At 57.8% G+C, this 111,184-nt stretch overlaps 4 protein-coding genes, 1 long non-coding RNA gene and 1 pseudogene across 10 annotated transcripts; 3 read left to right on the top strand and 3 right to left on the bottom strand.

Moving 5' to 3' along the window:
* Positions 1-8,991: 8,991 nt before the first annotated feature.
* LOC141570747 (uncharacterized) lies at positions 8,992-12,907 on the bottom strand. The gene is made up of 2 exons (XR_012495216.1): positions 11,130-12,907; positions 8,992-10,097 (listed from the first exon to the last, which is right to left on the bottom strand). It is a non-coding gene; the product is annotated as an uncharacterized LOC141570747 (long non-coding RNA).
* A 3,867-nt stretch (positions 12,908-16,774) lies between these two features.
* On the top strand, positions 16,775-19,069 carry LOC141570446 (single-stranded DNA-binding protein, mitochondrial pseudogene; annotated as a pseudogene).
* A 3,465-nt stretch (positions 19,070-22,534) lies between these two features.
* Positions 22,535-37,196, top strand: SLC6A19 (solute carrier family 6 member 19). Its single transcript, XM_019744619.2, has 12 exons — positions 22,535-22,855; positions 27,097-27,237; positions 27,683-27,820; positions 28,794-28,975; positions 29,326-29,436; positions 29,695-29,807; positions 31,043-31,171; positions 31,257-31,413; positions 33,108-33,312; positions 33,423-33,582; positions 35,563-35,725; positions 35,929-37,196. Exons 1-12 carry the CDS (start codon positions 22,654-22,656, stop codon positions 36,130-36,132), a joined length of 1,905 nt encoding a protein of 634 aa, XP_019600178.2. The 5' UTR covers positions 22,535-22,653; the 3' UTR covers positions 36,133-37,196.
* Positions 37,197-39,414: 2,218 nt separating this feature from the next.
* Positions 39,415-53,650, top strand: SLC6A18 (solute carrier family 6 member 18). Of its 2 annotated transcripts, none has more exons than XM_019744615.2 (12): positions 39,415-39,634; positions 42,066-42,206; positions 42,682-42,819; positions 43,171-43,352; positions 44,981-45,091; positions 45,936-46,048; positions 46,754-46,882; positions 48,039-48,195; positions 48,706-48,910; positions 49,229-49,388; positions 51,170-51,332; positions 52,283-53,650. In XM_019744615.2, the coding sequence occupies exons 1-12, from the start codon at positions 39,475-39,477 to the stop codon at positions 52,472-52,474; spliced, it is 1,851 nt and encodes a 616-aa protein (XP_019600174.2). In that variant the 5' UTR covers positions 39,415-39,474; the 3' UTR covers positions 52,475-53,650. The 2 variants fall into 2 exon arrangements, with proteins under 2 accessions (XP_019600174.2, XP_074185230.1); XM_074329129.1 differs by lacking the exon at positions 52,283-53,650 and adding an exon at positions 52,143-52,198.
* A 1,070-nt stretch (positions 53,651-54,720) lies between these two features.
* On the bottom strand, positions 54,721-75,476 carry TERT (telomerase reverse transcriptase). 4 transcript variants are annotated; one of them, XM_019744614.2, is made up of 16 exons: positions 75,172-75,476; positions 73,723-75,043; positions 70,003-70,198; positions 68,666-68,846; positions 67,717-67,896; positions 66,936-67,094; positions 64,432-64,527; positions 63,715-63,800; positions 63,484-63,597; positions 63,144-63,215; positions 61,534-61,722; positions 60,347-60,473; positions 59,809-59,870; positions 57,749-57,873; positions 56,983-57,120; positions 54,721-56,474 (listed from the first exon to the last, which is right to left on the bottom strand). In XM_019744614.2, exons 1-16 carry the CDS (start codon positions 75,388-75,390, stop codon positions 56,371-56,373), a joined length of 3,369 nt encoding a protein of 1,122 aa, XP_019600173.2. In that variant the 5' UTR covers positions 75,391-75,476; the 3' UTR covers positions 54,721-56,370. The 4 variants fall into 4 exon arrangements, 3 of the variants coding, with proteins under 3 accessions (XP_019600173.2, XP_074185227.1, XP_074185228.1); XM_074329126.1 differs by having other exon boundaries at positions 59,832-59,870; XM_074329127.1 differs by having other exon boundaries at positions 59,832-59,870; positions 63,715-63,752.
* Positions 75,477-85,801: 10,325 nt separating this feature from the next.
* CLPTM1L (CLPTM1 like) lies at positions 85,802-99,744 on the bottom strand. Of its 2 annotated transcripts, none has more exons than XM_074329125.1 (17): positions 99,338-99,744; positions 98,803-98,903; positions 97,744-97,933; positions 96,326-96,474; positions 95,210-95,288; positions 93,077-93,194; positions 92,691-92,785; positions 91,912-91,996; positions 90,632-90,735; positions 89,718-89,783; positions 88,987-89,037; positions 88,183-88,265; positions 87,610-87,644; positions 87,178-87,233; positions 87,054-87,098; positions 86,664-86,779; positions 85,802-86,291 (listed from the first exon to the last, which is right to left on the bottom strand). In XM_074329125.1, exons 1-17 carry the CDS (start codon positions 99,497-99,499, stop codon positions 86,207-86,209), a joined length of 1,620 nt encoding a protein of 539 aa, XP_074185226.1. In that variant the 5' UTR covers positions 99,500-99,744; the 3' UTR covers positions 85,802-86,206. The 2 variants fall into 2 exon arrangements, with proteins under 2 accessions (XP_074185226.1, XP_074185225.1); XM_074329124.1 differs by having other exon boundaries at positions 96,326-96,471; positions 99,338-99,710.
* Between the last annotated feature and the right edge of the window lie 11,440 nt (positions 99,745-111,184).

Raw genomic sequence — 111,184 nt, 5'->3', positions numbered from 1 at the left:
CGCAGCATGTGGCAGGGGTGTGGGACCCCTGTGCCTGGGTATGTGGTCCATCAGCTGTACCCCGTGGCCAGTGCAGTGGGAGGTGGTGGGAGGTGGCCCTGATCCTCATTAGCAAAGTGTCTGGCACAGTGAGGGTCTGTTCAGCCTCACACAGGACTGACCTGGATCTGAGATCAATCTCAGGGAATCGCAGGGTCAGGACACTCAGAAACCCAGGGTAGACCCGTTGTGTCTCTCCTGCCTGGAGCCCCAGTCCCAACCCTGGCCATGTTGCTCCCAGGCATAGGGTCAGCCCTTAGCCATGGACCCCTCCCTGCCACGCGACCTGCCCCGCTTTGGACGTGTAAACATGGAAACTTGGGCCATCTGACCCGCGGCCTCGCTCAGCACAGCGACATGATCCCTTGGGCTCCTCTGGCCCCTGGCTCCCCTGGGAGTTCGGGTTCCTGGGCTGGGCATCTCAGCCTGCTGTAGTGAGGGGTGCCCCAGGGGACCCTGGCCCTGAATCTTCCCAAGGTGCCTCCCGTGGCTTGGGGAGCATGTTTATCAGAGCCTGTGACTCTCAAGCCTCTAGGGGCTGCCAACCCCAGTCAGCTCTGCCTCCTGTGCTGGGGGGCGTGGGCACTGCCCACATGTAGGCAGTCTGAATCTTGATGGCTCCTCCTAGCAGACAGCCTGCTCTTTGAGACAGTCTAAGACAGAATATATCCAGTACATGCAATCTACTTCCCGTCACCCATTCACCCGTCCAGCCATCATCCAACCACCCACCCATGCATCCATCCATCCATCCATCTGTCCATCCTTCCACCCATTTGTCCATCCATCCATCCGTCCGTCTGTCCGTCCGTCCATCCATCCATCCATCCATCCATTCTTCCATCTATTTCCATCTATCGTCCATCTTCCATCCACCACCCATCGCTATCCATCCATCATCCATCCACCATCCACTACCCATCCTTCCATCCACCACCCATCGCTATCCATCCATCATCCATCCACCATCCACTACCCATCCTTCCATCCATCCATCCATCTTGAAGCTCCCTGTGGTGGTTCTCCTGAGGTGCCTGCTCTCAGGCGTGAGGTAAGGAGCCGGTACAAGGGCAGTCCTGTGGGCAGCGCTGGGGAGGGAGAGTGGGGCTCATGGTGGGGCCTGCGTTGCCCGTCAGGCCAGAGACGGGGGCTCAGAGAGGTCAGGAAGAAGAGGCAGGTGTTCACGCAGAGAGGCCCAGGCTGCAGGCAGGGTGCAGAGTGAAGACAGGCCATGGTCACTTCTGCTCCCAGCTTCCGGCCATGGGTTACCTAGTGGGCTCCTAAGCCAAAGTGGCCTCTTTCTCTCATTGTTCTTAGGGTATTTTGAACTTATGCGCCTGTTGCTTACAGTCCAGAGTGTGATAGTGAAAATAACTGACATCGCCTCCTTGGTCAAGGGGCTTCCTTTGTCCTCTATGAAGGCTGCCCTCCAGCTAAAACCTTCAGGGTTCCGTTACCAGCTCAACCTGTGGCTTTCAGGGCTCCTCGTGGTTCCTGCCTCTCTCCACACCCATCTTAGTCTCCTCCTCCCCTTCTGAATAGCCTGCTGGATGGAGCCCACTGGCCTTGCTCCTGAGGTGGCCTCATTTGCCCCTAGAGCTGATCATCCCTCTAGGTTGGTGTTCCCCACCTCCCCGCATCCTGCCCTCTCGGGGCCATCTCCTGTTGCGTCCCAGGGCCCTGCATCGTCCAAGGGTTTGCCTGTCTGGGCGCATCCTGACCTCCAGGCCCGGCTCAGCCGTGCCCAGAGACATGTCCACTTGCACGGCACCCAGTTCAGAGCTGAGCAGATGCTCGCAGCTGAGGATGGACATACCTGGGCACACTGAGACAGGGCAGGTGCGGCCCAGGTGCAATTTAAGGCAAGAACAGAGCTTTCTGTCAGAAATGTCTGTCCTGCATAGCCTCCCGAGCAGACCCGAGCAGCATGGGACATGCTTGCCTTCCTGGGGGCACTCTCCAGCTCAGAGGTGGGAGGGCTGGGGACCCTTGAACTCTTTTTGATGTAGATTTTATTTCCGATAATGTGCTCATAACTGTTCAGTTCAGAGTTTAGACAACTGTGTGTCCCTGTACAACCACCATCCAGAACAAGACGCAGAGCTGCCCATCACCCGGAAGGTTCTCTCCTGGCCCTTGCTGTCACCCCCACCCTCACCCCAGGTAACCACTGCCGGATCTGCCTGCTCTGGAGCTCAGAGTAGACAGGACCATGCAGTGTGTGCTCCTCTGTCACTTGCTGGTGGCTCAGAACTCTTCCTGTGCCGACAAACCACAGTTGGCTTATCCATTTCTTTTGATGCCGGATTCTGGTCGTTTCCGGTGGGGCTGTCAGGAATAAAGTGCTGTGGACCTTTGTGCACAAGTGTCCCTGTGGGCACGTGTTCACTTCCCCTCGGAGTGGAAAGCCCACCCCATGGAGTAGATACATGTTTAAATGTGCCAAACATTTTTTTCCAAGGCGGTAGTGCCATTTTACAGGGTGGGCAGGACTGGGGCTGCCCAAGGTGGGAGCGCCCAAACGCCCCTGGGCCGAGGGCTGCATCCGCACCCAGCAGCCTGAGTGAGCCAGCCACACTCATCTCCTTTAACAGGAGGGCACCCATCTCCCCCGTGTGCCCCCACCCCGGGCAGGAGACTTAGTCAACATCCTGCTGGGGCCCTGCACCCACGCTGTTTCCTCAGTAGGTGTCTGGTGCCAGACGGACCCACCCTCACCCTGTCCACAGGAGGGTTTCTCACTCAACCTCTGTACCCTCGGTCTTCTTACCTGCAAAGTGGGGTCTCCCACTTCTCCCTGAGTGTCTGTTGTCTCTGTCTCTGTCTCTTTGCTGCCCATTGAAGGACGAACCTCATGCTCAAGTGCTGAGCACACACAAGCTGCGACCTGTGCTGGGAGGGTCATCCCCTTCTGTCCCTGCAAGAAAACCTGCAGCCCCTCCTCACCTCACCTGATGAGAGCTCACCCTATTTCGGGGAAAGCAGCGGGCGCCCCTGCAGGCCGCTGCCGGTCTCACAGCCGGGAGAGAGGCTGCAGAGGGTATGCTACCACCCCAAACCTTACCAGGACCACTCCACCGCTATGATCACCCCAACCTCCGTGCGCACAGACCAGAGGTGCCAGAGGCCTGTGGGAAAGGGCACGGCCGCCCCCTAGCGCCTACGGACTGAGCCCAGTCTGGATGGTCCGTGCCCGCGGTGGGAGGCGGACACGCGCCTCCAGGGATGGGGCCTGCCCAGTGAGGCCCCACGGGTCCCCGTCAGGTGAATGGATAGGGTCCCCAGTCCGCGACCCCGGGAGTGACCCGATCAGGACGCACAGCCCTCCCCTTGGCGTTGCCCACGCCCCCATACCTGTTTGCTCTTCCCCTCTGCTCTGGGGCCCCCAGGTACAGTGGATGCAAATCCCTTCTGGGCTCAGTGCTCTGCTCACCCCTAAAAATAGGGAATCCAAAATGCTCCAAGGAAATCTGGGCTCCTGGGACAACTGAACCCCACCCGCAGCGGCACCCCCTCCCCATCTTGCTGACATCCCTGAGCCAGGATCCATTTCGTGCTCAGCTGTACCCAGGAAGAAACTGAGGCACAGAGAGAAGGGAACGACCTGCCCAGGGACCCCCGGAGACAGAGGGGAGCCGGGGTGCGTGGGGGTGAATGGGGGTATCCCAGGATGAGCCGAGGTGAGCAAGGGTGTGCCAGGGTGCTGGGCCGCCCCACGTCCGCGCAGTCTTACTGAGACGCTGCCCGCCCGATGCAGATACCGCCGGCCGCCGCCCGAGCGCGCATCCCGGCCCGGGGGCGCCCCCTGCCGGCCAGCATTGCCAGCGTCTGCTCTCCAGGTGAAGTGCTTTGTTTGATTTGTCAAAATAGGGATTGTATTGCGCACCTGGTTTGCATTCTGCTTCCCCCGACTTGACCTAATATACCGAACATGTCCCTGCCAGTGAACGCTCTTTGTGTATCCGGCGTTTATGAGTCACGTTCATGTGGTGTTCGGTGTCCCGTCACTTACCTGATCCTTCCTCTCTGAGTAGACATGTGCGTTGGTGCCAGTTTTTGTTCTATAAATAATGCAGTGTGAAGCATATCTAATGTGCCTCGGGATGGATGGCTGACCTGGGCTCTTTTCAAGGCTCCTGATACTGGTCGTACAAAACTGGGCGAGGGGCAAGATTCTGGGCTGGGGGCTGCCTGCGAGAGGTTCTGCAGTCGCCACCCTCACCAGCTCTCCCTGCTCCCCAATTACGCACCCTCTCAGCAGGGGAGCTGGGACTGGATGGCCCTTGGGGGGCCTCCCACATCCTGGTTGCACCGCCCTGGTTTCCCCAGCCCCGGGACCCAGGTTTGTGGGGGAAGCTGGTGGGTGGAGAGGGGGTGTGGAGAGCAGTGCATACAGACAGCAGCCCTCCCGGTCACTGGAGGGGTGATCCCTTCCCCTCAATGAAATCGTCAGACCAAGATCATTAACTCATTCGTGCAGTAGGAAGGCGCCCTACTTCCTCACCCCTGCCCATACCCCTGAGAGGCCCGCTGCCCACTCCTGGGAGCACCAAGGGTCTGCAGGCCCAAGACTCAGGTGCTGGATCAAGCCTGCCCTGAAGGCGGCCCAGAACCAGCTCCTCCGCACCCACCTTTGCAAGTTGTGCGGGGCAGGCACTTCAGCGGGGCTCCCTTCCCCTCGGGTGATCTGGGTCTGGAAGGAGGCGGCCCACAGCCCACCCCACCCACTCCCGAGAGTGGTTAGGACGCGGGAGACCCCGCCACTCACAGGCCAGCGTCCTCCCGCAGGTTCTCCTGATTAAAGGGAATAATCACAGCATTGGGCGCTCACTCCGGGGCTGCCCGCTACATAGACCAAAGACCGGGTGGACCGCACGCCCACCATTGATTTACATGCGGCGGAGAAAGAAGAAATGTTACGAAACACCCCCTCCACCCTGTGGACCGTAGGAGGCGTCAGCAGCATCAGGTAAGCGTCTTACAGGAGCAGGTGCGCATCTCAGGGCCTGCGCAGTGCGGCAGGGGTGCGCTCTGACGCTGACCCCCCCATCACTGCTGCAGGTGACAGCGCCACCGTGCAGGAAGACCCCGCTGGGGAAAAGGAGGACGCCCTCTGCTCCCTGACTGGGGTCCCAAGTCCTGTCCGCCATCGGATCTCTGGGTGACATCCCCTCACCTGTCCCAGGCCCGCCTTGGACTAAAGACTCTATGCTGAGATGCACTGCGAGAGAGACAGGCGGGACAAGTAACTGAGCAGAGATCCCCAGGGAGGCCGTCAGGCGTCTGCAGACGCTTGTCCTCCCGCAGCAGCGCCACCTGGGCACCACCTGGCTTCTGCAATATTCTTCTTCCTCTGCTGGCCACCCTGCTCCTGACGCGTCAGAGCTCAGCTGCACAAGGTCCTGACCTGGCAGGTGACCCATTTGTTCCTCATTCCTGAGCAGTCTCGACCGGTTGGGGTCCTGCCTGCATTAGCTGCTGAAACTTTCTCGTAAGGTCCCCCTGGAAGTGCTAAGAGGCACCTCAGAGAACACCTGGGTGCACACAGACTCCTTGCTGTGGACTGAGTTGTGTCCCCCAAATGCATATACCTGGAGCCTGACCCCCAGTGTGTTTGTATTTGAAAATGGGGCCTATAAGGTGGTAATCAGGGTTAAATGAGGTCACAAGGGGGGGGCCCTGATCTGACCAGATTCTTCTCCTTGTAAGAAGACATGCCAGAAAGCTCTGTCTCTGCCCTGTGAGGACACAGGAAAAGGTGGCATCCACAGGCCAGGAAGAGTCCCCCCTCAGGCCAGCACCCTGACCTGGGACATCCAGTCTCCAGAACTATGAGAACAAATGTCTGTTAAAGTCGACGGTGTGCAGCATTTTGTGATGGCACCTGAGCAGCCTGACAGTCTCCTCCCCTCTGGTGTCCTTGGAGCAATGGCTCCAGCCAGCTGCTATGTGGTTCGGAGGCAGGGCAGCCAAGAGGCCCACTGCCGTGCCAGGGGGACCTGCCAGCGTCCCTGCAGGGTGTTCTCTCTCCCAGAGCTTCAGGGATGGGGACGTCTGCCACGGGGCACCAGAAGCAGTGCTCTCGGTGGCACCTGCAGACAGAGACACATCCCCACGCCTTCACTGGACTTGTCCGTTTTATTAGAGCCCCTCTTTTGTCCACACCTGGCCCCCTCTTTTGAAACTTCCTAGGGCTGGTGTCGCTCAGAGCAATCTCCCTTGTGAAGCTTCCTTTCCCAGTAGGAAATTCCTGGCCTTCCACCCCAACCCCCGCCCTCCCCACCCACCCACCACCTGTCTCAACTGGACCCCTGCTATGGCCCCACACCTGCTTACTGTGGGCTTGGAGGGACCATCCCTGCAAAGGGAACTGGTGTCTTGTCAGCACTCACACAAGAGTAGGGGCAGGGGTCAGGGGGATCCCTGGAGGGCCCCTCCCTGGCCCATCGAATCTGCCCTTAGGGTGGCAGGGGCCCTGGGTCATCTGCCTCAGGGTTTGCAGTTTCCTGAGCTGGGCGTGGAGGGGGAGACTGGGGCTCAGAATTATGGTGGCAGCGAGGGGAGATAGGCCTCATTCTGGGGCTAAGTATGGATGAAAAAAAGGGGTTCTATGGAAAGTCACCTCACAGGGTGATCTGAGTATAAACCCCTCGCTGGACCAGTCAAGGTAATGGTGGGTCTGGGCCATCACACCCAGGCCTGTAAATTCTTCAATAAAAGGCTCATCTTGGCTGTAGGCAGCCCTGCCCATGTTTCTGTGCATCTAGGAGACCACACCTTTGAAATAAGTGTGTCCACCCTCAGCAGAGCACAGAATCTCCTGAACTCCCGTAATCCATCCCACCTTGCTTCCCCACCTCTGTGTCCTCTTGCTCACGTCCCCTCCTCAAGCCCAGATGCATAGAAGAAACTGCAAACCGCCATTCTCTGGAGTGTCTGAGATCTCGCTCCCAGAGGCAGTTTGGCTCAAATACATGTTTATACAAATTCTCTACAGGCTTGGACGTTTCTTACATCAATATGGGGCAGGTTGGAGGGGAGGGGAGGGGGGGGCAGGGACAGGGTCCTGACCGGGAGAAAAGTGGGCGCATACTCACTCGCACACCACCTGCTCAGGCTGAGCTGAGACCTTGAGGGAGGGGCCCCTATGCTGTTACCCTCCAGCCCCTCCCCCACAGCACCTCAGGGTGGGGGTTCTGCAGGCTCCCCCACCATCCACAGACCTGCCTTTTCCAATCCACATCTCCTGCAGCCCCTCCTTCCTCTGACCTCTGACCCAGGTCCCTCCTCTGAAGACTCTGGTCAGGTCTCCACCCTGCTCCTCCCTGTGCTCTGCTGACTCAAGCCTCAGACCATGACCTGTGACCTTGCAAGTGAACCACCTTGCAAGGGACCTTGGCCCTATCCACGACCACACCTGGCCTGTCACTCCCCGAGCCAAGCCTCTGCCCAGTGTCCCCTCAGACCCCCAGCCCGTGTGCTGCCTGCCTGGAATCCAGGCTTGTGCTGCGGCCTGGCCTAGTCACCGCCCAGGACTCTGGGCCCCCTGCCCCAGGCTGGTCTGGGAGCCCCGGGAACCAGAACAGCCTCCCTGACAACCTGGGCCTCCCACCTCAGGCCCCACAGCCTGGGCTGGGCTCACCATGACCCTTGACCTTGCCTCACTGCCCTTCCCTGTCCTTGAAACTGGAGGCCAAATGCATTCCAGGAGCCAGACTGGAGCCGGGCCATGGAACAAGCATTTACTATCAGAGCACCGTTGGTCTGAGAGGGCAGCGAGTTGACACCTCCTAGCACTGCCTTCACAGTCTCAGGCTGGCTTGGGGTTTCTAAGGGAACACCTGGGTGTGCCTCCACCAGGGGTCCGCAGGGAGCCTTCCCTGAGGCCACGTGAGATGCCCTGGGCTCAGCAACCCAGGAGCAATGATGGGAGGAGCCTAGTAGACCATTGAGATTGTGATCAATAAGCCTAGAGTATCAATCGGAAGTTTCAGGGTAACTTTCTGTGCTCGCTTGGGCAGCACAGACACAAAAAAAGGTAGCTTTCTGAAACAGGGAAATGGGTGGGACCGGGACATTCTGAGCTCAAGCCCCAGGGGGTTGATCTATTGTTAAGCTATAGGTAGGTCAAGGAAAGGCCAGGCCCAGAGAGACCTCTATTATGGGGGTGCCAACCGGGCCCTGTTTCATCCCCACTCTCTGGAACCTTCTCCTGAGCACCACTCTCAGACCAGGGGAGCTGGGCTGCGGCCTTCACATCCCCTTCCTCCAAATTTCCTGAGTTCTCTCCGGGCCAGCCCAAGTCTCCCCCCACCCCCATCGTTCTCTCCGAGTTACCAGGAGCTTGGGGGTCTTGCTTAAATCCCTTCTCCTCCCCCATCTCAGCCTCTCAGTAGGTCCACACCCCTGACCTCCAGCCTGACCATCTACTGGGGAGTCTAGATCCTGTGTATGTGCCCTCCCCTCCTCTATCCCCCTCCGCTCCACACCCTACTCCCCCTCCAGCTAGGGCTGCTGGAGAGTCAGGTGGGAGAGCTGAGTTTACACGTGTGCTTGGCTGGTACCTGTTCCTCCTTCCCAACCCTGCGGTTCTTCTGAAGGAATTAACACTGTTTAAGCGAGTTCTTGGAATATACATACGTGGTTTCATTCGGGAAGTGACATTCTGCTCAGAACGTCCTTCTCTTTACTCCTTTCACCCAATTGTTTTTGTAAGGTCCACTCTTGGCTCCTAACTGCCAGCAGCCCTACGGTCTCCCATCACCCCACCCAGGTGCCTCCAGCTCTGCATGCCTGGGGAACCCGCAGTGGGACACCTCACACTCATGCAAGGCAAGGGGGCTTCTCCGCAGCCTGTGCTCCTTGGTCTTCCTGTTACCCGAGAGTGAGTCCTTCCAGGCGCCGTGTCAGGTTCTTGGTGTCTCGAGCAAAGAATTGAACGAGACATGGAAATAAAGTGGTGAGAGACTAGTTTAATGGAAGAGATAGACACTCCAAAGAAATAGGAGCCAGGGGCGGCCGGATGGCTCAGTTGGTTAGAACATGAGCTCTAAACAACAGGGTTGCCGGTTCGATTCCCACATGGGCCAGAGAGCTGCGCCCTCTGCAACTAAGATTGAAAATGGCGACTGGACTTGGAGCTGAGCTGCACCCTCCACAACTAGACTGAAGGACAACAATTTGGAGCTGATGGGCCCTGGAAAAACAGCATTGTTCCCCCAATAGTCCCCAATAAAGTTTTTTTAAAAAATAAAAGAAATAGGAGTGGTCTGAGCAGCAGAGAATGGCTCAAGGGCCGAAGGTGGCATTATTAGGAGAAAAAGTACACTCCAAAGAGTTTGGAGCCCCGAGCAAAGGCAAAGCTCAGGAGGTTCAAAGGGCTCGGACTGGCAGGGACTTGGAGTTTTTATCGTTTTTTTCTCTAGAATGGGCTGTTCCTTTCCGGGTATTGACACCTGTGATTGACAAGAGGCTATTACCTCATCATTTTAGATTGCACATGTTACTTCTCAGAATTCAGTCTGTTATGATGATATAATGAACTTCTGGGCGTCTGCATGATATTATAATGATGGTATAATGAGGCCCAGGTGAAATGAAGGTCGTTGTGGCCTTTACTGCACAGGTGTGTGACTGGTTTAATCTAGTTGGGTATTTTGTACCTATTTGTTCCTCATAGGGGTAGATAATTACAATGAAAAGGGGAAGTTTTGGGTGGAGAGGGGAGGTCTTTTTGGTGGTTGAATACTATGGGTTATGCAAGAATGCAGAGACCCGATGCCTGTCTCTAACTGCCTGCCTTGTTTTCCCCTTAAGAGACACGATCCCCATAAAATATCTATGGGAAGCTGAGGGACAGAAGATCTTTTCTTCTGTATCTGCTTCCTGCTGGGCAGGGGCGTAGAGCTGTCCCTACCTAGTGGGGGATTCGTGTAACTCTCGCCCTATCTGACCTCAGATGAGAGGAAGGGGTCCCGAGATCCGCCTGGAAGACCATGTTGGCTTCTTTGGTTGCAAATGGCAATCTTGCTGGGGTGTCCACTGTATCCCCAAGGCCCCTGAATGAGGAAAAATAGATTTTAATTAATAGATATAAAAGTGTTGTCTTAATGAGCAGAGCTCAAAGCTATCGATGCGGGGTGGCTACATGATGGAAAGTCTGCCCGCCCTATAGAGCCTGTGGCCACTTAACCGGCTATTCAGGTGTTAATTGTCCAGGAGTTACGCAGGTCGGTAGGAGAGAACATTAGCCTTCAATGATTACAACCAACGAGCATAAATCACAAGTCTCAGGGCAATTATCCAGAGCAGGGTCAGGAGATTTCTATGATTCAGGTTAAAAACAATCTATTATTTATGATCAAGAAACCAATGGACTTAAAACACTGAAGAAAGAAAACGTAGCGTTTCCGTCATGAGAAGCCCTTTCGTTTGGCCCGCATCAGCAGCCTGCGTTTATGACTTATTACAACCCCTCTTTTGTCCGCACACAGCTCCCACAGCCAGCGGGGCTTTGCTCCCAAGAGGGCGCTGCTGGGGCCACCTTGCTCAGGGTGCAGCACAAAATGCCAGGTTTGGGACCCCCTTCAACAGGCGGACCCCTTTGGACATGCTCTGTGTAATGTGTGCACCTCAGATCTCCTCTGAAACCCAGACTGGGTGATTGTGAAGTGGGGAGCCCAACCCCAACCATGGAGGGTCCAGGGGCCCCAATAAGGAGGGTGCGTGGAAGAGGGCAGCCCCAGGGCTAGGCTGGACTCATCCTGGGAGGCCTGAGGAAGGATTTTGAGCAACACAAAGGAGCTGGGACCCAGGAAGCACTTGGCTTTTGGGGGGCTGGGAAGACGCCCAGCATTGAGGCTGTGGCTGGCCAGGGGTGAGCCTCGGAGGGGCCAGGAGGTTTGGGGAGAAGGGGCCTGGACTGGGAGAAGCAGGGTGTCCCGTGGGGTGCTGCGTGGAGGCCTCTAAAGGAGCTGCAAGTGCAAAGGCTGGGTTCCCAGACCTGTCTGCCCGCCAAGGCTCCTTGCCAGCCCGCCCCCACCCGCAGGGACACAGGGGAGAGTGGGGTGAACGGCCTCTTGGAAAAGTACCTGGGAGTATGCTAAGAAGTGACTTCCTCAGGCTGAGGCTTAATCACGTTCAGTCGGCTTGAAAACAGTTGGAATCGTTTCTGGGAACGCCTGGAGCAGGGAGGAGCCAGAGACAGCGGTGCCAGGGTGGGGGGACGCGGCCAGGGCGCCCTCTGCCCTCTGTGATCACAGTCCTGGGGAGGGCGGGCCTAGGCAGGCCGGGTCAGGTAGACGGATGACAGCCACCCCCACACACTCACCTGTACCTGAGACCCCAGCCCCGTGCTTGCCCCGCCTCTGGGCTGCAGACAGCCGGTGGACTTGGAGCCCCACCTGCCAGCAGCTCTGTCACCAAGCAGCCCCGCCCTCCCGGGACAGGCCACCAGGGGCCCTGCAGCCCCCAGGGGGAAGGTGTCCTAGCCCTTAGGAGAGGCCAGCAGAAGTGCTTATCCCTGGTGGGGGGACAGGCAGGCAGGGCCCTGGGTCAGCAGCAGGGAGAAGGGGGACGTGTCTGGTCCCCTCCCACCTCACCCCTGCCCCCCCACACACTGCCTGGGTGGGCCTCAGGTCAGAAGGACTCAGTTTCCTGTCTGCACTGGAGGGGTTGGTCCAGCTGCCCTCCCCAGAGGCCCCACAGAGGGTCCCCCGCCAACGCCCCACCCCGACATCTCACACACTTAGATTGAACTTCCTCTCCAAGCTTGATTTGAACAGAGTTCCAGAAGCTGCTGTAGCAGTGGGTGGGACCCCTAGTCCTCCTTGACGTTGGGCTCAGCAGGGGACCCGTCACAGGCCACACTGCCTCATTGGGTGTGCCGAGTCTCTCAGTTCAGCTTCATTCCTTCAACCTAAGAAGCCACTTCCAGAAAACTCTGTCTCAGGAGTCCAGACATAGGGAAAAAGGTTTTTGAACAACAATATTTACAGTAACAAAACTGGGATGACATAGCTGCCCAACAATAGAAAAAGTGGGTAAGCACCCCAAGGGGTCCTACCTAAGGGTGACTGTGCAGCGTGGGTTTCATGGAGTGAGAAACAGTATGTTAAGTGGAAAATGGAAACAACACCAATGATAATATATGCAATATGCATGTATATATGCATATATATACATAGAAAAAAATGCTAAATTAACTGTTTACAATCATCTATGGATGGTGAAATTATGAATGCTTTTTACTCGTTTCTTTGTTCTACGTTTCGAAGTATGTTACAAAAATGTGTTACTTTTATAATGGCAAAAGTTATAAAAATATAAATTTGCGTATGTTACTAATTATCTGACAAAACGACCTAAGACCCTTCACCCAATGCCTTGTCCACTTTTTCCAAGCTTGTAAAATAAAGGGGAGTGCCCAGGCAGATGTCCCCTCTTCCCAGGCCTCCTGGGGACCATTCAGGGGATGTGGGACCCTAGGTACCACATGTGCTCCGCCCACTGCTACCAGCTGGGCTCCGGAACAGCTGTTATCACAGCACTGGCAGTCACGCTGCATCCTGTCCCAGCTTATCTCTGGGTTATTTCCTCAAAGACCCAGGCTATTAACAATCGGTTCATTTGACAACCCAGCAGTAAACAAACACGTAGGAATGGGACTCCAGGTGAGTCTGGCCACACTCAGGCGGGGTGGGGAGATTACAAACCAGCATCCCTGGGTGCCAGCTCCACTCTGGGCAGGGCTCCCATGCCGCTGAGCATGCATTTGGGGCATGGAGCCTTCTGGGAATGCAGTGGCTGTCACCTTGGACCCCTGCTAGGGCCACCAGGTGCAGGGGGCAGGACAGCTGGACCCCCACTCTCTTTTCCCTTCCCTCTCTTCCTCTTTTGTCCTCTTTTCCCAATCTCTCTTGCCCCGCCCCACCCCAGCCCCTGTGCAAACAGCTCTGCTCCCTCTTCCCCTTGGGAAGACAAAGGCAGAGAGAATACAGATGAAAGACCAGAGCTGACTGCCCTGTGGCTTACCTCTGGGCCCAGCAGGCAATGAATGCAGGCCTTGAGGGTGGGGGTGAAGCCCCAGCAGCATGGTCCCATGACTTCTGGGGCTACTACTCAGTAACTTGGCCTTGTAAACACGCTTCTTCATGAAAACAGCCCCCCTTTAAAACAAAGGTTAATGACTGCAGATCACGAGCTGCCCGGCCCGGCCCTCCCTCACCACCTGTGGCTCAGTAATGAAGGCTGACAGGCTGGGCTTGTGCTGTGGCAGGGCTGGCAGCAATCACTAATAACCAAGTCCCTCCAGTGCCTTGCCATCCTAGGGCTTGGGGCATGTCCTATCCTGTAGTCTGTCTGTCTAGGGGACGTCCCAGGAGCAGGCCCAAGCACAGGAGGGGGTCACAACTTCTCCACACACTTCCCCTTGATTTGAAAGGTGTGGCATCCTCACCGGAGGGTAACTGATAGTATCTAAAGCTGAGAATGGGCCCCTTGCAATAAAATGTGAGAGACAAACGCGGAACCAAATCCACTTCATAAGGGTTTCGGTGAGCTCTCTGCTTCATTCAAACTGCATTTTCAAAACTTATGAAATTAGCAAAGATCTTAAAATAATATCTCTTGTTGGAGGAAGTGCAGGGAGTGGATGATTCTTGCTTCCTGCTGGTGAGACTAAAACTCAGCCTTTCTAGAGAGCAGTGTGTGACCTACATTTACTCTGGAGACAGGAGCGGCCCCCACTCCTGCAACCAGTCACCGACGCACGCACGTGGTCCAGGAACACAGGTGTGAAAACTCCATGTGTGTGGAAAACCCAGTGATGCATAAACTATGCATTGTGGACAACTGGGGTTATTCCAGGTTGTTTCTTTCTTTTTTCTTTTTTTTTTATTGGTGAACAGTGTGCTTTTTCCAGGATGTCAAGCCATTGTTTTTCAATCTGGTTGTGGAGGACGCAGCTCACTGGCCCACGTGGGACTGAAACCGGCGACCCTGGTGTTATGAGCACTGGGCTCCAACAACTGAGCCAACCAGTCACCCTATTCCAGGATGTTTCATGTTTAAAAATCTTTTATCACCACATTAAGAGAAAAAAGGAGAACAAGTTTATAATAATCTCAAAAATGTAGAAAGCATTTCACAACTTTTATCCCCATTCGTAATAAAAGAGGAACGGGGGGGGGGTGATGGCTAAAGGGTACAGATTTCTTTTGGAGGTGGTGAGAACTTTCTAGAATTGGTTGTAGTGATGGTTGTATGAAGCTGTGAATAAACTAAAAAGAGAGTAAATTGTACACTTTAAATGAGTAAATTCATATTGTTATAATTAGATCTTAATAAATACAGAGGGTGCCAAAAAACGTATACACATTTTAAGAAAGGAAAAAATTGTATTAATTGTAATACTCAATATATACCGATAACAAACGATGAATACAAGTCACGTTTGACGTCTGCAATTACAAGAGGTGCTCAAAGTGGTTACCATCAGCGTCCAGCCACTTCTGATTTATGGCGAACTACTGCTTGAGCATAGATAATATCTCTTAAAATGTGTATACATTTTTTTGGCACCCCCGCTAAGTACCAGAAAAATGAAACAACCTCTTAGTGCACAGAGAATAGAAGGAACATTCCTTAATCTGATTAAGGGTTTGTACAAAAATCTCCATCATCCTCAATGGTTCTGATGGTGAAATACTGAAAGCTTCTCACAGGACTGGCAGTCACGCTGCATCCTGTCCCAGCTTATCTCTGGGTTATTTCCTCAAAGACCCAGGCTATTAACAATCGGTTCATTTGACAACCCAGCAGTAAACAAACACGTAGGAATGGGACTCCAGGTGAGTCTGGCCACACTCAGGCGGGGTGGGGAGATTACAAACCAGCATCCCTGGGTGCCAGCTCCACTCTGGGCAGGGCTCCCATGCCGCTGAGCATGCATTTGGGGCATGGAGCCTTCTGGGAATGCAGTGGCTGTCACCTTGGACCCCTGCTAGGGCCACCAGGTGCAGGGGGCAGGACAGCTGGACCCCCACTCTCTTTTTCCCTTCCCCTCTCTTCCTCTTTTGTCCTCTTTTCCCAATCTCTCTTGCCCCGCCCCACCCCAGCCCCTGTGCAAACAGCTCTGTTCCCTCTTCCCCTTGGGAAGACAAAGGCAGAGAGAATACAGATGAAAGACCAGAGCTGACTGCCCTGTGGCTTACCTCTGGGCCCAGCAGGCAATGAATGCAGGCCTTGAGGGTGGGGGTGGAGCCCCAGCAGCATGGTCCCATGACTTCTGGGGCTACTACTCAGTAACTTGGCCTTGTAAACACGCTTCTTCATGAAAACAGCCCCCCTTTAAAACAAAGGTTAATGACTGCAGATCACGAGCTGCCCGGCCCGGCCCTCCCTCACCACCTGTGGCTCAGTAATGAAGGCTGACAGGCTGGGCTTGTGCTGTGGCAGGGCTGGCAGCAATCACTAATAACCAAGTCCCTCCAGTGCCTTGCCATCCTAGGGCTTGGGGCATGTCCTATCCTGTAGTCTGTCTGTCTAGGGGACGTCCCAGGAGCAGGCCCAAGCACAGGAGGGGGTCACAACTTCTCCACACACTTCCCCTTGATTTGAAAGGTGTGGCATCCTCACCGGAGGGTAACTGATAGTATCTAAAGCTGAGAATGGGCCCCTTGCAATAAAATGTGAGAGACAAACGCGGAACCAAATCCACTTCATAAGGGTTTCGGTGAGCTCTCTGCTTCATTCAAACTGCATTTTCAAAACTTATGAAATTAGCAAAGATCTTAAAATAATATCTCTTGTTGGAGGAAGTGCAGGGAGTGGATGATTCTTGCTTCCTGCTGGTGAGACTAAAACTCAGCCTTTCTAGAGAGCAGTGTGTGACCTACATTTACTCTGGAGACAGGAGCGGCCCCCACTCCTGCAACCAGTCACCGACGCACGCACGTGGTCCAGGAACACAGGTGTGAAAACTCCATGTGTGTGGAAAACCCAGTGATGCATAAACTATGCATTGTGGACAACTGGGGTTATTCCAGGTTGTTTCTTTCTTTTTTCTTTTTTTTTTATTGGTGAACAGTGTGCTTTTTCCAGGATGTCAAGCCATTGTTTTTCAATCTGGTTGTGGAGGACGCAGCTCACTGGCCCACGTGGGACTGAAACCGGCGACCCTGGTGTTATGAGCACTGGGCTCCAACAACTGAGCCAACCAGTCACCCTATTCCAGGATGTTTCATGTTTAAAAATCTTTTATCACCACATTAAGAGAAAAAAGGAGAACAAGTTTATAATAATCTCAAAAATGTAGAAAGCATTTCACAACTTTTATCCCCATTCGTAATAAAAGAGGAACAGGGGGGGGGGGTGATGGCTAAAGGGTACAGATTTCTTTTGGAGGTGGTGAGAACTTTCTAGAATTGGTTGTAGTGATGGTTGTATGAAGCTGTGAATAATCTAAAAAGAGAGTAAATTGTACACTTTAAATGAGTAAATTCATATTGTTATAATTAGATCTTAATAAATACAGAGGGTGCCAAAAACGATACACATTTTAAGAAAGGAAAAAATTGTATTAATTGTAATACTCAATATATACCGATAACAAACGATGAATACAAGTCACGTTTGACGTCTGCAATTACAAGAGGTGCTCAAAGTGGTTACCATCAGCGTCCAGCCACTTCTGATTTATGGCGAACTACTGCTTGAGCATAGATAATATCTCTTAAAATGTGTATACATTTTTTTGGCACCCCCGCTAAGTACCAGAAAAATGAAACAACCTCTTAGTGCACAGAGAATAGAAGGAACATTCCTTAATCTGATTAAGGGTTTGTACAAAAATCTCCATCATCCTCAATGGTTCTGATGGTGAAATACTGAAAGCTTCTCACAGGACGGCAAATGAGGCCAGAATGCATCCTGTTACCGATTTTATCCAGTATTGTGTTGGACACAATGTAATAAGGTTAAAAAAATAAAAAGAGGGCCGGCCCGGTAGCTGAGGCGGTTGGAACTCCGTGCTCCTAACTCCGAAGGCTGCCAGTTCGATTCCCACCTGGGCCAGTGGGCTCTCAGCCACAAGGTTGCCAGTTCAATTCCTCGAGTCCTGCAAGGGATGGTGGGCAGCTCCCCCTGCAACTAACAACGGCAACTGGACCTGGAGCTGGGCTGCTCCCTCCACAACTAAGATCGAAAGGACAATAACTTGACTTGGAAAAAAATCCTGGAAGTACACACTGTTCCCCAATAAAGTCCTGTCCCCCTTCCCCAATAAAATCTTTTAAAAAAAGAAAAGAAGAAGAAAGAATAAAAGGTAAAAGGTTGGGGATGAATTACGCTGTAATTATCAGTTGGCATAATTTTGTATTGAAAATATATTTTAAATTAGTGGTTAAGGAGGCTGTCAGGCTAGAACGTCAGGAAAAGTCTAAAGATTAGGTCGCAGGAAAAGAAAAACTGAAGCCATGTTTCGAAGATCCGTAGCACAGGTGTTTCATTAGTTTGTAAGGCGTGAGTCTGAAGCAGCTGTCAGCTTGGTTCTTGAAAGATCCCTGAATCGCATGCAGTTACTGGGGCGAGTGGGTCAGGACCCTGACATGACACAGGTGGAAGGGAAAAACCCCGTCACAGTATTTTCTCTAGCAACAAATGGGATGTGGAAATCCGGAGACAAAGAAGCATACCAGATGGGGGATATCAGTCAAAAGACAAAGGGGCACAGACTTTCAGTGCCTGACAGGCCTCAGAGATGCAGCATGCTAGTGTGTGAAAAAGGGGTCTCGAATTTATGTGGAAGGAAAAGTAGATGATGGTGAATACACAGATAAAAATAATGTGAGGCGGCAAGCAACAACCATCATAGCTGATAACATTCTATTTCTGAGTGACCAGACAAAAGAGAAGGCATATAGCGGACGATGCGTCTTTGGGCAGTGTTTGGTACAGTCTCATTTCCAAATCACGTATAGTCTTTATGGTTTCTAAGGACAAGAATTAAAATATTCTTTTATATATATAAAAATCAATGGCTAAAGGTACTAGAAAAAGATTTCAATATAAGGTCTATCTGCAAAAATTAATTATATTGTTATAAGTGCCAGCAATACACAATTAGAAGATAGACATTAAAAAACAATACCATTCAAATAGCATCAAAAATGATTGAATATCTAAGAATAAATGTTACGAAATATCAAGACCTCCACACAAAAAAACTTATAAAACGTTATTGAGCAAAAGAAGGCGGGAGTTAATGGGGGCGTTCCTGTGTGTGTGATTTACAGCATTGATAAGATTCCATCTACATTGATCTAGAAATCTATAGATTTAATGCACTTTGATGGAAGTTCAGCACGTTTTCTGTGGACACTTACGAGCTTATTCTAAAACACGTGTTCTGAAGAACACAATTGGAAGACACGTACCATCAGATGGAAAGACCTGTTGTAAAGCAACAGGCATGAAGCTGGTGCCTGTGGCAGGTGGGGAACGAGAGGTGAAGAGATAGCCCGGCTGGAACAATAGATTCCTGAGAAAAGCGGCTGAGCAGCAGAGTGGGGCACGGGTGGGGTTTTGAGTACACAGAACTGGTCATTTGAATAAAAAAAAAGGAATCTTCACTTGATGGCTTTGTGACCCACAACATAAAAACCAATTCCAAGTAATTGCAAGTGAACTGTTACTTAAATGCCTAAGGCAGAACCATCAAATAAAACCTGCAGGAACATCTCCATCCCCTGGAGGCAGGCAAAGCCTTTTTTAAAGGGTCAGTGACTGGCCAACAGTATAATGAGAGCTTCTGTTCACCCATGACATCTTTGAGAGGTGGGGGAAGGCGGGTGGTTCAGTGGGGCAGGTGTTTGTGAAGTACTGGATTCTAGAATGTAGTAAAATAGCCTGAAAATTACTAAGAAGGGTCAGCATCCCAAGAGGAAAGGGCATTTGAAAGGGGGGATTGCCGACGGCCGGTCAGTTCTAAGGATGAAGCTGGAGGTCACAGGCTGTCAGGGAAATGCAAGTTACAACCACAAGGTGATTATTAGCCTGACACAATGGTCACGGAGGAAAGGGGCCAGGACACGAGCTGGCGAGGGAGTGGCACCCCGGGGGATGCTGGGTAACGGGCTCCACCCCTGCCGAGGCCCCGCAGGGTCCTTTCAAGTCGCTGTGCAGGCCCAGGAGGCAGCCGTCCCACAGGACACAGGCCTGAGCATACAACACAGTGGCTCGTGAGAACAGCGTACTCTGGACTCTGTCCGCAGCAGCAAGATGATAAGTGAGCTGTGACACGTTACACCTGGGGCCCTGCACGTGATGACGGGAGAGCGGGAGGCTGCTGGACCTCACAGCTACACAGAGGCCAGGGAGCCGGGCACACAGCAGGATGACACCCAGCTGTGCTGCGAGATCCGGACAGGGGCTTCCTCTGGGACAACAGACAGTGCCTGGAGGGAGCAGGGGCCTCTGGGGTTCTGGAACATTCTCTCCTGTCCTGGGGATGGGCCCGCCTTATGGAAATTGTCAACCTGTAGAACAGCAGCAGAAAGACGCATACTCAAATACCCAGCCGGTCACAGTGACAGTGGTATTTGCAAGGGGACAGGCTGAAGCTGGCAGAGCACCTCGCCAGCAAGATTGTCTCTACTGAATGTGGTGTGTCCAGCACGGTGCTTTCGTGTTCCACATTGACAACGGCACTTGAGAGAAAATTTTCATTAAAGATTAATAAGCAAACATTTAAATTTGATTAAAAAATTAAAGTTATATAAGAAAATTCTCAAGACATAATGTTAAGTGAAAATCATGCCCAGACAGTACAATTCCACACGCACACGCGTGCACATGCACACACACACATATAAAAGCCCAGAACAATGAGAAAATGGTTTGTGTTTGCCTCCAGGTACAGCCAGGTCTGGCTGGAGGGTGGCCAGGTCACAGTCGTGGCATGAAATAGTCCCTCCTCGGGGCCACGGCGTCCAATGCCCACCGGCCATCTGGGGAGGGCACGGCCAGCCTCCAGCTCCTGGCCGACATCCACCCAGCGCTGCCCAGGTGTCAGGCACGTCCAAGGAGCGCTGTCAGTGAACAGGCGGCGAAGACCCGTCTGTGGGTCCCACATGCAGGGCACAGAGAAGTGACCAAGTAAGGGCATCTCCTGCACGGGTGTCAGGAACAAAAGCAGAGCTGAGTGGAATGTGGAGTGCCGACGGGGGAGCAAGCTCAGGCTGCCATGTCAGCGGGTGACCCAGCAACCTGGGGCGGCAACCAACAGCGTGGGAAGGCGGCTCCGGGCAAGGGGAGCAGGCATGGACCTGGGGTGCAAGGAGCAGCCACCGACGGGGCTTAGCAGTCACGCCGTTCAGGTGGAACACAGCAGGCCCCTGGGGACTTTCCCCTTGGAGACATGTGGGCGCACGGAAGGTTCTGAGCAGGACAGACAGGGCTGCCAGGCTGAGAGTTCTCTGCCCGCCTCCTACCCAGCACCTCTCTGCACCCTGCACCCCAAATGCTGAGCCCAAGGAGACGGCCTGCAGCTCTGCGAACGCACGGCGCCACGGCAGAGGTGTCCCCCACCCTCCGCATGGCCCAGGTCCCCAGCCAGGCCTGTGGGGAAGGACCAGGCAAGTCTGGGACTTTGGCTGAGTGGGGTCCTGGTGGCAGCCCCCTTCACGCTCGTCAGGGAGACCCCGAGGCCCCGCGCTCAGGCTCAGCACAGGGCACCTGGCCTCTGTCTGCCAGGCACCGCCTCCGGAATTTCCCAGGAAAACCACCTGTTCTACAGCCTAGGGGAGGGGCTGAGGACTAAGCAAAGTGGCTGAGCTTAGGGGGCTGGTGGCCTAGGAATGTGGGTCCTAGTGCAGTTTCCCCTCCTGGCTTCCTCTGCAGAAGCTTCCAGAAGGAGTGGCCAGAGGCCCAGACATCAGCCCTGACCCCCAACACCTGGGATCCACGCTTTTGTCTCCTGTGGGGGGCTCATACTGGACACGCCCAGGACAGGACCCCAAACCACCTCGTTGGCCCATGGGGTCCAGGCAACACCTCCTCCCACCTCCACACAGTCGGACACCACCCAGCCTGAGCCAGCCCGGCCTCTCCTGCCCCCCAGTCCCTCTGTCTCTGTGTCTCTGCAGTGGCCTCCACCCAGCTGGCCCTGCCCTCCAGGCTGCCCCTGTCTCAGCAGCCAGATGTCCTGAAGCAAACCTGATCCCTTCCTTCCGGTCGACCCCTCCGCCTGCCATCCTGGGGTCAAAGGTCAGGCTCCTGACCTCACTCCTGCCTGAGCGACCTCCACCCACCTTCCTGGATTGTCCCCTGAACTCAGTGCAAACCCATCTAGTGGGGTCGGGTCAGGTAGCCAGGCCCGGCCGCCCAGACGTCACCGCTCAGCGGCACAGACCACTGATGAAGTATCTACACAGACAGAATGGCAGGGCCCATCCTCAGGGAAGGCCAGGGGGCTGGGCGAGCAGGTGGGGGGGAGGGCAGGGCACTCTGCAGAGAGCTGACCGGGAGGCTGGACAGAGGCTGGTAGGAAGGGCGTTCTGAGGGAAAGGCCCAGTAGTGGGATGGGTGTGGATGGTCACTGGCCAGAGGGAAGGTGTCTGTAGGGGAGGGGTGTGGCTGAGTTGAGGTCAGGGCAGGGCACACCCCACCCCACTCCCTGCCCAGAAATTGCACTGAAAGTCCCCACTTTACCTTGAGTCTCAGCCTAGACATAGCTTTGGTGGGGGCCTCCCCTTGCCCCCCCAACCACCCCTCAGCCCGGAGGTCGCCAGGTGGGGACCACATTGCTCTTTGGATGTGCCCTGTGTCTCCCAGCTTGACTGCCCGCTCTGGGGGGCAGGGACCCACTCAGTCTGTTCCATGCACAGCACTTGGTAGAAGACAGAAGTCCTGCAGCCTGGGAGAGACCTGGAGGCTGCTGCGTGCAGCTTGGGGACAGTCCACCCAGGGATAGCCCATGGGGACGAAGCAGCTCTGGCCACCCCAGTGCTGGCGGGACCCAGGCTCTCCGAGGAGCTATTCAGTGCCCAGAGCTCAGGCCGGGAGGGGTCCAGATGGCTCCGAGCTAAATGTGAACAGGGCCGTGTGCTGCTCCCTGGGCCCAGGGCTCCAACTCGAGTCCCTAGACTGGGGTGGGGGCAGGGGTACCCCAGCACCCGGCCTGTTGGCAGAGAGCTGGAGAGAGAGACCCCTCCTGGCCCCCTCCTCCAAGTGGGAGCATGTGGCTGGAGGGGGTGGCAGGGGGCTGTGAGGGTCCTGGGGACTAGCATCCTACAGAGCCAGGCAGGGCCCTCCACATGGCCATTTTGCCCCGGGTCGCACCTCCCCGGGAGCCTGGCTGTCTGAGTGCACTTGGGGGTGGGGGCGGCTTACCTGTGCCCATGACGTCTGCGTTTGCACAGGGGGAGGGCCGGCCAGCGCCTGCAGATAAGGCATTAACAGTCTGTGCCCTCCAGATCTGCTGACACTTCCTCTCGGCCCAGGTGCTTGGGGTGAGGTGCCAAAGGTTCCCTATAAAAGTGCTGGGGCTCTGTCTGTGTCCACTCACCCGTCAGCACCGGGCCTGTGGTGCTGAGAGGACCAACCCCCACCGCCACCATGGTGAGGCTCGTGCTGCCCAACCCGGGCCTGGAGGACCGAATCCCGTCCCTGAGCGAGCTGGACGTCATTGAGAAGGAGGAGGCCAGCTCGCGGCCCAAGTGGGACAACAAGGCTCAGTACATGCTCACCTGCGTGGGCTTCTGCGTGGGCCTGGGCAACGTGTGGCGCTTCCCCTACCTGTGCCAGAGCCACGGAGGAGGTAGGCTGGGGCGGGGTGGGCAGAGGCCAGGGCAAACGAATGATGGCCCCCAGGGCCAGGCACCCCACTCACCGAGGGGAGGAATTTGGAGGGTAAGGGGCTGTGGGCAGGACAGCACTCGCTCGCGCCCTCCAGCTCTCGCCTGCCCACTTGAGCCCCCCGAGGGCAGGGCTGGAGAATGGTCACTCTGCTCCTGGTTCACCCAGTGCCCAGTCCCACACGTCCAAGTGCCTGGGTGTCGGGGAGGCCACTGTGCTCCAGGATCCAGGAGCCCTGCCCTGTTCCCAGAGGACAGATGTGATCTGGTCATGGCAGGACAGAGAGGGAATGGCTGCTTCTCTGGGCAGGATCCCTCCTCTGAGAGAGGAAGGTGCCAGCATGAGGGGCAGTAAGAGCAGGGACAAGTCCCAACCACACAGGGGGCCCAGGGCCCTGAGGCACAGAGGAGGGAGCTGGGCCAGGAGTGGCTGATCCACAGAGAGACAGGTGGCAGGCTCTTAACCGATGGGCACACACCAGAGATGGGAAAGCCACATCCCCCACCAAACATGGCCTGTCCTGCTGCCTCCAGAGGCCTCTGGGAGCCTTGGCTGGAGCCCAGGAGTCTCCTTCCCCAGGGCTGAGGCTGTCCCCTCTCTCCCAGCCTCAGAGCCTCCACTGGGGGGCAGGTGCTGGGTCTCAGTCCCCATGATCTTACCCCTTCACCACCTTCCAGGTGCCAACGAGGGCACACCCTCAGCCTAGTTCCCTCAGCCCCACACCTCTTCATGGCTTCTGCCCCCCAGCGCCCCAGACTTGAAAGGGGGTCTGGGAGAGGCTGCAGAGCTGGCTGGATGCCCTGGGGACGGGCTTGTTTCTGGTTCTGTGGGCTGTGGAATAACCTCCTTTGAAAGAACAAGGCTCTAGGGATGTGAGTTAGTTTCAACCTTTGTGACAGAAAAGTAAGAAAGCAGACGTGGTCGTCCCTGGGTCACCTTTGTGACACCCCCATGGCTAAGGACTCGAGTTTCTGAATGGCTCGGAGGGTCTGTCTTAACACAGTTCTGTTCTAGCTGCAGCCACTTCTGTGCCAGTGGGGGTGGGCAGGGGATTCTAGGGGCCCGGTGAGGTCACCCAGCAGTAGAGTAACAGACAGTCCCTGAGGCCAGGCTGCCCCTTCCCTCTGGAAGGTCCAGGTCACCTTCCCCACCCCATCAGGGCCTCTCTGGGGCCAGGGTGCCAGCATTTACTTCCTTCCAAAGGGAAGCTCAGTTGAGCAAAAGGGAGGCTATCGCAGCCCAGCCCTTACCCCGCCCCTGCCCCCCCACACTGGGCCCTGGTGGGTTGGGAGGGATGCCCAGGACCTCACTGAAATCCACTTTAAAGTCTTCAGCTCTGATCAGAGCTGAGCACCTGGCCTCCAAGCCCAGGAGACAATGGTGAGGACAATGGAAAGGCTTGGCGGTGACTCTTCAGGAGTGACATTTCCCACCCCTGCACCCCCACCGATGGGGGAGGGAGTGACTGAGTAACTTGGAGAGAGTGATGGATCTGAGGACTGATGACCACTCCTGATTTGGTGAAAATTTAATTTGCCTTCAATTATTTGCAGGAGTTCTGGGTAATTTGAAAAGTAAGACAAATCATCACTTACTTTGTGTTTAGCTTTGTACTGTGACAAGAAGAAAATGCAGAAAAGTAGAGAGAACTACAGAGAAGCCTTGCCCCCAGGACAGAGGAGCTGTCAGCAGCATTTTGCTGTGTTTGGTGTGGGGGTGCTGGTGGGGCGTGTGCACACACAAACCCCTGCGTGTTGCATGCCATTGAGCGATGTGTTGTCACAAGAAGGCCCCACTTTCTGGGTCTCAGGTGGGGCATCTTTGTGACCAGGGGTGGCCCCAGGTGCCCTCTGCCTGCATCACCTCTGCCTGCCTCGGGTTTGTGTGTTTGCCTTTGGCAAACAGCAGAGCACAGTAACCTCGGGCAGAATCTGTCTCTGGGCCACACGAGAGGAGACATGCACATATTTATCATGGGCACAGGTGTCATGTGATGGCGTCCATTTGGACTGCGTGTGGCAGAGACAGCCCAGGCAAGGGGCGAGCGTTGTCCATGTCCAGCCTTCAGGGAACAAGAAAGGGACTAAGGGACACACGGCCCCTGCGTGATTGTGGGGAGACGTGGGCTCACAGGGCCCTTTTTCTGAAGAAGGGCCTTTCAGAAGCTGAGTTGGGATCAGAGCCCACGTCTTGCCGCAGCCCTCTCACCTGTGCACCTTCTGGGTTCAGTGTCCCTCCCGCCTGTGAAATGGAAGGTGATGCAGAGTTGTGAGCTGAAGGCTGTACCACCAGCCCTGCTGTCCAGCTCACAGACAGGGAAGGGGGCTGTGTGCAAAAGACTGAAACCCAGGAGGCTAGGCAGAGGCAGGACTCTCCCCGCTGAGGGAGGCGGCCATACAACAGCCAGGTCCTGGTGACTGGACGGTCCCCGGCCAAGAGTTCTGGACCAGCACCTGGCAAAGTGCGTTCATGGCGCATCTGCCCAGGACCTCTCCATATGTGCCCACCGCCCCGTCTGCTCAGTGACACCACCCCGACGCATGGCGTCCCCTTAACCCCATCTCACCCCCACTTCTGAGCCACAGCACACGCAGGAGAGATGGTGTGCGGGCTGGGGGAGCCGCAGGCGGCAGCGCTGCCCCCTCAGCACAGCGCTGCCCATGGCCTCCCCAGCCTGGTCCCTGGGGCCACATTCTTCTCCGGGTCCTGGCCCTGCAGCCACATAGTCAGCACACCTTCCTGGAGCCTTTGCTCTGTGCCACACACGGCCCATGCAGGAGAGACTGTGGACAGAAGGCTCAGACTTGCCCTCCTCCCCGCCTCCTCCCCACCTTGTTTCCTGAATCCTCAGAGAAAAAGAAAGAGAGCTACGTTTCCATGCAAGTGCATCGTTCTCCTGCGGGTTCTGTCCACCTGTGTCTGCATGTGTGTCCATCGGTGTGCAAACGCACACGAGCACACCCATGCAGACAGGAGCCCTGTCAGGCGCCACCTTGTCTACCTGGCAGGCACGTGGCAGTCGTCCCTCGCTGGGGCCTGCAGCCCTGCCTCCTCTGTGCCCCCCCCCACACCTCCCACAGTGACAAGTAGCTGGGGTTTGAAGAAGGAAGCTTCATATCCCAGGGGCTCTACTTGTAAAGAAAAGCAAGAAAGCAGACATGGCAGAAAAGTAAGGCATTGCTTGGGTCTCTTGAGGGAGAAAAAGGCTAAGACCCTGCTCATCCTTGCAAAGAACAAGACATGAATGCATGTCCCATGCCAGGTGCTGCCCTGGGCGTCAGGTGCCAAGCACACAGACCCCACTGGCCCCACAGGATGGCCCCACAACATGGGGACACGGGAGGGCTCACTGAGCCCAGGCCCATTTTGGGGGGTGCAGTGGGCATGTGCTGGTCCCACCATCCCACCCTCTCTCATCACTGGCTGTGGTGCCTGCTCAGAGCTCAGCCTGACACTCGGCAGCAGAGGCTTCCGGGAGCAGCGGCTGTCCAAGCGGGGTTTTCAAGGATGATGAAGAGTTTCCTGATGGAGGAGGGGCCGGGGGACCTGCGGGTAAAAGTGACATCACGGGGGCAGGGGAAGGATACAAGGACATTTGGGAACCACAGATTTGATTTCTTCTTGGTAGTTTTGCCCCAACGATTTTCACATCAAGCTCCTGAGAAAACGTTAGAGGCAAATCTTTCCTTGTTTTAACTCTACCCTCCCTGACACCGTGACCCCTATTGGGCCCTGCCCATGACCCTGCAGCCCCAGCTGGACCCTCGGTGCAGGGCAGCTCCCCATTCCCCCTCCCCAGGGGATCCAGCTGCTTGCTTTTCATGTCATTGTCACCTTGGGTTCCCCATCCCCTGTGAGTGAAGATTCCACTGCTGTCCCTGCCTCCCCGGCTGGATTTCAAGCCCACAGTGAAGTCGCCACAGCCTGTGCCCAGTGCGTGGACACCCTCCCTAATCCCCAGAAGCAGGCTTGGTCTTGGGAGGACAGCAGACAAACTGACCGCGGTCCTAAGCAGCAGAAAAAGTCCCCCATAAAACAGTGTCGATGGCTGTCACGGGTGGTGGCGGCGTGTCCGTGACGGTGTCCTAAGTTTGTATTTGTGACAGAATTCTTCAGGTATTTCCTACCAGCACTTGTGTCCCCAGAGGGGGCCTCCTGCTGTGTGCCTGCCCTGCATGACGCCCTGCTGCTTCTCCCTGCCAGGAGCGTTCATGATCCCTTTCCTCATCCTGCTGGTCTTGGAGGGCGTCCCCTTGCTCTACCTGGAGTTTGCCATCGGGCAGCGGCTGCGCAAAGGCAGCGTGGGCGTCTGGAGCTCCATCCACCCAACCCTGAAGGGCGTAGGTGTGTATCTGGGCCCACGCGGGGGGACCCTGCCCGCGTCTGCTGTGGGAGCAGCATGCTCCTCCCTTCTCGCCTGCCTCTGTTTCCGGGGGGCTAACTGCCCCCAGCCTTCTGCAAACTCTTCCTTGTAATATCAGGGAGGTGGCAGTGGCAGGGTCCAGGCTGGGGCTACTCTTGGCATCCAGGGACCAGCTGGGCAGCCGAGGCTGTCCCCCGATGGATGCCCAGAGCCTGGGAGGCTGTAGACATGGGGAGAACAGTGTCCCCCCATTGCTGCTCATTGCAGGGCTCAGCGAGCGCCTGAGGGATCACCCTCCTGCTCTCTAGGACGCTCCGTCCACTGGTCCACTGGCTCCCCCAGTCGGCCCCCAGCAGTGCCCCTCCCCCAGCGTACCCCCAGTGATGCCCGAGCCCGACAGCCCCCACTGCTGTGTCGTTGCCCCAGGCATTGCGTCCATGTTCGTGTCCTTCATGGTGGGTCTCTACTACAACACCATCATCGCCTGGGTCATGTGGTACTTCTTCAACTCCTTCCAGGACCCCCTGCCATGGAGCGAGTGTCCGCTCAACGCCAACCGGACAGGTGAGCCCGGGCGGGGCGGGGCGGGGCCGCCGGCTGTGTGAGCGCCACTGCACCTTTGAGCTGCACACCGATACTTCATAAATGGTCGCTCTCCGATGTCCCCAAATGCAGATGGTTGTGGCTCAGGTTGGAAAAACCAGAGCACATTTAAGGCAATAGGGAATTGAAAAAGAAAAAAATGATCATGCCAGAGAAAAGCCCTTAAGGCAGGTGCTTCTGCCTCCGTAGGAACGGTGCTGGCTGAGGTCGGGTGAAGGAAAGGCGGGAGCAGCCCTCTGGGAAGCAGGCTGTGGGCGGCCCTGACGTCACCCAGGGCGGTGGCCTGACCCCCATTGTCCTCCCCACCGAATCCCCCGGGGTCTCCTTCTCTGCAGTCACCAGTGTGTGACTGCCAGTGCAGGCTGTGTGTGTGTGTGTGTGTGTGTGTGCTCGCTCATGTGCACGTGCACATGTCAGGCTGTGTGTCTCTGTGTGTGCGTGTGTGCCTTATGGGTATGCACATATATGTGCCGTGTACACACACACGTGTCAGGGTGTATGCACGTGAGTGTGCATGTGTGCCTTATGGGTATGCACATATATGTGCCATGTGCACACACGTGTCAGGGTGTGCACACGTGAGTGTGGATTGTGCCTTATGGGTGTGCACATATATGTGCCGTGTACACACACACACACGTGTCAGGTGTGTGCACGTGAGTGTGCATGTGTGCCTTATGGGTATGCACACATATGTGACATGTACATGCACACGTGTCTGTGGGTGTGTGCCCGTGGGTGTGCAGGTTCACCTGTGTAGGTGTGTGCATACATGTCTGTGTGCCTGTGTGTGCCCATGTGCACGTGTGCACTATTGTCCCTGGTGTCAGTGAGTCGGGAGCACGGCCCCTATTTCCTGCAGCTGTGCTGTCTGTCCCCTCCTTGGTCCCCATGCTCTGTGACCCAGACTGACATGTGAGAGCACCCCCTGCAGGCTACGTGGAGGAGTGCACCCTCAGCACGCCAGTGGACTACTTCTGGTACCGGGAGACCCTCAACATCTCTGACGCCATCAGCAACTCGGGCTCCGTGCAGTGGTGGGTCCTGCTCTGCCTGACCTGCGCGTGGAGCGTCCTGTACGTGTGTGTCATCCGCGGCATAGAGACCACGGGCAAGGTGCGGGCCAGGCTGAGGGGCTTGCGGGGCATAGGTGCGTGTCCGGGCCCTGAGCTGGCTGCCCCTTCATCAGCTCGCAGGGTCACGTTCCCATGTGCCGTCTGTCTGGGAAGGGCCTCTGCTGGCACCAGCTTGGCTCCAGGGACTCGTGCGGGCTCTCAAACATGCGATTAGAAAGCTGCATGCTGGACTGGTCCACAGTCGCCTAATGGAGGCAACTGAATAACCATCATTACAAACACAACAGTGGGAAACTGGGGGCTGCCTCTCCCTGCCTGGGAAGCTGCGTGACCAGCCCTGGCTCCTCGTGAGCCCTGTCGCCCCTTCATCTCACACCGCCCTGTCCCCAGGCCGTGTACATCACATCAACGCTGCCTTATGTCGTCCTGACCATCTTCCTCATCCGAGGCCTGACACTGAAGGGAGCCACCAATGGTATCGTCTTCCTGTTCACGCCCAATGTGAGTCTCCCGCTGTCCACCCCCAGGTGTCAGGCTCCCTGCCCAAGCCCAGCCTGGCCAGTCCCAGGGCCCCTGGACGCATGCATGCGGGGCCTGCAGGGACTGCGTGTGGCCTGAGGGCAGCCGCGTCCGCGTCGTCAGCGGCCACCTTCAGCAGCTGTTGTCTTGCCTGACCACCCGCCCAGCAGCTCTCGTGTCTCCCTTGGACCAGTGCCGTGTCCCTGGGGCACGTGGCTGAGGGTCTGTGTTCTGCCGCAGGTCACGGAGCTGGCCAACCCGGTGACCTGGCTGGACGCGGGGGCCCAGGTCTTCTACTCCTTCTCACTGGCCTTTGGGGGGCTCATCTCCTTTTCCAGCTACAACTCCGTGCAGTGAGTGCAGGCGGGGGTCCTGGGCGGGGTCCTGGGCGGGGTCCTGGGCGGGGTCCTGGGCGGGGCACCGGGCTCCGCGCTGAGGCCGACGGGGGTCTGGGCCGTGTTACATGCCAGGTGCCTTGGTCCTGGCGATGGGGGCTCCGCTGTGCCCCTTGCCCCCTCCCCCTCCCCGGTTACCCCTCGCAATCCAGGACGCCAGGTGCCCAGCCCCCACGACCCACCCAGACCAACACAGGCCTCAGAGGAACGCAGTGGTGTCGGTCCATCTCTGCGAACATTATGGAGCACCTACTGTGTGCCCTGCCTGCCGCACGATGATCTGTCCTCCTGGGGCCTGTGGCTGTGGCCTGGCTGGGACACAAGCAAGTGGACTAAGCGGGAGACGAGGGGATGGGGCCCGGCGGGCCCCTCGGGCAGGGTGGGCAGGTCCAGGAGGTGCAATGTGAGCAAAGACTCGCACATGGAGGGTGAGTCAGATGCCCTTCTGGCTGCTGGCCGTGGGGGACTGATTTCTCCACGTCCTCGGGACACTTGTTAATATCTGACTTTTTCGATTCTGGCCATCCTGGTGGGTGGCATATGGAGTCTGCTGTGATTTGATTTGAGTTTCCCCGAGGGCTAAGGGACTGGGCTTCTGCTGGAAGCATCTGGAAGGGTGGTGTTAGTTTTAATAGTGGGGCGGGTGGGAGAGCTGCCAGGCCGGGTTGGGGACATCAGGGATTGTGTTCTGGACACGCTGAGCTGGGGAAGCCTTTGAACTCCAGGAGAAGGCAGGGAGCCCTCAGCTGGGAGGAGACAGGCCCCTCAGGGGGTCAGAGGACGTACAGTGGGGCAGGGGAGGGGCATGGCCAGGTAGGGTGGGGACCTGGCCAGCTGAGGCTGAGGACTCGCTCACTGGGCCCAGAGCAGCTGCCAGCCAAGCAAATGTGCACACAGGGCACTCCCAGCCCACCTTTGGGGGTTGAAGGCTGCTCTAGGGGTCCACAGAGTTTTGGGTGGTCTCTTCACAGCTGGCATTGTGAAGTGGTGAGAAGGGCAGGAGTGAGGACCACTGACTGTGGGCACAGGGCTTGGGGACAGCTCTCTGGTCACCTCTTGCTGGGTGCCAGTCGGGATGGACAGGTGGGCTGCCTGTACCCCAGCAGCCCAGACTCAGTCCTGTGCTGACCCGGCCGGGCTGGTGGACACAGCGTCCCTGGCCTGTGGTGACCTGAAGCCGTGTTTGTCCGCAGCAACAATTGTGAGATGGATGCGATAATCGTGTCCGTCATCAATGGCTTCACGTCCGTGTACGCAGCCACCGTGGTCTACTCCATCATCGGCTTCCGTGCCACCGAGCGCTTTGATGACTGCTTCAGCAAGTAAGTCCCGGCCCAGCCCACACCCTCCTCCAAGGAGCCTACCGGGCCTGCACCACCCAGGGCATCAGCCTCGCTGTCTTTCCAGGAATATCCTGACGCTCATCAATGGGTTCGACCTGCCCGAGGGCAACGTCACCCAGGAGAACTTCGCGGAAATGCAGCAGTGGTACAATGCCACCGACCCCATCACCTTTGCGACACTCAAGTTCCAGACCTGTGACATGACCTCCTTTCTGTCGGAGGTGAGTCCCTCCGGGGCGGCACAGGCACGGAGGGAAGACCCCATTGGGTGCCGAGCTCCCCAGGAGCCCAGTTCCCACAGGCCTGTCCCCTCCCCCGCAGGCCTGCCCGCCTCTCACCCTCCTGCCCCTGGGGGTCCTGGGCGCCTGGGCTGGGGTACCAGCATCTACCTGGCCACAACACCCCACGTCCAGATCCCAAGTGAAGGCCAGGCGGGGACGGGGGCTGTCGCCAGCCTGGCCGCCTCCATGGCCTCATGTCAAACGCACGAGGACGCCCCACGGTCCATTGTTAACATAATTCCTCCCGTGAAAAACTCAGAGTCATTGTGACTGTACTTTTGAAATGACTTGGGACCTGGTGGCACACTTTATGTCAGGCTGGCTGACGTGCGGCATTGTCACAGTGCCAAGGAACATGTAACCTACACACCATCGTCTGAGGCACGAATGCTTTTGAACACCAGCTCTAAGGGTTAGTGATGCTTACAAACCACGGCGCTCGACAGACCAGCGTTTACTAATTTTTGTTGTGCAATTTCCTTATTTGGAGCCATCCAGTACTTGGGGCATGTTAAGCGGTCTAGGGCCTGACGCCGTTTTTCCAGTGGCCATAATAACGCAGCCACACCAGGAGCGAGGTTCAGAGAAGCCATCGAAGGGTTCTCTGAGCACCACCTTCCCGCCGCCGTGCAGGTTGGAAGGGCAGGCAGCCGACACACAGGGTGTACAGTTCGAATCCCTTTCATATCGAGGTACAAGCACATTCCTTGCTCAGGGCAGTTTGCTGAGGGTCATAAGTGAGCAATTCTGTGCAGCATCCAGAAGTTTCCAGCAGCAGTCAGGCCCCGCCTCCCGGCCCCCCAGGCCACTACTCAGCTGCTCCTGTCCCCATGGTTGTGCCTTCTCTAGATGTTTCATGAAAAGAGGGCCATGCCCTTGGTGGCCTGTGCTGCCCTCCCTCGGCCTCGCCACTGCAGATTGCTAAGGTGTTGTGTGGTCAGCCCCTCACTCCTCTGTGAGGCGGCCATTCTTGTGTGGGCCCCGCTGTTTTTCACATGTCCTCTTCAAGTCCCCACGGGCCTGCACAGAGCTCAGTCCGTGAGTGGAAGGGGTGGACACTTTTGTAAATGCTGTGACATGGCCTTGGGGCCCCTGACTTCTATGGAACCCCAACCTCCCAGGTCAAAGCGGGAGACCACTTCCCCTCAGACTTCCTCTCCAGAGGGGAACACTGGCTGCCAGGAGGGGACCTGGTGCTGGAGGTCACTGACACTTGTGGGCTGGATAAAGTGGCCCGGGGTCAGCCCTGGGGCTGATGTCCTGTGAGCCCGTCTGTCACACGCCTGCCCTATGGCCCGCTGTGACACACGAATGGGCCGCATGCCCAGGGCAGCCACCAAGGGCACTCACTCTGACCCTACTGAAGTCACTTAGCGCTCCGAGCCTGGCCACGTGGGTGCAACTCAAGAATCGTCCTGGGGTCTGAGCAGCGTGTGCTGCTGGCCTGTGTGACTGTAAAACAGCTCAGCTTTTAAAAGTACAGTTCGGTCTCAAAGACAAGATCTGGTTATTTCGCAAAATGACTCAAATGAGCCAGACGCCTGAAGGTGTGGGCAAGACGTGGCGAGCCGACCGAGGCCGGGGGCCCTGGCAGCGTGTGCTGTGCGTGGCTGACACGTGTGCTTGCTGCGCAGGGTGTGGAGGGCACGGGGCTGGCGTTCATCGTCTTCACGGAGGCCATCACCAAGATGCCGGTGTCCCCGCTGTGGGCCGTGCTCTTCTTCATCATGCTGTTCTGCCTGGGCCTGTCCTCCATGTTTGGGAACATGGAGGGTGTGGTCGTGCCCCTGCAGGACCTCAAAGTCATCCCCAAAAAGTGGCCCAAGGAGGTGCTCACAGGTAGGTGGGCGCGGCCGGGTGGGCAGGCGGCGAGGACGGGCGTCAGGGGCCCTGGGGGAGGCGCCGCCCGGAGCCCGGTCCACACCAGCTGCCCCTCTGCCCGTCCGCAGGCCTCATCTGCTTGGGGTGCTACTTTCTTGCCTTCATCTTCACGTTGAACTCTGGCCAGTACTGGCTCTCGCTGCTGGACAACTATGCCGGCTCCATCCCCCTGCTTGTCATTGCCTTCTGTGAGATGTTTGCTGTGGTCTACGTGTACGGGGTGGACAGGTAGGGGGAGGCTGAGGCCCAGGCGGGAGGGAGACCGGGGTGGACAGGTAGGGGGAGGCTGAGGCCCAGGCGGGAGGGAGACCGGGGTGGACAGGTAGGGGGAGGCTGAGGCCCAGGCGGGAGGGAGACCGGGGTGGACAGGTAGGGGGGAGGCTGAGGCCCAGGCGGGAGGGAGACCGGGGTGGACAGGTAGGGGGGAGGCTGAGGCCCAGGCGGGAGGGAGACCGGGGTGGACAGGTAGGGGGGAGGCTGAGGCCCAGGCGGGAGGGAGACCGGGGTGGACAGGTAGGGGGAGGCTGAGGCCCAGGCGGGAGGGAGACCGGGGTGGACAGGTAGGGGGGAGGCTGAAGCCCAGGCGGGAGGGAGACCGGGGCACGCAGCCGCTCCAACTGCTCCGGGAAACTGCCACGCTGGGATTAGCCGTGCCATGTCCGGGCCGGGGCGGAGGACAGGTGCGCTGACGTAGGCGGTTGGGAGTATTTCCCTTGTTTGGACGGCAGGGGTGGGTGCGGGTCGGGCGCCTGGATGGACGCTGTGGAGAGAACATGGATCCCGGAAGGATGCCCATCCAGAGCACCCCAGATGCTCCCCCTCCGGCTTCTAGATGCTTCCAGATGCAGCACCCAGATTAAGCTCAGACATAAGAAGACTGCATAGTCTCAGGGCAGGAGAACAAAATCATCACCACAAGTGAAATTACAGCCACCTCTGATCTGATCGCATGATTTAAAAAAAGTTATAGCCAAAGTGTCATAAGCAGAGTCAAAAGAGCAGTGAACTAGAAGGACAGTGGCAGTGCGAGGAGGTGAAACGCTCGTGCACCAAGAGGCGCTCGGCGGACAGACAGGGACCAGACATGAGCAGAAGGCCCAGGAGCACCCTGGGCTGGGGAGTGGGCAGGAGAGGCGCGGGCCAGGAGTGACGGGCGGGGGCGTGAGCTGTGGGCAGGGGGAGCTGGGTGCTTTTTGTCAACATGGGTCCATACCCGGGGAGCCCTGTGGTGGGGACGCTCTGGGCCTTTCTAAGGGGCGAACGGCCCCGCAGCCAGAGACTCAGATGAGGACAGGGAGGACCCTTTTCAGCGTCCCCTCGGCCAAACTCTCAGGGCATTGCCCGTTGTCAAGATGGGGGTCCAGAAAATGGCACCGCGTCCTTGGCAGGAGCTGGACGTGCCACAACCTCAGGAATAACGCCGGTGCCGTTACCATGAGACATGCCTGCGCCCTCAGCCCACCCTGTTCTGTGTCACCAAGACACACATGTGCAAGGGCCACACGGCGTGAACAGCTGAGATGGCAGCTGTAGGCAGACCCCCTGGCCGTGACACCAGCTGATGTTGCCCTGTGCCTGGTGGTGGGTGTGAAGCAGATGTGACCGTCCTAATGAGTGCAGGTCCATCTGTGAACGGGACACTTGCTACTGGGGTTCCCATGTAACGCTGCCTCAAGGAGGTTACATGAGTGGGAGGTGGAGAGCCAGGAGTGGCCGCGAGCAGAAGACACTCATCACCACGCTCCCAGGACTTGCTGGGGACAAAGCCTGGGCACCTCTACTTTTCCCGAGTGTCCTCAGGGCTCACCAGCGGTCCTGGACAGCTCATGTTTACATTCTGGCCACTCCGTTCTGATTTCTACAGACAGTAAACTCATTTGTGCAGAAGAGAGTCTGGTACAGGATGACAGGACGTGGTGGGGCCTCCAAGGTCAGGGCTGCTGACCCCTGTTTGCTCCCAGGTCGGAGCGCTGGGCTGGGGCTGAGGGGCGAGGCTTCCAGAGGCTTGTGCTGTGGCCACGGGCCTTCCCAGGGGAGGCGCGTCTTTGTCCAGAAGGACGGCTAGCACTGAGATGACAGAAAGCCAGGGTGCCGTGTTGCAGGGCAGCGACTGTCCGATGCGGAATGGTTGGCCCACCTTCCGCCTTGATGGGATGAAAGGCCTGTGTTCCCACCGGGTGACGGCTCCCTTCTGGCCTCTGCTTCCAGGTTCAATAAGGACATCGAGTTTATGATTGGCCACAAGCCCAACATCTTCTGGCAGATCACGTGGAGAGTGGTCAGCCCGCTGCTCATGTTGGTCATCCTGCTGTTCTTCCTCGTGGTGCAGGTCAACCAGAAGCTCATGTACAGCGTCTGGGACCCTGCCTATGTGAGTGTGCGGGGCCGCCGCATGGGGAGGGTGGGTCGTGCCCCTGGGAGGAGGTGTGTGGGGCTGGGGAACCTGGGCTCTCCCTCCCCTCCCCCACAAGGCCAGGAGGTGAGCATCTAGGCAGAAAGGGGCATTGTGCCCCCTGAAAGAGACCCCTCTGGCTGCATTTGTGTCTGTTCAGCCTGCGGTCACTCTCTCCCCAGGAGGAATTTCCCAAATCCCATAAGGTTTCGTACCCAGACTGGGCATATGGCGTGGTGGTCATCGTGGCTGGGGTGCCATGCCTCACCATCCCCGGCTTCGCCATCTACAAGTTCCTCAGGAACCGCCTCCAGAAGCCAGAACAGCAGCAGGGGCTGGTCAGCACACTGTCCACAGCCTCCGTGAACGGGGACCTGAAGTACTGAGCAGCCCTGCCCACGGCTGCTCGTGTGCATGTATATACACAAGTGTGAGCGTGAGTGTGCACTGGGTGAGTGTACATGTGAGAGCATATGTGCACGCTGGTGAGTGTGTATATACCTGAGGGCGTGTACAAGTGTGCACTGACATGTGTGAGCGTGTGTGATTGTGCACGTGGGTGTGTATATGCATGTGTGAATGTGCATGTGTGTATACATGTGTGCATACATACGTCTGCATGCATGTTATATATATACATGCAAGTTATATGTGCATGTATGTGTACACATGAGTGTATTGTGTATACTATATGCTTGCACATGTGTGTACATGTCCTTGTGTGCACATGCATACAGGCATATGTGAACACCTGTGTATACATGCATGTCTGTATACACATGTCTGTGTGTATATACACGGGTGCGGGTATGTGTATTTATAAATGCATATGCATGTGTATACATGTGTCATGTGGTATATACATGTGTGTATGTATGTGTGTGCATGTGTCATGCTCATGTGTATTTATGTACACATGTGTATGGAATGTACGTGTATGCACATGTGTGTGCACATGTGTATGCATGTGCATATGCGTGTTACCCACAGCACACGCCTGCCACCTGGGGGCTGGCTGCCCCCTTGCTGTGCTGGGTCATGTGCTCCGGTCTTGCCGTGCCCTCCGGGGAGCAGTCAGAAGCTACAGCAGGAAGGCCACAGCTGCCGTGCTCGTCCCGTGGAGAGGGGAGCACTGTGTTGTGCTGGCTCCTTGGACTAGTCCGCTGCTCCCCAGCCCTCCCCCTCGCTGGTGAGCCCTTGACCTAGGAACTTCTGCTGGTTGCATCAGGCGTCTGACCCCACGAGGAGAAGCCCCATCTACAAGAGGCCACAAGCCCCTCGGCCGCTGACCTGGGAAAGCCTGGCCAGTCCTGGGCCCTGCCGTCCACCAGCGGCAGGTTCCCCAGTCTTGGCAGTGGTCTGGATTAATGACTGCTAACCTGTTTAATCATTGCTTCTGGCTGCCACAAATAGATGACAGTTAAATAAAACTCAACTTGGCATAATTTAAGGCTGAAACACCCTTTGTGTTTTTTTGAAGAAGGCATTAACTGTGTGAATTTTTAGCCAGATGTTGGAAAAGACAAGTTATAGGGTAACTCAGCCTTGGTCAGTGGGGTGGAGGACAGTCCATGTGTACTGAGCGATGCTGGGGACTGAGAAAGCCCTGGATGACCTCCACTGGGTGACACTCAGTGATGGCCGGTGTCAGCTCTTCTGCTGTCACAGGAAGGGTCATTTCCTGGGAGGCAACACCAACCTCAGCCAGTTACTTGGCACTTGGGGTGTTTATTTCAATGAACTGGTCACCTCCACATTCCATGGCAACATCTACAAGTTTTAGTTACACTGGGCTTTCTGCGAATTCTCCCGGCAGGGATGGGAGACCCGAGTGGAGGTGGGGTCCTGGCACCACATCTGTCTGTCCACATGTAGACGCCACACCACACTCTCCCCTCGCCCCGTACCTACCTCCCATCCAACGGTGCGCACAGACCTCAGCCCCAAACCCTCGGCGTGTCTAGAGTGCGTTTCCATTGCCCACTGGTCACCTGGATGCCGTGATGGGCAGAAACCTCTGAAGACAGAGTGGGAGGCGGCATACAGCCCTCCCCCTGGGGCCATGACCACCTGTCCACACCCAGCATGCCCAGAGACCCCACACTGCTCTGGCCTCCACGTGCCGGACGCCAACGGCTTCCGTGGGACCCCACCTCCTTGTGTCCCCAAAGCCTCCTGACCCGGGTTAGGGGAGCGCTGATGGCTCTCCCATGGGCACACTGCCCCACCCAGGGGCACAGAGAGAGGGACTGGCTGGGGCTCATCCAGTCAGTTCATGTCACCTGACGAGCGCCTCGTTTTACAGACTTGGTGTCTTTATAAGTTGTTAGAAATGCAGGTTTTAAGAGCATCAGGTGTACCTGTCTAAATAAATCACTGTGTTTCATATCCTCGGCCTAAATGTTGTCCAAACACAGAGGGAAGGGCAGAGGGAACAGCCCAGCCGTCTCGAAGGGTTGACCCAGGACCTCAGTTCTGGTTTCTGGTTTCATCTGAAGAAGCCACAACATGGTGGGTGGTGGCCCCTCCCACTCCCGAGGTGCCTGGCAGCACAGGGTGGGGTGCGGAGGGGGTTGGCTTCTGGGCACAGGAGCAGCTGGCGAGGTTGACTGGGTCGGAAACAGGGAGAAGCAGTAAGAAACACGTGGGACAGGCCCCCGCAGGTGCCTCTGGCTGGGCCGCCTCCCGCCCCTGCCCTCCTCGCCCCTCCTCCTCTCTCTTCACCCCTCCCCTCCTCTGCATCTTTGCTTCTCCCCTTTGTCACTTATCCCTCTCACCCAAAAAAGAATTTCTTAAAACTGTGTCCACGAGGCCCACACTTCCAGGACCCACATATCTGGGGGTCGTGGCCACACTGCTGAGAGACGCAGTGTCCAGGGAAAGTGAGAATTGCAGGTCTGGGGCCCCGGCCTGTCCTGGTGGAAGCACCAGCAGGGGGTGGTCTCCATGTCCCGGAGCCCCCAGAAGGAGCGCCAGGCTCCATCCACCCCATGTCAGCTCATCTCCTCTTCCTCGAGGGCAGGTCCCACGTGTCCCCCAAGCCGGCTGAGCCCTCCCCTCCCTTGCACAGTGGGTGTCACCCTGTCCCACCTGCCCGCTGCTTGACAGTGGCAGTGGACACTGAGGATGGGGCAGAAGCTCCAGGGCCCAGAGGAGGAAGACACTCCCATCCCCGCCCCCACGGCTGACCCAAAGGTCACACTGTGTGACCCCATTTGTGTAACGTTGTGAAATGACAACTGTAAATAGGAAAGTGTGGGGGGGAGGGGGGGCAGGCGGGAAGGGAGGTGGGTGTGGCCATGAAAGGGGCCAAGAGGGACCATGGGGGGGAAGGTCCTGAATTGACACATGGATGCCAGCAGCGCACTGTGACCTCGACACAAGGTCTGCAGGATGCTGCCATCAGGGGAGCTGGGCTCACGGGCTGCCTGCAGAATGGGACGAGGATGTGTGAGTCAACGATTATCTCACAAAGTAGCTGCATGTGCCCTGGACTTGGGGCCCGAGAGTCCCTGGAAGGGACCGGTTCCTTGGTGGTGGCACCCGCAGGCTGTCAGAACAATGCGGGTAGGGGCCGGAGGGGTTCAGGGAGGGATGAGGCCCCAGAGCTCGGGCCTGGCCCTGGTTACCAATTAACGGGCCCCACGGTTTTACTTTAAATGACGGGGCCTGCACTTGAAGGGGGAACTGCCAGGGCTTCCGCGGCTCCTCAGTACTGGAGAGCGGGCATGGCGTGTGCCCCAGGACCAGACCCACCAGTGGGCGGCAGCGGGGACCAGAGGCCCAAGTGGGACAGCAAGCTACAGTACCTCCTCAGCTGCGTGGGCTTTGCTGTGGGCCTGGGCAACCTCTGGAGATTTCCCTACCTGTGCCAGAGCCACGGCGGAGGTGAGCCTGCATGGGCCCAGGGGACAGCGGCCGCCAGTCCCCACCCTGGGAATTAGAGATACACCACCACCCAGGGAGAAACCTGGCCCTTTGGGGACAGGGCACCAGGGCCTTTGGGACTCAGAGGAACCCTCCAAACGCTGCTTCTGTTCAGCCTGGCCTTGGCGTTGCTGTGCTACCTGCCAGGCTGGCACCCCTGTTCGTGTCACAGGGGCTCTGGTTTCACCCACAAGCTTCCCTAAGACGGCAGGTCCACAGGGGGCCACGGGTGGTGGGAAAACAGCCTGCAGTCACTTCTCCAGACACTTGTCTGTCTTCGTGCAGCAGAAATGTCACTTTCCACCCATAGTGCTGGGGACGTGAGGGTACCGACAGCATCCATCCTCGGGACCTGACATGATGTCACTCGGGTCTGTCCCCAGACGCGATGGGTGGGGGACTTTGCAGGCCAGGCTCCCCCTTTTCTGGGGTCCCACCTCGTAGGGGCCGTTTTGGGCTCAGTGCCAGCTTCCTTCTGCACCTGACACCTGAGGGCTCCCAAGTTCCCTGGTGGTGGTCACCTGGCTCCATGGGGTCTCCGCTTGGAGATGCGAGTGGCCTCTCCCTTGAATGGTCACTCTGGCCTCCTGCCTGCCCGGGAAATGGGGGTGCTGGGTTCTCATGCCTCGTTTTCTGGTCGGGGCATCATCCTTCCCTTCTCAAAGACAGACAGGTGACTCTCTTGGCCGTGTGGCAGGGGGACGGGGCAGGAGGGCTCTGCAGAGCGAAGCGGACAGAAGCAGGGTCTGACTGAGGGGCCTGCCTGTCACTGCCGCCCGATGGGTGTCAGAGCCTTTCTGGGGTTGGTGGCAGGACGGCCCCTCAGGAAGCTACATGGCCCTGATGCCCCAGGGGCCCTCTGCTGCCCTTTGCATCAGAAAGGAGTGTGATGGGGCGCGGGCGGGAAGCGAGGCCCGACACACCGGCGTCACCAACGTCTGACGCTTCACTCACCGTAAGTGGTTATCCATGTCCAGGGTACATGGGCCCGGAGTGTCCGAGGACTAACCTCCCAAGTCCTCGTCACCGCAGGCCTGGGCTGCGGCTGACCAGGGCGAGGCCGTGTCGCCGTGGTGGCCTGTGTCCCCAGGGCTACCAGGGACAACACAGTGCCTGTCACCACCTGAACCCCTAGTCCTTGGCAAAGGGGGGTCCCCTGTTTTTGAAATAGTCCTTTAGCCTCCATTTACAGATGTGAAACACTTGGTAAAATGTCATGAAATATTTAAATTTCTTTAACTCTCTCTTTTCCTACAAACGTACCCCCATGTGTGCAAAGGCCATTTTTGTACCACTTTGACCACGGTGACTGTTGGGAGACAGGATGTAAGTGGCAAGCAGGCGATGGCAATGTGCCACACTTTCAATCTGCATCACACGGGGGTGACAAGTGTTTTCTGTCACATTCGTGATCACTCAGCTTTGTAAATTTCCTCTTCAAATGTAAGAATCAGGCAACATTGTAACAGAATTGGCAATGACTGTCACATAAACACCGTTGTACTCTGTGGTGACAGTGACACCCGGCTGCTGGGGACTCTGTTCTCCTGACACATGGCAGTGCCCACCGGAGGGAGCTGCCGGTCCTAATGGCGCTGGGTCCCCACGTCTGTGGGCTGTGGGCTCCGGGAGGGGCCAGGGTCCCACTCAGTGCTGGGGGCCAAGCGATTTTTCTTTTCTTTTGTTTTTTTAAAGATTTTATTGGGGATGGGGAACAAGACTTTATTGGGGAACAGTGTGTACTTCCAGGACTTTTCCAAGTCAAGTTGTTGTCCTTTCAATCTTAGTTGTGGAGGGCGCAGCTCAGCTCCAGGTCCAGTTGCTGTTGCTAGTTGCAGGGGGCGCAGCCCACCATCCCCTGTGGGAGTCGAACCGGCAACCTTGTGGTTGAGAGGACGTGCTCCAGCCAACTGAGCCATCAGGCCACCTGGGAGCTGAGTGGCAGCTCATTGACTTCATTCTAGTTGTGGAGGGCGCAGCTCGCTGGCCTAGGTGGGAATCGAACTGGCAGCCCCGTTGCCCAGAGCTCGCGCTCTAACCAACTGAGCCACCCATCGACCCCATGGGACCAAGCGTTTTGTTCTCTTCCTTCCACTCTGGGCACCGTGGGGCCCTCACCCTGCTGTGCTGTGTGGCCCACCTCCTGGCACCTGGGCAGGCGTGTGGGCGAGGCTCCAGGTAAGAGGCCGTGGGGACACAGGTCCCAGCCAGCTCAGGGAGAAGCTGCAGAGGTCAGTGAGCCCAGCTCCCGGCCCCGGTCCTGGGGTGTCCGTGGGAGCAGAACAGCCCACCTGTTGTTGAAACAGCGCACGGGTCCTGTCCCCTCAGGGGTTCGCAGTGCTTGTCTGCGCTGCGCTCTGTCCGTCCACTGCTGACCGCCGCGTCCTTGCAGGGGCCTTCCTCGTCCCCTACTTCATTGCCCTGGTCTTGGAGGGGATCCCACTCTTCCACGCTGAGCTGGCCATCGGGCAGCGTCTGCGCAGAGGCAGTGTCGGGGTCTGGATGGCCATCTCGCCCTACCTGGGCGGAGTCGGTATGCAGCCTGCTGCCCCCTGCCCACCAGTGCTCGGGAGGCCAGGGTGGGGGCTGCGGGTTTGCTCGTCACGTGGGCACGATGCCAGCGGCCTGGAGCCTGCAGAGTAGGAGGTGCCCTGATGTGAGGGGCAGGGAGACCCGAGACCAGGCAGCAGCGTCCCCGTCACGCTCTGTGGAGGCCTCATTTGGTCCCCTGACAAACGACTTGGGTGGGGGGTGCTGTGGGGTGAGCTCAGGGTGCAAGAGGAGGACACAGTCGTGGGCCGTGTCCTCAGTCACTGCGGCTGTGCACATCAGGCCAGCACGGCCCAGGAGCTGGTGGGCATGGGGACGGGGTGGCAGAGGGTCACAAGAGGAGGCATTGCCCCTCAGGCAGTGTGGCCAGAGGCAGGCCAGCTGTGGGCAGTGGGCATGGCCCTGGGGGAGGCGTCAGGCCGCTGCAGCGGGAGGTGGTGACGGCGGCCTGCCTGCAGGGCTGGGCTGCCTCTCCGTGTCCTTCCTGATCAGCCTCTACTACAACATGGTCCTGACCTGGGTGCTGTGGTACCTCCTCAACTCCTTCCAGCAGCCACTGCCCTGGGCCACCTGCCCGCTGGACCTCAACCGCACAGGTGACGCAGGGCCGGGACGTCGCACTCGCCTTGCCCGAGCCTGCGCGGCTGCTCTGAAGCCACGCATTTCAGCTCCAGTTCTCTTCGCCCCGTGTGTCTGTTCACTGCTGGACCCGGGGCCCACGTATGCCCTGTTAGTCACAATGCAGCTTGTGGGGCTGGCGGCCGTGCTCGGCCACGGTGCTGAGAGGGAGGGGGCTGCTTTCCTGAGCTAGGTCTTTAGGTCTCGACCCCACCGGGGTCCTGCCAGCAGGCCCCGCGCCCCCAGAGTGGCTCCTGGAGGGGGGGCTGCAAAGCCTGAGTCCTGCCTGCATCCTGTGGCCAGCGCATGACGGGACTGCCTGGTTCCAGGGTTCGTGGAGGAGTGCCAGGCCACGAGCACCGTGAGCTACTTCTGGTACCGGCAGACGCTGAATGTCTCAGCTGCCATTGAGCACAGCGGCTCCGTGCAGTGGCGGCTGCTGGCCTGCTTGGCTGCCTGCTGGGCGGTCGTGTACCTCTGCGTCATCAGAGGCATCGAGTCCACGGGGAAGGTGAGAGTCTGCGGCCGGCCCCACGCCTCAGCTCCTGCAGCTGCAGAGGTCTCCCGGTGCCACCAGGGTTGACACGGTTTACAGGCCCTGCTGGGAGGGCCGTGGGCGGCAGGACGGTGGTGTCTCCAGGAGAACACTAGCCCTTTTCACTAGGAAGGGACCATCCTGACCCTGGTCCTGGCCTTCATTCTGAAGTCACCTGAGGTGTTAAAATAGCCACCTGCCATCTTTGACCATGTCCACGTCGTGTGTTCTTGTTCTTTTAATGTGTCAGGGCCTCTGGGTTTAAAGTGTGCTTCTTGTTGACAGCGTGCTCTGGGGTCTTGTGTTTTGCCCTGATCTGCTGATTCCTGCCTTTTGTTCGGGGTATTCAGAGTAGCTACGTTTAGTGCGATGACCAATGTGGCTGGTTCAAGTTCTCTTGTGTTGGTTTTCTCCTTGTCCCTGTTTCTTTGTTGGCTCTTTTCCACGGCCACGCTCTGCAAGCTTTGCTGGCCCGTTAGCGATAGCGCTTTCGCTTGTCTTCGTGCGTCAGCCCATGGCGGCCCCCTTGAGCAGCGCGGCAGGTAGAAGGAGGCCCTCCCTGCGTCACACCTGCATCTCCCTCCCTGCTTTCATGCTGCAGTCATACACCTTATTGCACGTTGCAACAGGAAGTGCATTGTTACATTTTTGTTTGAAACAATTGACTGTCTTTTAAAGAGAAAGACATAGTGAAGAAAAACCTACTGTGTGGCTTCCACACAGAAAGGACCAGGAGGGCCTGCCGGCCCGCTCGCAAGCCTGCCTTTCCAGGGGCCCAGCTCAGGGCCGCACCCTGGGTCACTGCCATCCACACCCCTCCCAGCACAGCCTGTAGACCCGCGTGGGCAAGTCCAGTGGACGCAGCAGCCGCGTGCAGTCCAGGCGCCTCTGAGTCCCGGCTGCCGTGGAAGGCTGTGCAGCTCTCCACGGACCCAGTGCACACAAGTCACTGTCACTCCCATGTGAGGGTCATCATGCTTGAGAGGATTGCAATTCTGAGGCAGAGCAGGGACCCCAGGAGGCCCCACAAGCCAGCCAAAAATTCCACATAACACTGCTACAGACGTCCCTAAAGATGGGTCTGGGTGACCCCCCAAGTCAGTCTTTATTTGAAGCTTGGGGGCAGTGAGGGAAGGCGTCCACTTGTGGGTTTATTTTGCATGGACACTGGTGTACAGACCCCTGCCCAAACCTGACTGAGAACTGGGAACTGTCCTGCTCTGGGGGGGAGGGTGTGGGCAGGTGTGCAGCCCCAGGGCTCTGTGAGCAGCCAGCTGGGGGCTGGGGGGAGAGCGAGAGCTGAGGGCCTGCAGTGTGGACGACGGAGGCCACCACCAGGGGGTCAGTGCCCATCTCAGGTGACCCCCGGGCACAACGCATACGCGAGTCCAAGGCGACCATGGCCGTGAACCGCAAGCCCCCCGAGCGTCACTGGAGTCCACCCCCACTCCCACCCCTACGGTGCCCTCCGCCCCAACCCAGCTGGAGTCCTAGACACGTGATGGGTCACTGGCCCACGAGGCGGTGCCGCACGCCTGCTTCTCTGAAGGTTTTTATATGGAACAGATGTCACTGAAAAGTCTCACAATCTGGCCTTTTTACAGGCGATTTACTTCACAGCCTCGTTCCCTTACCTGGTCCTGACGATCCTCCTGATCAGAGGACTCACCCTGCCCGGGGCAGTCGAAGGGCTGATCTACCTGTTCACCCCCAACGTAAGTGGCCATCCAGTGAAGTCCAGGCTCCAGAGGACACTGCCATCAGGGCCACAGCCCAGCCCACTTGTCCCATGCCCTGGCCATGGGGTGGGGGTGGGGGTGAGGTGGTCAGGGTCGGAGCGAAGGGGGGAGGACGCCGTTTAGGACATGCAGACTCTGGTGCCTGCCCGTGGGGTGTCGGGGGCCCGGGGGTCAGTGGAGAGGCAGGCTGGGGACCAGTGTCCTGCTGTAGGGCCCTGGGCTGCACACCTCTGGGAGCTCGTCCAATGGCCAGCCCCAGCAGGCGAGCGCCCACAGGACAAGGCGCTTGCCCACCAGAGCCCACAGCCCTTCTAGACCACCCCACATTCTCCAGACCCCAGGCCCCCAGGCAGTGACCCGCCCCAGGGGAAGGGAAGGGGCACCTGTGTGTGGTGGTAGGTTTCCCTGGGGCCCCCGGCGGCAGAAACATCAGGCACCATGTGCAGATGGACCCCCCGAGGGCCCTCCAGTTGCCCAGTCCAGCAGGTCTGAGGAGCAGAATAAACACATCCAGGCTCAGGTCGCCCAGACCCATTCCCGGCCCTGAGGTCTGCCACCAAGTTCTCACACCCACACGTCCATGTGGACGTGAGCCGTGGGTTATCTGAGATGCCACAGGACTTGAGGCCGAGTTTGCTGTGCTAACTGCCTTTCCAAGGTCCTTGGCCGGTCTACTGCTGTCCCGGGACCTAAGCAGGTGACAGCATTAATGAAAGCCACCCTGGAGGAAGCCCTGGCACCATTCTGGGACAGCAGGTGCCCGGGCCATGGTGGCTTATCTGTGGCACAACAAGGCTCTCCTGTCCCTTGTCCCCTCCAGATGCACACCCTCCAGAACCCCCGCGTGTGGCTGGACGCAGCCACCCAGATATTCTTCTCTCTGTCCTTGGCAATAGGAGGAAACATCGCGTTTGCAAGTTACAACCTGCCCAGGTAGGGTGGGGCTCGGGTGGCACCCATCCCCACACTCAGCACATCTTTATTGGGACTCACTGCCTGGGACGGAGGGTGACCTAGGGTGAACTTGAGATAAGACCAGACCTGGGGATTCTAGCAATTACTGAGTCATCCCCTGAGGGCTGGACGTCAGGGCCTCTATGGCAGCTTCTGGTCCGTTTCGGAGCCAGGCAGTCCAACCCAGGAACAAGGTCATCACTGGGGGCTGACACCGACCCCGCGAGCCCCGCGTGTGACGCACAAGGTCGCAGAGCAGAAATGCAGTGTGTGCTCCTCTGTGGTCCCTGGAGCAGGGCTCAGCCTCCGCTCCACAGGGAGCCAGAGCGGGACCTCGAGGCGGCATCGTGAGCTGCACAGCGAGAGCTGGTGCAGGCAGCTGGGCCAGGAGGTGCGGGGCGGGGACCAGGTGGGCCGGGGCTTCACTCTCAGCATTGACAAATTACCGCCTCAGCTGTCCCTCGAAATAGCTGTGTGCAGGCTACCCACCACCAGCCTCCAGGAATGCCCAGAAAAGCCCTCTGTCCCTGTGCCCGAGGCCCTGGGGCCGTGGAGGCAGGGCCGTCCTGAGACCCCAGGAGCAGAGCGGGGGGCGTCCCGGTGGGGGCGCTGAGGTGCAGGCACCACGTTCCTCCCCGAGGAGCCTCACCACAGAGCCGCCTGTGCCTACCTATGTCGGCCCAGGAACGACTGTGAGAAGGACGCACTGACCATCGCCCTGGTCAATAGCATGACCTCCCTCTACGCCTCCATCACCGTCTTCTCTGTCCTGGGGTTTAAGGCGGCCAAAGACCTCGGGCGCTGCCTGGATGGGTGAGTGCCATGCCCTAAGGCCACCGATAGGGGCTGCTGCCCGGGAGTCCCACACCCTGACCCTCTATTTCCTTAGGGGAGTGTCCCCCAAAGGGCACGTCCACCGGAACCTAGAACATGACCTGATTTGGAAATGGGGTTTTTGCAGATAGTGTGGGTAAGGATGAGGTCACACTGGAGAGGGCGCCCCAAATGCATGAGCACGTCCCTATACATACGAGACCAAAAAGGACACACAGACACACAGGGAAGGGCCACATGACAGGGAGGCAGAGGTTGGAGTGACGCTGCCGCAAGCCTAGGAAGGCCTAGAGCACCAGGACCTGGAAGAGGCAGGAGGGACCCCCGCTAAGAGTCCCCAGAGGGCGACCCGGCCATGTCCATGTCTATGGTGACACATGTCCCAACTGGGCTGTGCCAGCAGAGGGAGGAAGAAAAGGACAGATGCGGCCGCTCCCAGGATGGGGCGCTCTGGGAGCCGCTGAGGGTGTGCACCTCCTGGAAGGTTCTGGAGAGGCTGCGGGCCGCACCTTGGTGAACAGCATGGTCCCCACTCAGCTCTGCCAGCCGCTTCCACCAAGACGCCTGGGAACTCAAGCTGTTAATCCATGAACTGCTCCTGGATGTGTGTCCCGGGAGGCCCTTAGGACAGCATGGCCGTGCTGCGCTTGAGAGTTTGAAACACCAGAATCACCACCGACAGCAGACAGAATGTGAAAGCCGAGGCCTCAGCGAGGCTGTGTCAAGGACAGTGCCCACAGTGGTGGGGCAACAAGAAAGCATCGCACAGCCAGCTGACCTCGGCGGGACGCGCCACTCCAGGCGGCTGCGTCCCCAAGTAACCGCAGAAGAGCTGTGGGTGTGAATTCCAAGGTTACAAATAAGTTTAAGGAGTGGGCAAATTTGCAAATGCTGAAACATCCGCTGGGGCTGCCACCCTTACTGCAACCCTTAGGGAGTGCTGTGCCCAGTGCCCACGGGGGACCCACAGGTCCAGGAGGCAGGGCTGCCACCGTCTAGTCGTGCCCACAAGGGAGACTCCCCTGCAGGCCTGGGCCCCCTCTGGGCTGAGAACAGTCTTCCTTCCCCACCGTGTGCGTGAGGTAAATGATCAGCAGCCCCGCTGTGGCCACAGGTGTTCTCTCTGTCCCTGCAGAAACGTCCTCCGCCTCATCAATGAGTTTGATTTCCCTGAGCACAGCATCTCCCGGGACAACTATGCCACCGTCCTCACACACCTGAATTCCACCCAGCCCGAGAGGGTGGCCGGGCTGTACCTGGAGACCTGCCGCCTGCAAGACTTTCTGGATAAGGTACTGAGGGGCCTGGCCTCGCTGCAGGTGGCTGACGGGGGGTGGGCGTTACTGATGCGCAGAGCCAGGCCACGCCGGAGCTGGGCAGCCACAAAAACGGCGCGCTGAGTCCTGGGCACCAGGGCGGCAGGCTGGGGTGGGCATTCAGGAGGCGGCTCCTGGGGCAGAGGTGGGATGGGGGCCTGAGCCCAAGGCGCCTGGGTCCCACATCACCTGTTGGCTAAAGGCTGTCAGAGGACGAAGGTTCCTTTCCCTCACGTGCTTGTGTCTTGTCCCTGACACAGCCCAGACAGCAAGGGACCCCGCCTCCGCCCTGAGGCCAGGAAGCATGTTGGTGCATGTGTGTGTCATGTGTACGACACGTTGGTGTGTGTGTCCCAGGTGCCGCGTGTGTGTGTCCCAGCGTACTGCGTGTGTGTCCCAGCGTGCTGCGTCTGTGTCCCAGCGTGCTGCGTGTGTGTCCCAGCGTGCTGCGTGTGTGTCCCAGCGTGCTGCGTCTGTGTGTTGCAGAGTGCCTCAGGCACAGGCCTGGCCTTCATCGTCTTCACAGAGGCCATCCTGCACATGCCGGGTTCGCCCGTGTGGGCCGTGCTCTTCTTCTCCATGCTGTTCACCTTGGGGCTGTCATCCATGTTTGGGTACATGGAAAGCATCATCACACCGCTCCTGGATGTGGGGGTATTGCCCACATGGGTCCCCAAGGAGGTCCTAACTGGTGAGTGGCCAGATGCCCTCCTCCACGAGGGCTCAGGAGCTGGGCTGCAGCCCCAGTGGAGGGCTGGTCCTCTCGGGGCTTGTCCTGGTGGCCCTGTGCTGACTGGATGTCCCCGAGTATGTCACCGGGGAGCAGAGGGTCAGGGTGCAGGGAGCAGAGAGCCCTCCCGCCCCCACACTGCACGCTCAGGCCAACCCCAGTGTCCTCCTGCCCCTGGGAACAGCGCAGGTGGCGGTGGGGATGAGCAGACGGGAGAGCAGGTGCGAGGAGCTGGGAGGGCCACCGGCGACCTGCCTGCGCGGTGTCGTGTGTGTGCAGGGGCGGCCTGCCTGGCCTGCTTCCTCTCGGCCACCTGCTTCACGCTGCAGTCCGGGAGCTACTGGCTCGAGGTCTTCGACAGCCACGCCGCCTCCCTGAACCTCATCCTTTTCGCCTTCTTCGAGGTGGTCGGCATCGCCTACGTGTACGGGCTGGACCGGTGAGTTTCATGCCCCTCGGCTCCCGCCCCTCTGCTCCCGGCATCCACGTATGCGACGCCTGGGCATCGTGGAGCTGGTCTCCGGGGCAGCTACGGGGATGGGGACGGGGATGAGACGGAGCCACCTGAGGCCCCTCCCTGGGATCCACAGAAGCACCCACACAACCCGCCAGCCTGGCCGTGCCGGCCTCCCAGTCTGTGGGGGGGCGAGTGACAAACGGCCACCAGCCATGCAGGGTGGACTCCTCAAGTCCAAGGACAGGTGGACACTAGGACACTGGGAGATCCACCTTCCTGGATGCCCACCTGGATTCCTGCCTGGAGGCCTGTGAGAAGGCCCAGCACTGATCCTGCCCATCCCCACCTGGCTTGGGCCTGCTACACACTTGTCACTCACACCTGTCACACCTGTACTCACACCTGTCACTCATACATATATTCACACCTGTAGTCACACTTGTCACTCACACCTGTCACACCTGTACTCACACCTGTCACTCATACGTATATTCACACCTGTAGTCACACTTGTCACTCACACCTGTCACACCTGTACTCACACCTGTCACTCATACGTATATTCACACCTGTAGTCACACTTGTCACTCACACCTGTCACACCTGTACTCACACCTGTCACTCATACGTATATTCACACCTGTAGTCACACTTGTCACTCACACCTGTCACATCTGTACTCACATCTGTCACTTGTTACTCACCTGTACTCACACCTACACCACACCTGTCAATCATACTTGTACTCACACCTGCCACACCTGCACTCACACCTGTTGCTCTCACCTGTACTCACACTTGTCACTCACACCTGTCACACCTGTACTCCCACCTGTCACTCACACCCATACTCACACCTGCCACCCCTGACCACAGCTTTGCATGAGTGGCCCTAGAGGTTGTGCTCTCTGTCCTTGGCTCCAAGGGGTCCTGGGAGACAATGAATGTCAGGGCCTTCATCTGTTCTGTGGGCCCAGGGGCCAGTGCGTTTGTCCCGAGGTGGACACTGACCACACGGAGAGATGGAAGAGAGAGGCAGCTGTCTGGTGGGGGCCTGACCTGGTGTGTGGGACGAACAGTGAGCCCTTGACTCCGACCAGCCTTGGGTCTCAGGAGACACTCAGGCACCGTCTGGAGTGGAGCTGGGTGGGGGGGTGGGGGGATCGGGAGGGGAGCAAGCAGGGGAGGGGCCGCGAGGAGGTGCCTGTCTTCCAGTCGGATCCTGGGCATCACTGATGCTGCAGCTGCTGCACTTCCTGGGTCACCTCTGTCCCCACCCTTGCGCCAGAGTGGCTCAAAGGTGGCTTCTCCACCCTGTGCACTGAGGGCACCAGGTCAGGTGCCAGCTTCCCTCCCACAACTGGGCTAGCAGGAGCTTCGCTGCTTCTCACCTGGTCGCTGAGCCTCCTGGGGTGAAACCCACAGGTCCAGTCCATTGGCACCTCACCCAGGTGCTGGGCTGGGGCCGGGCTGACCGCCTCCCTGCTGCCTGGCCGCCCCTGGTCAGCGCTGTCCCTTGGCAGGACTGACCTGCTCACTCAGGCCTTTTTCCCATGTCGGCCAGGGGGTTGAGCCCTCGTCGGGATCTGTGAGTGCTGCCCATTGGCGGCTGCTCAGGAAGGCATGGGGCAAAGGATGGAGTGGAGGTGGGGACAGCCCCACAGGCCATGTCTTGGTGACACTGGATGAAGCTGTAGGCTGAGTGGGTGGGCAGACCGGCAGGGCGCTGGCGGGAGGGCCTGAACCCAGTGTCTGTGTGGCAGGTTCTGTGATGACATAGAATGGATGACCGGGAGGTGGCCGGGCCTCTACTGGCGGGTGACCTGGAAGGTCATCAGTCCCCTGCTCCTGCTGACCATTTTTGTGGCCTACTTCGCGCTCCTGACCCAGACGCCGCTGAGCTACAGAGCCTGGAACCCCCAATACGTAGGTCCTTCAGAGGGACCCAGAATCCCTGAGACCCACTGCGGGTCTGGCCTGGCCTTGGTGCCAACCAGGGCCCAGATGACCCTCATGGTGGACAACTGTACCCTGAGTGACCATGTGGCTGACTCTATGGGAACTCCAGTGGCCTCTGGGGGCATCAGAGGCCACTCTGGCAGCCCAGGGAACCTTGGGCAAGGTCCTTGGCCAGTGGCGGGAGGTCAGGAGAGATTCCAGACTCTGTCAACATCACAGGTCCCAGTAGCCTTACGTACAGGGACATGGCCTCCAGCTGCACGTCCCAAGTGCTGTGGGGACAGGCACTGCACACTGCCCACCCCTGGTCTGAGACAAGAGAAGGGGTACACAGCACGTGTCCTAGAACTGCCACCAAGCCCTGTCAGGGAGGGTGCGCAGGCTGCACTCTGGCCCAGCCCTCGCCCGCCGGGCTGTGCTCAGCCACCTGTCACCCAGCTGTCTGCTCTGAAACTCACTGTGCCCCTTGTCGGGAGCGTGGAAGTAATTCGTTCCAAATTGCCCTTAGAAAGGGATGCTGTCCCAGACACCAAGGCAGGAGCAGCAGGAGTGGCACTGCGCTTCTCAAAGCATTTCCGTGACTGTCATCCTGTTAGAGACACAGCCGTGCCTTGTGGACCTCTCAAGGGGGCCACAAGTCGTGGGAGGTGTTGCCCCCCTCGTAGAGGAGAGAAGGGAGCGTGGGGTCCGACGATGCCCAGGGGATCAGGCTGAGGTGGGGCCCCTCGGGGTGGTCAGGGCACCTTTTCCATCCCTCCACCTGCTGGTTTGTTTCAGGAACAGAGGGAGTGAAGCTGCCCGCACAACCCAGGTCCACGTAGCCAAGGGTCTGCCTCGCTCCGCCCTGGGAGGTGGGGGTGGGGTGGGGGCTGATGCTGTCCACTTCCCGGTGCTCACTGTGGCCTCGCGTCCTTCAGGAGCAGTTCCCCTTGAAGCAGGAGAAGTCCTACCCGGGCTGGGTGTGGGCCATCTGCGTGCTGCTGTCCTTGCTTCCTGCACTGTGGGTCCCAGGGGTGGCGCTGGCCCAGCTGCTCGCCCAGCGCCGGCGGAAGCAGGAGGATATGCGGCAGGACACACGCCTGGAGCTGCAGGACAGTGGGGTGTGCTGAGGGCGGGGGCGGCAGGAGGGCCCAGCTGTGTGCCTCCATTATATTCATCCTGACCCGACACCTGTGCTTGTGCCACGGACACCCACATGCCCTCCAGCCTCGCTCGGGCAGCCCAGCCCCTCATCACAGTCCATGCTGTTTGCCCAGCAGCGGCAGTGTGTGGTCCAGCTCCCTGGGCCCTGCAGTCTGGGGTCCTGCACGGCACCGTCTGGGTGGCCGCAGGCCGTGCTCGGCAAAGCCACTGGCAAGACGGGGAGAGGATCCATTGCCAAACAGGCCACACCCATTGCAGTCCCGGGAACATCTGCGTCATGGGGAGGGTCTGTCATGACTGAGCATGTGAGGGACCCATGCGGGCAGCAGGAGCGTGGGCCTGTCTCAGGGGAGGTGGGCAGCCTGACGCAGAGAACTTTCCCAGGGAACCCATGGCCGCCCACTTGCCCCAGGACCCACGATGGACCCTCCTCAAGGGCCAACTGGTGACTCCTGAGGTCACATCACAGACACTGCCTGTTGTCCTTTTAAACTTTCTCAAAGACCACATGTGTCGAGAAGGTAGAAAAAGGCCGATTATCATTCAGGCTCCTACTGTGTCCACTCACCCCCAGTCACCCCGTGGTGCCCGCCCTGCAGCCGACGCCATGACCTGCCCTTCCGGAGCCCTTGGGACAGCGCCTCTCCCCCAACCCCACTGTGCTCCCGCTCCGCCTGCCTCCCACCAGCACCGCCGGCCAGGGAGCAGGTCTCAGGCTCTGGGCCTCACACAGGCTGGCTACTGACCTGCCACATGGACACCATTGGGTCCGTGGCTCCGCGCTGCTGGGAACAGCCCATGGGAAGACCCAGCACACCCCTCTCTAAGCACCTTTTAAACAAGTCCCTGGGCGGACTAACGCTGTCCAGGGTGCTGAAAAATCCCCAGATGGTGGGTTGTAAATAGCCTGTGTCGGGTGTGCTTCTAGGAGCCATCAGCGCCCACAGCCAGCCCAGACCCGGGCAAACTACTGCTGCCTATGAGCCCCTGGATCTTAAAATGGACAGCACTGCAGGGTGCCCCGAAGTCTGTCCAAAGCCCCCCCGTGGGCGAGTCCTGCCCACTGCCCTCATGCTGCCACCCTTGCCCCACCTCTGCTGAAAAACCAGCAATGGCCGCTGAGTCTGTCATGCAGCATCTGACACCATCGCCTCAGCCTCCTTCTTCCACTTGCACGGACCGTGATGACACTGCTCCTGCCGGGTAATTCAGGTGTGGCTTCCAGTCCAGTCAGCTGAGTAGTTACCTGATTCCCCCTCTGCAATGTCAGGTTTTGGGGTTAGGGCTTGGGCGTCTTTGGGAGTCACTGCTCTGCCTCCCACAAGTGCCTGGGGGGTTCTGAGCCCAGCCAGGTTTGGGAGCCCTTCACAGCCAGGCACCCAGCACGCACGGCGGGCGAGGGGCAGGAACGTGGGACTGGGGGGTAACCACAGCACTTTGAAGGGTGCTGTGGGGGCATTGTCGGCTTTCACTCTTGCTTCCTTTCCACTCCTTTCTGCGTCTTGGTTCCACTCGCTCCATACATGTGTGGGATGAGTGAGCAAATGGGCTTCTGTACATGCAGTTTAGATCTAGGGAAGCCCAAAAATCTGCGTTTTTTTCTTTGCTTTGTAAAATTTTATTATTCCCACGTTTCACCCTGAGGAGATTTGGCTGTCAGCATAGTGCTCTTGACAGGAGATAAATCAGAAAGTTCTTAGTGAAGCCTGGTGAAAACGTGTGCCCTTCTCAAGGGCTTAACACTTGGGTAGTGCACGTGAGAGCCTGAGGAAAACTGCCGCAAAATGCTTCTCCTAGACAAGACTGTGCAGCTTGTAGGAGACACCTGAGCGGTGACCGACCGCCTGGGCTGGCTGTGCCAGAAACGCCAAGGGGCGCCGTGAGCCTGCAGTGGGGTCCGACCTGCCCTGAGCATCCTCCCCCCGGGGCGGTGGGTCAGTTTGCCCGTTTATGATGGCGAGGGCACCGCAGGCCAGCACATGGGGTGGGGCTTGGCCCCTTAGTGCTCAGCTCACTGGTGATTTACGACATGTTCCATGGACTTGGGTCCCCATAAATGCGTCGCCCGGCCATTCGGAGTTCTCTGAAGCAGCAGAGTGAGGCAATATCCATAAAACTCACCACAGCACACACTCATGCCCGGACATCGGGCTGCATTAGCACTGACCCCGTCCAAAGTACTCAGTGGCACCTGTTACATTATGTCCCCACCAAGGACATTGGAAGGAAGCCTCGGAATTGCTCACTGCTGTCCACATGCCATCTCCTGGCTTGGCACCACCCCAGGGCACAGGGCAGAATACCAGCTCCTCTGGTGGGGTCTGTTTCTTCAGATGACACCCCTTTGAGCTGCCCCTCCTGTTCTTTGAGTGACTCTTCCGGCTCTGTTCAAGGTCGTCTGTCCAGAGCTCCGCGCCGCCCACCTGCACACAGCACACCCGCAGACACAGGCAGGCCGGCTCGCCCACCTGATGCCTGCAGCTCTGTGGACAAGGCCTTCCCGCAGTGGGGCTCCTCACAGGGCCCAGGCTGGGGAGCACTCAGAAGGTGGGGTGCTGACCAGGGATGGTGTCTGGGGAGGCTGCAGTGAGGGCTGCCCTTGCCTGTCACCAAGGCCCAGAACCCCTCGTACAAGCCCCTCCACGACCTGTCACTTCTCCCCGGTGGCCTCATCTACATCTCCCGTACCTTGCCCTCCATATACCTCCAAACTTCGGACCCTGAGCCACTGTCTGCTCCGTGGTTGTGTGTGGGCCCCACCCGCCCCCCTCACCAGGCAGCAGCAGCAGGAATTGTTAAAAGTGCAAACTCCCAGGCCTACACAAGACCTGCTGCACTGGAAATTTGGGGGGCAGCCCCCTTAGCTGTGTGGTTTCAGGCCCAGAGGACCCAGAGCTCAGGTTGAAACCTGCTACCTCACCTCACAGGTCACCCCCAAGCTGGCCGGTCAGCTACAGGCAGGGCTGCCCCTGCCCCTTCCCATCTGCCCACCTCCTGCTCAGCCCAGGAAACCCCTCCACTCACCCCAGGCCAGGACCCATGCACACCACACCCCGTCACACCCAGGCTCACGTGCTTATAATTAGAGATAACACCACCTTCGTAGTATTTTAATACAAACATCAGAAACACTCAGCACTTTGAAAACAATACACAGGCCTGGTTTCTTCTTTCTGCGGCTCTCCCCTCCCATCACTGGGGGCGGCTGTGTAGGAGGGGCCATGGGAGGCTGACTGCTGAGCAGGAACCAGCAGAACAGTCCGGAAGTGGGGGTGCTGGACAGATGGGGTGTGCAGGACACTTGGCTCCAGGAGGCCCGGGCAGGGCGCAGGGACGGATGAGATGAGAGGCGTGGGTGTGGCCACACGCAAGGGCTGCAACAGCTGACAGGGTCCTTTGCTTCCAGGAGGCGCCCTGAGGTGCGGACTTTGGATGCACTTTGGAGGTGGCTGGGGGGTCAGCCGGCGGGTGGGGTGCCACTCCAGGTGGGTGTGGGCAGCTTGTTTTGGGCGTTGCACGTGTCAGAGAAGGAGCCACAGCTGCCACACGTGGGCCATGGGCTGTTGCTCTAGACTGGGGTGACCCACAGCAAAGGGGGTGACAAAGGTCACTGATACGCCCCTTCCAGACGCCAACGCCCCGGTCAGGCTCTCCCAGCTGCCTCCTCCTGGCGGCTGGTAGTTGAAGGGTGGAACGTGACCAGAAAGTGGGGCTGGGGCACGGGCCCTGCTTCCCCGCTGGCTAAGCCCCTTCCGGGTGCAGCCATCCAGCAACACATGTCCTGGGGTCTCGGGGGCAGGGGCCAGACGCTCTGGGTGGATACAGCTGGGAAGGGGTCAAGGGCCCAAGCCCAGCCCAACCATCAGTCCAAGATGGTCTTGAAGTCTGTGGTCAGGGCCGGGTCGGCCGCTGTCTGCAGGGTGGCCAGTGTCGCCCGTGGGAGCCGGAGGCAGAGCTGCAATTGGGCTGCGGGGAGATGACCGATATCAGCCTTCCTCTGGGTAGAAACCCGAGCTTGCATGTCATGCCAGCCTCCTGGACCCACTGAGGCGGCAGGTGGGATAGCTGTGCACTGAGCACCTACTGTGTGCAGGCCAGGCTCCAGGTGCTGGGAACCTCAGCAAGAGGCATGTACCCACGAGGCCGGGGAGCAGGCAGGCCCTGGTGTGGGAGGGAGCGGGGACGTGCACGGAAGGGAGGCGCTAAGGACCTCACGTTGCTGTTGGGGGGTCGCCAGGGCAGAACTCAAGCACAGGCCACGGTGCAGGGAAGGGCACGCAGGCCAGCGGGACTGGAGGAGGCGGAGGGACCAGGGTGGAGGCGGAGCAACAGGGTGGGCGTGCACGCAGGTCACCTGGGGGCTCCTGCACCCACCTGCCCGGGACTGAGACACGCAGGCCGACACTCAGGACGAGGACGTGGCTGCACCTGCACAAAGGGGCACCTTGGGGCTGGGCCCGTGTGCCTCGCTTACCTTCCCGGAGTGGCCCCAGGAGACACTTGTAGGTGACGTTGTGACGAGACAACTTCAGCAGGAAAGCGTGCAGGCACAGCCACCTCACGGCTTCGGAAGGAAATGGGCCGGTGGCACCCTTGGCCCCCAGCAACGTCCCTGGGGGACACAGGGGAGGCTGAGGTCCCAGGTCTCCTCCCAGGAGACCATGTGCTCCAGACACCAGGGGTCCTGGTCAGGCTGAGCGCAGGAGCGGGGGACAAATGGGTGACTTAATTTCAGGGGCCCCCCAACAAAAGCACCGTGGAATTCTGACAACTGAAATGTTTTTTCAACCTCTCCAGAGAAACTTCTACGAAATAGAAAGTCTGTTAACCTCAGGGCCACGGAGACACAGCATGGCCTGACCCATGCACGAGGCCTGACCCACGCACGAGGCCGTGGGGAGGGCTGGGCCCTGAGGCAGGGGCGGCTACAGGGGGCTCAGGGCCCCACCTGTTCGTGCAAGCATCCCCAGCACCAGGGAGAGGTCCCGTCGCCCGTTCACAAATGTCCCATCATGTTCCAGTCGTGCAGGTCGCCTGCCCACCCAGCAGGCAGGTGACATGAGGTCAGTACAAGAAGTGACAAGAGCCCCGACTCCATCTCCGGCCTCCGCAACACCAGGGCCTGGTGCTCATGGAACACAACAGCTCCATGTTGGAAGTGTGAAGTCAGCAGCCCACGTTCGCCAGCACCATGGTGACCCCGACACCTGCCAGCCCAGCCCTGGGTCACCTGCACGCACCTGTGTTCTTGGCTTTCAGAAGGGCATAGCAGCGGGACGCCATGTCCGAGATGACACGCAGGAAAAACGAGGGGTTCTTCCAAACTCGCTGATTGAACGGGAGCTGGAGCACACACGCGTGGAACCTGAGGGGCCAAGTTTATCAGGAAAGCCTCCTGGCCGCAATATGCATGCACGCGTGTGCATGTGCTGGCGTGTCTATATGTAGGCGTGCACACACCCACATGTCCACGTTCTGTGTGTGCACGTGGGCACAGGGCACATGACAAGCCCCCGCCAGGGTCCCATACTCCTGCTCTCACCAACTGCCCAGGGCCCTTTCTGGAAGAACGTACATGCATCCATCCAGCCAGCAGTCTGACCTCGCACTCAGTCACCCTCGTGAGGCGGGAGGTGTCGCCCCCACTTACAGCCGAGGGGAGACAGGTCTGGAAACACGCACGTTAGTTACGGGCCTGGTCCCGGGACGGGGCTGCACCGCCCGCCTGGGAGGAGCACGCGACCCGCAGGTGGAGCACCTTCCCCCCAGGGACGGACAGAGCTCGGTGCGGGTGGGCGTTCCATCTCCCAACAGCCCCAGCCCGGAGCCCACACTCGGCCGAGACCAGAGCTGAGCCTGGGGGCCCGAGGCAGACAGTGCCTGGCGTGTCTTGCTCCCCGTGTCAGGCACATGGCCCGGCCTCGCCTGCCGCAATCTCGGCCGCCGTGACCATCATGCTCCAGCTTCATGTCCCCCTCCCGCCGCGGAGGGCACACAGACCTCCTGGGACCCTAACCATCCAAGTCTGGAAGCAGCTCACATTTATGCCAGTGGGTGGGGACACCTGTCCTGAACCCAGGTGTCTACAACGTCCCCTGGCAGGCAGGTGTCCGGGGCCAGGGCCCCACCGAGCAAGGGGACCCACTGGTGGGGACACAGAGCCAGGCTGGGCTGAACACGAGCACAGCTGTCAGCGGGCGAGGTGACGTGGCCTCCAGGGACTGGGGCTGAGGCCCCAAGAACCAAGGTGTGTCACAGCCACTTCGTCCTTAGCCGCAAGTGGCCTGCCTGGCAGCCTGCGCAGGAGTACAGGTCCAGGGAGGATGATGCAGGTCGAGGCAGACACGTGACACGGAAAGCAGGGGGCGCTGAGCACTGGGCCCTGGCCTGAGCCCGCGGACTCTGCACCTTTGGGACACCAATGGGACAACGGAAGGGCACACATGGCCCATGTAGCGGAAGCACAGGGCACGGGCCCCCGGGGCTGAAAGGCGTTTCCTGGTGTGACATGCAACAGGTGTGACCTCCGAGAGCGCCACCCAGCCCCTGAGACATGACCGTGTGTCACATGGGCACCGGGTAACACGGACTCAGAGGCTCCCTGTCACCTGGGCGACGGCCGCGGACCCTTGTCCGCCCACCACTCAGCCACCGCCCGACTTGGACTCTGGGCAGAACACTTTCCCAGGACAGATGGGCAGGTAGCCCCCCACCCCGTGAGCTGCCCGGGGCTGGTCTCCCTGGAAAACACTGAGTGAAGCCTGCTCTGGGTCCTGAGGCCAATGGCTAGGTGACTGGGGTCCTGTCCGTCTTCCCGACAGCACAGCCTGCGGTGGAACTGTCCTCCCCACAGACACAGGCACAACCAGTGAAGCCACCCGCCAGTTCCCGCTCAGCAGGTGGCCGCAGAACCCTGGCACAGGGAATGCTCCAGAAGCACAGCTGGGCCTCAGCATGGGCCAGCGGATGGGGCAGGAGTGCTGGCTGGGCCCGCGCCCCACCACCCCTTCTGGGGACACGGGAGGGATTGGGGCCGCGGACGGCTGTCTGGTCTCTGGGTTCCCTCAGGCGTGTACCTCCCACCCCCGCATGCGGCTGCCCTCCTCATGCTCTGCAGCCCCCTCCCCCTGCAGGACGGGCCAGGACACAGGGACGAGGGGACACCCGGGCCACGCTGGCCTTCCTGGTGACTGGGAAGACACCAGCACAACCAACATGAACGCGCACGAGAAGCAGCTTTGTCACCACCCAGGAGCTGGGGTGTGGGGTATGGGGATGGTCCCCACAGCATGAAGCCCACCTGTAGGCCTGCAGCAGGAATACCTTGTGAACGTTTGTGCAAACCGTCTGAAGGCTATTCACCTGGAGACACAGGAAAGCGAATGCTGGGAACACGTCTGCAGGTTCAATCCCCAGCTTTGCTTTACCCTCTCCAATGGAGTGAGGCCCACTGATGAGCAGCCATTGTCCCTCCAGTGAGGTCCCCTGTGCAGCCCCTCACTGCCTTGGGTAGTCGGGACTCTGCTGGTGCCACCAGAGGGAAGGGAGGCAGGAAGGGAAGAGCAGGTGCGTCCAGCCCAGCCAGGCCGATGTCCTGGGGCCCTGAGGCTCTGGAGCCAGCACCCACCGAGGTCTCGATGCCCACACCCTGTGAGGAGAGCCCCAGGGCGAAGATGGGTCCTGAGGGGCATGAGGGCAGGGGGCCCTGGATGCACATGCATTGCACAGTTGCACACAATACACAACAGAGCTATGACCACGCAGGCCCCACAGGTGGGCTGAGCCACAAGGCGTCCGAGCTCTGAGTTCTGCAGGCCACCTGCTGGCCACATGCTCACCTGCAGGTCCAGGAACAGACTGTGACACTTCAGCCCCAAGACCCTGAAGAGCTTGCGACGCATGCTGTGTCCGGCCTTGAAGCCCGGGCTGAAGGTGAGGCTGGTTCTGATGGAGGTCCGCGCATAACTGTAACACAACAGGGTCCGGTGACGCACCCGTGTCCACCTCACGCCTCCACCTGAGCCCGTGCTGTCTACACGCTCTGATCACACCTCACACGCATGTCCATCCACACAACCTGCGGGCTTCTCCCCGGAGGGGATGCCCCTCAGACACGCTGTCAGCGCAACCCAGCAAACTCCCAAGGAGCCTCTGGGGACAGGACCAGGGCAGACCCAGGGCATCCACGCACAACAGCTGGGACTTCCAACACGAGGAAAAGGGACCCCCGCCTCCGCACTTTGCAGTCTGTGTTTTTCATTCACGAAGCAGCCATGCCTGCTGAGTCTGTCCACATCTGTGCTGAGCCTGGGGCTGGGCTACGAGCTCTTAGGTTCAGAGGAAACAGCCAGCTAGGGCTGAACTGTGCCCCCCAGATTCTCCCCGTGTGACTGTTTGGGGACAGGGCCTTCAAGAAGGTAACTGAGGTTACATGAGGCCATGAGGCCGGGAGCCTGATCCAATGTGACTGGTGTCCTTCTCAGAAGAGACTCACACCAGAGATGCTTGGAAGGCAGCGGGACAGCCGTGCAAGGACACGGGAGGGGACAGCCATCTACAGGCCAAGCAGAGGAGGCCTCAGAAGAACCAGCCCTGCCCACACCTGGATCTCGGATTCCAGCCTCCAGGACGGGAGAGAACGGACGCCTGTGGTTTCAGCTGCCCTGTCTCTGGCGGTCTTCATGGCAGCCCGGCTAGACAGGCACTCACGGAGCCACTGTCCTGCTCCCCGACCGATCAGAGGTGGCCATGAACCCATGACGTCCAGTGAGGCCGCGGACGAGCACTGAGGCGTGAGCCCGTGTAGTAAAGACATCCGAGTCCAGCAGAACCTGAAACCTCTGGGCTGACCTGCGCTGCCTCCCCGTGGGCTGGGCCCTGAGCCCGCACACAGCTTCCTCTCCCCAAATGCCCCCAACAGCTGCTCACCTGGCGAGTCCACCAAGCCTGGCCTTTCGGGGCCGCAGCCGCCTGCACATGGAAGGAAGCAGGCGCAGGCGGACGGGCCGTGTCCCCGCGGGCTTACCTGGAGTAGTCACAGAGCACCTCCAGTGAGCGTGTGTCCAGCAGCAGGCCACACCAGGGGAACAGGCAGTGGGCCGGCAGCTGCAGGGGGCCCTCGCCGCCCGGGCTGCCGTCCTCCACGGGGAAGTTCACCACCGTCTTCCGCAGGTTTGCCACGCAGCCGTACTCGGGCACACCCCTGACCAGGGTCCTGAAGCACAGGCCCACGTCAGTGCCAGGCAGATACACAGATGACGAGGCAACGCTTAGAGACCAGGGTGGTGCCAGGGGAGGGCAGCATGGAACCCCCAGGGACAGGCTGAATCCCGAGGCCGGGTGGACGCTGGTGACCCTGTCCCACAGGTGGGACAGGTGAGCAGTGAGCTCAGGCACCAGGCTGAGAACTGGGACAGGCAGGGCGAGCCCAAGGATGACATCCTGTCTGCAACAGCCAGGTGTGCCCACTTGGCAAGGCCACGGTCCCCAGGCTGGCGGGGTGTTGTGCAGAGGAGGTCGGCTTTAAAAGCTGCCTTCCATAGCAGGGTGGGCGCAGCCGTCGGTGGAAGGGCCCAGACCCCAGAACCCGGTGTCCCGAGCTTGGAGACAGCCTTTCCGGGCACTGCCGCCTCCGCTCCTGCCTACCCGGCTGCTGCCCCACGGGTTGCAGACTTGCCTCGCCAGCCTCCACTGCCACATGGCTGACTCCTTGCGATAACTGTTTACCTGTCCCCAATGGTCCACTCTGAGCCACCTCCCCGCCCAACACCTTCTCAGGAGTGGTGCCCCCAGACTTCGAGACGGGGCCACACTCCCTGTCTGCGCTGTCCCCTCTGGCAATCAGTGGCCACATAGCCTCTGAGGTCTATGAACGCAGCTGGTGCCCGAGGACCCGGGAGGCATTTAACTTTGGTGAACTGACATTTGCACAGTGTCCTGTATCAGGGCCACTGTGTGCCAGCAGGAAGACCGTGTACCCTGTGAGCCCCAAGGACCCCCAGGGGATGTGGGCTCCCGGGATGCCATGTAGATGGGTTCTCCCAAGACAGCCCAGAGACCAAAGCGAATTGTCCCTCGGGTGCCACTACCGAGGCTTCGGTTTTATAACCTTCTCCCTTGGAAAACCAACTTTAAAACAAGCCCGACTCCTGGGGCCCCAGGGGGAGCGGCGCCCCACGGGCCACACTGAGGCAAGGACCCCCGCTGGTCTGCTTTCACCTTGGACAACATGGACGTTACAACCAGAACCCCACAGACACTGTACTTCTTCACGTCCTCGGTCCTCCCTGTGACCCCCGTGACTGGTGACCCGTGACCGCCACAGAGAAAAGTGATGGTGGAGGCACACATGGCGCACTCCTGGGCTCCCCTTTGTGGTCACAGCCTCCTGGGGGTGTCACCGCCCCTCCACTGGCGCCCAGTCACTCGCTCCCTCTGGGCAGCCCGTGTGCTGACGGCTCCATAGAGCTTGGCTGCCCTCCAGGGACCGGAGGCGGGACTGCACTCGGGTTCTCAGCAGCATGACTGCTACGTGCCCTCACCAGAGCACGAACGGAGGTGACAGCTGTTACCCGGGTAACGTCAGTTGTGCGTGGCCACAGAAGAGCCCGCAGACACACGCGCATGGGCCCTCACCTGAGAAAGACCTTCGCATGTGTCAGGTGAGGGGTGACCAGCAAGAAGTCGTCCACCAGACGCAGGAGCAGCCTAGTGTGGAGACACATGGGCGGGGCACTCATACCTGAGGTCACACCTGCACGGCCAGTGCCGACCTCAGTCTCTGTGGGATCCGCACTGGCCGGGGACGGAGGGCAGGGGCCGGCGCTCAGGCAGCGCAGCCACACGCGCCAGGGTGCTGGGCCACTCAGTCCACGCTCAGGGACCTCCCGTGAAGATGGGCCGCCCTGCCCGTGTCGGGGTCCAGAGTGTGAGACGGGGAGGAAGCGGTCACAGCACCAAGGCGGGGGACCCCTACCCGTCCTGCTGGATCCCGGGGAACACCTTGCTCTCCATGTCCCCGTAGCACAGGCTGCACAGCATGGAGGACAGGACGGAGCCCTGGGGGACACCCTGACACTGGACGTAGGACCTGGGGGCAAGACAAGGGCAGAAGGGCGGGGCACATGCTCACATCACACACACACACCACCGCCCACACGCGGCACAGCCCCTTCCCACGGGGGGGCAGCAGGTGGCCCTGACTCACTTGCCCCCAATCCTGATGACGTGGCTGTGCACCAGGCGCTGGAAGAAATCCAAAAGGCTGCTGCCGGCCTCGTTCAGGGAGCAGCTCTGCAACAGCAGCAGGGGTGTGGGGGTGGGGGAGGGGGTGGGGGAGGGGTGGGGAGGGGTGGGGAGGGGTGTGAGGGAGGGGGGCCGTGGGCGAGCAGGGGTGAGCAGGGGGAGCTGCGTGGGGGGTACCACCAGGCGTGTGTATGGGGGCCAGGCACTTCTGTAGCTCTGGCTGGGCTCCCAGGCCCAGACACCTGCACCACACACTGTGACTCTGGCATGTGGGGGCCCCTGGTGGCCAAAGGAAAGGGGTCTGGAGGTCTCAGAGCTTCACTTGGTGGACCAGCCTGACCCTAAAACTAGTTCTGTGAACAGCCATGGACGCAGGACCCGTCTCTGCTCATGAGCGAGAGAAACGGGTTTCACACCGCGGGGTCCATCTGAGGGGGCCCACAAGGTGAATAGCAACGCGTTCTCCTAAAGGACGTTTTTTTGGCCTCAAGATCAAAATTACGGGAGAAGATGTCTCTCACAAACCTCAGTGAAAAGGCTGGACGGCAGCACAGAATTAGATGAGGAGGCAGAGAGAAATGCGGCTGAAGGCAGAAGCAAGTCCCCTGCAGCCTTGGGGGGTGGCCCCACCATGTTCACACCCCCCCAGGTGGTGAGCCGAGCGCCTGTCCACACTGACCTGCTCGATGACCACGGCGTCCCTCAGCGAGCTCGTCTCCTGCAGGTGCCGTACGAACTGTCTCATGTAAGGCTGGAGGTCCGTGAGGGTGGACACCTGCTGACGAGAGGACAGGGCGTGCGGCAGGCAGACGCCACCCTCCCTGTGCCCGGGCTGTGCACCACCAAGCGGAGTCACATCACGGAAGGTGGAGCAAGGGAGGCCCTGCCGTGCAGCATGTTTGGGACAACAGAGGTGCAGGGAGCAGGACAGTGTGACAAAACCACAGGGGACGGCACCTGCCGTCACTTCCCCAATGACTGCTATGCCTGACAAAAGGCAGATGAAACTGCGTGGGGTGCTGGCGAGGCAGGACACAGCCGGACGTGCGGTCCAGCCCGGGGCGCACCCCACATTCAGCCTGACTTCCCCGAGGCCTATCGAGCCCACTGTGGGAGGCGCCGCCTGAGCAGAAATGGGGCTACGACCGAAGACAGTCAGGGTTCAGGGCCACCAAAGCAGCTGGGATTGAGGGGTGGGTCCTGGGGGGACGGGGCGGCACAGAAAGGGCCCAAACTGAGGGATTCCTCCTCTGGTGCTTGTCAGCTACCTGGGGCGAGGGCTGCGGGGAGCCAGGCCCACAGAGGGCACACCTGCCCTCAGGTGAGACGGCAGAGGGCCACAGCCAGGGAAGGGAAAGTGACAGAGACCAGCCCCTGCGCAGTCTAAAGACAACTGTCCTCGGATCAAGGTCACCCACCACTCTAAGTGTCAGAAGAATACTGTCCTCTCTGGAAGCAAACATTGTGCAAAACCTATGCTTTAAATGCTTTTATTTAAAAGCCAGGCAACTCATGAGAAAAACAGCAAGCCATGCTGAAGAACAGGCCTGCATGACCAAACCTCAAGTAAACAGCAAAAGCATGACAGGAACCCACCGTGGCCGAGACGGCTACTGAATTACTGAATTTAAAAATCAATAAAGATGGCAGAACCAATAAAATAATGGAGACGGACAGTTTTACCAGATACCTGGAATCCATGAGAAAACTTACACGGGATTCTAGAACTGAAAAACAGAAGAGCTGGACTTGAGAATTCAGTAAGTGAGTTTAGCAAAGGATTAGAGACAGAAAAAGAGAAGATTAGTGCACTGGAAAGCAGGCTCGCTTGAAATCAGATATAAGCAGACACAGAGCAGGTTAAAAATACCACAAGAAAATTAATTCAGAAAGGACCCAGACCTGAATGCAAAAGCTAAAGCCATAAACATTCTAAAAGAAAACAGGAGAACCGTGTCATGACTTGGGGGCAGGTGTTTTACAAACAACACAGTGTGAGCCATACATTATGGAAAAGTGGACTTCTTTAAAATTAAAAACTGTTCATCAAGAGTCCACTTGCGACTGAAAAGGTGAGACAAACCAAGAAGACATTTGCAAGACACTCCCGATGACTGAGAGCTGGGTGCCTCACACTCCCGATGACTGAGAGCTGGGTGCCTCACACTCCCGATGACTGAGAGCTGGGTGCCTCACACTCCCGATGACTGAGAGCTGGGTGCCTCACACTCCCGATGACTGAGAGCTGGTGCCTCACACTCCCGATGACTGAGAGCTGGTGCCTCACACTCCCGATGACTGAGAGCTGGTGCCTCACACTCCCGATGACTGAGAGCTGGGTGCCTCACACTCCCGATGACTGAGAGCTGGGTGCCTCACACTCCCGATGACTGAGAGCTGGGTGCCTCACACTCCCGATGACTGAGAGCTGGGTGCCTCACACTCCCGATGACTGAGAGCTGGGTGCCTCACACTCCCGATGACTGAGAGCTGGTGCCTCACACTCCCGATGACTGAGAGCTGGTGCCTCACACTCCCGATGACTGAGAGCTGGTGCCTCACACTCCCGATGACTGAGAGCTGGGTGCCTCACACTCCCGATGACTGAGAGCTGGTGCCTCACACTCCCGATGACTGAGAGCTGGTGCCTCACACTCCCGATGACTGAGAGCTGGTGCCTCACACTCCCGATGACTGAGAGCTGGTGCCTCACACTCCCGATGACTGAGAGCTGGTGCCTCACACTCCCGATGACTGCTCGGGGACCCCCACACGCTGACTGGGCCTCAGGCACAACCTGAAGCCCCGGGGTCCTTTCCCAGCATCACTGAGGCCTGAGGCCCCTGGCCACTGTGAGGAGGGGCGGCCAGTGAGGCACCGGCCATCGAGCACGCAGCCCACGGTGCGGCCACCGGCCAGGCGTGCTCCTGGGGGAGCGGCCACTGGGATGCCCCTGAAACACACGCCCGGCTTTGTGGCCACGCGTGTCCCTCCTCTGCCCAAACCCGTGTGCAGTCCCAGGGGCCCTGTGACGGGAGAGCAGGCAGGAGCGGCGTGAAGAGACGCCTGAGTGTGACGTGAGCATAATGAGCACCTGCAGCACAGGAAGCGCCGCTCAGGGCCGTGGGGAGGGGCCAGGCTGAGGGACAGACGCCCCGCCAGGGACGCACCCGCGGGCCTTACGTGTCTCTTGAAGGCCTTGCGCACGCGCCCGCAGGCCGCCCTCTGCACCACGGCGTACTGGCGCATGCAGTAGGTGTGCTCTGGGGACCCCATCACGTTGGCCACGAGCTGCAGCAGCCTGTCCTGAGGGAGGGTGTCGTACGCCCCCGTCACATCCACCTACATGAACGGAGGTGCCGTTTACAGGCTGCTCACGGACTCACCTCGGCCCCCCACGTCCCAGGTCCTACCTGTTCTGCCCTGTCGAGCGAGGCCCCGACCTGCCCTTAGCAAACCTGGGGTGACTAGGCCACAGCAGGACCGGGGCGCCATGCCCACAGCCCACATGCCTGCCCTGCTGTGGGGCTCTCACTGAGATGCACGCATGTCCCCCAGACTGACACCCCATGTCTTCTAGGCTGTGACACCCACCCAGTGTCACCTGGTGCCACCTCATGATCAGCAGGCCCCCTGGTTTGTGACCAGGTTCCAGGGCACCTGGGCTTTGTGAGCTGAGCAGGTGGCAGTGTCACCCTCCCCCACAAAGAGTAGCCCCATGGAGTCAGGGTTCAGAGTCACTGAGGCCACACCAGCCAGGATGGTTCACAGCTTCTGCCCTCGGGAGCCAGGTGCCCCAATGGAGACGGCCCCTCCCTGCTCCCAGGGATGTCACCCAGGTAGACACGTGGCCTGAAGAAGGCAGCCACACCCCAACCAGGGCCCCGAGGTGGGGACACCGAGGTCCCTGTGAGTAGCTGGCTCCCTGGGTGGGGGTGGGAGGGGCGGAGGGACCGGTGCCCACCTTGACGAAGTACAGCTGGGGAGCGGGGTCCTGGGCCCGCACGCGCTGTGCGAAGGCACGCCAGGCCCGGTAGATGTCGTCCAGGCCCATCACAGAGGCGCCCAGGAGCCCAGGCCGCCGCACCCGCTCGTAGTTCAGCATGGCGAACAGCGTCTTGATTTGCGAGGTGACATGCTGTACCTGGAGGGCCGGCCCAGGATGGCACAGCGTCAGGAGATGCTCCCAGCCCAGGGACCTGGGGTCCGACTGCCCGCCCTGGCCTCCGGGGCCAGGGCCAGGCACAGCTCCGCCTCTGCCTCCCACCACCCAGCTCCCCTGACACCAGAAGGGCCAGATGGCTGACCTGCCCACGTCCACCCCAGACTTAGGGGCCCCCAGGGACCCAACATGGAATCCCACGCAACTATCTACACGCAGGACCCATGTCTCCCACCCGGCCCTCACCCCCACCAGAGGGGGGGGGCACTGCCTCCTGGGGACCCCTCCCCCACCAGATGGGGGTTCATCTTTACTCATAGACCACACCAGGTCCCTAATCCACAGCTTCACTTTCTTGTTTGGGGCACCAGTAATGACAAAATCACTCCCAAATGCTAGAGAGACACTCAGAAAGGGTCAGACACAGACGTGTCCTACGAGGGAGGGGTGCTGACCACGGGGTGAGTCCCTACGGGGTCTGGGAACCCAGTGGCTGAACGGCCTGGCTCTTTCTGCCCCCGGATTCTGAGAGCACACCCCCTCCCCACCCTGTGCCACAGCAGGACCCCAGGCACCATGTGGGTCCCTCGGGTCACCAGTCCGTGTCCCTGGGTTCCTGGAGCCTGTTTTGCAGCTTCTAGGGCTGGCCCTCCTGCGAGCACAGCCCGTTCACGGTGCACCGTGGGCCGCCCCACGTGGCCTCCAGGCTGTGTCCAACACACTGCTTAAATAATGAACCAGAGGCGGTGACCTTCTTGTCCCTGCGCGAGGTCCCAGCACCCATGACGTAACGCATGTTCACGATGGGCCGCAGGCCGCTGGGCTTGGGGACGAAGCGGAGCCGGGACTGCAGCAGAGCCGGGCCAGCTGCCCGGAGTCGCTGGACCTCCTTGTCCGATACTTCTCGAAGCCGTACCCTATCGAAGTGCTGTCTGCAACAGAGAACCGCGTGGGACGGGGCTCAGGGCCATGCAGCAACCCAGGCGGGTCACCTGTGAGGGTGGCACTGACATGCAGCCCCGATGCCACTGGGCTGCCCTCCCCGGGGGCCCAGGACACAGGTTCCCTCTGCTACAGAGCCCTGCATAGTGCAGGCTGGGACCGGAAGGGACCCCTGGGCGAAAGGCCCCCCATTCTGACACGTGGAGTGAGCAGGGAACTACTAGGTACAGCCGAGAGGAGGAGAACCATCTCCCCGGGACCCCAGCTCCCTGCCGGCCTTTCCTGAGGCCACCACAGGGAGGGGTCGGGCTGAGGACGCTCCTGGGCCGAGGTCCCAGCAGCAAAGGCAAGTCAGAGTGCCACCCATCGTGGGACACGATCGTCCACCAGGGAGGGTGATGGTCCCCACAGCCCCACAGTGAGTCTGAACGGCAGCTTTGGATCACACACCATGAATTCGGTCATTAGAGCGCACTGGGTATCAACTCAGACACACAAAAAAGGCCTCCAATCCTGTCCTGGACACAGGAGGACACAGGCCCCAGCACCCCGGGCTCAGGTTCGACCCAAGTCTGCAGGAGGTCCTGCCCTGGCCACTTCAGGGTGTCCCCAAGCCGAGGACACAGGGCGCCTCAGCCAGGCCAGCCCGAGAGAGGAAGGCTTGTCTGTTGGCCATCACGTCCCTACCCAGACCGGGTCCCACCCAGCTGACACCCACCAGTCATTCACGACAACCCAAAACAGCAGCTGGGCAGCTGAGACAAATGCACTCGGAAGCAAGTCAACATTCTGGAAGCTTCTGCCTCAGGGTTCCACAGTGAGTGGTCAAGTGGGCGGGTTTCATCGTCTTGTGACACAAGCCTCACTCATTCTGCACAAATTAAAATAGAATCTGACCATTCGACCATGGGCAGGGCCAGACCAGTGGTTTGGTGGCACCACTGTTCCCGCTCTCGAGACCCTAGAGGTCCCCTAGCTCAAACCCGATGCTGCAGGTAAGGAAACGGGGGCTCCAGGAGTGGTGCCAGGGTAGGCCACGGGCAAAGATGGCCGCGTGGTGGGGCGCTGGGCTCTGCAGCCAGGGTGGGAGGCAGGGCGCGTCTAAGGCAGAAGGAACCCAGCGGCGCCAGGCTCCACTGGCCACACCTGATGCCGATGCTTTGCAGCTGGCTCCAGACGCGCTTCCGGAAGAAGAAGAGCCGGTTCTTCTGAAACGTGGTCTCCGTGACGTAAAAGAATGACCTCAGCAGCTCGACAACGTACGTGCCCATCAGCCAGCACAGGAACTTGGCCAGCAGCGACTCCCTCCGACGGTGCTCGGCGGCCGGGACACAGCGACCCCCTGGGAGCAGAGGGGCAGCGCTCAGCTCAGTCCCGCCCAGCCGGCTGCCGCAGGCGCCTGGCACGTGCATGTCGGGACCAGACCGGCTGCTGGCGCCCACGTGCAGCATCTCCGTGACACGCAGGGAGGACGGGTTGTGATGCGTCTGCTGACTGTTCAAGTGGAGAACATCTTGGGTACGTGGGGCTTTAGGAAAATATCCTGTTGATCAGTTTCATTGTTTTTCACTTTTTTATCGTGCCCACTAGAACATTATAAATACACATGTGCCCCTTCTTATACTTCTAGACAGCAATGGCGTGGCCTGTCACCATCTGTCCTGGTTGACACGTAGGACAGAGGGCATAGACATGCTGCACGCCGGGACACACACTGGGTGCTGTTCTCTATGATTTCAGGTCCCCAAACACCTGGGGTTCTCCAGGCTCAACAACCCGGTGAGAGGAGGCGGTGACACAGCAGCTAAGGGACGCCCCATGCTGTGGGCCAAGACTGCTGTCATCCTTGGAGGTCCTCTGCATTTTAATCTTACACTTGGAAACACCATGGCACAAGGTCCACGGGTGTCATGAGGCTGCCACGGGGCCATGGCAGACAGAAGCAGGGAAAGAAGAAAGGGGACCCAGAGGCAGGTCGGGGACAGAAGACAGACTGGGAACAAAGACGACGGGGTAAAGCTAAGTAAGCAATGACCAACAGAAACACACTGGTGTTTAATAGGGACGTGAGCAGGTCAGTGGGGAACAGCACACAGGCCGGAAAGGCAACCAGGTTAAAGCATGCGAAGGGCTTTACGTTATCCAGAAGAAGGGAGCCACTCAGGAAAGAGAGTGGAGAATATAAATTCTAACTGCTGGGAGGCAAAACCAGGGGAATGCACAGTAGGAGCTGCACACAACCAGTCAGGAAACGAGGAATAAGGACATGGCAGAGGCAGGCACACTGGACAGACAGACAGAAGAGAAGCACGCAGACACGTCTATAATCACAGAGCGATGCAGACAAGTCCGTCTCGAGGAAAGTGGCAAAGACTGACACTTGACTGAAAATAAAACGTCAGCTATATGGATAGGAAAAGGTTAAAGATAAAAGTTAAAGGACAAAAAATGGTACAAGAGGTAAACATAACCGCAAGAAAGGCAGTGCGGCCATCCTGTGAGCATCAAACAGGCTTTAAGGTGGAAAGAATCACTAGACACTCGTCAGGAAGCTACAACTTCTAAACCCTGCATGCACCTCATAAAACCATGTAAACATGTCAGGACAGGGGGAGCTGGACGGACACGGAGCGAGACGCCCAGCACTCGGCACCCGGCACCACAACAAGCCTGATGTGGTGACAGAGCCGCCACCCCGGGCCTCCAGGACACAAGGAACGTTGGTGAAGACTCTCCACACAGGAGATCACAGAGCAAGTCTGCATGTTTCAGATGACCACACTACTGAGATGGAAATCAGTAACAAAAAGGTAACTTAAAACATCCATGCATTTGGAAAATGAAAGTCACATGTCCAAGGAACTCACTGATTAAAGAAATGATAGAAGAAACTACAAACACTAAAACGCAGTCCATATCAAACTGTGAGCCACACATCAGAGCACGGGGGTCGCTGAGCAGGACGGAGGACAACGCACAGCCAGAGGTCCACCTGAGAGGTCAGAGGACAGAACAGACAAAGGATACAACCATCAAAGAAACGGCCGGAATTCAAAACAAAGCCCCACTAAAAGACTGCAGGTCCAGGTGGCCTGGGCAGGAGGGACACCGTATGGGATGTGAGGCAGAGCACAGCAAGCGCCAGCGCAGTGCATGCCCAGGTTCGGGGACAGGGGTCGCTACCGGCCCAAGGATGGCCGGGGGGAAGCAGCTCCTGAGTTCCCATCAGGAATCTGGCTTGCCAAGTTTCTAGTGATACTTGCCAGCAGATGCGGTCGGCCCGACAGTCTGGTGTTCAGGATTGGGGACCGGGGAGCCGGCAGGGGTCGATGGGCAGCTTGGTAGGCAGGACAATAGTCAAGGATGGCTAGACAGAGGCAAAGGAGCCCGGATGCTGTGGACGGAGCGCCTGGCAGGGCAGACGGCCTGCACAGAGGAAGGGGCGCCCCAGCAGGACAGGGTGGCGGAGGTGACCATGCACGGCCGTGATCAGAGCAGGTGCCCAAGGCTAAGGCTGTCGCATGCATCATTTATTCAGCCAGGGGGCAACTGGCATGGCCGAAGCCACGGAAACAGCAGATGTCTGGGGTACAAGTGACCGAGGGCACCAGAGGTTCAGCGCCTGGGTCCCAGCCGCCTGGGCTAACAGTGCCGGAAACTGGGGAACACAGCTGCAGCCCGAGCTGCAGGGTAAAGCGAGTCGCATAACTGCTGACTTGACTGAGGCTCACACATTCGAGGGTCACCTGTGCTGTCACTCAGCAGTATCGTCCTGTACATACACACCAACGTTGTTAAGCGAGAGCTCTCACGTTGGGTTTTATCCCCCCACAATTAAAACAAAAACACCAAGTTGCTGAAGGTCACCTTGCTGTCCCCCTCACCTGGCCCTGGGGTCTCTTGGGAGCCTGAAAGGGTCTGCCTCCCTCCTTCCCTCCCCCCACTGCTGCCAGAGGACGCTGCAATGGGGATCTTCTGGGATACGGACGGGCCTTTTAGGGTCCCGACCCCAAGAGCCTTGACGTGCAGCAAAGCCTGGCTGTAACAAAGGGCTCTGAACCATCTTTTTTCTATAAGCGTCTCAGGAGTTGAGGGAGGTCAAACGGCAAAACGTGGGTCTGTCCTTGCCACTGCTCCAGTCGGGGGAGCTGGGAGGGTGGCTGGTCCTTCCACACCTGGCGCCGGTGCGCAGACGAGGACGCCGCCGAGAGGGGCTGAGTGGTGGCTGGACCGGAGGAACGTCATCATCAAGCCCAGAAAAATCACATGGGTGGGGGTGGGGAGCCCCAAAGGCCAGCTTTGCAGAAAACGTCCTGCAGGCACCCGTGGTGGGAGCCCACTCCCTGACACGGGATGGCGTCCGGCTGCTGCCTCTGCTCCCTGGTGACCCTCTCCTTCCTAAAGATGGCTGGGGTCCTTGTGCAGGGCAGTCTTTTCACTCGTCAGTCCACCTGCCCTGGCACAGCAGAGGCTTGCGGATCTGTACGTGGGCTGACCAAATGCTGTCCCAAAGCCAGGAGCTTTATCTCCCACCCCCCACAAAAGTGGGTTTCGCCCCAACCTCCGTTTCTATCAGTGGGGAACCACTTCATGGTGATAAACCTTGAGGTCAGAGGTTATGGATGATGCTCAGGAATGCTCACAAGAGCGCCGCACGATCATCCTGTTGCCACGGCCCACTCCCCACGTCCGTCTGCTCACTGCCCACCTCCAGCGCCCAGAACCTGCCTGAGTCCATGAAAGTAGGTTGATGCAAACGGGGTGGGGGAGCGGCTCAGAGGCAGAGACTGGGAGGGAGCCACGCCAGGCACCCCCGCTGCGGGGCTGTGGGGCCGGGGCTGCAGCGCCAGCCACCCGCCTCCTCACCTGGTTTCTGGCACAGCCAGGCGCAGTGCTGCACTTTCATCTTCCAGGTCAGCTCCTGCAGCGAGAGCTTCGCATGCTTCCCCAGAGAGACGAGCTTCTTCACGTTCTTCAAGAAGCGGCGCTCATTGTGCCTGGATCCCCAGAGGGCTGCGGGCACCACGAGGCCAAGACAGGCCCGCAGGAGCCCATACACGTGCCAGGGGCTGCTGTGCTGGCGGAGCAGCTGGACCAGGCGCCGCGTGCCCGCGTCCTCCTCCGGGGCGCAGGCGCCCGCTCCACCGCGCCCCTGGTCGCCGGACCCCGCTGGGGTGCGCCGCAGCGGGCAGTGTTTCCTGAGGAGCCTGCCGTAGGGGCACCGCGCATGGTTGGCAAGCAGCTCCCGGAACAGGGGCCTCATCTGCCAGTAGCGCGCGGGCAGGCGGCGCGGCCTGCGGGGAGCCCCCGGCTGCAGGGGCCTGGAATCCAGAAAGATGGTCTCCACGAGCCTCCGGGCCCCCGCCAGGCTGGGCCGCAGGGAGCTGAGCAGGAAGGAGGAGCGCAGGCGTTCTCCACCACCGGCGCAGTAGAGGAAATGGCTGGTATCAGCGGACGCTCGGGGACCGAGCGCTTCCCGGGGACGCGACCGCCGAGAGGATGGGCAGCTGGCTTCTCGCTCGCCTCGCAGCTGTGGGAAGGGCCGACCGGTCCTGCGCGGCTCGCCCTCCCCAGACGCGGCTTCCACGGCGACTCTGGTAGGTGTCACCGCGCTGGGCTCTCGGTCACCCGGCCCACGCGCCCTGCCCAGGTGGGCCCGGGACGCCTGCCCGTCAGGTCCTCGGTCTGGTTTCGGCTGAGGGACGGGGACCGGGCCGCGCCTGGGCCTCTTGGCCCGAGGCGGACTTTCCTCCACGCTGGCCGGACGCCGCCTAGCGCCGGGGGCTTGCAGGCCCAGGTGTCTCCCGGCCTCCCCGCCGCCGCCGTTCCAGGCCCGGCGTACTGGTTCGAGGCCCGCCTGTCGCGCGGTGAACAGGTCGTAGAGCGGCGGCCCGCACACCTGGTAGGCGCAGCTCGGGGCCACCAGCACGTAGAGCGCGCAGCGAGCCAGCAGGTGGGTGAGCACGTCGTCGCCCATGCGGCGCAGCAGCAGCCCCCACGCGCCGCTGCCGCGCAGCGAGTCGGTCACTGTGTTGGGCACGTAGCTGTGCACGTTGGTCGTGAAGGCCACGGGCGGGCCGCCACGGAACCCGTCCAGCAGCGCGAAGCCGAAGGCCAGCACGTTCCTCGCGCCCCGCTCGCAGAGCCTCTGCACGACCCTGGCCACCAGCTCCTTCAGGGAGGACACCTGGGGGAGGGGTCCCAAGTCACTGGGGACGGAAGTGTCCGGGATCCGGTGCGCAGCCGCGTCCGGCCTCGTTCCCCGCGGCCCCACGCCCACCCCGCGGGCCCGACCGGTGTACCCGGGCATCCCACCTGGCGGAAGTCCGGGGCGGCTGGAGGCGGCTGCGCGTCCCAGGGCACGCACACCAGGCACTGGGCCACCAGCGAGCGGAAGGCGGCCGGGTCCCCGCGCTGCACGAGACGCCGGCCCTCGGGCCCCAGGCGCCTCGCGAACGCGGCCAGCGGCAGCACCTCGCGGTAGCGGCTCCGCAGCAGGGCGCGCACGGCGCGGCACCGGGGCGCTCGCGGCATCGCGGGAGGTGGGCGGGGCGCCCACGTGCGGGGACCACAGGCGCCAGGGCCACGCGGCGAGTAGGGGTCCCGGCGGAGGGCGGTGCACGTGGAGGAAGGGGCGGGGCTGACGGGGTCCGCGGACAGAGGCGGGGCTGAGGGAGGAAGGGGCGGGGTCGCGGGCAGTAGGTGTTCGGCGCTTTGCCTTCCCTCCCCACCCGGTTGGCAGGTACCAGGTGTTGGTGCCGGATTTCAACATGGACACGGCGTGTCCTCAGCGCGCAGCTGCACCGGGCAGCGTCCCCATCCGTGTGCGAGACCCCTCCCAGGGTGCAGGGCTCGCAGCGACGGTGGCACAGCGGAGAGGCTCTGGGGGTACCCAAGGAAGGGGACCATAACCGGGGGTGGGGGGGCCCTGGGGGACCTGATGCACTCTGCGTCCCCTGGGGAAAGGGTCATCTGGTTTGTCACTGTCTCACGTGGGCCGTGACCCTGGCACAGAGGGTTGCGTTGTGGTCCAGCAGAGGGGTTTGAAAGAAGCAGGACAGCGCAGAGAGGAGAGAACGGACGCCAGCGCTCTGGCCAGACGGGCCTGGGGAAAGGGAGGGCACAGGCGCCTCCGCACTGGACTCCGGAGCTCCTGGAGCTCGTCCCGGTGCTGGCAGCAGGAAATGGGCGGTGGTCACCGGCGGGGCGCTAGGCCCCTCGGGACTAGGTCTGCTTGACCCAGGGCTGTAGTTTTTCTTTGGCTTTTTAGATTTCTTTTGTCCCGACCATAAACAAAAAACTCCACATCAATTTCCTGTTCGTCAGGACCTGGTCAGTCTGCCAACCGGAGGGGAAAACGTGGAGCCACAGGTGCCCTGCCTGGCACCATCTGCACGCTCCTCACTCTTGTCGTGGTCCCTTCATGCCATGGGGTGGAAGGTGAGAGTGGACACGTCGGGGACCTGCCTGCAACCTGGCAGCCCCAGAAAGAACCAGGAGCCCCTGGCTACCCACCACGCAGCAGAGACCCTCCCCAGGCCCAGGGGGACAGCTGTGATAGCGGCTGGTCATGTGAACAAGACAGTTCAGAGGAGTCACCCTAATGAGATTCCACCCAAATGCAGATGCTGTGGGTTGTTCAACTTTGCATTGCTGAGAGGGGAAACTTCCAGGTCTGGGGAGGCTCGTGGAGGAGACATCTGAGTTTGGCAAACACTGCACAGCTGCACAAATGTTAACCTTTCACAGTTAGTGAAAGGTGAGAAATGTGGTCAGGAAATTGCTTCTATTCGTGGCCGTGGCATTTAAACAGGCCTCCGCTTTCCCTCCCTTGACAGACAGATGATGAGTCAGGCTCATGGCGCTCTGCTCTGTGGGGTCTGCCTGCCTGGTAACCCTGGGGAGGGGGTCTGCTGTTCCAGAAGCCCACAGAGTGAGAGCACGTCCTCACTTCTGCCGCTAGAGGATTTGGGCTGCTTCAGGATATTTGTTCTTTTTGAAGTTGCTCTGGTTCACCCGGAGAAACCAGCTCGAAAACATCATCAAAAAAAGAATAAAATAAACTGACACAGAAACTGACAGGCGTGTGGTTAGTACCACGTGCATGTGAGAAAAGCCCCCAGTTGGATGGAACTTGCTCCCATCCAGAGTGCCCTTCCGTATTGCAGGGTCTGCGGGTTTGTCTCTGAGAAGTGAGGGACGGCCTTAAGTCCTTGCATCACATGACGTGAAAAAGCTGCATTGTTGTTTAAGATCAAATACAACCACCAAGCCCCTTGGAAGTCTTCTGCAAGGCACTGTATGGGCTTCACACACCCTGAAGTTTCTAAACAGCGGATTCTGTGCCAGGAGCCAAAGCACGGTGGGGGCCTGTGTGGGGACAGGCTGCAGTGAGGTGCTCTGGTACTGTGTATGCCCACCACGTGGCACGCATTCTGCCCAGTGCGTGCTCCACCCACAGGGTTCAAGTCTCAGATCTGCAGCTGGATGAGGCCTGAAGACGCCAGATCGCAGAATCAGGGCTCAGAGGGTCTGGATGGCAGCCAAACGAGCACAGTGCCAGGTCTCTGAGCGGTGACCACAAGCAGTGTAAACACCAGACCTGGTCAACAGCACCCTTTGCCTGCAGAAGGGCAGGGCCGCGTGAGCCCAGACCCAGTGAGGGCGTGAGGACCAGACGCTGGGAGAGCCTCACTCAACACCGCCTCCTCCGAGCTCTTGTCACATCTCGTCCCCACCCTGACCTGCTGCCTCCCTCTCACAGGGACCACAGGCTGATGCAGGGCACCTCCCCACCTCAGAGCCCACCATATTCTGCCATCCGCGAAGTCCCTTGTGCTGGGGAGGTCACGCTGGCAGGCTGTAGGACTAGGATGTGGCATCTGGGGAGTGTTATGTAGCCCAGGACGCCCAGCGTGGCAGGGAGAACGGGCTCTGCCTCCTGTCCTCTCCGGCACCCATGCTTAGTCTCCCATAACTCAGGCAACAGTAAACCAGAGCCAGGACGCTGGCCCTGGTACAGTGTGTGGCCAATTTGCTGTCATTTGATCACCTGTGCAGACTGTGTGTCCTCGCCTGCATTCGACGATGTCACTAGTTCTTACTGTAGCCCCTCTGATGGGGTGAAATCCAGATGAACTGTCACATGGTCCTGAGGCCTGACAACCTGGGGACTGGTGGGGGGGCCCAGGAGGGACCCAGATGGCACTCCAGGCACAAGGCAGGTTCCAGCTCAAAGAATGTTGGCGATCTAGAAAGACAGACAGTGTCCTTGGAACTAGATTGGGAGTGAAGAGGGGACAGTGGGAGACAGGTTTAGAAAGTGTTTTCTGGAGAGGCAAAGTGGTGGAGGAACCAGGGGACCTGCTGGAAGGGGGACAGAGCAGAGGACAGCAGTGTGGCCACACAGCCAGGGTCCTGGGTCGGGGTGCGGGCTGCACTACAGGACCTCTGCACCCCTCTGTCCTGTCTCCCAGGTTCCCTGAATCCAAGAACCGATTGTGCCAGCTGCTGTTGTTACCCCAACCTGGGGCTCACAGCAACCCCCATCTCATCTTCAGTCGGGGGTCTGGGCAGATCTCTGTGAGCACAATAAAACAGTAATAAAACAGTGGTTGCTGTGCCTGTTTCCTCGTGATTTGTCACGCAGAAGAGGTTACTGGAACATTTAATTCTTAGTGGTAAAGGTAAGTAACATGACTAATGGTCTTCCTTTATCGAGCGCTTTCCAATTCCCATATCATTTCGGGCACATCAGCTCATATCACCGTGCAGCCCTTGGAAGCAGGTGGACAACAGTCAGCGTCCTTTCCTACAGGTTCAGAGATGCAGACTTCCTGAAAATCCCTGACAACTTGGGGCAGAGCCGGAACACAAACCCAGGGTCTCCATGTCCACGGCCAGTGTTCCCTCAGTGCAGGCTAGCATCAGGGATATGGCCCAGCGAGGACAGGGTGGGACTTCAGGGGACATGGCCCCACTGGTTCACGAGGTTCTGTGGGAGCTCGGACGCCTTGGCTGTGCCCCGCTTGGCAGCTCCCGGGAAAACTACCCTGTTTTCCCACTTTCTTAGCCAGAGGAGACCTTTGACCTCCTGGCCTTGGCCGCTTAGCCGCATTAATCCTTCCTGACCCACTTCCATCTCCTTGTGTACTTTCTCTTGCACCTTAAACCCCCTTAAGAAAACCAACAAAAAGTGCTCAGGGCTCAGAACCGCCGACTGCTGGTGTTGACTCCTGCACCTTGGCAAACAGTCAGTTCCCGCTGTACACCTTTGGGTTTCCGCACTCTTGAAAGGCATTTGATGGAATTTAAGAAAGCAGTAAGACAAAATTAGCCGCTGGGATGCTGGAAGGCAGAATTTACTTACAGATTTAAGCCCTTAAATAGCTCCCTTTGTGGACTCCATGTCCAGGCCCAGCCACGTGCTGGTTCCTGGCAAGCCAAGTACAGGACCCGGTGCCTCTGACAGGCCCTCTCCTTGGTCTCAGAGAAATGCAGGACTCGGCAAACCAGTGACCCGGGGTGACCTGCATCTGCAAGAATGAGGGCAAGATGAGGGCAGAGGGAAGAGGTCATGACCACAAAACCAGAGTTTCCAGGTTATTCTTGAGAAGTGGTCTCGTAAAAGGAGGAACTGAACTCTGACTTCCGCACACATACACTCAGTCATTGCTCAAGACTGAAGCCACCGCACTGGGAAGTGTCCTTGGTTTCTCTTTCTGGCACGTGCCATATTTAGCCACCATCATCTCTTCCATTATCGCAACAGGCTTCTAAATCCTTCCATTCCTGCTAGCCATTCTCCAGGGAGCATCTAGAAGGATCTTTGAAAAGCACAGATAAGAGCATGTCACTCCCGCTAATACCCGCTAAGGCCTCTCACTGATCCCAGAATCAAGTGCAGACGTGTGACTCACTCTCAGAGATGTACGGGCCTGATCTCTCCCGCCGCCACCTTGCGTGCATTTTAAGCCAGGACCCTTGAGACAGCTACAGTCGTTCTATGTCCATGCAGCCCCAGGCAGATACAACATGAGTGATTGTTCTGAAGGAATCTCAAAACACACAAGAAAGCAAAGTACAAGTGAGAGTGGGCAGAAACCAACAAAAGAGAGAGCAGATATCCAAATTTTGCAGCTGTCAAAGACATTCATAGTAGAGAGCAAATTTGTTTTCTAAATTTAAAAACACAAGCAGGTGTGGGGGGCGAGGTGTAAGGTACAAATAAAGAGCTTGACTGTTAAAGTTGCCAGGGAGATTTAAATTGTCAAACAGTGTCTAGAGTTGTATATGTGCGTCAGTGAATGCAAATTCAGGAAGACAAACTAAGCACCAAAGCAGAGAAAACCCACAATGTGGGAAATGACCTATCTGAAACAAGCAGAGACAAGGAGATTGAAACATGAGGGGGCTAAGAGGTAAGAACAACATCGCAGAGAGAGAGAGTAGGAAAAGTGTGGAAGAGGCACCGTTCGAGAGAAAATGGCTGAAATTTTTCTGCTGTTGATGGAAGACATGAATACACCATTAAGATAAATACACACTCAAAGACTAGATAGAAGGGACGAGGCAGATGTCAAAAAGAACAGCTTAAATTCAGGCAGGAGAAGACAGATCACCTACCACAGTGACAGTGACTCTAGAAAAACACCTGTAGGCAGCCATCTGTCTGCGAGTGGTCCCCGGAAAAACATCTCTCAAGAATGAGGGTGACATAATGACATTTATCTGAATAAATCTTGAAGGGTTTACCAGGAGCCGAACTTCTAAAGGACGGACTTCCTGAAGGAAGGTCTGTGGCCCAAGAAAAAAAGGTGAGTGAGGAAACAGATGGACATATGTAAAATAAAAGGAAGATTTGATTTTGGTGAGGCTCAGAAAAAGAAAGAAAGCTGAAATACTGACAACTGGTGTGTTTAACCAGTTTTTACTGTAATTTACTGTAATTATTGATAAGGGTGGGGTTAAATCTATTATACTGCTATTGGTTTTCTCCAGAGGGTGCCAAAAAAATGTATACACATTTAAAACGAAGAAAAAGCATATTAAAATTGTAATACTCAATATGTACCGATAACAAAAGATGAATACAAGTCACGTTTGACTTCTGCAATTACAAGAGGTGCTCAGAGTGGTTCCCATCAGTGTAATTTTAATACAGTTTTTTCTTTTTTCAAAATGTGTATATATATATATTTTTGGCACCCTCTGTGTTTGTCCCATATTGTTTCTCTTTTCATATTTTTCTGCCTTCTTTTGCACTGAGTATTTTTTATAATTTGATTTTATCTCTTAGTGGCTTAATAGCTGTAACTTTTATTTCAGTGATTGCCATCGGGTTTATAGCATGTGTTGTTAACCGATCTCAGTCTGCCTTTGGGGGACATCACATCTTCACGTTTATTAGTAGGGGGACCTTCCAGCAGGTACTGCCATGGCACCTGCCTGCATCGGTGCTATTGCCACGGCACATTTCACTTCTGCGCATGTCATGCACCCCAAGAAACATTGTTGCTATTTTAGCTTTAAGGGGCCCATTATCTCTCAAAGTAATAAGACAATCTCTGCATTTACCCACCTATGTTCCCTATTCTGGGATGCCTCGTCCCTTCGTGGGGCAGCCTGCCATGTGGTCCGTCATGGCTGCTAGAAGGACTCAGCTCCTATCAGGCAGATCTGCTGTGATGAATTCTTCCAGTTTTTACGTGTCTGTGAAAGTCCTGAATTTTAAAATATATTTTGAGACATATTTCACTGGGTAAAGAATTCTGAGTCAGCAGACTTTTTTCTCTGAGTGGTTGAGAGCTGTCTTCTAGCTTGCATTGCTTCCCCCGGAAATCTCCTGCGTCATATCCTTTGTTCTTTGCATGTCACGCATGCTTTGCCTTGGGCTGCTTTAAGGATTTTCTCTTTGTTACTGGTTTTCAGCCATTTGTTTATGATGTACCTTTTTTTCCTTACTGTTTCCTGTAGTTGGTTTTGGGTAAACTTCTTGACTCTGTTGTTTTGTGGGTTTTTTCTTTTTTAATGAAATTTGACACGTTTTCAGACATTCTGTCTCCCCTCCCTGCCTGTGCTCTCCCTTGGGTGTTCCATTCACACGTCAGCCACAGCCCCCGGGAGTCCCCCTCAGCTCACCATGCTCTGTTCTCTTTTGATGTTTCTCAGTAGTTTTTGTTTCTTTTCACATCGTAGGTATTGCTGTCTTAAAATTCATTCATCTTTTCTTCTGCAATGTCTCATCTTTCACTGATCACACCCAATGTATTTTTCATCTCAGACGTAATTTCTATCTGCAACACCGCCATCAGTAACCAGCTGGACACCAGGGGACCCTTGCTGGTCTCCAAACTTCTCCGTGTGCAGCTCCCGCCTCCCAGCACCACCTCCTCACCTCAGGGAGACCAGCACGTTCAAAAAAGAAAGGCAGAAACTAATGAGCTCATGAAACCATCTCCAAAAGTAGGATAGATAGGCCCAATAATGTAAAAAGAAAGAAATCAATTTCTCAGAAATTGATGAGAAAAAACAAAATATAAAGAATCAACAACGCTAACCCTTTACTCTTTGAAGAGACCAATGCTAGTAGAACTGACAAAATCAGATTGGTCAGGAAAAAAGAAGACACAAATAGCTATGTGAGGAGTTGTTATGGCTGAATGGCATCTCCCAAGTCATATGCTGAAGCCGTGACCCCTAGGAGCCGTGAAGGTGACCTGATTTGGAACTGGGATCTTTGCATGTGCTCCCATAAAGGTCAGGACATTAGGATGGGCCCTAATCCAGTACAACCGTGTCCCTACAAGAATGGGAAATTGGAGACAGACCCATAGACAGGGAGAGCGCCGGTGAAGATGAAGACAGCCACCCACAAGCCAAGGAGGGGACACAGGACAGGCGCCCCCTCGGGCCTGCCAGAGGGACCACCCTGCCCACACCTTGACTTTTGACCTCTTGCCTCCAGGACTGGGGGACAATAACAGTCTGTTGTTTGAGCCAGGTTTTCTAGAAGGATCCTGACCAGGTCACAGGTTCACCCACCAGTGCCACGCTCTCACCCACACTTGGTACTGCCAACTTTTTGATTCACTTCGTGTTACCTGGTCTGTGGTCCCTTGTTGTATGGCCACAGGAAACTGCAGGGGTCAGAGCAGACATGGCTACAGACATAAGAAACAAGAAGATAGTATGAACAAGATCATGCCAGCAAATGTGCAAATTCAGACCAAATGGAGAAACTGCTTGAGCAAAGGCATGACACTGCACGAGGAAACACCACCAGCAGAGCACGGCCACCACCATTCCAAAGCTCGGTCGGGAGTCAAGACCCTGCAAAGGAGCCTGAGGTCTGGAGGGTCCCACCCGCTGCCTCACAGCCTTGCTGGGAGCGACTTCCAAGGACAGAGGAGGAGGTGCTCCCCGCCTCACACCACGTGGGTAAGGCAGCCGTGGTGACAACGCCAAGAACGGCGTTAGAGACGATGGTTATGGAGAAATAGGAAAAAGTAGGCACTTCACTGTAAGAGGGGTGTCGAGCGCTGAGGACACGAAAGGTGTTTGGCACGTTCGTCATCAGCAACACAAGCCAGGACCTGCAGCAGATGCCAGCACGCCACGCGCACACGCAGGGAGGTGCCAGACGGCAGTGCCCAGGCTGGGGGCATGACGCAGCTGGGACTCGGGCTGCACTGGCAGGCACGAGCTCTGCTAAACCTGTCACACTGTGTGTCCCCAAAAAAATGACTGTGGTGTCCCCCATAAGACACACACACAGACGCTCAGAGTGACTCCTCCAAAAAGCCACAGTGGACGAAACCCTGATGGCGTCTGACTGATAAACTGCGGTTCCTTCGTGCAGGGGGCTAGTGCACGGGAACCAGGCATCCCGTGCCCGTGTGCCACTGGACGAAGGCCAGGCAAGCATTTGGCTGAGGAAGCTCTCCGCGAGCGTCCAGTGCAGGGTTCTGTGTGGGTGCAGGTCAGGCTGACCAACGTGTGCGGTCTGGTGACCATCTCCTCTGTGACACAGACATGCGGACTAGGGCCCGATCGCCGGGTCAGGAGCTACCGTGTGGCTCCGGTCTTGGGCGCTTTCAGGTTTCCACCTTTACCCAATCATCTCTCATAGTCGGCAACTTAACAGCTTCCAAGGGTTCTGGGACATTTTACGAATGACACACACCTGGAAGTCCTACCTAATAATTGTCACGTAAGGCATGGCCTGGCTGCTATGAGGACCAAGGAAGCACGAGAGAAAACTGGTCACCACAGCACTGCACTCCTCAGAACGACACTTCGAGGTGTTTGAGAGGGAAACCGAGTCAGGACGCGGACCGTGTCCAGGCAGTGCCCAAGGGAGGGCGCTCGCAGTCGATTCCCCCTTAAAACCCTGCCACTCACAGGGACATTAGCCCCAAGGGGAGAGTCGTGTGTGGGGAAAAAGGGTCAGTCCTGAAGCTGGAAGGGACTTGGAGGTCTCCTATTATACTCCTTTTATTTAATCTCCTGTTTATCTTTAAAAAATGGAGGCAGGCACTCAAGTAACCTTATGTGAATAATTTATTAACACATAAGACTATGGCTTTTTATAAGGAACACCCTGTAACTTACTATTGATTAAAACATTCCTTTTAAAAGAATGTGACTTCCACATTCACAAGACAAGACTGGTCCACGTGCAATGGCATTTGCAACCTGAAAAAGAATGTCACTGGAGGGCCACTGGAAGCCAGGCTGGGACTGCAGAAACAGAAGCCGGCAGACTAGGGTGTTCCGCCCCCGGGTGCCCGCCCTTAGGATTCCCAAAGGGCCATTTGGAAAGCCCGTGTTCCCACACTGCTGCCCGCTTATCAGGTCCACCTGCATGCAGCCTGTCAGCTACGAGCAGCAGGTGTCACGGAAACACGTGTCCTCCTGACATGTTTTATAAGGACACTGCAAGTGAGAGCAGCAGAGATCTGCAGAGAACTTTCTAAGTCTGCCAAGCCTTGGGCTTCGAACGCAAGGAAGGAAGGTCTGTGTGATGTCAGCCCGTGGCGCCGTTGGAACTGGCACCAGGGCAAGCAGAGCCCCCGGGCCGAGCCAGGTGGTCTGTTCATGAAGCATGTTGGAGCCGTGTCCACATAGCTGATGCATCCTCATGCAGAAGCCGGTGCCTCCCCCAAAAGCAAAACACGTATGTGAAGCTACTGGGCGCAGCCCACTGGGTCGTCCTGAGCGTCATGGTTTCCGGGCAGGTGACAAGCCTCAGAGACTGCCCACAGGGCCCTGGACTCGCCTCAGCATTCTGATGATAAAAGGGTGATTTGAAACCAGGGTCTTCTTTCAGGTCATTGAGTGAGGCTCACGTGCCGTAACTGCAAGTTGCTCCTTCCTGACGGGCTCCTGGACAGCGAGCGTGGATGAGTGGGGGACACGTGCTCGCAAGACGCCAGGTGACGCTGCCCACATGGTTCTACCTTCTAGCCAGGAGGGGCCCATTCCGTGGACTTCTGGGGTGGCCAAAGCACCAAGATGACCCTTGACGGTGAGATGACTGATCTCCAAGCCCACGGTCGTCGGGCCGAGATGCTACTGTCGGTGTCACCAACAGCCAGCCACCCGCTGCGTGCACGCACCCACGCGCTGAGAGCCGATCCTCGGGAGTGATTTCACCGATTCGACTACACCTTGTCCCCAAACCTGGTCTCTCTGCCCACCTGGGCTGCCTGCATTAGCCTACGGTGTTCCTCCAATAGCAGCACGGTCAGCTGGGCAGCCACGGCTGCACAATGAGTGCCTCTAACACCAGACACAATGTGCAAGAACGCCACTGACTCCAAGGCCGGGGAGGGTGCTTCACGTCGTCCTTTCTGCAAACACGAGCCCATGTCATGTGCTCGTTTCCGGGCGGGGTAAGCAGAAGTATCTGAAACACGTCCCGTATTGTACCAGGCCAAGAAAATGTTATAGCCAGAGAAATTTATTTTAAAATACAAACGTACGTACATTAAGCTTTAAAACAGTCAAGTGTTAAACAAAGAGAAAAGCAATTGATCCCGAATCCCACAGCACGGATTAGAGGCACCTGCCACTCACGCAGGAGCCCCTCCCTGCCTCCAAGTCTGCGGGCGACCGTGCAGCCCACCGACCCTGGGCCGTCCTGGGCTGAGTGGGAAGTCTGCACATGGGGGCGTTGTGACTGCTGCCAGCTCCTCAAACCCCATCAGGGACTCAGGAGATGGAGAAACGCCCAGAGGTTTTGGCAATGCAGAAGTAATGCCCAGGCCAGTCACCAGAAGCGTCCCACACGTGCAGTCAGCTGACCGCCTGAGCTGCACTGTGTGGCTGGGAGCGGCCCGGCCGGGGCTCAGTCCGCATGGGGTTTCCGCTGGGGCCGCTCCTCATAGGACTCCCCGAATTCGTTCACTCTGCTCCTGTCCACAGGGTAGAGCCTGCAACAACACCATGTGTGTCCTCCAGCCCCAACAACTAAGAATCGAACCGTCAAGGTTACGGCAGGAGAGTGCTGTGGGGTTTGCCTCCTGCTGGTGGCTCGAGGCCGATCAGAGCAGAGGGGCCACACCCGCCCCCAGGGAAGGCCTGCCCGGGGCCCTGAGCCCGGCTCCTGGGGGAGCACAGCACAGGCTGGGCTGGGTGACCCCTTTGTGCCTGTGGAGAGAAGGGCTTGCAGAGGCTGGTGCAGCCACTCAGCACTCTCTGAATAACATCTTCCGTGGCCTCCCACCGGCAACGGGAACGCACGAGGGCCACCGCGAGTCCTGTCCTCCCCCCAGGACGACAGCTGTGGTGTCAGCGGGACTCACCATCGCTGGTACAGGTAGACAAGGAACACGACGTCATCCCTGAAGCAGGCCAGGCGGTGAGAGGTGGGCATGGTGATGATGAAGGCAAAGACGTCATCGATGAAGGTGTTAAAGGCCTGCGGGCCAGCGAGTATGGTCAGGCAGCAGCCATCAGGGTCCGGCAGAGGCCCAGCTGACTGCCCAGCCCTGTCTGCTCCAGAACCCAAATCAGCCAATCACTTCACAGCGCACTCACCCAAGTGCAAGTGACTCTTGGAATGACAATAAGAGCAGAAAAGGAGGTAGAGGACTCTGGACTGGTGACATGCCAGGACCCAAAGGACAAGGGAAGACGGGACCCACCCTATGCCCCTGCATTCCCATAGCGCCCCCTGTAGGCGAAACACTGACCTTGTAGGTGAAGGCCTTCCAGGGCAGGTGTGCCACCGACTTCATCTGGGAACAAGGACAGATGGTGCGGGTCAGGGGTCAAGGGTCAGGAGCCACCACACAAGCACACAGGGACACCTCTTACCTTGTAGTTGACGAAGAGCTGAGGCAGCATGAAGAGGAAGCCAAAGGCATACACTCCTGGGGAGACAGACACGGCTGTAGAGCACACGCTCCCTCCAACACCCAGGGCCCCAGGGCTGCAGCCAGGTTTGGGAACCAGCCCTAGTGAGCGAGGCAGTCCGAAAGCCCCTCCTGCCTACCCGCAGACCCCCAGTGCCTGTGGAGGCACGGCCACGCCGCGCCCCGTGCTCTCAGGGGTCAGGTGTGGAGATGGTGTTGGTCATGGCTGGCATCACACTGGGGCATGGAGGAAGCTGCTCAGGGCTCACAGCAAACTGGGCAGCCTGGGGCCCAGCCGTGTATAGAGCCGGGCCTGACAAGCTGACCTCACATCACGGGCAGAAAGGGACCTGCCGTAAATGCTGTTACCAGAACAGGGAATCACGGGACTCACCATTGACGAAGCTGTTGATTAACCAAGAATACCAACTGGAAAGAAGAGAGAGCTGTCACCGTGGGAGGCCCGACGTCCCCCACCAGCCACTGTCTGTTACGTGACAACCATGCCTCTTTCCTTTGCAAGGTGAGGAGTCTGCAAACTGGGGGTCTGCTCTGACAGCCATCCTTCAGAGCTGCCAGTCAGACAACCAAGCCCTGGCTGTAGTCCTGCCCTGCACAGCCCCTGGGGCCGTGCCCCTGTTCTCCCCCAGGCCCCCGCAGCGCCCAGGGCACGCCCCCACGCTCCCCCAGCCCACACGCAGCAGCCACACGGCCGCTACTGCATGTTCCCTGGTCAAACTAATTGGCTGTCACCTGGAAGCCGTGCTGTGGGTGCTAGCCTCCCTACGTGGCCACGGCTCAGGACAAAGGGGCAGGGCAGGCCTTGCCCCCCCCGCCCCACAGCGGTGTCTCCAATTCCGGGGCTGCTTTTACGTCGCTCCCAAACCCACGGGACCGATGAAGACCCCAGCTCTCTGCCGAGCACATGGAAGCTGAGCGGGCTGTCCAGGTGAGTGTGGCCCCGTACCTCTTATACTTGACATTCAGCAGCGAGTAGACGGCGCCCCCAATGCACAGAGGGTACAGTATATACGACAGGTACTTCATGGCCTGCAGACAACAGCATTCCCCGTTAGAGCCCCCCTCAAACCTTGACTCACAGGCAGGGCAAGAGACCTCTGCACACGGCAGTTGTGGGACTGGTGGACACTCCAGGCTGCATCTGTCACACCCAGTGTGAGCGCACAGCACCCAGGGTGCAGCTGAGGGGACCATGACGTCAACAACAGCACACCAATGCCGGCTCACCCCAACCAACCAGCCTACGACAGACCCATGAAGAAACAGGATGGAAAGAAATCTGGAGAAACTCCCGGGAACGTGTGAACTGCCGCCCAAGTCCCTGCAGTCGTCCCTGTATTTACTGGGATTTGAACTTCACTGTAACCCCAGTAAAAATCAGACTGCAAGTGGGTACCCGTTAAGCCAATAAATAAAGCCTCCCCGCCTGGGGAAGACTGCATGACCACACAAAAGCCGCAGCTCCCACAGTAGCTGACACACGACAGGGTTAGCCTGCAGCTACCACGGGCCTGAGGACAAGCCCACTTATGAAGATAAACGTTCCCCAGCTGTGTGGCGCCACCTGCAGGGACCAGGAAACAGGGAGAAGTCTCGTGCCCCTCCTCTCCCAGGCGGAATCTACTCGGGACTGTGGCCACCCCTCCAGGGAGACAGCCCCCGCGGTGCAGGTCCCAGCACGGCCATGTCTCCTGGGCGCTCAGCTGTCTGTGTGCCGGGCACGCATGCTCTGCAGGCCCCTGCTGCTCACCTGAGTGTCGTACTCCTCTGTTCTCCTCTCAGATTCACTGTAGGCACCAAACTGTTGTAAAATGCAACACAGTCATGTCAAGTGACTGACGGGAGGCGGGCAAGTGAGCACGAGCCCGCCCTCCACCCGGAAGGACTGGGGGCAGGCAGCCTGCGTCCACTCTGGCCGTGACACTGAAGCCGCGTGCCCGGGCATAGTGCGAGGCCTGCTCTGCACGGAAACAGACGCTGCTCTCTGATCAGTGACGGTGGGTACCTAGGCACCTTTAGGGACTACGGGCTGTATCCCACCTGCCGAGTATCCTGTCCCCGACCTGTCTAGGACCTGCATAACGGGACTTCCCCTCAGCTGAAGTCCCCACAGAGGGCAGAGCGAGCTTCAAGCCCGTAACCCACTGGCTGGCCGGGCAGCCGCTGGAACCACCTGCGGGAGCCCTCAGACCGGCGTCCTCCCGGAGCTACAGGCACTACTCGATCTGCACTTGGGGTCCCCGTGCAAGCCCAGAATGAGCCGTGATCACAGAACCGACGCTGCGTCCGCCGCGGGAGCCGTTCTGGTTATCGGAGGGCAGCGATGCCACTGCGTGACAGTCACCTGCTCCACACCTCAGCAGTGCAGCCAGGAAGTGCCGTGGCACACAAGCTGTGGCACGTGAGAGGATGGGAAGCAGACAGTATCGGACAAGAGGGAACAAGGTGACAACGTCCAGAGCACAGAGCAGCCTCGCTCACCTGCAACGCCGGCCTCAGGCCCCTCCACACAACGCTCATCTTCAGAGCCTTTTTCACTTTCCACAGCTGGGAAGAAACAAACCGACACTGAGGATCCCGACAGCACAAGGCCAGAAGTCAGCACTCAGACCCTGATGGCCCAGCCCCAGCTGCCCACGGGTCCCCTGCTGTTCTTCACGGACCACCGGCCACCCAGCAGGGTCCCCCACACGGCCACCACCCCTCCTCTCAGCGCCAGCAAACCGGCCCTCAGCCTGGCCGTCCTCCTCTGGGCTGAGTTCTCTCCCCTGCTCGTCTGCTCGGCGGGCCCACCCCACCCAGCCTGCCTCCAGTTCACCCAGCAGAGGGCCCAGCCGTTTCCGGTCTTTCCAGGGCCCATGCCCAGCTGCTGCCCCATGGAGTAGGCCAGGCACAGCCACCTTTAAAAGTGGTGTCCACACTGTGGTTATGGGACAGTCCCCAGCCACGGCCCTCCTGCATGGGCGTGGAGAGCACAACCCTACCTGACAGCCGCGTGAGCTGGGTGGCAGGCGGGGACATGGAGGCCACCGCCTCCCTCCACTCTCCCAACCCCACCTTTGTTGTCGAGGCTCGGCCCAAGCCTGCCTGCCCCCCAGGGCTACCCTTCTAAGCCCCACACAGCCAGGGCCGTCACAGGGCCACACCGCACACTGGCGAGCTGCTGGGGACTGCAGACAATGTGTCAGAACACGCCGTGAGGGTGTGATGAGCTGGCACGCTCCAACAGGAACCGCAGGGTCACCCGACGTCACCTTCCAGGCTCCCGCTCTGGCCAAGGACCCACAGCAGCTGCCTGTGGAGGTGGCCGCACGTCCCGACACACAGTCACATGAGTTCTGACTGCGCTGAGCGCCTGGGCCCAATGCTGGCCACATGCACTGGCCACAGCTCACCTCGATGGCGGCTCCGATGCCCGCGGGGACCAGCACCAACAGGCTCGTCTGCTCGTCCAGCAGGAACAGGAAGATGACCACCGTGCTGAAGCAGCGCCAGAGCACTGCGGACAGAGGGCGTGCTGAGGGGGCGCCCAGCACACGCGCACACATGCACTCACATGCACACTCACGCACGCACACACACGTGCACTCACATGCACACTCACACACGCATGCACTCACGCACACACGTGCACTCACATGCACTCACGCATGCGTGCACTCACGCATGCACACACATGCACACTCACGCACGCACACACACGCATGCAGTCACATGCACACACACACACACACACATGCACACTCACGCACGCGGACCTGCAATTTCCTGCCACTTTGTACACTAACTGCACAGTGGGCCACATGCGGCTGGAGAACACAGTGTGAAATGGTTCTGAAAGGCTCCAGAACCAAACACAAAGTAACCCCAACAATGTGTGTGTGTAAGTCACCCTTTAACACACAAACACACAGAAAATGTGCTGAGGAAACAGGCTCCTGAGCAGAATTACAACTTGCTTTCCTGTTCTCCTAGGTCACACCCTCCTGCTTTGTACCAGGTCCCTGATAAACGCATCAAGCTTCCTCTCTTGAAGTCCTACTTATTAAATGCTGCCACCCACTGGAAACGTCCTGCAGAGGAAGTGCGTCTGGGCAGAAGCGGCAGAGCCAGCTCCACGTGGGACTCACGGGGCAAAGATGCCCAGCTACCTTCCGTGGGCAGACTCAAGGACCCACAAACCCTGCTCATGGCCACTGCCATCTATTGCCCCCTCCTTCCGCCCATGAAAAGGCGGGGGGGGGTAGACGGGGGTGGGTAGGCAGGGGGGCAGGGGAGGGAGGTACTCTGAGGAAACCAGACACAGGTGACATGGGGAGAGGGACCCAGGCACCCCAGACCACCCAGTTGGGGGTGTCACTGCCATGGGAGGAAAGACCTGCCTCTCGTCTCGGGCGCTCGCCTGGCCAACACACCGGGTGCTGGGGACCAGCCTCCCTGTCCTCACCAACACGGGCCCCAGCTGTGCATCCCTGTCCTCCTCGGTGACAGCTCCCTCCCAGTTATCACCACACGTGACCTAGAGGCCTCTCCTGAATGGGACCAGGGAGCGGGGCCTGCAACTAGCGTTTGTCACAGAGTCATAACTTTAGGTTTCAAAGTGGACCTTATAATCCGTCTATATAGACGACAGAACATACTCTGGGAATGGGTCAGACATTCTGGTGGCGTCTACCTGCTTTGGTGGACATTCCAATCATGCTCTTCTTTTTTTTCCAGAAGCTGATGTCATTTTTAAATGCCAGGAAATCAAAGAGAAGCTGAAAAGGAGAGGGGACGGCAACGCCATCTGTTAACCGTGAGTCTGCAGGTGTGCACAAGGCACAGTGAGGTGGCCCCACGTGTTTCAGCACCACGCCGTGGTCACCGTGGGCCAGGCCAACGCCTACAACCAGCCTGCAATGGCGGGCTGCCCGCAGGTGCACCTGCCGTTCCCCTCCGGTCACAGCAAGGGCTCATTCTGAGATACGACCTTTTGATAAATGTGCTGCTTCCCAGAGGTTTTGGAAAGTTTTAGCTGAACCGGCTGCTGAGGCCCAGGCACTCAGAGCCCCCCCCCCCCCCCCATGCCGTCGCACCCTCCCACCCTGACCGAGTCTGGCACGGCCAACCCGTGGTGACGGCGTCCCCCCGCCAGCCTGCAGACCCGTATAACCACTGGGGTTGACAGTGAAACACTCATGTTACTGTCATCCCTTCATCTCGGTGATTTCGGATTTCTTTCCCAGCCAAGTCCCAAGTCTTAAGGTGGCCAGTTCCCGAGGTTCAGACACCCTCTTTTGAGCTGGCAGAAAGGTCCTGGCATGGCGGCCTGCAGATCCTCAGGTCTGCTGGCCACCAAGGGGCTGCCGCACAGGACACGGCCACACCACTCCCCCAGCAAAGGACGGCTGGTGCCCTGGGAGCCATCCACACCTGCCAGTGTCATCACCAAGGACTCAGTGACCCACTCACGTGAAATGCTGCGACAAAGAAGGTCAACGCTAAGAAATATAAGTTGGTATCAACAAAGATTCCTTTCACTTCATCAGCGTCTTTCTCTGAAAACCCTGAAAGAAATACAACGCAAAATAGACTGTGTCAACCTCACTTCACTTCACAGACATTCCCGAGGGTTGTGCGCGGTGAGAGGTCCCCTGCCCCAAACTGTGGCATTGCGGACATGATGTCCCGAGAAAAGCAGGCTCTCAGGGAACAGCGAGGGCTCTGCAGAGACAGGGAAACTGGATACTGGTGACCCTTAGGGTTACGTAAGGGAACCCTCAGCACGGGGTTACAGTGCCTCCGAGGGCGGGGACGACAGGGGCCCAGGCCCAGGACGGCCGGCGCGGCGGCCTCACCGAGCTGCTGCAGGGAGAGCACGGCGTCCTGCATGTGGATCCAGAAACGCAGCCGCCCCAGCGAGATCCGGTCGTAGCAGACGGTCAGGGGCAGCTCGGTGCTGGAGCGGTTTATGACCTGACGGAAGGGCACCAGTCAGAGCCTGCCCTGCCGGGAGCACCGCCGCCGGCCAGCATCCTTCCACCTTGGTGGGACCACAGCGCACCTGTCCCCAAGCTCCAGAACTGACACTCCTACGTCTGTGTTATGGCCACACCCTGGCTAAACACCCCTCTTCCTCAGGGAATCCTGAGGGTCCATGGTCCTTCCTGGCTCCCCCATGTGCCAGGACTAGCGACGTGCATGACGCCGAGCCAAGGGCAGGAGACGGAGTAGGAGACCCGTGCAGCCACCTGCACCCACGGGCCTAATGCCCCAGACTGCAGGGCAGGGGCAGTCACTCCACCGAGGGCTGGCCGGAAGCTCCAGGAGGCAGCAGCACTCAGGCTGGGCTCATGAGGACGCACAGAATTGGGGTGGAGGCTGCCTCAGCAAGGAAAGCACGGTCGGTCCCGCGGTCTGGCAGCAGACAGGTCGGCAGGGGCCAGGCCCCAGGAGGGAGGCCTCTGCCAGCACACGGGGCAGTGACACCCCCACCCCGAGGGTGCTGGGCACACCCACAGGGTCACGTTCCACACTCGCCACGACCCCTCAGTGAGCACAGCTGGTATCACAGGCCTGGCCACCAGATGTGCCAGGATCAACGGGACACCAGGCCCAGGCGTCGGGCCACCCCACACAGCACAGTGACCTCAGGACTTGCGGCAGCAAGCCAAGCCCGCGCCAGGAGGTGCCACTGCCTCGGCTCCGGGGGTGGGCAGCACCCGTCACCCCAGCGGGCTTGGCTGTTCTCCAAAGAGGGCACTCCTGCAAAGCAGCCCCAAGTGAGACACAGTGCTGTGGCAGGAGGTGAGCTGGGCAAAGCTGGCTGCCTGTCATGTGCTGTTCTGAGACTATCAGCACTCTCCTGTGTCAGGCCTTTCCTCAGCCGCGTGGCAACCAGGAGCATGTGGGCACTGCAGATGCTGCCCACAGCCGCCAGCGACCCAGCCAGACTTGTCTGCTCGCCGCTTCCCGAGCCCCTTTCCAGGGGCGACCACGGCAGCTGCCAGGGCCACCCAGTACTGTCGTGTGCAGCTCAGATGAGCCTGGTGTGACCGAGGGCTGCGCACACAGCACAGCACACTCCAGAAAAGGCTGAGGAGGAACAACTGCCCGCCCCAGCCTGCAGGCCAGGTGCTGTGGCACCCAGCGAAGTGCAGGACACTGCGTGTTAGGGACGCCTCGCCCCGGGGAACAGTGGAGCGGGGACAGTCATTTCTGAGTGCCTCCACCAGCAGGAGGCGGCAGAACTGGGCAGGGGCCCGAAAGGCCCAGCCTGGTTAGGGGCTGGGTTCCCTGCTGCTACAGCGCACCAAGGGCTCCCTACGCTCTCCTGGCCTCAGCTTCCTCGGCTGTGAGATGGAGCGACTGTCCATTCAGAGCTGCTGGGCGCGTGGCCGGGCTCCTCAGAAAGTCACCAGTGAGCAGTGGCGCTCTGGAACAGTGAGTTATCCGGCTTTGTGCAGACGTGACCTCAGCGGGGCAGCTGTATGACCCTGGGTAGGCCTGGATAAGCATGGAGCACAGGGACACGCCTCCCAACACCTGGGGGGCACTCAGCACGGCGCCTGGCATGCTCAGTTAATCCCAACCACTGCTGTCACTGTTCTTCACCAAAAGCCGGCCTCACTTCTTTCCCCGTGTCCAGCCTGGGGGAGCAGGCGTGTGGCTTCTGCAACATAACACGGGCCCATAGCTGCTGTCCAACTGTCCACGTGCACACCTCGACCCCGGCCCTTGGGACCGGCGGTAACACACAGGGCCAGCTGCTCAGAACACTTCCTGAATTGCCTGCATGTTCGCAGCAGGAACCTCGTTCACTGACCATTTCAGCTGACAAGCGCCTGCCCAGAAGCCCATGCGTCCCCGGTCCGAACACTTACTGAAGCACCTCGCAAGCCCTCCACCGGCCTCGCCAGGGGACCCGCACCACAATGGAGGAAGCACCCCAGGCAAAAGCTGTCACCGCAAGATTGAGGGCCAGCGCTCACCATGAGGTCCTTCACCCGGTTGCTGAGCTGGTCGATGAACAGAATAGGGAGGTAATGCACCGTCTTCCCCAGCTGGACCCTGGGGAGAAGCAGTTCAAAGTCACGGCGAGCCCTCTCACCTTGGAACTGACCACAGCCGAGATGCCGCATCCCTGAGAATCCCAGCCCACACCTCAGCTGCTCCTGGTCATAGCCGTCCCAGCCAGAGAGAGCACCCAGCGGACACCAGGGGGACGGGGGACATAAACGGTAACCTGGCCACACAGCGGATCATCATCGGGGTGTAAAAAAGAGCGAGTGGGGCCCAGCGAGATGGTGACAGCAGAAGTACAAACCCATCTGCTACTCATGCCTGGGAGGGGTGGGGAGCCAGAGGACAGAAGTGGGGGCTTTGCACCTAATGCTGCTGTCACTGAGCTATGTGCATGTATCACGATGCAAAACCACGATTTAAACTTACAAAAGGAAAGGCCCTCCTAACCCCACCACAGGGGCCACCGACAAAGGAAGAACAACTGTGGTCATGGCCACTCCTCGGGGTCCGTGAGGACCTGCTAACAGGTCCTAAGCTCACAGCAGGCTCCCCGAGGCCTGCAGATGCGTGAAGTCTAAGCCGGTCAGTCAATGTTAATAGTTACGCTGACCCAGTGACAGCAAGCGGCAGGCACACCCGGTGGAAAGCTAAGTCCACGCACCAGTCACGATAAGACCGGCCATGGCCCCCTAGTGGACGCAGTCAGGATGCAGCCAGGACAAAAGCAGAGGGACACGCTCTCCTCAATGCTCCTGATTTCTCTCCAAGGGAAGGCTCGAAGGCTCGGCCAAGGGCCAAGGGCAGGGGGGCTCCCTTCGGTTTCATTCATGTCACCACTTGGTCAGCAAGAACTCCCAGAGAGCAGGGACAGGCCTGGTGGTGCCCCGGGCCTCTGAGCTCAGGGATGGCTCAGAGAGGCAGGGGTTTGGTGGGTCACGATCCCGGGGGGGCGGGGGGGGTGCTCCCTCTACCCCCACACCACTGGGGTCGCCACCTGCTGTCAGCGCAGCAGGCAAGGGGGCCGTGCTCAAAGCAGGCGAGTAAGCGTGCCCTGCTCACTCCCACCCGCCCGGGACACACACATCTTCATGTAGCGATGGACGTCGGCGGGCAGGGAGGACCCGTCGAAGACGAAGTTGTCCACCATCACGTTCAGTGTCAGTCTTGGTCTCCAGTGGGAGACGGGCTCCTCCAGGGCGCTCGTCGGCTGCTTCTCGGCTTCGATCTGCTGCTAAATGGAAGGAATGACCATCAGGAAAAGGGGCCAGTGCTGCGTGGGGAACGGGACTGGGATGGACGGTGTGAGGCAGCGGCGTGGGGCAGCCCAACGCTGCCAGCCCCCGACTCCTTCTCTCCCCAGAAGCCACGTTGGTCCTGGATCTCTCACTGGCTGAGGTTTGGGATGCAGCCTAACACAGCCGCTTCTCAGGACCCTGAGGGCAGTGTGGGAGACGCCGGGGGGTACAAGCTGAGCACCCTGCACGTGCAGTGGGCCTGACAAGGAGATCGCTTCTAAGCTGGGGATGTCAGACAGGCTGGAAGGAGCCATGCCAATGAGTAGACATCCATCTTCACTAAATTCAGAAAGAAGCTTATTGACGAGAAAACCTTTGGTAGATCTAATTGGTAAATTCTAGGAAAAACTGTCGTTTCATTTATCTCCCACCTAAAGACAGTTTGTAACAATTTATATTAAAAATGGGCTCCAAAATACAAGCAATAGCTAACATCTGGGATTTGTATGTTCCAAAGACCCTCCACACGCACTGCCTCGACTCTCCAGGAAGGCTCTATGAGGCAGGGCCATACTGTCCCCATGGAGAGGGAGATGGGCGCTCTCCCCAAGCACACAGCAGGGAATGCACACTGGAGGTTGGAGCAGGCTGGCAGCGTTTCTGGCCCCAAACCACGGACAGCCCTGGCCCCGGCAGGAACAAGTCCCACAGACACTTCCTGAAAGCTGCCACGCTCCTAGTTCGTAACTGCGTCACATTCAACACTCGTGTGAACACCAGAACTCCTCCATCTGGGGCTTTGTGAATGGTCACTTATGTGATCCCCAGTGTTTCCTGGTATGTAGTTTTCTACGGACATACGAAACATGACGTGTACGTGGCCTCTTAATCACTTTGAATTACATTCTTAGAATAAACATCCAAGAGCTGTCGTCCTGCACGCAGCAGTGTGAGTCTCTCAACTCTAAGTGATGACTGCAGCTGAGCTCCAAGAAGGGGCGGACTCCCTGCTCCCCACACTCCCAGGGGGCTGAGCGGGCCCACGGCCTGTGAAGGAGCTCGGGTGAAGAACGTCAGTGGATTACTGCAAATGCACGTCACTAATTGGACGTATAGTTTATCCGTAACCCATGGGAAATGCTTCAGCTGAAGACAGTGTGAGCCAGTAACATCACAGTGCCTTACTTTCCCGTCCTGCACACATGTGTGACTTCCAGGGACAGAGGGCCTGTTCGTTTGCCTGGTGCCGCAATGGAGATGCTCACCTGAGCAGCAGACTCCCCAGTGAGCAGGTTGACCTCTTCTGGTTTGGGGACCATGTAGGTGGTCAGAGGGCTGACCAGGTGCACCTGCTTCCCATCATGCCACGGCAGAATGCCAGCATGATGGAGGAAGATATAGGCGTACAGTGTCCCGTTGTTTCTTGTTTTCTTTGGTACAGAAACGTTAACTGTCCTAAAACAAGACAAATTACAATTTTAAACATGTACATTTACATTCCACGTACATACACACAGCGGACACCATGCAAATGTCTTTACAAATTACACTGTTTCAAACCAACTAATTTTAGCTTGGAGTACTAAAAACGAAACCCACTTGTCTGTGACTGTCCTGAGAGGCCTAGGGGCAGAGGTTTACAGATGCGTTCTAGAAGCATGGGTGGCAATGCCTGAAAGCTGAAAAGACTGCCTGTTCTGCCTCCATTTCCCAGCACTCAGAAGCCAGTCACTAGCTGAGGTCACAGGCAGACAGTGGCCAGCCCCAAGTGTGCGCATGCCCACCCTCCACACTGCCTCAGCAACTGTCCCTGGGGCAGGCCAGCCAGAGGATGTTCCTGTCACACAGCGTCACATGTCCCATCACTCTATCTGATCCCTCCCAGACGACGTGGAGGGAAAAGGTAGACTCCTACAAGTACACCAATTTTTAAGTGCACTTGTTGACACTAGATACTACAGCCACAGTTAAACATGACACTCCTTCCACTAGGAAGAGACGAGTCATTTGCTGTCTCTGTTCTCCAGGTCCTCCCCACTGTGACACCCTCTCCTTCGGAAACTCCCCACGGCTGCTGTGACACCACAGCCATTCGATGCTGGTCTCAGCTGCTTCCTAAATGACAGACTCATCTGCTACTTTCAAGTAAAACAAGAGTTTGACTGCTTACATGACACATAGGTCTCCCCTTAAAACGTTCACCATTCACAAGACAGCTGGCACGATAGCTTCTTAAGGTAACCTTGCTCTGCACACAATGCTAACTTTTAAATGACACTTGATGACATGAACCCAATCATTGGTACGTTGTCCCATAACCATACCTTTCGAATTTGGACTCCACGTCAAAGTCTTCCACGTTCAAGACGAGATCCACGTTGTTCTCGGCACCGAGGTTGGACCGGGTGGTGGTGTACACGCTCAGCTGGAAAGGATGGCAAGAAAATCAGCTTGGCAGGGCCCCGGCCAGAGGGCACACACAGCAAACAGCTGCACCGAGGGCGGCCTGATGCTGCAGGTGGGAAGGTTGCACGTTAACTCCCGAAGGGGCTCTGACCTGGGGAGGAACGAGCGTTTCTGATGCGACTGCTGCGAAGGTGCAACAGAACCACCTGCTACACAGCGGGAGGCTGACGGGACCACAGGGCGAGGGACTCGACTCCGGCGCCTGCGGGGCCGCCATGCGGGCAGGTCCTCAGGATGTGCCGGGGGTCGGAGACCGGCTAGCAGCCCCAGCCCGGCCGGCCCGGCGCACTGAGCGGGACCCACGCCGCCGCCCAGCCCGGCTCCCCCGCAGAAGCGAGGCCGCCCCGCCCGGCCCCGCCGGCGCCCCGAGCAGCGCCCCGCGCGGCCGCGCACCTGCAGCTTCGGCCTCCGCGCCAGGTAGGGCTGGATGCAGTTGGCGTCGCCGGCGCACGGGCGCGTGTAGACGATGCCGTACATGACCCAGCAGGTGTGCGCCACGTACACCACGAACACGCCCACCACCAGGCTGGTGAAGGAGCTGCGGCCGCTCCACATGGCGCCGCCGCCCCCGGCCCGGAGCAGCGCCCGCTCGCTCGGTTCGCCGCCCGCTCGGCGCCCTTGCCGGACACTCCGGCCGCCGCTGCTCACACACGAGCAGCCGCGCGCCGCCGCCGCCGCCGCCGGGTAACTAACGCGTCGCCCGCCGCCAGCCGCCGGCCGCCCGGCATGCTCCTGCCGCCGACCTGTCGCCGCGGGATTCGCCGGCCCGCCCGCCGCTTCCGGGTCCTCCGCTGTTCGCCGGAAGTGGACGCGCCGCGGGGCCACCTGGGAAGCGTAGTCTCGCCGCCGCCGCGCGCACGTACGCACGCACGTTTGCGTCCAGGGCGCGGCGGCAGTGACGTCATCGGCCGGCGCCGTCCTCCCGGCGTGCCTCGCGGGTCCAGTCGCTCTGGCTTCCGCCAGTCAGGGTGGGGCTGGGACGCGAGGTTGTCGGGCGCGGCCTCGGCGCGGGCCGGTCCCCCAGGAGCCCCTGCGGAGGACGCGGGGCCCGAGTGGCGGGACCCACACATGGGTGACATGTCTACGTGTGAGGCCCTGGATGGAGGCGACGCAGAGACTCTGTTCTTTCAGCCCCAAGTCTGCAGTGACATCAGAGTAAACATGAACCATTGAATAGTCACCAAAACGAAACACCCGATTCACGTTGGTTTTGTCAGACGGGACGAGGGCCTCAGGGTCCGGGGGTTTCACTGTCCGTGCAGGAAGCGTCCAAGCTGTAGGGGACTTTTCCGAGTTGATTGAGACAAACTGGCCGCGGCTGCGGAGACGCCCGCGAGAACGCGGTTTGCGGGTTTCGTTTCCATGCGACAGAAGAAGAGGAGGAGACAGAAGGGGGTGTCACATGGGTCCCGTCGGGAGACGAAGGGCTTTGGAGAAAGCAGGGGGGTCTCGGATTGGGGGGAAAAGGAACAGACACACTCACAAAGGTGGGTGCAGCGCGGTCACATTGAAGCGCATAGAGATGGTGGGGGACCCGACACCACGAGGGGCTCCGCGGTCGCGGGCTCCGCCGCAGCGGGTGGTGCCCCGAGGCGTCTGGAAAAAGGGGCGACTGGCTGCAAGGGTGTGTGGTCTCAGACGCAGACGGACAGGCTGCCTGAGCTGCAGGCAGGACGCGTCTGCTCACAGTGACCGCTGTCACTTAGGAATCGGTGCGTTCAGACCGTCCTGTGTAGTGACATAGTGACACGTGGGCTCGGGTTTGCATGGCCTGCCCCCCCCCCCAGCTTGCCAGGTTAGTAGTGACCCCACATAGATCATCCTGTGTAGTGACATAGTGACACGTGGTCTCGGGTTTGCATGGCCTGCCCCCCCCCCAGCTTGCCAGGTTAGTAGTGACCCCACATAGACCATCCTGTGTAGTGACACGTGGTCTCGGGTTTGCATGGCCTCCCCCCCCGCCTCAGCTGGCCTGGTTTGTAGTGACCCCACATAGACCATCCAGTGTAGTGACACGTGGTCTCGAGTTTGCATGGCCTGCCACCCCCCCTCAGCTTGCCAGGTTAGTAGTGACCCCACATAGACCATCCTGTGTAGTGACGTGTGGTCTCGGGTTTGCATGGCCTGCCACCCCCCCTCAGCTTGCCAGGTTAGTAGTGACCCCACATAGACCATCCTGTGTAGTGACACGTGGTCTCGGGTTTGCATGGCCTGCCACCCCCCTCAGCTTGCCAGGTTAGTAGTGACCCCACATAGACCATCCTGTGTAGTGACACGTGGTCTCGGGTTTGCATGGCCTGCCACCCCCCCTCAGCTTGCCAGGTTAGTAGTGACCCCACATAGACCATCCTGTGTAGTGACGTGTGGTCTCGGGTTTGCATGGCCTGCCACCCCCCCTCAGCTTGCCAGGTTAGTAGTGACCCCACATAGACCATCCTGTGTAGTGACACGTGGTCTCGGGTTTGCATGGCCTGCCACCCCCCACCCCCAAGCTTGCCAGGTTAGTAGTGACCCCACATAGACCATCCTGTGTAGTGACGTGTGGTCTCGGGTTTGCATGGCCTGCCACCCCCCCCCCTCAGCTTGCCAGGTTAGTAGTGACCCCACATAGACCATCCTGTGTAGTGACATAGTGACACGTGGTCTCGGGTTTGCATGGCCTGCCACCCCCCCTTAGCTTGCCAGGTTAGTAGTGACCCCACATAGACCATCCTGTGTAGTGACGTGTGGTCTCGGGTTTGCATGGCCTGCCACCCCCCCTCAGCTTGCCAGGTTAGTAGTGGCCCCACATAGACCATCCTGTGTAGTGACATGTGGTCTCGGGTTTGCATGGCCTGCCACCCCCCCCAGCTTGCCAGGTTAGTAGTGACCCCACTTGTCCACATTACTATACACTAGTCTGTAAATGCTGAAATGTAGCACAGTATTTCTGCAGATGGATGAGCTTGACAAGACCTCAATCAGGTAAGTGGCGCCAACTGCAAAGAAGAAAACATGTAATCAAGCAAATAGAGTATATAAGCAATGGCTGTGCCTCCTGGGGGAAGACAGAGCTTTCGATGTGAATCCCCATCTCCTTTACTTGCTGAAAGGAAATAAAACTATCTCAAAACAAGCACCTCTGGTTCTTCAAGAGAGCACCCCAAAGGGGGGAACCCCTTGAGTTGGGTAACAGTTTGTTGTTTTTCCAGTATGAACTCCATGGCCGGGGTGGGGGTGGGGGAAGCACTTTCGAAGAAAATACAAAATCACTGGAATGAAACGACTAGGGCCGCTCTCAGCACCGTGAAAGGAGCTGGTGCAGGTGAGGGGCCTCCAAACTCTTGCACCTTCACTGTCTTCCGGTGAAGCCCCCTCTCCCCAGCCCACAACAGTGGCAGAGGTTGGCAGGGGCCCAGGAAGGAGGGAAATGTGTTCCATTTTCCAGTGCTTGGTGGCACTAGACAGACGAAAGCCCCGGGATGGGCACGAGCTCTCCTTTTCCATCAAAGAGCCCGTGGGCCACTCTGTGGGATGACAGTCTCTTGTCTCTCTTGGTCTCTGCCTTGTGCTCTGAACCTGGCTGAGTAGGCGGGACCTCCATGCTGGGCACGACCCTCACAAAAGGGCAACCTGTACTTGGTTTTCAGGTTCTCCTTCATCTGCTATTTTTTAAAATTAATCAGATCAAAATAATCCTTATGCCAAAGAGGCACATTTTGGGGTGGCATATTCTGCTGCCCTTCCCTTGGGGAGCTACACAGAAATCAATGACATTGGACACGATGTATTTTTTCATTTATTAGTTTCAGGTGTACAAAACAATGTACTAGTTAAACATTTACCATTTATATCCCTCACACAGTGACAACCCCCCTCCCCCATCTGCTACCCCTCTGACATCACATACAGCCGTTACATTGACACTGGACACTATCTCACACCACACAGAAACTAAAGCTTCGCTATGCGTTCATTACCGAAGGACAGCCTCATTTCTTTAGTTTCAGCCTTATGAATACACCTGTTGCGCAATTTGCATGCTTGTTTTTATTTGGATGTAGTTTTTCAAAGCAGTTGTGTAAGTGATATGGGAGAGCTCCCTCACTACAAAAGTTTTTAGCCTCCCTCACTATTGAAGTTGTGTCTCCTCCCTAGTTTCTTAGCTCCTTAGCCCCGGGCTTTGATTACTCTTCTAATCAGTGTCTGAACCCTAGACTAAAGATTGCTGTAGCCTGAATCACAGAATGTCGCTCAGATAACTACTAAAAAGCCTGTGACTTCCCAACATCCCCCCAGCCATTCCGACCCCCCAGGCCAGTGTACTTGTTGATTGTAATCGTGGAAGCCTATTGTTCTTTCCAACCCATTCTGGGCCCAGCTTCTGGACAACTGAGGCCACCTAAATGACTGGTTGAATGGCCACAGGCTCTATAAAGCTAACAGATTTATTAATTAAAATCTATTTTTCCTCATTCAGGGGCCTTGGGGATACAGAGGACACCCCAGCAAGATTGCCAGTCCAACATGGTCTTCCAGGTGGATCTCAACACCCTTTCCTCTCATCTGGGATCAGATAGGACGAGAGTTCCGTGAATCCAATAGGTAGGGACAGCTCTACGCCTCTGCCCAGCGGGAAGCAGATACAGAAGAACAGACCTCCTGTCCCTCAACTTCCCATAGAAATTTTGTGGGGATCACGTCTCTCAATGGAAAAACAAGGCAGGCAGTTAGAGATAGGCATCAGGTTTCTGCGTTCCTGCAAGACCCACAGCATGGGACCACCCAAAAGAGACAGGTTAGTTAGCATGTCCTTAGCTAGACAGGGGGGTCCCTGGTGGAATAAACAAAGACAGCCATATCCTAAAACTCCAGGTAACAAGGCCTTGAGATTAATCATAAAATTCCTTTTGGCCTGACAAATGGAGCAGATCTGATAGATAAGAGTGGGTTACTTTGCTAATTGCTTCAGGATGGGCAAGCAGAATAAACCTGGTAGACGAATTTCATTAGAAGGCGCCAGTAGTTCCCTTCTTCAAACAGCTTCCCTTCTCCAAACAGGCAAGGGAAGATATAAAAGTAAGAGCTTTTGCACAGCCACTGGGCACCCCTATTCAGGACCCTCTTCCACTCAGGAGCTCTGACTCTTTGCTTTCAATAAACTATCTTTTTAAAATTCTTTGCCTCTCCTGGGTCCGTGTTTCCATTCTTCGGTCTCATGACACACGGTCCCGGCACTCACTCACTCACTCCAAAGTCCCCTACGTCATTTGGGGGCTCACGGAGACATATTCCTCCTTCACCCTCTCCACCCCAAACTTCCCCTTTTCATTGTAATTACCCCCATGAGAAAGAAATGGGTACAAGATACCCGACTACATCAAACCAGCCACTCCCACCTGCAAAGTTTAACAAAGATGATGTAATAGCCTCTTGTCAATCACAGGTGCCAATCAGGTGGTCCCACGCCCAGAAAGGAGCAGCCCATTCTAGAGAAAAGAGGACAAAAACGCCAAGTCCTCACCACTCAGCCCTTTTTTGAGCCTTGGCCCTTTCGGCCTTTTTGCCTCTGAGCCCCTTCCTTTGCTCCTAACAATGCCACTCTGGGCCCTTGAGCCAGTCTCTACTGCTATTTTTTGAAGTGTACCTTTTCTTCTATAAACTGCTTTGTCACCACTTTACCTCGGTATCTCGTTCAATTCTTTGTTTGAGACGCCAAGAACCGGGCACCGCACTGAGCAGGGTCCACTCTCAGGTGACAAACACTAGAGGTGCGGTTGTTGGAGCCTAAGTGGGGAGTTGTTTAGCTTTGGGAAAAACTGTCAGGCTGTCTTGCAAAGTGGCTGTATATTCTACCAACAGTGAATGAGAGGTCCTGTAGTTTCTCACCCTCCAGCAATTGGTGGTGTCATTTTTTTGGAGTTTAGCAGTTCTAACGTGTTCAGGGCTGTCTCATTGTTTCAGTTTGTAATTCCCTGATGATATATGGTGTGGAGCTCATTTCTGTATGCTTATTTACTATCTGTTGTCGACATAAAAAAGTCCAAACCTGTAGAGGATTTTTTATAAGAGTTTATTGGAGCCAAACTGACAACGTGCTCTTGAGTGAGATCTCAAATGCTCCAGAGAATATCAGTTTTGCAGTTTCTTTCATGCATTTGAAATTAAGGAGGGAAAGTAAGGAATATGACATGAGGGTGAGAGAAAGCCAGCCCAGGATTGGATTACAGGATGGTTATGATTCTGCTCACACAATTTAGGAGGGTCGAAAAGGGGACATTTTAAAGGCGTTGTCTCCTAGATGCATAGAAACACGGGCAGGGCTGCCTACAGCCAAGACAAGCCTTTTACTGAAGTTACAGGCCTGGGTGTGACCGCCCACCCACCTGCCAGTGAGGGGTTTATGACCTGATCACCATTGTTGTGGCTGTGCGCTCGCAGGCCGTGAAAGATTCACGAGTCAGACAGAAACGTAGAAGATCTATTAAAGTAAGAGGTGAGTCGGCAGGGCAGAGTCTGCTGGAAACTACTGCCTGGAGTCTTTGGTCTTAAGGTTTGTTTTCCTGAAGGTGCGGCAAAGCTGATTATCACAACCTTTGCATTTGTTATGTAGATTTAAGTTGGAGCTTGGAGGGTGGATCCCATACAGATGCAAAACCTCTCCCAAGGCTCGGGGTTAGTGCTGGGCCCAAGTAAATAGAAACGTCGAAACTGCACAGTAACTGCACAGGAAGCAGAATCGTTAGGAGGTGAAGAGCTTCCAAAAAGTCCCAAGCTAAATGACACTTTGAATGACACCAGAGAGCCACATCTCAGAAATAGAGGTTTAGTGCCACCATCACCATCCTTCCGTCCCACAGCCATGAGGCTACTTTCTATAGAACCCTTTGTTTTTGCCCAGTGTCCACAGCGATCTTCTTTGGCCAGATGTCTATTCCAATCTTGATCCATTTTTAGTGGGGTTCTTTGTTTTAGAGTCCTTTGCATATTTTGAGTAGAAATCCTTTATTAGAAATGCATTCTGCAAATATTTTCTCCGCGTTTGTGGCTTGTCTTTTTGTTCTCTGAACAAGGTCTTTCACAGAGGAGGAGTTTTGCATTTTATAAAGTGCACGTTGTAAATTTTTTCTTCATTAAACTTCATGTCCACAACTGTACCAGGTTAGTGCCTGTTTTCATTTGAAGGGACCAGTAAAACCTAAACTAATAAGTGAGGGGTGGGCTGGGCAGGAGGTGTGGGACAGGGTCACCCCTGAAGGGTGGGGTGGGATGTGAGTGGCTGGGGCCAGGCCGGGCCGGGCAGGAGCTGAGGTGCCGTGTGGGGAGCGTCCCCGATTTTCGTGAGCACTTCTGGGTTCAATTTGCAGTGAGTACGTCTTCTAGCCCGGCTCCTGTGAGCATTCCCCCTGGACCAGGTTCCTGAGACAGAGACACGACCAGTGGCCCCTTCTGGAAGCGTGCCCGTGTCACTTCTGAGGGAACTTGGTTGACCTCAGTATCTGCCCAGGTGCTGTGGCTTTGGGGACAACGTGGGACGGGGTCTGTGCTCAGTTTACCTCACTACCTGCCCAGGAGGTGCTGCTAAGAAAGGAAAAGGCAGGGAGACGCTTCCTGCCCTCAAACTCTGCTGAGGGGTGGGGGAAGGGAGGGGCATTGGCCACTAGAGGACCCAGCAGAGGAAGGACATAGTGGGGAAAATTGTTGGTTGTTCTTTGCGGCATAAAATAGTGTTCAGTGCTGCTATTTTTCGTACAGCTGTCCAGTGTTTCCAGTGTCATTTCTGCGGCTTCAAATTAGGGCTGGATTCTGCTCCACTGATCTGTGTGTTTGGTTTTTATGCCAATATCACCCTGTTTTGGTTACTATAGTTTTTTGAGGTTGAGTGATCTGGAAAACTGCAACTGGAAACCTTGCTGTGTGTCCCACATCCCAGGTCATCCAAGGCACAGTGGCTAACACAGTCTCCTCACAGTGCCTCCTAATAACATGCAGATGCTCCAAGGCAATTAGATTTTAACTCTTCAGGAGACTGGGTCTGCACAGGGCTTGGCCTCTGTAACAAACTTGGTGTCTTCTCTACTTTTCAGGTCTGATATTGACATGGTTGTTTCAAATAGTTTACTTTCCAGTAATTTCAAAAGTCCAGAAAACTTTCACTAGCAGTACAGATACTCTCTGCACTCCGATGCTGCAGCTGTCACAGCTCTCCCACATTTGCCATTTCACATGCAGTTCTCCAGTGTGTTTCATCCAATACCAGTAAGCTTTCCCAGGATTCACCACACAGCCCACAAACGAGGACGTCGTTATGGTTTCCACGTTACTGTCCAATCCATGGTCCCACTTCAATTTTTGTTTTTTAAGTATTTCTTTCCCCCCATTCTTCCGTCGCCCCCCCCCCCCCTCTGGTTCAAGCCGTTGATTCTCAGTCTAGTTGTGTAGGACACAGCTCCCTGGCCCATGCTGGTATTATGAGTCTTGCGGTCCCCCGGCTGAGGCGGTCAGTCGCTGGTCGGCGGCCACTCACGGCAGCACACGGTAGCCTGCGGCAGCTCACACCAACCTCCGGCTGCTCACGGCAGCCCAGCTCCAGGGAGAGCTGTTGTTCACAATCTTAGCTGTGGGGGGGGAACTCACTGGCCCCTGTGGGAATCGAACGGGCGCATTAGGAGCTCGGCGCTCCAACCACCTGAGCCACCTGGCCAGCCCCCACTTCAACTTTCACCACTTGTCCCACCTGTGTGGAAATGTCTCCATTCTGACCCAACTTTTTCTGAAACTGTTACTGAGACTTTCCCTCATTTTCACAATTTATTAATAGTATTTAAAGCACAGAGATGACTCCTATCTTGGATGCCTTTCCTGCCCAGCTTCTTTCGCTTAGGATGGTTTCAGTGTTCCTCTGAGTTGTGACGTGTATCAGCCCTTCATTTATTTTTTTAGTGTGATTAACTACACGCAGCACAACATTTACCATTTACAACTATTTGAAGTATACAGTTCTATGGCATTAACCGCATTTATGTTGTTCAAAAATCATCAACAACATCCATCTTCAGAGTTTTATTGTTTTCAAATGAAACTGTATCCACAAAACACTAACTCCCAACCTCCGTTCCTCCTACATTCCACCTTCTGTCTCTGAATTTGAGGTTTGTCGATACCTCAGATACAAGTCACAGTCCTGTGACTGCCTTATGTCCCTTAGCGTAATGACTTCAAGGGTCATCCGTGTGGTGCTGTGTCAGAATTTCCCTAGTTCTTAAGGCTGAATAATATTCCACTGTGTATAGACTACGTGTTTTTCCCTCTGTTCCTCCATCCGTGGACACTTGGGTGGCTTCCACCTTTTGGCTCTTGTGAATCATGCTGCTGTGAACACAGGTGTACAAATACCTGTTCCAGTCCCTGCTGTCAAGTCTTTTGGGAATAGAACCTGAAGTGGAATTGCTGGATTGTACATTAATACTGTATTTAAGTTTTTGAGGAACCGCCACACCATTTCCACAGCCACTGCACTTAGTTTATTCCTTATATGGCCAAATAATATTGCAGTTTATGGATTGACCACATATTTTCTCCGTTCATTCACTGAGGTGCATGTGAATTGTTTTACCTTTTGGCTCTAGTGAAAGTGCGACTATGAATATTGGTGGACAAAGTCCTGTCTGAACACCTGTTTTCAGTTCTGTGGGATCTAAATCTAGGAGCAGAGTTGTTGAAACATGTGGTAATTGTTTTTCTTTCTTCTTGAAGAAATGCCTAACTATTATATAGGTAGGATGCGTCATTTTACATTTCCATAAAAATGTTTAAATTTCTCCACATCATTGCCAACTTTGTTCTTTTTAGTTCTCTCAATTACAGCCATTCTAGTATGTGTGAAGGGATATCACACTGTGGTTTTAGTTTGCATTTCCATCATGACTAAGGATGTTTGTCACCTTTTCATGTGCTGTGGACCATTTGTATGTCTTCTCCGGAGAAGTGTCTAGTCAAGTCTTTTATCCATATTTAAATTGGGCTGCCACACTGCTGTCATTTCATGACCTGACTCTGGGTCTGTTCTGAGAAAGCTTGCTTTATAGTGGCAGGAAAAATCATGTGACTGTCCCCTGGAAATCACATATAGCTCACAGGGTAATCACGTGGAATTACAACGCAGTCACGTGGGAATGACATGGGAATCATGAGACGGCCCCGGGGGCATCATGCCAATCATGTGGTTATCACTGGGGGTTCACGTGCCAATCAAGTGCATCTCTTTCCGCTAAGTCACATGAATACTGAGGGAGCCATCGCTGGTGTGGCAGTGGCTGCAGCCATCCTGCTGCCACATCAAGAGGGAGGCTGTGCCTCATCTGAGGGGACTTAGTTTATAGCAGCGGCAGGAAGTGCCACAGTGCTGCAGCCTCTGGCCTAGGCCACGTCTCTTATGAGGGAGCTAGCTTTACAGCAGTGGTCAGGCTGCCACCATATCGGCGCCTGGGGTTGCAGTCCAAATACGTTCTGAAGGAACTCACGTTACATCGGTGGCCCCGGTGGCTGCGATGCTGCTGGCACTTCAGGTGAACCGCTGAGGATTTTCAGAGAAGGGCAGTTCCTTCAGGATGGGGGCCCAGGGTGAATTCACAGAGTACTGGCTCGAGTGAATGGGGAGAGAGGGCAGCCGCCAGGAGCAGGGCACTGAGGCCCAGTACAGGGGCTGCTGTGAGCCACCCACCCCCCAGGGTCTGGGCCACAAATTTTGGGATGTTCCCCGGCCCCTTACCCCCGTATCTACTGAGTTACTCTCCCTGGAGAGTCTACTCATGGCTCTGTGGGGTCAGCCATTGGAGTGGTGCATAGCGACCCCTGTCTCCACCCTTCCCCTGCAGCTGGCGCTCACTGCTTAGCAAACCGGTCCTGTCTGACAACTCTGCTGCCTCCTGTGGCCCTGCGCATAAACGCCGCCCCCCTTAGCTGACTTCCCAGCCCTCTGCAAGGTGGCCCTGCTAATGCTGCCCCCGAGCTGCCGTACCCTGTGCCCTCTGCAAGGTGGCCCTGCCAATGCTGCCCCCGAGCTGCCGTACCCTGTGCCCTCTGCAAGGTGGCCCTGCTAATGCTGCCCCAGCTGCCATTCCCTGTGCTCCTGCCGCACTTGGAGACACCCTCAGAGCCAGGCTGCTCCACATCCTGAAGCTTCGCTCCCACTGTTCTAGTCTGTCAGCGGAGGGAGGGGTGCTGCAAGGGACAAAGACCAAATCCCTCTGATTCAGCAGAAGGGGGATTGGCAGGGAACCCAGGGGAGGGGGGGGCTCATGGCATGCAGAGGCCAGGATGCAGCCTCAGGAAGGGGCGGCAAAGCCCAGGAGTTCAGGGGTGCAGTTTCGTATCCCTCTCGCCCTGTCCTTCAGACTGAGTTTTGACCCATGTTGAATTCTGCCCCAGGTACAGATGTTTATAGTGAGCAGTGACCCGAGCCGTCATGCAAACCTGGGTGTCCTGTTATTTGTGCCTCCGGAACTACAGAAAGGCCTTGCATCACTTTCTGGATGGTCAGATACAAATCTCTGTGACAGTCAGGGACTTGGGACCAACCCTGCTTCTAGAATCCAGGTTGCTGTCAAGAGTGCGGCCGCTGGCCCTGCCGGTATTTGCCGCCCCCCACGGCCCCAGCAAGGACATGTCTCCCTCAGGGCTTTCTTTGCCATCCCAGAAAATGATTTCACTGTTGGAAAGTTAGTTATAACAGCTGTCGTGTTTATGAGCAGCCTCCTGGTTCTGGTTTGTAAGGTGACATTTGGGGAACTTACTTGTGTGTGGGCATCTGGTTAGCGTCAGATGCTGGCCGCCGTCGAGAGAGAGGCTGTGAGTCGTTCTCAGGGCCTCTTGAATGGTAGTCTGTGGGTGCTGGGTGACATCAGAACTTGTGTGCGCATATCCACGGCACAGAATGTTTCACAGAGCCTGGCCAATACCATTTCCTAATGGGGTGGGCGCACCTGGAGGAAGAGGGGAGACTGCTGCCATCCAGGGCCACAGGGAGCCCTGTGAGCCTCCCACCTGCCCGCTCCCCTGGGCCTTTTCCTTACCTCACTAGTGGTAAGCCCCAAGCCGAAGGACACTTGGTATGACCCTGAGTTTCTTACCTTGTTTTTGGGCTCCAAGAACTACCCACCCCCACCTCTGAGGATGAATGACTCCTGGCTGCTCTGAATGAACGCTGTGGGTCTGGGTCTCCAGGGTTTGAGTCCGAGGGGAACAGGAGCCTTGGTTCCC

The sequence above is a fragment of the Rhinolophus sinicus genome, linkage group LG03 (assembly GCF_036562045.2).
Source record: "Rhinolophus sinicus isolate RSC01 linkage group LG03, ASM3656204v1, whole genome shotgun sequence".
Taxonomy (NCBI): Eukaryota; Metazoa; Chordata; class Mammalia; order Chiroptera; family Rhinolophidae; genus Rhinolophus; species Rhinolophus sinicus.
This window is presented reverse-complemented; position numbering and strand designations above follow the sequence as displayed.

Bases quoted from the DNA above. Each gene is read 5' to 3' on its own strand.
- SLC6A18 (XM_019744615.2), top strand. From the start codon at position 39,475: ATGGCGTGTGCCCCAGGACCAGACCCACCAGTGGGCGGCAGCGGGGAC. The intron at 43,353-44,980 runs GTGAGAGTCTGC...GCCTTTTTACAG, and splicing joins GCATCGAGTCCACGGGGAAG to GCGATTTACTTCACAGCCTC. The intron at 45,092-45,935 runs GTAAGTGGCCAT...TGTCCCCTCCAG, and splicing joins TCTACCTGTTCACCCCCAAC to ATGCACACCCTCCAGAACCC.
- SLC6A19 (XM_019744619.2), top strand. From the start codon at position 22,654: ATGGTGAGGCTCGTGCTGCCCAACCCGGGCCTGGAGGACCGAATCCCG. The intron at 27,821-28,793 runs GTGAGCCCGGGC...CACCCCCTGCAG, and splicing joins GCTCAACGCCAACCGGACAG to GCTACGTGGAGGAGTGCACC. The intron at 28,976-29,325 runs GTGCGGGCCAGG...CCCTGTCCCCAG, and splicing joins GCATAGAGACCACGGGCAAG to GCCGTGTACATCACATCAAC.
- CLPTM1L (XM_074329125.1), bottom strand. From the start codon at position 99,499: ATGTGGAGCGGCCGCAGCTCCTTCACCAGCCTGGTGGTGGGCGTGTTC. The intron at 93,195-95,209 runs GTGAGCGCTGGC...CCCTTCCGTCAG, and splicing joins ACCGGGTGAAGGACCTCATG to GTCATAAACCGCTCCAGCAC. The intron at 86,292-86,663 runs GTGAGTCCCGCT...GTGTTGTTGCAG, and splicing joins GTCTACCTGTACCAGCGATG to GCTCTACCCTGTGGACAGGA.
- TERT (XM_074329126.1), bottom strand. From the start codon at position 75,390: ATGCCGCGAGCGCCCCGGTGCCGCGCCGTGCGCGCCCTGCTGCGGAGC. The intron at 57,121-57,748 runs GTGCGTGCAGGT...TGTGTCCCCCAG, and splicing joins TCTGAAAGCCAAGAACACAG to GGACGTTGCTGGGGGCCAAG. The intron at 56,475-56,982 runs GTAAGCGAGGCA...ATCTCCCCGCAG, and splicing joins CCTGGGGCCACTCCGGGAAG to CCCAATTGCAGCTCTGCCTC.